At 41.2% G+C, this 135,676-nt stretch overlaps 6 protein-coding genes across 11 annotated transcripts; 2 read left to right on the top strand and 4 right to left on the bottom strand.

The window, feature by feature from the left end:
• Nucleotides 1–17,983: 17,983 nt before the first annotated feature.
• Nucleotides 17,984–23,709, top strand: LOC133127544 (neurturin-like). The gene is made up of 2 exons (XM_061240515.1): nucleotides 17,984–18,218; nucleotides 23,113–23,709. Exons 1-2 carry the CDS (start codon nucleotides 17,984–17,986, stop codon nucleotides 23,538–23,540), a joined length of 663 nt encoding a protein of 220 aa, XP_061096499.1. The 3' UTR covers nucleotides 23,541–23,709.
• A 28,503-nt stretch (nucleotides 23,710–52,212) lies between these two features.
• Nucleotides 52,213–75,092, bottom strand: ranbp3a (RAN binding protein 3a). Of its 4 annotated transcripts, none has more exons than XM_061240576.1 (17): nucleotides 75,012–75,091; nucleotides 63,755–63,810; nucleotides 63,606–63,642; nucleotides 63,400–63,486; nucleotides 62,774–62,845; nucleotides 61,627–61,692; nucleotides 60,289–60,381; nucleotides 59,687–59,799; nucleotides 58,669–58,785; nucleotides 57,896–58,002; nucleotides 57,594–57,669; nucleotides 56,224–56,323; nucleotides 55,721–55,848; nucleotides 55,283–55,403; nucleotides 54,837–54,979; nucleotides 53,941–54,130; nucleotides 52,213–53,549 (listed from the first exon to the last, which is right to left on the bottom strand). In XM_061240576.1, the coding sequence occupies exons 1-17, from the start codon at nucleotides 75,031–75,033 to the stop codon at nucleotides 53,506–53,508; spliced, it is 1,572 nt and encodes a 523-aa protein (XP_061096560.1). In that variant the 5' UTR covers nucleotides 75,034–75,091; the 3' UTR covers nucleotides 52,213–53,505. The 4 variants fall into 4 exon arrangements, with proteins under 4 accessions (XP_061096560.1, XP_061096561.1, XP_061096562.1 ...); XM_061240577.1 differs by having other exon boundaries at nucleotides 55,721–55,845; nucleotides 75,012–75,090; XM_061240578.1 differs by lacking the exon at nucleotides 62,774–62,845 and having other exon boundaries at nucleotides 75,012–75,092.
• A 1,743-nt stretch (nucleotides 75,093–76,835) lies between these two features.
• On the bottom strand, nucleotides 76,836–82,642 carry ctns (cystinosin, lysosomal cystine transporter). Of its 3 annotated transcripts, none has more exons than XM_061239858.1 (11): nucleotides 82,576–82,642; nucleotides 82,047–82,126; nucleotides 81,865–81,943; nucleotides 81,674–81,758; nucleotides 81,285–81,388; nucleotides 80,695–80,832; nucleotides 79,712–79,811; nucleotides 79,018–79,137; nucleotides 78,628–78,798; nucleotides 77,883–78,000; nucleotides 76,836–77,309 (listed from the first exon to the last, which is right to left on the bottom strand). In XM_061239858.1, the coding sequence occupies exons 2-11, from the start codon at nucleotides 82,105–82,107 to the stop codon at nucleotides 77,170–77,172; spliced, it is 1,116 nt and encodes a 371-aa protein (XP_061095842.1). In that variant the 5' UTR covers nucleotides 82,108–82,126; nucleotides 82,576–82,642; the 3' UTR covers nucleotides 76,836–77,169. The 3 variants fall into 3 exon arrangements, with proteins under 3 accessions (XP_061095842.1, XP_061095843.1, XP_061095845.1); XM_061239859.1 differs by having other exon boundaries at nucleotides 82,047–82,167; nucleotides 82,576–82,620; XM_061239861.1 differs by lacking the exon at nucleotides 82,576–82,642 and adding an exon at nucleotides 82,456–82,573.
• A 2,917-nt stretch (nucleotides 82,643–85,559) lies between these two features.
• On the bottom strand, nucleotides 85,560–94,579 carry LOC133125996 (cystinosin-like). Its single transcript, XM_061237768.1, has 11 exons — nucleotides 94,531–94,579; nucleotides 91,742–91,824; nucleotides 91,570–91,648; nucleotides 91,374–91,458; nucleotides 90,604–90,707; nucleotides 89,304–89,441; nucleotides 88,953–89,052; nucleotides 88,042–88,161; nucleotides 87,266–87,436; nucleotides 86,432–86,549; nucleotides 85,560–85,759 (listed from the first exon to the last, which is right to left on the bottom strand). The coding sequence occupies exons 2-11, from the start codon at nucleotides 91,800–91,802 to the stop codon at nucleotides 85,560–85,562; spliced, it is 1,176 nt and encodes a 391-aa protein (XP_061093752.1). The 5' UTR covers nucleotides 91,803–91,824; nucleotides 94,531–94,579.
• Nucleotides 94,580–97,529: 2,950 nt separating this feature from the next.
• On the bottom strand, nucleotides 97,530–107,629 carry LOC133126001 (cystinosin-like). Its single transcript, XM_061237784.1, has 10 exons — nucleotides 107,569–107,629; nucleotides 107,393–107,471; nucleotides 107,196–107,280; nucleotides 105,534–105,637; nucleotides 105,187–105,324; nucleotides 104,562–104,661; nucleotides 99,306–99,425; nucleotides 98,875–99,045; nucleotides 97,920–98,037; nucleotides 97,530–97,717 (listed from the first exon to the last, which is right to left on the bottom strand). Exons 1-10 carry the CDS (start codon nucleotides 107,627–107,629, stop codon nucleotides 97,530–97,532), a joined length of 1,164 nt encoding a protein of 387 aa, XP_061093768.1.
• Nucleotides 107,630–123,075: 15,446 nt separating this feature from the next.
• On the top strand, nucleotides 123,076–128,227 carry ccl25b (chemokine (C-C motif) ligand 25b). The gene is made up of 5 exons (XM_061239120.1): nucleotides 123,076–123,230; nucleotides 123,794–123,883; nucleotides 125,182–125,299; nucleotides 126,974–127,058; nucleotides 127,163–128,227. The coding sequence occupies exons 2-5, from the start codon at nucleotides 123,820–123,822 to the stop codon at nucleotides 127,172–127,174; spliced, it is 279 nt and encodes a 92-aa protein (XP_061095104.1). The 5' UTR covers nucleotides 123,076–123,230; nucleotides 123,794–123,819; the 3' UTR covers nucleotides 127,175–128,227.
• Nucleotides 128,228–135,676: the final 7,449 nt, after the last annotated feature.

Genomic DNA, 135,676 nt, shown 5'->3' on the forward strand with positions numbered 1-135,676 from the left:
TAGATACCTACTAAAGTGCTCACTGAGTGTAACTGTACCCACCAAGTACCCCACTGGTAAAAACAGCTCCAGTGTTTCTACAGCTACACTATAGCTTTTACTGTGGAAGTGGGAACCCTTTCTGCACAGAAACAAATCTGTGACATGTGGCGCAAACAGGCCTCCACATGCCCAAAGTAATATATTACAATTTTCCCAACTAGCTGTGAAGAAAGGAAACTACATTACACTTAGTGGTAGATGATGAGGAAATTTACACAGGCACAAGTTAGACACAAATCAGCATCACGCTTCCTCATATACTGTATGCTCAGTGCAGTTTAGTGGCAAGGTGCAGAAGGAAAGGACGAGCACCTTCATTGCTTCAAAGGAGAAGGTAAAAAAAACCCCATCATAACTGGAAAACAAAAAATGTAACCCACTTTTCATGTATCACACTGACTCCTTGCTGCCTGTAAAAAGATTTCTACCTAGCCATCAAAGAGTGGCATCTTCAAAATCAACGTTTCAGGTTTGTGTCATTACATTACATTACATTATTGGCATTTGGCAGACGCTCTTATCCAGAGCGACATACAGTTGCTTAGACTAAGCAGGAGACAATCCTCCCCTGGAGCAATGCAGGGTTAAGGGCCTTGCTCAACGGACATGCGGATCTTATTGTGGCTACACTGGGATTAGAACCAACGACCCTGCGTGTCTCAGTCATTTACCTTAACCGCTACGCTACAGGCGGCCCCTACGTGTCCTGAATATCCGTATCAAACTGCTTTCCCTGGAAACACAAAGAGCCTGTTTTTCCCATGTCGGAGGAGAACCTGTTGTACGGTGTGCTGACTGGCTGCCGCTGCACGGTTGGCGGGCCTCTCCTGCCCCGTACCGCCAGAGGCACAGCTTTCAGTTTTCGAACATGTTAACAGTAAAATTCGTCGTTCCAGCTCTGCGCCGTCATGTTCATCCCTTTCCACAGGCCTCTCATGCAAGTCGAAATGTGCTCGGCTTTCAAAGTCGAACCCCCCTCACAGGCTCAGGCGGTGACCTTTAATGCGTAATCGGCGAAGGGCTGAGAGTGATAGTGAAATGCGCTACGTGCAGACGATGAATAAACAATGACACACTGCGGTACGGGAAAAGGCGCAGTTGGAATGACACATTTTGAACTGGGCTTGCGTAGGTATTGTGAAGACATGCAGGTCGACCTATTCATGCGTGTTACCTCTGGGGACAACTTAAAGAAGAAAGAAGATCTAAATATCAGCTTTTCAATTTGTTCGGTCAAACCATTCTGGAATGGAAACATAATTAGGAACATAACAGACTGCCTACTCTTAGCACATGTACTTTCGTTCTGTTATTTCTATTACCACGAATAACTAATTATCGCCTATATAAAACGTAATCCAATTTTGTCTCTCAATATGAAAGGGCTACTCATACTTATAGGCTTATCCCTTCAAAAGCACTTTTGATCAATTTGCAGACTAGCCTTTTATATTCACTGCCAGTCCACTGGCTGAGCTGCGCAGTGGCTGCACTGGAAGAGAACGCAGATGTGTGGTAGGCTCAGGAAGTCTCCAGGCATGATGGGATTGCAGAGGGTTTAGCCCCCACCACAGGACTGCATGGTAAAATGTCCAGAGATAATTTAACTCTGCAGAGTACATATGAGTCCCATAGAGGTAAGAGTTGATTTAACACTGAACATTTGACTGTGTGCCAGTCTACAGTGGGATGGTAAATAATGAATTCCATTACACTGACTTCGCTACATTGCTACTCTTACCATGGGAGCTGAACAGGACACTCTCTCCAACAACCTGGGACTTTTGTCTATATTATCAAGAAAACAACAGAGGGAAAATGCACTTAGACAATCACATGTGAATACACCATATATATATATGTCTTATCGGTTAATGAGTTTAATACAAATTGATAACAGGTTCAAGGTGCACTGCTCCAGCAATGCTTTTCCTCCGCCTACACTACGAGACCAGGTCAAGCCGAACTTTGAGTGCCTCTTACTCGTATCCTTGATGCAAACGATCCTTGCTTACAATGGGCCACAGGATCCAGACCACTGGAATTCGCAGAGCAGGACTGCAACAGACCACATACTGAGCGACTTCCCCCGGGGACAGAGATACACCAAGCAAGCGCGTAAACCACCGCTCCCCAATCTGCCACAGCAGGCCGCGTCTGATTAGCATGTCAGCGGCTCTCCGACTCAGCCAGTGGACCATTCGAGGAGGAGGAGGAGGAGGAGGAGGAGGAGCCGTCGGAGGGAGCGGAGGGAATGTAGAGGCAACACGCTCCTTCACTCATCCCTCCCCTTATCTCCCCCGCGCAAGCCACCCCCTCAGCCCTGCCTAGCTACAGAGCAGCTGCCAGGAGTTCAGCACTCTGTGGACGGGGAGGAAAGTCTACGCACGAAAAAAGGAGAAGAAGAAGAAGAAGAAGAGGAAGAAGAAGAAGCTGCATTGGACATCTCAAGGAGGCGGATTTCTGCCGTTGTTTCGGGATCTGTCTCTATTAACTCCGGGAAGAGTCACTGATGCTGATGCTCTGGGTCGACGGATTTAAGGCGAGGAAGGGGCATCTCGCGCATTATTAGGAGAACGGACATCTCACTCGCAGTGGGACACCCATCAGAAGCGGACAAGGGAAGGTACTTCTCCGTGAGCGATCTTCCTCTGGTGGAAGTCTGGGAAAACCAGTGGAATAAACTCAAATTATGTACCTGATCCTGGATGTATTAAGGAAAGGACCTCTTCGTGTTTCCTCACACAATTAGGTGGTTGATCCATTTCTGACAGGTGTGTAAATTGGAAACTTTGACGTTGCCGGGTTCAGAGTCTTCAGCTGTGTTTGAATAAACATCTGTTTTTTTGGACACGCACCATACCCTCTCCTTTCCGACCGTGAATCATTCTTGTGGAATCTAACAGACCAGAATGACTTTGAACGGCATACACGCAACATTCCAGAACATATTTTGTCAATTAAACAACGGTTCATGAGTCAAACACAAACACAGGAACAGGACGCAGCGAAAGGACTTTCATTTGATTAAGTAAGATTTTGATGGACATATTCACCTGACTCATTGAATTTTGTTTTTAGTCTTGCCTAATAACTTCCAACACATTTTCTGTGTAACATGAATTTCATTTCTTTTTTCTGTGGAGTTCACAGCTGAACATTTTTCAGAAAATACTCAATTATTACTTGATGCCAATCACATATGCAGTTAGATATACTGTCAAACAGGGTGCTGGATTTATTAAAAATCACTCAAGAACATTTAAGAACTTTTTTGATCTGAGAACAGACCTCTACTTGCCATTTCTACTTGATTAGTTTGTGAAGATCATAAAACATTTCAAGTTGGCTTGCTTTTTCTTTCATCATTCAAGGAAGCGTGCTGCACAAATATGAAGCTATTTCTGAGGGAACTTATCACATCAAAACAAGATGGGAATCTCTGGCTGCTTTTGACACGAAGGCTCCTGGAAGTGTGATAGCTCTCCATTGGTCTTAAGATGCAGCAGAGTTTCGAGGGATAGTGTCAACACTCCCCTGTGATCGCTTTGAATGGTTCTTGATGTATGGATGCCCAGAGCAGGGGGAGAGCACAAGCCAGTCTTTTTCGCCTCTCTCTGCTCCTGCAGCTGGGATATCCTCGTAGCCTTCACCTGGAGGTCACCCGCAGAGTGAGACGCACAGACTAGTCTGGATAAGCCGGGCAAACGGTAAGGACATATCCTCTTTTGTCAATATAAGCTGAGGGTTTACAGAGGCGGCGGTAATCACAGATGAGGTCTGAATTCAAAAAGGCATTGCCATACGGGCATATGCACAGGAATGATGTACAAACACAGATGCTATTTTATTTTCTGATCAGCTACTTTAAGCCTTTTGGGGTTTGAATTGAGAGTCCACAAATTTTTATTTTCAATACGTCTGACAGTATATCTTGGACATTGAGTTGTATATCTCCAAAAAAACACATATGACTAATTCTCTATATATCACTCTGCATAATATATTGGAATACGTAAAATATACCAAGAACTAATATGCTACAGAAAAAAAAGGGTTCTGAAAGGATTCTTTGGCTTGGTTCCATAGAGGAAGCCTTTTAGTTCTTTATGGAACCGTCTGTCATACTGTAGATGCGATGAGTGAAAGCTTCCAGACAAAGAACCCAGCCACTAGACGGGGTTCTTCTATGAAATTACTGGGTTCCTATTGGAACCAGTTTCTTTTGGAGTGGTACAATACACTTCCCATCTTCAGTCTTGCCAGTTATGCCATGATATCGGCATGAAATATCTGATGAAACTGCAAAGGACTGCTTTAGTGAGTGTTCAAGAAGGAAATTTGAAAGAAAGTCTTGATTAATTGTCTTTGGAGAGAATAATGCACAGGCTAAGCCTCCGGTCTTCTGAGCGACCTGGGCTACAATCCGGATTAGATGGCAAACCAATAAAGAGTGCTGCTGATTACACATAAAAGAACATGGTTAACCCCACTGCAGTCCTGAACTGTAGGCACAAAGAGATCATTTAAAGTAGTTAAATTACTGTTGACTACTACAAATTCAACCTATACATGGGGGGGGGGGGTAATAATTGTTGAACAAAACATCTGATCCTGTTGTACAGGAGTGTCAGTTTATTTCTTCTGAGGTATGTTTTGATTCTGTCGGGACATGATTAAGAATGAGTGCGAGAGTAAGTGCATGACATATCAATCAAATGGCTAAAATACTTCAGCGAGGAGAAGAGCTGAGTACACATTGTATAAGAAACATGGACATAGCTGAAAGCAACTCATGTGAGACCAACTGGGACCAGCGACTCGGTGTTTAAGAGATTACATAAAAGGCACTGCCTGCTTAAAGTCACATCCGATTTCCTCCGCTAAACTTTAACATTCGGCAATGCGGATGGGAGATAGTGTCAGATACTGGGTAAAACAGTCACATCGCAGGGCTGATAATGTGTTTATTAAAAGTAAAACTAATGCAAACTGACCTGCTCACCGGCATGTCACAAATGGATGTTCCAGCTGTTACGATGCACTAAAAAATAAATTATCTTTCCATATTTCTGCTGCGGTTTCATGAGCGGAGCCAGTCCAACAGAAAAAGCAGGAATCAAGGGCATATAATACCAAGGGACAGTTTCCACATGCTAATTCTAGAGACAAAAGATTATGGGGTGTTGTGGCCCGACCATTTCACTCGTTATCAATCGCTCCTTGGGATGTCGGTGTTTTAGGAATCTAGGCCCATTCTTCATTTGCACTCAGCTAAATGTAAAAAATTTTTTTTAAAATAAGATACCCGATGCAATATATCATGTGAAAGTAACATCTTGAGCGGTGTAGGACTAACACCCACAGTAGGAAGTTGGCGCCCAGTTCAAGCAGAGCATCTGACAGTCAGTACCACCTTTACTGTGATTATGTGTCTTAAGTGTGCATTTGTGGTGTAGCTCGCTGTCCTCAGCACTTTCAGCAAATACTCAGACGCGCTGAATGGAGCACGATGTCGAAAGCTGAACAAGCGTGCGGAATTTGTCCTTGGATTTACGTCTGGTAACGGTGTTAAGCAAGGATAGTTCCAGTGTTCGCCGAGACATGGGTCTAGAGATTCAACTGAATCACCACAAATTCTTAATAAAAGCCACTCAGTTCTGAAGCTTCTGTTGAATTTATGGCCAATGCTAAATGCATCCCTTCATTGTTGCGCGTGTTCAAGAACACAGCCATTGCTGTTTATTTAATGAAAAGGGTCAAAAGGCCAACTTATTCAAAGCCAAAAATGAGTGCATGTTCTACTTTGCATGAAGACATTAATTATGCTGTCTATACTAACACTGTTAAAAGAGAGGGTCCACAGCTGTTCTAGAGAGCTCTCACACATGGTGGATAAAATACAAAAACATTGCAAATGGCCGAAAATGAAACCAATATCAATTGTAAAGCTATTTCCCATGACTTATATAAAGTGGAGAATGTTTATGGTTACGGAGAACGTTTATGCCAGGAGTGGCTGAATCAACATTTAGCGGTTCAGTCAAATTCCAAATAAAATTGCTTGATATTATGAATTTGTCATTTTTTTTGGAAGAGTGATAGTAAGGTGTTTATAGTAAGGGATTTGTATTTTGATTTCATGCAGTGAAGCATTCGATACACAAAGCCTATGCCAAATGGATTAGGTAATTTACTATTTATAAGTGCTGGTATTGCGGGTCAAATATACAGGCAACTCAGATTAATTAAATCCTCAACATATCCATCATCAATAAACCCTGACATTCTAAACAAAGGTGAGAAGTGGAAATAGACCATAGCTTTAGCCATAGTCAAATATTAAGAACAACAATTACTTTAGAAAATAAGCTTATTAATGCAAAAAAAAACTTTTGTCTTGTTGTTTGTATATTCGTCTCGGGGAGATGAGTCATAGACCGCTCATAGCCTAAAGATTCTTCTGAATATTGCATAATATTTGAGAGCTGGGAGTGTTCATTCCTCTGCACTTAGGATCAGATAAAAAGCAAGAGGAAGAAAACAGCGTTCTCTCTATAAGCATACCACATTGAATTAACTATAAGTAGCAGGATGATCCAATTCACATTGTCCAGGGGATCCAGTGCACAATTCTGCACTGGATCTAAACCCTGCGTCTTTATCTGTAGATAAAGTTTACGTTCAAGCCCTTTTATTACCTATTTATTATTTCTATTGAATTAACACTGGACATTATACTTGCTGCATTATGTGGTATTATACAGCCAAAATACAGTCAACACTATATAAACAGCACTGTGTGGGTGTGCTGTAGCTAGGAAACTGAAAAAAAAGTTTTTGCCATTTGATTCCTGAAATTCCTGTTGGCAAATGTCAAACTAATTTATTACTTGTAATACAACCACAGACATTGGAGGATATTACTGTATGTATGTTTACTTAAATTACAAACCAGGATACTAAAATGTTGTCAAAGCACCAATTTGCTTGGCGTCTGTAAGCGTTCAATCCACTATATCTACAGTAAATAGTATTTTCTTACCAATGACGTAAATTAAACTGTGCAACATATTTAAACCACAAAAAGACAAAAATATATATTCGTTTTGGCTACAAATCTGACTGCACGTCTTGAGTGCAAAGGGAAGCATTATTTATTGCCTATATCGAATGATCTTTAACCCTTGCTGCGGAAATGATTTGGGAAATATGACTTTGAGGATGACTTCTCAACCTTACGTCGTTTATTTAAGTGTTCTGATATGGTAGACATTAGTTTCGGCCAAAATGTCCAAGTCGTTAGGAGCAGAGCATGCTGGGAACTGCGCAGAGACAGCCCGGCACCTGACCGAAGGTCGCGACGGCTGACTCTCATTAGTTTCCTCTCAGTGCTCCGATCACTGGCTCTGGGATGGACTCACGCAGGCAAGATTACAGCATGATCTCAGTGGGCCAAGTCACTGTAGAAGCAACACCTGCCCTTCAATGTGTTCCTGGAGCAGCAGTGCTTTTCACAGAACTAATGTCATCCTGACGGTCCATCGCTTTTTAGATATACGGATGCGACTAACGGAACTATCGAACGGAATGTTCCCCCTAAAAATTGACTGGAAAGGGAATTTTGTTCACGAACTAAATGTACTGAGACCGTAAATATAAATATAATATGTCCCTATTGTTTACACAGAAGTGCACTGCTTTATCTAAACATATCTACTGTATGTCTCTGATATGTCTAGTATGAAGACGTACTCATCTATGTCCAGAGAAACTGAAAATGACAAAAGGGATCATTGTGTCAAAGCGAGATTTCACTGATATAGCGACCCCGCTACAACCACAATATGACAGCGCTGGGATGGGGCTTTTCTTCCTAACAAGACCCCACGTCACCCTGGTGACCTTTCGCCTGAAGAATAACACCCTTGAGGACTCTTCTGGCATTTCCCCTCACCTACACCACACTTAATGCCATCCGGAAACCAACCAAGGCTGTATCCCCACTCCAATCCCTCTTTCTTCCCTCCTCTCTACCAGTCCCTCTGACAGTCATGGTCTCCATAGACTGAACACATCAGCGCTGAGCTCTAGCCTGCATTAGCCCTCACTCACTGATGCCAGACGTTACTGTGCTAGCTACCCTCTGTCAGTCTATCAGTAGAGTTTCTTCCCTCCCAGCCGATGCAATGCCATTGTGGTGATGAAGCCCATTAAAGGGCTATTTAAAACAAAACAGTCGCGACCATATAGTAAGTCATCGCGGAGAGTCATATCGGAGGGTCTGAACAAAACGATGGACACAACAAGCCAAGCAAACCTTCAAAGAAGAGAATGACGTTCTTTTATTTTACAACTGATAAACAATTCAAGTCGTATGTGTAACTAACCCCTTATGTAAGCAAGTGTAGAATATGCTTAGAATAAGTATCCTGCTTTGACAAAATTCCAGCGGGAAACCTCCATGAAATTTAGTGTCACAAAAACAACTTTTTGTGCACTGTTGCTTAGTGCTAAAACACACCTCTTAAAACAGTCTTATCATGATATTATCATCATTTATATTCCAAAGTCCCGATTTTTGTGATATCTACAGTCTCAGTTGCCGTGTGTGCCTTTGCTTCATATGATCAAAGCAGGCGACTGGTGTCTCTGCCGGTCTCGCTGTCTCCACTGCCGTGGTGTCTGGTTGGCAGTGCCCCGTCCATAAACGAAGGGAGCAGTTGACGATTGCGACTTCCCGCAAGTGGGGAATGAACGCGGTCTCTTTGCGATCGCTGAATCCTGATGAGGATGACTCAGATTAACTGGAGTGCTTGGGGCCCATACCATCGGCCTGCGAATCGCCGGTGTAAGTCGCCGCACCACGTGACGGAGATAAACCGGGGAGGTATTAGCGGTAATCCATCTCTGATCTTGGGAGCGTGTTCCCATTACCTCTTCAGTCTTTCCTGGCCACTTCCTCGCCGATTGGCTTAATCCAGCCGGACAAAATGGCTCCTTAAGAGAGCTTCAGACTAAACCGTCACTGCTACTTGGGGCGAAAGAAGTAGGTACAATTTTGTCTTACACCTGTGATGTCTTCAGTGTCTTGTACAAAGGTCTGTGTAAACTTAGCTTTTAGCCTACTGCTTCCGTGAAGTGGGAGCCACATGAGAGTACGTGTTGGCTTTTCTTTGAACCTTTAGCATTTGGTGTGCGAGTCCGTCAGGCAATATCCCTATCCTCCTACAGGTGGGGTATGGGACTTGTCTGATTAGCACTTAGCAACAGTGCTAATCCTGTGCTGGTCCTTACTCTCCAGACAGTGTGGCAGAAGGTACAATGAGTATCAGAGGATGACGGTAAAACGGAGATGAGATAATACACGACTTGTAAAACAGAAACTACAGGATTAAACTCAAGTATTTTTCATGCTGGGCATTTTTACCCCAAACTAAACTTTGGGATGTTCGTGCTAGGCTGCAATCGAATGATATCTAGTGTTCCAATTGCAACTTGAAACCAGTATCATTGCCTTTTCTGTGTATACATGAATATTTTGTTCATGCGATTGCAACAGTCGCATTCCTGTGGCCAAAATGCAGAGTGAAGATGGATGGGAAAAAAACGACATTGAAAGTTATTTCGCATTGTTTTTCTTGTGACAGCCTGAGAAAGTTTGTGGAACTGTGAAAATAATGACCGGAGCGACTCCCATTGTGGCCAGGATGAGAATGTGAAGGGCCCACTCGAGTGCCTGCAGAGGAACCCTCAGAATAGACTTGTGTGTTTAGAAAACCCCACAAATACAGATGATGTTGACTGGTTTAATTTCCTTTAGGGTGGGAATGCGCATACATCAAACTGGACATTTTTTAAAATGCGTCTTCTCAAAAAGCTTCCTGAGAATGCAGAGAGACGTCCTTTAGTGGCTTGCTGAGCGACAGACTGCTGAATATCGAGGATTGTACAGGATGCTTGTAGTCACTGCTCTTTCCTGTTGTGCACAATAGTATAATACACAGACGGACGTTATCACAAAAGGAGTGTTTAGACCATGTCAGGTATTATAGATGAGGCATCTGTCTAAGGGCTTAAACATACAATGAGGATTACAAGCAAAAAAAACAAAACAATGCCGCAAAATTTATCAAGAGATAGCAGAACAGTTGTTTCACACATTCATCAATCATGCAAGTTATTTTATTTTTGCCACACATATAGATGGCAAATATAGACATAATAAGTACACATGTACACCCTTTTAAAATCTGTAAGGAACAGAAATATAAAACAAATACAAACAAAGCAATAAATTATTAAATTATTATTTACAACCTAAAAAACACAGCAAGGTGAAATCACCAAACAGATTAACCGATTTAGTCATTCATTAAATGAATGTTTGAATTACTGTGACCACTTCCAGATTCCAGATATCCTAAATTCTGTTCTGTAATAATGAAATATAAACAGGAATTCAAGAATTTGCTCCTTCTGAAGGGCTGAAGATGTCAATCTATATAGAGTGGACACAATAGGTCACTACTGAATATGAGAGATCTGGAGTTAAATTGTCTTTATTTGGTTTTACAATTTTTTTACGTTATAAAACATTTTTTTTTTTTAAAGACAAAAAGACACTTTACAAACACAAAATTGTCAATCTACTAAACAAAAAGAAAACAAAAGGAAACAAAATTTCAAACAGATATCTTGAGATGTGGAGTTAAATATAGGCTACAGTGGAGAACAGGCTTCAGTATTCAGTGGCCATTCTGGGTGTATCTGTGCACACACACACACACACGTGCGCGCACACACACACACACACATGGTGTTTACACTACTTTGATAACAGAGACAACTCAGCTGCAGTCGAGCTCCAGAACCTTCCGCATTGGACCCCCATTCCATTTACATGAGCAGGATCTTCTCTGTTCTGGCTTCAGTCATCACTGACGTGCCCTAAATTCCCGGCAAACGTTTCACAGCCCCCGGGGTTAGATTAGCCAAAAGGGCTACGCTTTCACGATCAATGGAGGAGGCTTTCTGTCAAAAGAAGGACTTTCGATTGCGTGAGACAACACATTCTGTCATATTGATTATATCTTAAATGATCCAGTTTAAACTTATACACCCAGCAATTACCTGTGCCCCCGGGTTATTCAATGTGCGTAGTGTGCCACGAATGTGTTTTCCCTCTTTTTCTTCCCATTTCGATTCAGCAGTTGTACTATACTACTTGCATGTACATGAAGTGTGTGCAATCCTACTATTCATAGACCATCAGCAGCAGGGGATTATTATCTGCAGAACAGGCCACTACAGTGTACCACAGGAGAGCTACAGTGCCGTTAATCTAAGAGTGTGTCTCTCACTTTCAACAACCGGCAACCTATGGGTGCCCACCTAGTAGCAAGGAGAGACTGCTATACTAACCAAAGAAACCCCTGCCCTGGCTGTAACCCACCCTGCCCCTGCACCCTCAGAAATAGAGTGACCATGGGGGTACATTTCTGATCTTCAAGGGTCACATTTCCCAGATACAGCTGTTCATATTTTTAGGCACTTTTCAAACCTTTATTTCGGGTTGGATGATGAAAGAACTGTATCATTGTCAGCTAATGACATAGCCTGAACTCAAACTATTAATTCCTACAGCACCTCCTGAATTACACAGGAGCCCACTGAAGGCAGTTTCAACGGTCTGTCTAAATGACCTGTGAAATTCTTAGGAAGATAATTCCTAGGACCGGCTGTTGGCACCATGCGTGGCATTGAACAATGGCTGATGATTAGATAAGAAAATATTGAAAAGACTACTATCTCACTTTTGTGACTGTGTGTTGCGGTGAACATTTTGTTTAGTTTTATAGAAAATACAGGTTAACCAGAAACCTAGAACACAACCTAATACATTTTGTGGTGATCAGATCTGATAAATGGGTTAAAAACAATCACTTTTTTGTTATGTGAATAACACATACATTATTAATGATATTATTAAAAGTAATGAAACTAGTAAGGTATTAAAAAGCGCAGAATCACTAATACTATTTCCAGAGACAGTATAGCAGTATCTCATGACCTTTGAATTTGCAGGCTCTATCTGCACACTGAGTAGTAACATTACATTACATTATTGGCATTTGGCAGACGCTCTTATCCAGAGCAACGTACAGTTGATTAGACTAAGCAGGAGACAAACCTCCCCTGGAGCAATGCAGGGTTAAGGGCCTTGCTCAAGGGCCCAGCGGCTGTGCGGATCTTATTGTGGCTACACCGGGATCAGAACCACCGACCTTGCATGTCCCAGTCATTTACCTTAACCACTACGCTACAGGCCGCCCTAAGATATAGTTTTTGAGATATTGTGTCAAAGCTTTCACCGCACAGCGAAACTGAAATGCAGCGCAGTTCTTCATAGATCAAAATGACAGACACCCTAAAATGACTGAATTTACAATAATAAAACAACATATTTATGACACTAACATTGACATTGTTGTCAAAAATGTCAGTCAGTACCTTAACATTATGTAAAAGATGAGTGTAACATGAAGCTTGGATAAGAGCTAAGAAAAGTAGGGCTCACCTGGTCGTACAGTACGTCTGCTATAGATTAATGCAGACCCAGATGTGGAAGTGATCTCCCCTGGCCCTTTATTCTTTGTATATGGCTCCGAGCCAATAAAGACATAGCTACACAGGTTCTTTTAACGGCTGGAAATAAGGTAAAGAAAGCTTTGATGGACAAATGTGTTTCTACAGGAAACTTTCTCCGGAGAGTTGTAGAAAAACGCACACATTTCTGGGACTGCTTTCACTTTTAGAAATTACATTTCAACTTAAAGGGCAGGAATGCTATTGGTGAGTCTGCTCAGATGTCGATCATTGTGGGCCACAATTTTGACAATTACAAACTTGACGTCCACAAAAAAAAAAGTATAGAAAACACACCACAATGATCATCGCACTTCATTATTAAATATACCGATCACACGGGGTTAGAAAGCCTTAATCACTGATACCACAGTAAAAATGATGAAATAAATACATTTCGCAGTAACATTTTCCAGTTAAATGTGCACGTCATCTAGTATATAAACAGAACTGCATACTTCAGAGAAAGTGAAAAAAGATCTACTCTCGAGGACATCTGGAGAACCAGTGGTCTACAGTGAGTGACTATAGCCCACCATTAACATTAAATATCTAAATAATGTCTCCAATACTGTAAACTATCTTCAGGCAGGAAATCACACAAAACCAGGATGTAGAGTGTACTGTACTAGTGAAAGCATATCACCATGTTCTTCAAGTAGTAAGCCCAATACTTCACCTTTTAATTAATATTGCACCTTTTAATTAATATTGCTATCAAATGTCTCAATCCCCATACCTATGGAAACAGTGTTTTCTGCTTATTTGTGACAATTAACCCGTGATTTCACATGCATTTGAATTATCTTGATATCCACCAAAAAATAATGCTTCATTAAAATATCGGTTATCTGTGATGCTATCATGGGAATTCTGGGCGAATGGACGAGGCACGATTTTCGGAGCCTGCGCCACGTACTCCGGGGAGAGGAATGCTAAAACAGGAAGACTCTATTTACTTGGTAGTAAACCATTAGTGACGTTTCGAAAATGTTTGATGGTGGTGTCTGAAGGAAAACACACACAGTTCTCCAACCAGGAGAGTGCTAATGCTCAGCACTGGAGCCCCTCCACACACTCCGCTCCGGTGTTCCCTGCATTGCTCTGGGCGGAGAACAGAGGGCCTGGCTTTGGTCTTCAGAGGCCACTGCACTCACTTCTGGTCTGGCAAACAGCTTTGAAAAGACTGGTCTGGATATGTCCTCAGCGTCTGACAGTTTAGCGTTTCCTGATCTGGAGAAATGTTTTGCACACCATCACGCCCCCTGCACTACACAAACACGGTCTTTTCTGAGAAAAAACCAAAAAAAACAAGAAAGAATAGGTAGCAATGTAAGGTGTTCCCGTGGAGACGAGAAAAAAAGAAAATAAATGGAACACACACACGCGGACGCACACAGACAAGCATGCACACTCACACACACACACACACACACACACACACACACACACACACACACACACACACACACTCACACACTCACACACTCACACACTCACACGGAGGCAGTCGAGGGAGGTCTGAACCATATTTGGTCATGGTGATTTTCATTCACGTCTCCCAGGCTGTTTTGGGCACAGATCTACAGTTGGCACCCAGTGGCACAAACACCTGTGCTGCGCCACAGACCGCTGTATCGCAACATTTGATCATTTCATTCTCTGAGGAAAAAAACAATCAAAAACTTGACAAACGAGACATCAAGCTCAAACAGATCAACAGCCTTTTTTTTCAGTAACTTACTGGCAACACTACCCACTTGCATACCTACTTTGCATTTGGTAACATTCCTCTTATTTCCAAACTCCTCTGATCAAACAGTCCAACATGCTGCTATTAAAAAAATCCACCGAATTGACAAAACACATGCGCCAATTTGACAACATGCGTGTGCTTCGCTTCATTTCATAAATGTGCTGCAATACTGCATACTGTAGATGCTGTGTGAAGTGAGAGAGCGCATTCACCAATCTTTTAACACATGCAATGCATTTTCCAAATAAGCTACTCCTGTATAATGCAATTCAGAAAACATGCAAATATAGAAATGGTGCAGCTATGGTCACAGCAAAACAGGAGCCACAGCACACCAGACATGTTTTCACTGAGCATGTAAATGAACACAAATGACATGAATGAGTGTGTGGAGCCACCCAGATGAGATTGCCTCTAGTCAATGTCAACCACTGGAGCTAACGACCCGGTTTACTTCAGTTAAAATAGTCTGTTTAAATTCATCTGTTTTGGTTGCTTTTGGCATGAATTAGGAGCTGGATCTCAAATTGATGCCAGCCCCACTTCTGCCGTCGTTATAGTCCAAAATGTGTTAAATAGTTGGCACGCATCGACAGCTCCAACTCAGCCAAGCAGACAACAGATCACACTGCAAGGGCAGGTAAGCTAATTAATCTAACGGAATAGATAGTTCCTGTAGTTACTCTGCTACTGCTCAGGCCAAGACACGAATGTGAGTGTGCCAGTAGTGTAGTTCGCGTGCCGTCCGTGTACATGAACTTTTTACAATGTCAGACCATAGCATGGCAGAAGATGGGCGAGCAGCAATTTATGGATTGGGGCAAGTAGAACTTTCTGGTTGAAGATGGAAGCTTGTCCAGGTGGTTCCATCACCTTTTTGTGGTCTGTGGCTCGCTTCTGCTTCGTTGTGTCTGAATGTGTGGGTATTTGTGCGTATTTGTGTATGTGTATGGGTGTGTATTTGTGTGTATGTGTGTGCATGCGTGTGTGTGCTTCTGAATGTCCAGCATGGCATATTTATAAAAATGACAGTGTATGTGCCACAGATTGGTGAATTTGTTTTCTTAGTTCACAGAGCACCTGTGAATTTGGAGAGTATTTCTCAACTAAAGTGTATGTGTTGTCCGATTGCTGTATGCGTTTTGTGAATTTCCACTGCGTATTTTGTTGCAGTGACATCAGTAAATGTTGATACCATAGAATTACATGGGTATATCTTGTGCAATATCTTAAAATGAACATCTTTAACTTTATTTGGCACACAACATCTATAAGATATCAACCAAACTCTTTTCCAAATAGAATCAGGAAAATCAGAATAAAATAAAAAAAATAAAAATAAAAGGAATTTTAAGATTTACAGCCGGTCCCTGTATTCAGCATTTGACATCATTTAAAATCCCAATGATGTAGTGCAGATCACAGTGATTTACTGTAAAGGGGTTTTACAGCATATTACAGGATGAAATACGATTATTAACTGTAAACAGCCTATTACAATGACAGGCTAACAGTGTGCAGTGTTGTTCTTATTTGATGATCGTTTTTATTTGATTTGAGAGCAGTTGGTCTTTGTTTTGGTCTATCCCTGTCTATCCCTGAGATACTGCTACAGAACTGAACACCAGCGCATGATAGCACTGGCCACTGTTCCAATACAAACAGCAGGCGTCTTAAGTTTCAAAAAGCCAATTGGACAGAGGGATACCTGAAACTGTTTTGTCCTGAGAAGCAGAGAAGGTTGCTAGAAATAAATCTTCCCGTGTAGCGAGAGCTTACGAAAGGTGCAGGCCAGCTGATATACGGCATTTTGCATATCTGTTTGTTTGCCAAGTTTCCAAAGGATAAGGCTATCCCACAGTACCACACCGAGTCGAAATACATTTTGTGCCGCAGTGCATGCATTTCAATACATTAGGAGACGCTGCACCGAGAACTCCGTTGGGAATGCTTCTGACAATGTACACCTTCTTAATTTTTGGCCCTGCTTTGGGAATTTCCTTAGCAGAGAGGGGGGAAAGAATTATTTGTCAATGACAAAAACACTTGCGAAAACACTTGCTACTTAAGTCTGCCGGATTAAAATAGCAGACGATCACCAAGAGGCTAGTGAAACGGCATAATATCATAGTGCAATATCATAACATTCCTCTGCTTTATTGACCGTATAAGCAGTGGTACACACTCCTGGTCCTGGAGAGCCGCAGGGTGTCCTGACTTTTATTGTTTAATTGATTTGATGGATCAATTAAAACAGTTAATGACACAGTTAACTCACCTCACCACGGTTTCTTGGGTCTGAATTGGTTGCTGATATTAAGGTGAAAACAAAAACCAGCACACCCTGTGGCTCTCCAGGACCAGGAGTGAGGACCACTGGTATACAATCACTGAGCACTTTATTAGGTATTTATTAGACTTAAAAAAAGTGTTTTACTTATTGGTCTTCTGCTGCTATAGCCGATCCACTCAGAGGTTTGACGCGTTGTGGGGTCAGAGATGCTCTTCTGCATACCACTGTTGTAATGTGTGGTTATTTGTGTTACTGTCATATTCTTGTCAGCTTTGACCAGTCTGGCCCTTCTCCTCTGACCTCTCTCATGAACTAGGCATTTTTGCCTGCAGAACTGCTGCTCACTGGATGTTTTTGACCAGGCTTGTATGCATTTAGAGTAGTTGCTGCCACATGATTGGCTGATGAAATATTTGCATTAACAAGCTGGTGTACAGGTGTACCTAATAAAGTGCTCACTGGGCGTAACAGTAACAGACCCGTTCTGCTGTCCCTTCTCCTGCAGAGTTTCAATGTCCTTACCCATTACCAAGCTGGTGTACAGGTGCACCTGATAAAGTGGGTGTAAGCGTGTAACTGACCCTGTTGTGTTATCCCTTCTCCTGCAGAGTTTCAATGCCCTCACCCATTACCAAGCTGGTGTACAGGTGCACCTGATAAAGTGGGTGTAAGCGTGTAACTGACCCTGTTGTGTTATCCCTTCTCCTGCAGAGTTTCAATGCCCTTACCCATTACCAAGCTGGTGTAGGTGCACCTGATAAAGTGGGTGTAAGCGTGTAACTGACCCCGTTGTGTTATCCCTTTGTCTTGCAGAGTTTCAATGCCCTCACCCATTACCAAGCTGGTGTAGGTGCACCTGATAAAGTGGGTGTAAGCGTGTAACAGACCTGTTGTGTTATCCCTTTGTCTTGCAGAGTTTCAATGCCCTCACCCATTACCAAGCTGGTGTAGGTGCACCTGATAAAGTGGGTGTAAGCGTGTAACAGACCTGTTGTGTTATCCCTTTGTCTTGCAGAGTTTCAATGCTCTTACCCATTACCAAGCTGGTGTACAGGTGCATCTGATAAAGTGGGTGTAAGCGTGTAACAGACCTGTTGTGTTATCCCTTTGTCTTGCAGAGTTTCAATGCCCTTACCCGTTACCAAGCTGGTGTACAGGTGATAAAGTGGGTGTAAGCGTGTAACTGACCCCTGTTGTGTTATCCCTTTGTCTTGCAGAGTTTCAATGCTCTTACCCGTTCTAAGATGAAGGTATGGAAGTGTGCCGCACTCTCCGTCATGCTCTGTGCCGCGGCGCTCTCCCTCTTCCTCACTAGACTCATGGCCCCCGCGCGGACCCGACAGCGCCCCCCGCCGTCCTCGTCCTCGGCGCTGCCGTCCCCGTCGCTCTCCTCGCCCCACGACTCCGCCCCCTCGCTGACGGACGGGCGCCGGCGCGCGGCCAGATCGGCGGAGGGCATGCCCTCCCTCCTGTCGGAACGTAAGAGCAGCTTTCCCAGAACGTCGGTCATTTCGCGGAGGGCCGGGTCTCCGGGGGGGCACGCTCGACACGGGGGGGGGGTCACATTTACATCATTTACATTTTAGTCATTTGGCAGACGCTTTTAGTCCAAAGCGACTTACAAGTGCATAGGTTCTACCATAAGTCAAAGCATCACATCCAGAACTAGCAAAATACACATGAAATGCTGTTGTAAACATAGTTGTCATCATAAGTGCATTTTTTTTTTTTTTTTTTTTTTTGGGGGGGGGGGGGGGGGGGGTTAGACAAGGATAGGGATATCAGAAAGGAGGGGCAGGGGAAATCAGGAGGGAGGACTAAGGTAGAGTTTGAAAAGGTGGGTTTTGAGTCTGCGTCGAAATAGGGGGAGGGATTCTGCTGTTCTGACAGTGGTAGGCAAGTCATTCCACCACTGAGGAACCAGAACGGAAAACAGGCGTGAATGTGCAGCTCGACCGCCAGGTGCACGTAGAGAGGGGACCATAAGGCGACCAGAGCTGGCAGACCGGAGTGGTCTAGCTGGGGAGTAGGGAGTGTTACAGTTTAGACCGCTTAAGCAAGCGGCCCCTGCAGAACCAATGAGCATTAATTATGTGTCATCGAGACCTCGAGACATTGGTGCCACTGTGTTCCCCCCTTGTGCACATAAAACCTTCCCATTTTCCAGTAAATTTCATTTTAATTTATTTATTGCTAATCACATATGAATATCAGCTGAAATATTATACTTATTAGGAAGGTTTTAATATTTGACTGGACAGTCATCATTGTATTGAATATTCACAGCAACATATAATAGGTTGTTAACATTCTCACATACTGTATGCTTCAAAGCCAAAAAGCAGTCAGTGTTACACATGCTAATATTCAATGAAGTGAAACATTTCCAGTCAACACTATTTAAAAAATGCCAATGTGTATAGATATGAACTTTCTGAAGGTGACAAAGTGAGTGAGTAGTGAATGAACTGTGGATAACCATGCTTTATGGGGACTGGCATATGACCAGTGGTTGAGGTGTTCGGGGTAAAAACCTGTTTGTAGGAAGCGATAAAAGTCAAATGTAGCAATATGGTTCAGAGCTTGGTCAAGTATTATTAGCGTTCCGTGGATATGGACAACCACTAGAAATCTCTGGATTTACATTGCTAAGGAGATGAGAGATGGCCTTTGAGTAGAAAAGAAAATACTTCTGTGGCAGGCTACTTTCTGCAAAAGAAGAGGCTTGATGGTTTATGCGTGGAGACCAGGAAGTCACAGGGGCAGTTTCCCAGAGGAGCAGATGACGGGACTCCAGTGTTTTCCAGGAATAAGTGACAGGTGAAAATCATGATGTTTTGGAAGAAGGCAAACCTGTTGCTGAGTACTGCAAGTGCAAGATTTGTGTTCAGGGAGGGAGTACTGTTGTGCAAAGGAGGACTCGCTCCTTGGCACCATTAGCTAAAATTATATATTAATTCCAGCTTTTATGCTTGCCACTTGCCAGGTGTTCCTTTGGCCAAGGCTATAGAAATGACTTTGTGGGATGCTTTGTGTCCATTCACAATGCATGCATTCAGGCCATCACCCTGACGCAGTGCACATTCTTGCAACAAAGAAATGTGTAAATGACTATACTTTTCATACAAGATAGCCATTACCACAGTAAGCTCTGCGGTGCCCAGAACAAGGAATCAGCAGTTGTTCAGACAAAGCAGGTCAGAGGATGGGGATGAAACTCACAGGCCATGTGGTCCCGCCTCTCGTGATTGCAGATGACTCATTCTGCTCTCCCCGTTCAATCCACGAAAGAAAATGTAATCTCTGGCATCCAGATGGCAAATTAGACTTGCATTTGCCTCATGGGAATTCCCAACATCCCGTGTGTATTTGCAGGATAGAGCCGGGCTAGGTTACAGTAACTAAGACAATTGTTCAGATCATCCAGTTGAGATTTTCCAGCTCAGGTCAGCCACTCTCTAATCACATAATCTACAGGAAACTGGATGATAGCTGATATTAGTCTGAACGGGGTTCTTTTAGAGTTATGGTTGAAAGCAGACGTTTGCTCCCTGCACTGTCTGCCGAAGTATCCCTGACATTTAAGACATGTAAATCCTCACTAAAGAACCTGGGTTTGGCCGCAGGTCAATTGCACATATAACCGCAGTGAATGAGAAAAATTTACAGCGTTCACAACAGAAGTTATGTAAATTTACATGCCATGATATATGGGTGTGTTTTTTTCTTTCCACAACCTAATTCAGACAAATTCAATACCAAGTCAAACAATGTGGTTTCGTGCGTTATATCCAGTATGAATTGGGAATTGGGACTGACAGTCCCACTTATGAATATATACAGTGTTTTTACCCACAAGGTTCGGGTAAATTGACTACAGCAATAGTAGCATTCTCAGGAGGGACATTTTAAGAGGATGGCACATTTTAGTTGGCATGCCCAGATAAGTCAATGCAATGTGTGTAAATGTTTACACTTTCATCTGACAATACGGCCTTTTCTTGGCTTCCAAAACTCTTTATCTGAAATGACCAAATCCCAAGACACACAAGAACAGTGAAGAATTTGAGTTATCGTAAACATCTTTAAAAAAAAAGGGGTTAAGTCAGGTGTGAGAAGCAAAAACTATTTTTGATGTTTGATTATAATAGTTTTTCAGATAAACTCTTTATCTGAAATGACCAAATCCCAAGATACACAAGAAGTGTGAAGAATTTGAGTTATCGTAAACACCTTTAAAAAATGTTATCATGGCAGGTGTGAGAAGCAAATACTATTTTTGATTATAATAGAAATAAGTTTTACAGTTGCCATAAATATCTCACTTCATTGAAAATACATGCCAGACACTTTGAATCACTTAAAAGGCCAACAAAGTGCTGTAGGATGTTATAACTGTGGTATGGATTTTGGAATATGAATCTATTCTGCACTTTTCAGCAGTGCAGAATAGGCATGGAAACCATATGACATGGAAATTGTGTGTTAATGTGCGGGATAGTTAACAGTCTAACCCTTTTTCACTTACAAAACGGAATTAGTCAATCATCTGAAAATACTTTGGATATATGGTCAGATTAGAAAAAGCATGACCTATTTATGGATACCCTGTGAAATAAAAGGGATATTAATAATGATCTAATCTCCATATGTGGCCATTTACATATAGTCTCTATGCATTCAACAGATAATATAACCAGATGACATATTGTATGTATCAGTGTTCATTAGGACTGCGTTCTATGTTTTGTTTCCTAGAACAACAAAAGTATGTTCAAAAAAGTTGAAACAAAATTATCACTTAGGCTAACATCTTGCAAAGGTGTTACACCCATTCACACACACACACACACACACACACACACACACACACACACACACACACACACACACACACACGCACACACACACGCCAAGGGCGACAGGCTGCCATGCAAAGTACCAATCAGCTTGTTGGGAGCGGGAGCGATTAGGGGTTAGTTGTCTTGCTCAGGAACACTCAGTGCCCGCAAATTATGTGCGTAGTGTAAGAATGTATGTCAACAATATCAAGGGTCAATATTGTTTCCTTAACTAGATTTTTTCATTCATATTGGTATATTGTCATATCTTTTTAAAGAGAAAACACTTAATTAGCATTTAATTTGGAGAAGAAATAGAACATTTCCACATACATTTGCTGTAAGATTATACTACATTCACCATCTAAGACACTGTAGAGCCAGCATGAAAACTGCTACTGAAAGGCATGAGATTTCAGACTCTGGCATCTGAGTGTGCATCACATGCGCAAGACTTTACAGCTATGAGCTGATATTTGTGTTCTCACTTTGGGATATTTATCCCTTTGCAATGTGCCTTATATGGGTTTTTAACTTTTTTTTATCAACAAGATAAAGACTATGTTCCACGGTAACAGCTCTAAGATTTAGATACCCCGTATGTCTTCCTCTGAAGCAGCACTTGAACTGCTTGACCTAGAGTAACTAACTGTTTGATGCCATGCTGAGCTGAATATTATGTTACATCAAATTAAATTATGATTGGTGCTTTTGGTGTGTGCCTTCACCTTTGATGTGCAAGTCCTGAGCGATTTAATATACGCATAATGCTAGTGTTCCAGCTGTTCTCTCTCCTCCATATGTTCAAATCCTTTTAACGTGAGATTGAACAACAAATTCAGCTTGCTGATGCACAGGACCTCAGAAACAATGGAGACAGCCTCAACCGCAAAGCTGTTATTTCCACTGTAAGCACACTGCACAGGGTGTAAAATGTCCGCTTTTCATCATTTTTATTAATTGATTTTCACACTCCCTCTACAGAAATAAATACTGACAAATTACAGGGATGTAGGGCTATAGAAGTATGTATCAGGTTTAAAATGATGTCAACAGGGGGTTGGGAAAATGCTGGCATTGCAGTGTGAGCAGCTGTGCTTTTATTGAAGTCAACTGCTCATGTAAAGGCTCATCACCAAGTATTTACTTGCATCAAATATCTTTCTTGCAAAGGGAATTTAATTGCACCCTTTCTGATTCTTTATGTTATGTAACTCTTGCATGTTGTCTCATGTTTTCATGCGTATCATGTTATTTAGCCGTACCTATGCACAAGTATGTTTGCGAGTTATGTGATTTCACACACGCACACACACACACACACACACACACACACACACACACACACACACATACTGCCAATGTAAATATGCATGGTGTTGATTCTAGTACTTTTCACTAATATAACATATTTGTGGGGGCAGCGCCATTTCATTTTGCCACTGTGAATTTGGCTCAGTGACTATTGCTAATTTTCACGACATAACATATTTCGGTCGTTTATAACCACTGCTATCCTCTTGTTTACCCAGTCTCGCACGTGTTCCAGAGCTTCACAGAAGGAGAGCTGAAGCAAATTATTGCGACATTTGTGGACAAGAAGAGCAGGAGAGACAGTCTGGATGCCAACCAGAACAAGAGGACTAAACGAGCTAGAAAGAGGCAGAATTCCTGTTCACTCAAGACGAAGTTGGTTACAGTAAGTCAGTTGGGCCTGGGTCATGACAGCACGGAGGAACTACTGTTTAAGTTCTGCAGCGGGGGGTGCATCTGGCAGAAAAAGAACTACGACATGGCATTAAATACGATGAGAAAGAACGGCATTATTGAAAAAGGCAAAGCCCGGCATAAACCCTGCTGCCGTCCGACCACGTACGATGACATTTCCTTCTTCGATGACATGAACTTCAAATACTACACCCTCCGGAACTTGACAGCAAAGAACTGTAGCTGTGTATAGTGTGAAACACAGCTATGTGTCTTGTGAACATGGATTATTTGAGGAGCGTAATTGACTCTGTGCTTTTGCCTGAAACATTCGGAGACACAAACCCCAACTTTTCACAAATGTCGAGAGACAGGAAGAACAGGTTGTTACCTTAAACTATTACTTCTCTACAGCAGAGGATGACAACGGAATGCGAACATTGCCTTTCCTATTTCTGCAACTGTCTTTAGAGAAAAATACACTGTATATTTAATTTATCAAAATAAGTAATTACTGTTAAAGCTGCCTATTACCTGCTTTTCATGCCGCAAAAAAACATTTAAACATTTATATATTTAAAAATAATTTTTCATTAACGGGATGGAGTTAGCAGGCTAGTTTTTGAAAAACACAATTATGTTACCGACAGTTCCTGCTTCATTAATTTCCTGAATATCGAAGTTATTAGCCTTCAGTTAACCAACTGTAAAAATCTACCTCATTTTTGTTGACCAAAACACACAAAAGCTCAATACCCAACCCACAAGGAAATGGACACCTCATTTTGCTGCTTTTCACAACTCCCTCAGAGGAAGAGGTGTATTTGAGGTAAAAGTGTTCCTCATTGCAACACCCGTGCTGGAGAAACGTCTGTTGGACAGAACTTGAGTAAAATATAAAAAAACCTTCCAACAAAGACGCTACTTCAGTTGTCACATTACATACAATTCCATGTATGGTTCTTTCAGAACTATAGTTTGTATATACAGCACTACTTGAAGGAAGACGGGGTTTTAAGAGAATGTTGTACATTAAAAATATAATCCTCTGCTTTTGTCGCCCTGGAAGCATTGCCAAACCTCTCCGCTAATACTGTAAAGAAATGTCTCTCGAACTCTAGTATATCCGCTCAGTGCAATGCAGGGTTGTACTTGAGAATCATCCTTTTATTTTCACATTCGAAACAGTATAAGGCCGAATATGGGTTTTCCATCACCTGATCTTGAAGCCACTGAAATGTATACAGTCCTCAACAGCAGTATATGATGCATATTCCAGCATCCCCAAATACAATGATTCTCTGTATATCTGACCATATAACCCAACCAAAGAAAGATTATATGCTGACAACATCTTACCACACTAGACGGTAATTATACCTTCTACAGTAAAGGATACTGTTCCTGTAAACAGCCGAAAAGCCTATATACTGTGTGTATGTGTGTGTGTTTACACACAAACATATACACATATATATCTAGAGTGCTGATCAAATGTCCCCTGGAGACATTTCAAGAAGCATTCTACGTTTAATGTTGGCTTTTTTAATTATTTTTGATTGATTCAAGCAATCACTGTTATATTGTAGGCTAACCTGTTCACAGAGCACGGTAAACACAAAGAAACATACAAAAAAATAGCAAAAAATAAAAATAAATCTAAAAGAAAAAGAACAATTCTAATTGTCATTTGCAATGTGACATAACCTAGCCATCATACTGTATATGAAAATCAAGACACATTGCAAAAGAACAATTCTAATTGTCATTTGCAATGTGACATAACCTAGCCATCATACTGTATATGAAAATCAAGACACATCACATTTTAATGCAGAGCACACACAGTAACAACATCAACAATGAAACAAATATTCAACAGTTAGGATTGCAAATTAAACATGAACGCATTGTACTGCAAATGTGACTGAAACTGGATTTTTGCCTCAGTGAAGCAAATGTTTTTACCCTGGTTTTAGCCTCCACAAATCCAAAACATTTACGCAAAGCCCATAATGCACTATTCTAATCCACTTAACTCCTTTATAACTGACTTGTCCAAAAAAGACTGTGCACTGGAGGCGTTGCACACCACGTAGTAGAAAAACGATCTATTTATAGTAGTAGATTAAGGTAAATTAGTGAAGATGAAGGTTCTACTTAGAGTACACATGAAATTGACAGCAGCAGATACACTATAAATTATTGAATCAGAAACAAACAAAAAATAGGTACGGATACAGATACAGGTATGAGTCAGGTTGGATAGAATATAAAATACCATAGAAGTATGTAAAATGTCAACAATTGCGTGAGACTATTGACAAAAAGGGTTGTGATGCTGTACACTCCGTTGTTCAGAGTTCAAAACAAACAGAATGAGAGGATTAAATATTAATATTAAACAGTCCCTCTTCCTGCAAAAGCTTTTCACCTGCACAATCTTCTGTAGGATGCAGAAGCTTGTTGATTATTGTTACATTTATTATTGAAGAGCCCTGTTCAGTCTGAATTTGTATTTTGTGTATTGCATTGCTTTTGTTCAGCAGGAGTCCCATCGGTTGCTGAGTGGGAATGCCCCATACAATGATTAGGGCCTTGTAGAGGCCTCTTAAGCTAAGTCCAATCAACTAATTAGAGCAATGAGGTAATTCAAGTCCTGGGCTGGCCATAAGCCAAGAGACATCAGGCTCCCCACGACTGAACTTTTCGAAAGCCTCCCCAACTGAAAAAAACCAGCTCAAGCCCTCCAGCTAGGTTTGCAAACAGCTGATAGCAGGTTTGCCCTGCGATGGACTGGCGACCTGTCCAGGGTGTATTCCTGCCTTTCGCCCAATGTATGCTGGGATAGGCTCCAGCCCCCCCTGCGACCCCGTTCAGGATAAGCGGGTTAGGATAATGAATGAATGAATGAATGAATCATAGCAGGTTGACCAGCTCCATACTCAACATGGCTTGACCAGCTCAAGCTATGTTTTGAAACAGCTGGGTAGCTGGTATTTCAAACTGGTCATAGCTGGATTTTACACCAGGGTATGGTTCTGAGAATCTACCATGTATACTGTTTCTTGTTGCACCAGACCATGCATTTAAGGCTTCAATGAACTTCATTCGTATTTCAACTAACTGAATGCTGAATAACTGAATGCTGTTCTGGATTTGACCTTTTTGACAGTTATTGACTATAGCGTCCTGGCAGAAGAAATATATTGTCAGAGCTGTATTTATTGTAAAAGAAAGAATAAAAGAGTATAGATTCTTCTTACACTCATTATAATGAATTCTAACTCCTTAAAGAAATTAGAAATACAGAACAATACTTTAATAATTGCAGTTAAGCAACCAAAACCAGCAGAATCAGTGGCTTCTCGGGATGGTGATTGAGTAATCATGGTTGGTGTTAATACAAATCAGAGGATTGTACTTTTTATTGATGAGTAAAGACCTAGAGGTCACATAACCATGGGTTGCATGTATAATTTCATATCTGAAAGTCATATGGGAAAGAACCATTCAAATGCATACTGTAAAAAAGCAGTAAATTGGATTTTTACAGACTTGTTCATGACATGTGTGTGATGTGAATTTTCCAGGCTTGCAGTAGGAATAGCGTGGTTGTGGAATGTGACAAACTCTGCACCGTTGTGGAAAATCATCTCCATTGATGAATACGACACACCTCTTAAGGAAGAGTTTTGGTAATGTTAAAAGAGTTCAAACAGAACTGCTTTCACCATACCACCCCCCTTACCCTTCCTCCAAACTCAATATCTGTATCAAAGACAAATATATTTTTGTATAATGTCTATTATAGTCATGTAAAGTATATCCATGTGAGGTGCACTGCTCTGATACACAGTACTCAAGCGTTATCATGATTTATGTTGCTTTGCTGTTTTAGATAGCCCTGATTACCCACAATCCCCTGGTCCCTTGCCGTTTCCCTCTCTCCTTCCCCTTCTCGCCCTCAGACCAAGAGGCCAGAGGATTCTTCAGTTTTTGCATTGTTGGACTTTGTTGACCAACGGCGGTAAAGTTGATGCAATGCATCTGTGTTATGGATAATCTGTATTTATTGGAAAGTAAGTTATGGTTAATTTATTTACATAGCATTGTTGTCAACGAGGAACACTTTTATTTATTTAACTATTCGTGCCAAAATGGACTTTACCTGTATTATATTCTCCATCCTATACTGACTGTTGAATAAATTTTATCAGCTTTAAGAAGTCAGTGTTGCATCTTCTTTTTCTCATTGAAGGTGCTCCAAACATACATAATGTTGAATGTTATATCCTTATAATTTAAATAATTTGTTATTTACCTGACGCTTTTATTCAAAGTAAATGGTAAATGGTTGGCATTTATATAGCGCCTTTATCCAAAGCGCTGTACAATTGATGCTTCTCATTCACCCATTCATACACACACACACACACACCGATGGCGATTGGCTGCCATGCAAGGCGCTCGTCAGGAGCATTTGGGGGTTGGGTGTCTTGCTCAGGGACACTTTGACACTGCCCGGGCGGGGGATCGAACCGGCAACCCTCCGACTGCCAGAAGACTGCTCTTACTGCCTGAGCCATGTCGCCATGTCGCCCCAAAGCCACTTACAGTTGTTGAGACTAAGCAGGGGACAATCCTCCTGGAGCAATACGGGGTTAAGGGCCTTGCTCAAGGGCCCAACAGGTGTGCAGATGTTATTGCGGCCGCACCAGAGCTTTAACCACCCACCTTCTGGGTCCCAGTCATGTAACTTAGCAACTAGGCTACAGCCTGTATGAGCATAGCGTTACACACCTGGCATGTCAGTATCATACAGAGTGTATAAAAGCCCTGTTACAGAATATGACTTATTAAACATCCATCCATCCATTACCTAACCTGCTTATTCCTGGGGGGTATTTCACAAAGCTGGCTAACTCACTAAGTGTGACTTCTGCACTGGGACCCCATCAAAGTGAAAATTGCTCTTCTGGGTTTTACTCAGTGCATAATTCCTCATGAGCACCTTTTTCTGTGTGCTTGATTACAGTATTGACCGGCAGTGCAAGACTTTCTCTTTAACCTTTCTGGAAAGCATGGGCTTTGCGTCAAGTGAGAAACTTTGTCTGCATCTCAGCCTGTTGCGCCACCGCGGTTGCGGTTGCAGTTTGCTGCAGTTGCACACCAGGGACCGGGGTTCGATTCCCGGTCCTGCCAAAAGTCAAGCCAAGTTTGGCCGGCTCATGTGGAGCAGCATAATTGGCTCGCTGCTCCAGAGGGAGGATCTTGGCAGGGTTAGCTGATCGCCGCACAATAAGCGCCTCGGAATAACGGACACATTTAGAGAGATGAGACATCTTGAAGAAGGCGTGTCACTCTTCCTCGGCCCGCCAGGGGGCTAACACTGACACTAACTCGAATTGGAATAGAGGTGGGTACAATTAGCTACTAAATTGGGAGATCTGAAATACATTTATAAAAATAAAAGATGAAAAAATATTATGGTAGGTAGTTTGCTAAACACTGCTTCGGCCAAACACGATCCTACAGACAGTAATGAATTATAATTACTGTTATAATTACACACCTACATGCAACCCATGCGCCGTGTTCAGTCCAATCCAACCCATCCAGTTGCACTGGTAGAAGACTGGGCAGGATGCCTTTTGAAGAAGATTTTTGCCAACTCTGACACAATAGGCAATGTTCCTCCCGTTAACATTTTTGATATCACAGTTTACTCGCCTGCCAAATATGTCTGGTACGTAGACCAATAATGAAAAAACGGAGAGTACTCTTTTGAATAAGTTCACCCAAGAGAATTCTTCTCCAAAGGTTCAAAAAAATACAGCTCAATAAATTTTCATAGCTAGGCACATAGAATAGAATATAATATGTTTTATGAATTTAGTGGATAAATTCATCTTTCACAGCATTTAATATTGCGGTTGATTGGAGGATTAATTTAACCCTCATCTGAAAGGATTACATTATTTTTTGTTGGAAAAAAGGTTATATGACCTTTTCCAAATAAAGACAGTGTCCTGGACCAGTCTTCAACTTTTGACAGATCATTAAAAAAGTTCTCATTCCAAAACTAAGGCAGTTTTTACTTTATTTCTTGTTTAAATAAAGTTTGATTTTAGACATAATTTAAGATTAATTGTCATTAAGTGTAAGACAAATGTCACTTAGAACCTTCTAGAAACCGTATGAAACAAATAATCTTCTAATAATAAGCTCTTGATTTGTTGTTTGAGGCAATACGTAATCACACTTCTGGAAGGCATTCTGTTTGCTGAGCACAAATGTACGGCAAATTTGTCTTTTCAGCCATATTCATAAGAATTTATAAAATATTCTTAAACATACACGCACCCTTTTCGTTGAATATTCTGTGATTTGCCAGCTCAGAGATGAGAAGTAATTTCACAAAGCACTGAAAGTAAACTATGCCGGACACACACAATTTGATCTGTTATGACTGCGTAATTATGTTCATCATCTTGATTGTTGTTACAGTATTCCGTAATTATATAAAAAAATGAACAATCATAAACAATCGTCATATTATCCTTTTGTCCTTTTTTTTGTATTATTGTTACCAAGTTTCAGTCTTGGAGCCAAATAGAAACAAACGAGTAACTATAGTACCGGTGACGCAAAGCTCCCGCTATCCTACTTCAGCTCTCTAACCACCTTCCCTCCCGGAGCCAAACACCTTCAGGCTCCTCAGCTTACTTTGTACTGATTCCTAAAGTTGCCAGATTTGGATGCCGCCCTTTGTTTCTGAAGGGGTTTTGGCTACCACATCTATGAAACAAGCTCCAATTTCATTGCGTGCCACAAAGCATGTCCTTGACTCACCATTTTCAAATGCATGCAAATGCAGCCATGCACTGCCGTAACGATACAGGTTTAACACTTTACAATAAGGTTCCGTGAGTTGGCAACCAATGTAGTGGTTAACTGACTACTACCGAGAAGTTAATCTGTACAGCTCGGTTAATGTCTTTGTACATCATTAATTCATGTTAACAACTACATTAGTTATTGCCAATTGATATTGGAATGAAAAAGTTGATTAATGGATTTGTTAATGGTTGACTAATTATATGTTAATATGCTAGTTAGTTGTCAACAAATGCATTAACTAATGAAAAGTTAATTTCATGCTTAATTAATGTATTTGTCCATAATTGATTCATGTTAACAACTAAATTAGTTTGTGCCAATTCATGAACCTTATTGTACAGTGTGATCCAATACAATGACTCACCCTGGCAAGAAACACCAAAAGAATGCAAAAGAGGAATTGTTTTCTGCAATCATTTCCTTATGAATTTGAATAGGCAAGGACCCGAGCCAACATTGTTACAGGGAAACAGAAAGCATGCAGGAAATTATATGTGGATGTAGTCTTTAAAAAAATTAAATGAATGTATAAGTGTCATAGCATTTCCTCATACCCTGGTGCGCTATTCGGTGGTTTGGAGATTTCAGCCACTGATTTTCACCCCAAGCCTACACATTCATAGCTTCTCGAACAGTTCTGCAGTCTGCTTACAAAAATGAATAGACAAGTGCTACGGCCCGCACAGCCAAGGAAACACAATCACCTTGCGTAATGGTATAGATGGTGTAATGAAACCCTTTAAAGGGGAGAGAAGTATAATTATATTTAAATAGATTTTAAAGCGCTGGAAACACATGAGGGCTGATGGGACGCGTAATCTCATCAGTTACTCGGGCACGGCGAGATGAAATGAAAACATTGCCTCACTCCGCATGAGGTAAACTTTAATACTACTAGGCACTGCCTTGCGTTCCCAACCCTGCTAATACGGACCGAAACAAAAATAAACGCGGAACAAAGCAACTTTTTCAAAGGGAGAATTTGGCTTTCTTCATCGTCCGATTTTACGTCATCGTAGGTTAGAAAATTAGTTCACCTAATGCCAACTAACACTTTGGTGTGATGGATTTGCTCTTCTAATCAACCGCCGACATTACCTGCCCACACGACGAAATGGGCTATAAGAGTAGGGTTGTACAGTGTCATAGCTATTCGGTGATTTCATCCTTTAACCGTTTCCTTTGCAGGTGGAGCGAACTTATGAATGTGATCGTGTTCTGGATAAAGTGGTTTTATTGGTATGTTGACTAATTAGCTCTTCCCCAAGTGCTTTCACTGTATTCGTGATAGTTTTCAATAATCATTCAGTAATTAATATTATTATTATTATTATTATTATTATTATTATTATTATTATTAACATTGTGTTCTAAATATTTTGCTCTCAACCTTATTAATTAATTATTATGAATTCCTAAGCTAATGCTAGCTTTAGCTCATTAGCTATTTTGAACCTTTCAATTCATTTTTTTGCATTCAACTAAAGTAAATGATCAGTTGCAAACCAAAACACCACCACCAAGACAACAATGCGAGGTGCCATGAGGTTTGAGTAAATCGTAGCTACTGTACCGTCATACGCATTAGCAAAGATATGTGCCTCAGTCCTGTTTGCCAGCTCATATAAAATTGTCTCATGTTTATTCTACTGCTTTGCAAAATTCCAAAGGCTAAAACTAGAGGGTAAACCCAGATATCTGTAATATACAACATGCAGTGATGATTTTGATTCCCTTAGAAATTATGTTTGGACAATTTAGCTACTGTAGTTCTTCTAAACCTCAAATCACACTGAGAGAAGCAAACAGTAACCTTAGTGAGACAAGGTTTTTTTTGTTTTTTTGGTATCTCTCAACATCAACAGAGGTGAAGCATGAAAAGAGGCCTCTGGTTGTATGTTTTACTTGAAATCCCCCCCTTTCAACACCAAGGACACCAAGTTCCACACCGTTTTAGAATGGAGTGATAGCTTTGAATTGGGCAATACCAGAGACCTTAGTTGTGGACACACGGCCAGTGTGGTGTAAATATTTTTTCCCTTCATTGTCAATATTCCAAAGAATCGCTGGCAGAATTCCTTATGACTCTGTCTGCTATTTTTGAAAGTTCATGTATACAAACCAAGACACACAAATGAAATTTACTTCAGTCATACTAACGAGGATAACAGAAGCTTACATGATGACAGTCTAGTTTATACTAACGTAAACTCACCGTGTGCCGAATAGAACACGGGGAAGCGGCCGCCTCCACCAGAAGTTAACGTCCATTCAATGGTAGTTTTTCTTCTGAGGAATGTGGTTTATGATTACAGATGCAACCTGCAATCAGATCAGGGATACGATATTAATCATATGACATAACTACGATCTATTCCTATTTTTGGAATCATGCACATTATTATATCTGCCCTTTCTCAGCGCTAAAAAGCATTTTTTAAATTTAAATGCCGGTTTTTTTTAAGCTAAAAAGAATTCCTATCATACATATTCAGCAAAACTACATTTCCCAGGTCCAAAAATATAAAACCTTGGTGAGCAGCCAACACAGAGGAATGCATGAGCTTCAGCTAGTACGCTCCATGAGCAAATACTGCACAGGCAGCGTTATGACAACGCAAGAGCACACTGCTAATGGTGACAAAAACAATCAGGACCTGAAGTGCTCTTGGAAAATACAACAGGCAAGCGCAAACCTGCAGTTCATTTGTGTTTTGGGAACTTGGGGACAGTAAATGGATGATATTTAACCAATCTGAAACTAAAATAAATCTTCCAAAAAATTAGATCGCAAAAGGTAACTTCTTAACCCATTAACCGATTAAGGTGTGAGATCACATATACTACGTGATTACAATGTTCTTAACTGACAATTACCACGGGCAATTAAATGCAACGGGGTTCGATAACACCAATTTAGAATTTAGAAAAAATAAACACAGATTCATCATGTGGTGTTTTTTGCAGTGTGCAGTTGTTGCATTGAGTTTCTGCTCCCCCGCTCAAAAAACAAAACAAAAAACCCTATTCGTCAAAGGGTAAACTATGTGTGGCCCTCGACACTACAGCCGCTGTCACTCGTGCCGTGGAAGAGCCATTCTCTATTTACCGAGCCTTCCCTCAGCACACTGGCAGCCAAGTGTGAGGTGCTGCAGGCTAACGGACCTGCTTTCACACTCCTTCCCAAGAAAGGACATTTGGCCCGACATTTACACTCGGTGGATCATTGAATGCTGAAGATAAATCATGCGAATCCGGGTTTATTATGTTTCGCTTGGCGGGCTGCGTGACTCAAGCAGGAAAAATGTTCAGAGCAGATAAAAGAAGACGCTCCCGATCCAAACGTCAGAGAGGCCGGAGTTATCAGCAACCCTATTAACTGAGCACCGTTGCGTTCATTACGTTCGCCCGGAGTCATTATATTGCGGAAAACAGACCCTGTTGCTGCTTCGCTTTGAGCAGAAAATAAAGAACAATGTACAGGTGGTCTAATGGAGAGTTTGCGCTTATAAATTGCTCCCTTTCATGAAGCTAAAATAGCCACTGTTAGGTGAAGCGATGGCTGGAGTTGAAATCAGTTGGGATAGTTATGTCAGCATTTTCAGCACTTCAAATGCATGTGAACACAACTTAAAATGCATTTAATGCATTTTCCTGCTTTGAAAACTTACCATACTGAATAAACTATATGTTTACACAGGCTGAACACATTGCAGTGATATCCATTCTCAGTAATTGTTGGCGTTAGAAAAGAGTAACATGGGTTTCATACATACAATTTGGTCGTATGTTGTACAATTTTCATTCCAAAAAACGTCAGGATCATCAAGAAAACCAACTCTTTTTTTCCTACCTAGTCTCATGGGATTCACATACCTTTAACCACGTTTTTGCAGGTACACATTCCTGCAGTTTCCAAATCAAATGTCCACTGGGGGTGCTAAAGGAAAACATACTTAATTTCTTGATCTTAACTTCTGTATTTCTTCATCAGTCTTGTATTCGAGTGTTGAATTCACACAACAAACACATGTCACTAGTCTACCTAAAATGTAAAAATTCAGTAATTTGGAGGATTTGAAAAATGCTTGTAATGTTACCTAATTCCTTAAGGTCTGAGCTTCTTTAGCAACAACAGTGGACATTTGGTTTTAAAAAGTGTGCCTGTGAGGACATACTTATGTTTCTGCAAAATGTCTCAGAGAATATAGGCTCCTTTTTTCAATCTGCCGGCAGAACACTGTAGAAAAGTAATATGTGATTTTTAACCCACTTACAGATGAGTGCTTTCAATGTGTTTAAAAAAACATTAATAAAAAACACATATGGTTTTTCGTCTGTAGCAGCAGAAATAAAACTGTGTACCTAGTCAATTTCGAATTTAGACTATTACAGAAAACATTGTTTGAATTGTTTAAACTTTTATTTTCACAATGAGGCTCGCGGAGGTGCTAATTTCATTATACGCTCCTCGACTGCTTTGAAAAGATCAAAGTCAGTTTGACGACGAATCACTTTGACTTCCTCCCGTATCACGTTTTCTTCCAGCGCACACGCCATTAATCTTCTCGTGCCTGAACAGTTTGTTTTCACGGTTTACTCGATATGTGAGTGAGGTCTGAATATCATTGTGCTGAAGACTAAATAAGGCACCGTGGACTCAGGGGCCATCACGGACATACCAAGGGACAGATCCCACCTGGGGCGCAGATTATACCCCCAGAATTAAGGCTCGTAGGTCAGCGTTTTGCATTTTGCTTTTACTACAGCTTTTGCTGCAGATGTGGTTAATTATTCCACGGTATTATTAAAAAAATGCTTCAAGGTACAATAGGTACAATAGATTTTTGTGTTAAAACATTGTTGCAAGACCATTGTAAATCATTGAAAAAAGCTCACTGACACGTTCACTCACATGTATACTCAAGCCGACACTACAATAAATCAAGCTCATTGGTTGAAAATTGGTTCCAATTGCCACAGCCAATGTCAGCCTGTTAACAAAGTAGGTGGGGGGATAAACAGTGTTGTGGTTTGAGGCTGTTTGTTGCTGCAATTCCTCTCTTGACTTTTAGTACGAAAGTATGAAATGACCTATTCAAGCGCGTGCAGAAACCACAGTAACTTATGGAGGACATAATAAAGGCACCGCAGTAAATTAACAATCTCATATTTTTGGTCAGAAATCGACACCAGAGTTCACAAAATGGAGGTTCTAGGCACTGGTGCCTGGGGCAGTCACTTGTGATGCCATCATGCTTCTTGGGGGGATGGGGAAATTATGTGGAAGAGGAAGTAAACATGCATGCATTGCATTCATTAGAGTTGGCACAGTACAGATATTTCATGTCACCTGTTTGCCTTCTGTGGAAAAGCATTAAAAATGCATGTTTTTTTTTGCCTTGTCATTGTTTTCCATATCAGCAGGAGAACACGCAGCACAAAAGCATAAAGAATCAGGCCTGTGAAATGCGTCTGTTCTGGAGAAATGCAGGTACGCTTCAGCCTGGCAGGTGGAAAGCCGGTTTGTTCCCGAGAACCTTGCATAACGAACTTCCAAGAAAACAGCCTGCGATTCTGTCGGTATGACCAGTATGGGAGATGCTTTCCACAGAACAAGATATCCCCAACACTGTTTCCATCTGGTAAAAAGTTACAGGCGCCGGCAATTTGTTGGAAGTGAAATACAGGCATCTTGGTACCCACACACACGTGAAAGAATCAGACAGACCTTTAGACCTTCGCACAAAATATTTTGGCTGAAATGGAAAAAGCCCAGCAGACACAAACACGCTGTAATTGCCGTAATGTTATTTCTGGTTATTTCTCTGCGCAAACTGTGGCCGTTTAATGTGTAATTACCAATCTGTGAGAAACAAATACAGGGCCCTGGCCTTCCCTCATGTTTACTGAAGCATTAAGTGATACTTTTGAAGCCTGGGACACCAATCTGGATATCACGAGCACATGCTAGTGGAAACAGAGAGAGAAAAACACAGAGAAAATAGTGCCTGCAGCCAAGAGAAGAGCTGGGGTGGATTATGTAGTCCTTTAAGCATCAAGTCACACCACAAAAAAAGAGACTCCTGTACCATTATCAAACGTGTACTTTCCTTTCTGCTTAACAGATATTTGGAACATTTACCTCATAAAATTTAATTTGCTGCAGATGCCAGCCATACACCTAGATAGAGGGATGATGGTAACTTGGAGGGTTGTATAAGATCAAACAGAAAATCACTTTCTTAAAACGGAGTTTTTCTAAATATATCAGAAGGGAATATATAGTATATACACAGTATATCTCCATAAATATATAAGAGAATTAAAAAATACCAAGCCCTTAAACTGAAGTTTGACAGATCAGCCTTTTATAGTGTATAGGAAAGACGGTACCTAGAGAAAGAAGAGATTGCAATCACTCATTTTGGATTGATACAGGTAAACCACCCTACCTCTAAACATTTTCATACATCCACATTCACTAAGTTCACACTGAAAAATGTCTATTTCTGAAAGAGAAAGTGTGTGAATCGACCTTGATTTGAGTACACAATACTACATGTTTTCCAAATCTGTTCTACTACCACAAACTAGTTACGCTACGGTTTTGTAAACAGAGAATTTGCAGAGAACAATGTGAAGTGAATTTAATGGTTCGTTTCAATGACACTCTAAATACTGTGTTTGTGATGGTAAGCTGCGGAACAGCTTGTCCTTTGAGTGAGTGGCTTTGCTTTATTCTGTGGGCACGGGTCGAATTACAGCAACACAATGCCTGACATCTGCAACCGCAATATCCAAAATTAAGGCCTCTTTGAATATTAAATTGTAATTATGATATGGAATCAAGACTTTCATAGCCCTTGTGGATAAAAAAAAAAAAAAAAAAGGTCAAACAATTTGTGGGCCATATACAAGACTAAATATTAAATACTTCTGACACCTTTATAGACCATGCTTAAGTGCAGTGATCTTAAAATTTTGCGGACGACCAACCTGAAGTCTACAACAACATGCCACGCCAGTTCTCTAGCTTTAATGTTAACTCAAATGGAAATTTCATTTTTGTTTATATATTTGAAGTAAGTATAGATTTTTATCTAGTGGCTCAAGCAACATGACGATAATATGTTCTGGTGTAAGCTGTGGTAAAATCATTTGCAGGTTGACAACTTTTCAATTTTTGAGTTTCATGGTTTCAATGGTTTCATTTCCATACCAATTTTCTGATCAAGCAAAAACATACACTGCTATAACCCTGATGGTACCACATACATATACTTTACATATACTTTCATAAAGCGGAATTGGGATTGCTGGAATTCAGATGGATTGGACTGTCAAAGCAATTGTCATTTATGCCTTAAACCTGTATACTGCTTGGAGTGCTGTACTGTAATCGGAGTGAATATCCTGTCAAACAGACGTAACCTTGATACGTTGGGGGGGGGAGGAGGCATAAAATTGGAAATTCAGGGGATATAAAGCATTAGTAGGAAAATTAATGCAGTGGAAACAGTCAGAAGCAATCGTTGTTAGACGTGTATAGTTACTGCCTAGTTACCGACATTTTATCTCATATTTATCTTAAAATTTGGAGGACTCGATCATATTTGTTGGCCCATTGCACTGCCACACTGGCACAGATTAACATGCCTACTCTCAAAAGTGCGGACTGCCAGTTTTCATCCTGCAGTCCACCGGCTGAGCTGAGCAGCCATTCCTGCAGTCCTCTCTCTTCTGCTCCCTGTTTCAGGCGGGACTGTACAAAAGAAGAGTGCAGAAGGATGCACTAAAATGAAAAATAAAATAAAAAAAAGATTCTCTAATATGAGAAGCAAACAATTTAAAGTGACATTTTCAGTCACTATAAATCTACTAACAAGGTGAAATTTTGAAATTGACAAAAAACGGATGTTTCTTTGGTAAAACAGGTTTACAGAGTAACACAAACCTAGGCCCTTATGGTGTCCACAGTCAATTTCTGAAAGCAACAGAGCAACAATTCCCAGAGGACAACCTGAAGAAATGACAGACTTGACATAAAAGATAAAATCATCTCCTCGGACACTTCTGTAACGCTGTCAGTTCTACTGGCGTATCCAAGTATAACTTCTTCCAGTAGCTCTTCCCAGAATAGACTAAGTGCACAGGGAAAACCACAGAGCTTATTTGTTATCTTTTTTAGCCATCATTGATTTTGTGCTTAAAGGTCCAATGAGGATATATCGAATATCATATGTATCTTGATTACAGTGTTTTTGGGGGTTTTTTTCTACATGGAACCTGGTATTGCTTAACATAATTTCCTTGCTGGAGATAAACAATACAGGGAGGAGGAGACGGCAAAAAGGCTTTCCATTGCGAACGCTTAGCAAACTGGGAGACAGGAATAGCGGGAAAGCCTGAACCTTAAGTTATATTCGCTGTTCAGAGGCATTAATTCTGATCTCTACCTTCGTAGACTCTGGAAAGCTTGCAGTATTTTCCTGACTGACATTTATTTTCCTGCCCACGAGAGGAACTGAAATAATGGCCCAACGGCGAAACCTAATTCATTAGTTTCCCAAGTTGCTAAAACAAATGGAATATATTCTGATCAGTGTATAAAACAGGAAGAAAAATTAAATGAAAAAAAGCTATATCTTATTTGCCCAAACTGATTGCATATCCCTTAAATTTATTCAAGCAAGCATTATATTTTTCAATTGCATTATTCGAGTTTTTGTTTTTAAAACTCATAATGTGGAGGATGGAAAGTACAGAAAGCAAATTTTTATTATGAACAAGAAAGATCCCACTAATAAAGATTCCAAAAAAGACATAAAAGACCAGTTATAGTCGGGACAGGTTCAGGTTTTTCTTCAATATGGCAAGAATTCTTAGGTCATCAACTGATCAACTGCAGAGGACTTCCTTGGCCTACGAGCCTCTTTGCAATTACTGAGCTCAGTAGTGCTCTCTTTCTTCTTAATGATGTTCCAAACAGTTTATTTTGGTAAGTCTATTGTTTGCCCTACGTCTCTGACTGTCTGTTTTATTTATCAGGCTCATAATGGTTTCCTTGACTGTCCTTGGCACAGCTCTTGATTTTGACAAACGCCAATGAAAGATTCCAGCGGCAATCAAAAGGCTAGTATCAAGACTAGATGCTGAAGTTTTCTTGCAGTTTCCTGACTGATCAGAAACAACTGAACAGCCAACTTACTTTTGGGTCCTTAAAATAGGGGGAATGATGTATAAAAACAGATATAATTCCTACACAGGTCACCTGATATGGATGTAAACGCCCTCAAAGTGAAGGCCATAACCTGCGCTTCTATAACCATTTCATTTCAAATGCACAGTGCTGGACTACAGAGTCAAAAGAACAGAAATGTTTGTACCACTGTCCAAATACTTACGGACCTCACTGTACATCCCAGGTGGGGGGGGGGGAGAGAGGTTGTGCCCTAACTCTAGCATGACCTCGTCACACAGAGGACCTGGTTTCCACGCCCCCCGGTCCAGCCAAAGCCGAGTACGGACGACACACGAGGGAGCGGCACAATCGGCCCGCCGCTCCAAGGGCAGGGGGGGAGGCACTCGGCCGAGAAGACGGGCGCCCATCACAACAGTGCCCCGGACGACCCCAGAATCACGGCACGGGGCTTGAGATGTTGCGGCTTGAATGAGGTGTGTCGATCACTTTTTGGCTGCTGGGTGACAGGGACGTTTCCTCAACTAACATCCATCCATCCATCCATTATCTTAACCCGCTTATCCTGAACAGGGTCCATCCATCCATTATCCTAGCCCGCTTATCTTGAACAGGGTCCATCCATCCATTATCCTAACCCGCTTATCCTGAACAGGGTCCATCCATCCATTATCCTAACCCGCTTATCCTGAACATCCATCCATCCATTATCCTAACCCGCTTATCCTGAACAGGGTCCATCCATCCATTATCCTAACCCGCTTATCTTGAACAGGGTCCATCCATCCATTATCCTAACCCGCTTATCCTAACCCGCTTATCCTGAACATCCATCCATCCATCCATTATCCTAACCCGCTTATCCTGAACAGGGTCGCAGGGGGGCTGGAGCCTATCCCAGCATACATTGGGCGAAAGGCAGGAATACACCCTTGACAGGTCACCAGTCCATCGCAGGGTGCACACACCATTCACTCACACACTCATACCCACGGACAATTTAGACTCTCCAATCAGCCTAACCTGCATGTCTTTGGACCGTGGGAGGAAACCGGAGTACCCGGAGGAAACCCACGCGGACACGGGGAGAACATGAAAACTCCACACAGAGAGGGCCCGGCCGACCGGGATTCGAACCCAGGACCTCCTTGCCGTGAGGCGGCAGTGCTACCCACTGCACCATCCACTTGGGAGAAAAGAGGAAGAAATCTGAAACTGCTGAACAAAAATAAAAATTCAAGTGATTTTATGTTCACAAGTGCAGTTTGTAATGACTTTAACAATCACCAGCTTTATCTCACCAAATTGCTGGCTAAGAACAAACACTTCCATTAGGTTAAAGACGGATGTTGATTGCATCTGAAAGACAGTAGGGGGCAGCCTGTAGCCTAGTGGTTAAGGTACATGACTGAAACCCGCAAAGGGTGGTGGACCTTGAGCAAGGCCCTTAACCCCACATTGCTCCAGCAGGGACTGTCTCCTGCTTATTCAAATCAACTGTAAGTCACTTTGGATAAAAGCATCAGCTAAATGACATGTAATGCAATGTAGTAGTGAATTAAAAGATCAATCTGAACTCATTTTGTATCTTTAAAATGAAAACAATATTTAAATAAATGTCCCAGATTTCATATTATTATTTCCTGATGGATAGGAGGGACGGCGTGTGAACAGTAACTAGCTGAAGTCTACTTTTCCTTAAGATATCCTAGTAATTTACCACTCTCATGGGATTTTATAACAGCAACGTGCTTGATTTGATTTGAGTAAGGGAATGACAGCCTGCGATCGTCGCTCAGCGCGTGTTTATTCTAGCTGTCCGTAATCTACGTGATGAAATTACACACAGATGGAAGGCATCTTCTGATTTCGCGCTTCACAGTCTGCCAAAGGTGTGATTGCCGGGACATGAAATGACTACTTTGTAGAAATTACAGCAGTGAGGTTCGGTATCATACGAGTGGAGTTAAATTGATGTGCAATGCACAGCCAGTTTTGGATAAAGGAGAGGAGGAGCCTTTGTGAACACACAGTCATTAGGGGTGTGGAGACTCCTGTTCCTGTCCTGTTCTTCTCTGTACCCCCACCCCACTGCTGTGAACAAGTCAGCACCTTCAGTCACTCTCATCATAACATTCTACCTGGATGATGAAGCTGATAATAGTCATTTCTTTGTAGTACTAATATCTCACAGAATCATGAACCATGTAGCTACATGCATATAGCCACTGGCACCAGTAGTCCTGATTTTCCCAGGATCAACTGTCAACTGTCAACTGTATGATGTAAGAATAAACAGCATACCTATATATAGTTCTGGCAAGACGATACAAATGTTTCTCCCGGTTTATTTACATTTATATTTACAGCTCCCCGCGCAATTACGGATTTCCCAGCTGTATTTGCCACGGCCTTCCACCGTGCATCTGTGTGCCACCGGTGAGAATGTGCAGGAGATTATCTCGAAACCGCTCAGGGAGGAAAACACAGACAACCACCGGCTTGGTTGCCATGGAAACGAACAACAAACAGGACTCGTGTGTCAATGCATAGCGGCATACACTGACTGCGTATTAATACGGATGCATCTGCGCTAAGCCAAAAAACCTTTTTCTATTTATTTTTACACAAAATGCTGCTTTTTCTGTTAGTCCCTTTCAACTGACCTTCTCCGTCTGATAAATCATATGGTAGATAGATTATGTTGTTTTGGTGAAAATATTGTAAATGCATTTAATGCCTGGTTTTGAGACACAACATACTATATCAGAGTGCATGGCAGTAATGGCTAAGGTGCTTGACTGGGACCTGGAAGGACATGGCTCAAGCCCCAGCAGTGCGGCTGTAGGGCCCTTGAGCAAGGCCCCTAACCTCACATTGCTCCAAGGGGGATTGGCCCCTGCATAGCCTTATCAACTCTAAGTCACTTTGCATAAAAGCATCAACTAAATAACTGTAATGTAATTGTGGCATTGGTGTGGTATGCAGGAAGGAAACAGGGCAATCTGAGGACCACGCCTACTGGTTAATTTTGCACACACCTGGATTATTTTTGGAATTAGTCCAGGCCGTTAATATGTGTGCTTCTTTCAGCAGTAGGTGGCTGAGACCAGGGAACCAGGTAAGAGAGAACTGTGTTTGAGCACGACAGAGCTGAAAAGCAACGGAGTAGTTAAGATTGGAGGGGTTTTTAATTTATCATAATGCATTTGAGGCAATCAGTGTTTGTGCAGTAGGAAGTCAATCCACTGCTTTAATTCAGGGGCATTTCCCTACAGAGCTACATGGGGGTCCAGCTCTGAGGACAAGCTGTGGCCAAGACTCACCACAGATCTGCAGTAATCACATCTCCATTACCCAGAATGTGAGACGGTCAGGTATGATCCAAACACAATAAATCATGCTACATATTTCTAAAGCTCCCAGGCTGAGCTGTGCCCTACCAATATCATCCACACACCTGTTCCCCATTGCCCCCAGACCATGTAGTGGAAGCCAGGTCAGGTGTGAGCAAAACACCCTGCGGAGAATAGAATGTAGGGGAAGATCAAAAAGCATTGGATGTGTCAGAGTATATGGAGAAAGGCCAGAGACAACCAATGCGATTAGCTATGTAAACCAGTTTTGCTTCATTTTCAACCTACTATGAAATAAGTGTGTGCATTCACATAACAGCAGCGTTATGTTATCAACGTGTCCTGGAAAGGACCTTTCGCCTACACTTTCGCTGAAACGGGGGCAGTTGTGATCGTCCGTAGGAGAGAGAAGTCTGACCTAGGTTAACCCCAGACCTGCAGAGGTCTAACTACATCCAGATGCAAAACAAAACGAAAGCTTGGCCGCAACTCAAACTAAATACAGTGTCATTATGTCACCTATTTAATCACGGAAAACAAACACATTTTGTTTCTACGTAGAGACACATTCCAGATCTAAAAACTGGAGGTTAAGTAAAGGAAGGCATTGCTTTACATTTATATGAGGCTTCTATCTAAAGCGACATACAATAAGTTCATACCAAAGGTCATTAAGCAACTATCGGACACAGTTCAGATAAGGTACGATGCACATGAAGCCGGGAAGGACAGGCAGGCCTCCATTTTGTTAAAGTCGTCGGTATCATCATTAATATCTGTAAGTTCTCACCCTTTCGATGTAAACAAGAAGCAAGGGTTGCTGCAATGTTAATGAGGGCACACTTCCTTATCCTGCTGAGGCTCTGGGACCGCTCAAAGTGCAGCTCCGAAAATTAGGAGGAGCAGAGCTACTTTCCTTTCGCTGGAAATTCCTGGCTAATCCTTTTCCTGAAAAGAGTACCCGCGCCGCCACCGACGCCGCTGCCACAAACGCATAAACATATCGAATGCATTCATCACGACTCTTCAGCTGAAAAACAGGGGCCTGCTTGTCAGCCACAAGTGGACACATTAACCATTTCTTTCTTAAGCAAGATAAAGTTGGTGCCCTTTTGTGCCTCCTGTGCTGCCATACATATTTGGACAGTATAGGAAAGTGCAGAGCAGTACCGCTATGCATCACAAAATGCAACTCAGCGAGAAATAAAAAGCCTACAGAATACGTATTAGGTCTTCAGACTGGACTTTCATGTAGTATATGTCATATAATTCCTCAAAATCGGTAGATTATGACTGGTTACCATGCCTACTTATACATCGTATACATTCACTCAACATCCTGACAGGGGGTCAACCATTTCATAATAATCATCTCGTTCTGAGTTTCTAATGACAGCATCTTTAGTGTCTGCTTCACAAAAAACAAAACGACTGTTTCTGACCTCATGTGAAGCTTGAGCAGACCCAGCGAAACCTTGAAGACGTTTTCCACTGGGACACACTGATAAACTAAACACCTGGTGATGTGTAGCTGGCTACAGGCTGAAAGTCTGATGAACAAGGATCGTCTTATTTTTAAACGGCCACTGAATTTGGATGAGGTTTAAAAAAATCCATCAACTGATAAAGAGATAAAACCGTCAAGGAAAAAATGTGATTTTGATATAGGATGGAGCAGCTGCTTTGTGCCTTATTCACATTTTGGCAAATGTGAATCCCTTTTCCACTGACATTTGAAAAATTATTTAGGTTCTTGTAGACAAACTGGATTTAATTAAATGTTACTCTAATGTAAATATTAAATGTAATACAGGTCGACGGTTATCTGATTTTATCGCTCTGGCATCACTCTGAGTAACTGAACTTTATTTTGGCACGTGTACACACAGGCTAATGTAGCTACATCTTGCAGGGTTATATAGCACCCCATACATAAGTCTAACCCTTTGAGGAGCCAACAAAAACATAAATGGGGAAATTGGTGAAACAATACAAATTATTCACTTTATTCATCACGTTAATTCAGGTTCAATGATTAAAGCTGCTTTAAATACTATAATAATATATCGCTATTGTGACCAACATGGACTTTAATGGTTGAAAACACGGAACAGTGACATCGCATTAATTGCAAAAATAATTAAACTTTAATTATATTATTAGTCATAGCACGCCTGCAAGATGAGGCACTAGGACTGGCAATTCATCAAGTAAGTCAATACAGACCAGGGAATGGCAGAATATGATGAGCTTCAGGGGTGAAGAAGCTCTCAAAATCAGTCTTTTTTTACACTACTGTTTAAAATTCGCCAGATCGTCCATCAATCATGGTGTGGAATCAGACATTTCCCCGGTATGCTAAACTGCCACTCCAGGTGTAACCAATTACAAATACTTATTTTACCTAGGCCGCTCAAAACCTTAGGCTTAATTACTGATCATTACAACCGTGCAAATTTGTGTAGATTTCTGCCTAGGCCAATTACACCCCCCACCCCTGTTGTAGTTACATTTCACTGCACCGTCTGAAAGGCCATCCCAGTAATGATTGTGACTGAACACCATCGTTATTGAGCATAGCGGCTCCTGCAGCACGATAGAAGGCTTTAACAGTCATTCTTCTCCAGTTGTCAAACAGGTACACACACCTTCAGACAAAGAGAAAAGATTTGAAAAAGTAGTGTTGAAAAGGGGCGGACGACTCATCAGGAGAATTGAACGGTTAAATATTTTAACAACATTAATAATTAAAAGAACATCGCCAGCATATCGTGCAGTCATTCAGACCCACAAACCATGCATGCATTTTCATTGTCTGCGTACATCAGAATTGCCACGAGGCGGGTGAACATCAAAAGGAATTCACATACAATAGCTGAGGACTTAATGCAGGCGCCAGTAGTCCATCAAAACATTTTTGAATCTATTGCTGGTGTCCATTTGTTCAGCCGTAAACTGATCAAACCCGTTGCTGTTAATGGGAGTCACCAAAGGAACCAGCAGAAAGAATGAACTAAGATTTAACCCTTTTGTTGATAGGATCATGTCAAAATCCAAATGATTTACGATGACTTGATAAACTCCCAGGAATAACATTACTACCAATTTAGTTTGCTACCCTGACAGCCGAGGGGACAGACAGGATAATTACGTACAACAATCCAGAACTTGTTACAATGTCGGAAATGATTGCTAAGAAAAATACTTTTACATTTTTTTCTTGTCAGGGGTGGAGATTGAAAGATGTCTGGGTATTTTAATATCCATGAAATACCATTTGAGTGGTAGGAATATATCTTATCTGGTCCCAGTTTAAAAAATCCTTTTCTATTTCTATTCATATTTAGAAAGCAGAGGCTTCTGAAACACAAAGCAACTGGCTTACAGTTGGCTCATTGGTTCACATGGCTCAGGCAGTAAGAGCAGTCGTCTGGCAGTCGGAGGGTTGCCGGTTCAATCCCCCGCCCGGGCTGTGTCGACACGTCCCTGAGCAAGACACCTAACCCCCAAATGCTCCTGACGAGCTGGTCGGGGCCTTGCATGACAGCCAATTGCCGTGAGTGTGTGTATGAATGGGTATAGAGGAGGTAGAGGAGGTAGAGGAGGGTGGGGCAGAATCAAGGAGTGCAGTTTTAATGGTCATCGATTTTCATTCATGGATTTGCATCGAGGTAGCTGCTGCTAATGATCTGAACTGTAAGAAACCAAAAATGCAGAGAGACACGCTTGATTTCCAATAAACATTTTGGCTACTTTTGCCAAAGTTAAGAAATAACGAGAGAGAAATCAACAACGAGCAGATAGCACTTAGCATAGTGCCACTAGTGGTGTGCTGTTACAATAACGGATTAGTTCGCAGAATTTGTGGACGATTAAGTCTTTGACCTCTTTGCCTACATGTTACAGAGCCTACAAATCTCGGCAAGTTCATGGTCTCCCCACTGCATTAGACCACCTTCTGGGTGGAGCTGCTGAATCCATCAGGTCCCACCGGATATGGCAGACGGCCGTCCTAAACTACTTTCAGCCGTCCAACGTGCATCATCATTTCCTCTCTCCCCTCTCCCTCCCCGGGCACATCTTTCTCCGCATTCCCTTGACGTTAGTCTTCTCCTCCAATCTCTTAATGCGGAGATTGGCCTATGACTCAGCCGCAATTTCAGAAAGATGAATGGCCTGCGATACGGATAATGTCTCTGTAGATGAGTCAGGAGCGATCGGTTCACGGACAAGCGGCGAGCGTGAATGCGCGCTTGCACTGCCTGCCAGGGACCTAGCAACAGGCAATCACAGTCGTTCATTGAAGACTGTAGAGGTATATAAAACATATCAAATTGAGCCCTCGACCATTCACAAAGGCAGCAATATACAAAAAAAAAAAAACTGTTAAGAAAAAGCTGAAGAGAAAAATAAATATTTAAATCTTATTTTGACATCTCTTCCATGTTATCCCAAAGCAAGCTCAGAGTGCATTACTGCGTTGTGGAAGTCAGGACTGAAACGCATGAGGTCATCTCTTGTGTACCTGAAACTGCGAGTCAGCTGTGAGTCAAGGTTACGGATTCAGCTGCGTGAGATTTCCCAAGCCTGACACTGAGGAACCCAGGTTACACACTCACTTCCTGTTCTGCCGTGTTGACAGCCCTCTTCCACACACTGCACCACTGACTCTACCTGCTTTTTCACCTGGGGGACTTGTGTCCTCCTCTCAATCAGCAGTCAATTAAGGCCTTGAGAACAGCATGTCCGGATACTTTCACAAATCAACGACTGAAATGAATCACAGTTCCCGAAACACCAACAAAAATGTTGACAGACACCAGCACTGCAGCCACCCAGGACTGAATTCAACTGCCTGTGTAATTAGGAGCGCATTCTTTTCCAAAAGTCACCTTGGTATGAGCTTGCCTGGTGGTGTGAAAGAATGTTTAATAGGCACAGAAGTTCCCATTACTAAGCCTGTTATGACTTGGTGCGAGACGGAAATGGGAGCGACTCATGACATGCCCTAGACAAGGGATGGGCAACTCCTGTCCTGGAGGGCCGGTGTATGTGCAGGATTAACTCCAGTCCTGGAGGGCCGGAGTGTATGCAGGGTTAACTCCAGTCCTGGTATATGCAGGATTAACTCCAGTCCTGGTGGGCCAGTATATGCAGGGTTAACTCCAGTCCTCAAAGGTCGGTGTGTATGTAAGGTTAACTCCTGTCCTGGAGGGCCAGTATGCATGCAGGGTTAACTCCAGTTCAGGAGGGCCGGTGTGTATGCAGGATTTTACTGACAGCAGTTACCCTGGCTCAATCAGCTAATTAGCCATATGCACCATGACCAATTCACTTGTAAATTAGGCCATAATAAAATGCTTTGAGACCAAGACCATGCATCAGCTGCTGTTTACATCACGGAATGTGGCTAAAAATGACAGATCATGTAAAAGATTGGGCTAATTAAATGATTAAGAGCAGTCTGAAATCCAGAAGCAGATCCGTACCTGCTTTAGGACAGCAGCTGAGATGAAGGGATACAGTGAAAGCGTTTCCACACTGAACAAGAGCACGTGGCATTAATATCGTACAAAACAACTACGGACTAAACGGCAGCTTTTATTGCAGCTCTCGTTTAGGGTTTCAACTTTAACCACCTTGTAAAAGAACTAATTTTCTCAAAAGTAAAAGGGTGTTTCGATGCAGTACTAAGAGCTCCTAGCACTGGCATGACACTGGTTTTATGAAACATGAAAGCTCAAGAGTCATGAAAGTTCAGACGTTTCAGCATCTGCGCAAATTAGGCCTTGAATTTCTAAAATCTTTCAGATCTATCAGATCTGTTTTCAAATCCATCAGGAGCTATAAAGATGTCAGTCGGGGTAAAGCATAATTTATTCATGTTCTTCACTTTCAAATAAAAATTGTTCCTGATATTTTTCTAAATAAGGTGATTGGTTTATTGGGCAGCAAGGTTTGTTAGCCAAAGTACCTGAGACCAATCATCTTTGCCATTGACCATTAATTATGCAAGAGCCAATGCTTCAACAGATGCCCGCCTTGCCCTTTGTTATATACTGTATGAGGAACAGGTGTGGACCGTGTACATTTCTGTAGAAAGATAAAGACCAACTTACTGTTACATTAACATTCATATAGACAGTCCAGGGTTTTGCGGCATTTTAGTCAGAATAAACAAACAATAAGCTCTTAAGCAAGACATTGTGCGACATCTAACTTCAAACTTTGTGTGGTGGAGCCACCTACTGGAAGGTGGGAACATACTGTACTCTTCCAAAATACATACCATAAATACATCCATAATCCTGAATATTGAATGTACATTAATGAACATTACTGAGTTACAATAAAACTCGAATGAGGGGGTACCATCTCAAGTTAAATCTTTCTAATGCTTTTAAAATTTTGTGTTAGTGTAATATGCCACAGACCTATTGACCGGTTGAACACTGACAGAAACCTAGAAGAAGACACAAGCAATGATTTTGCTTTAAGTTACGAGGTTAGACATCAATATACAAACAACCAAATCACGAACACGCAAACCGCATCCTGTTAAAAGTTTTAATGTTATTCTCAAATACATCTGATATGACAATTTTACATAAACTTTTTCAAAACACAATTGTATTTTTATTGGAATATTTTAGTATTTTTATTTTTTTATTTTTTTTTATTTTTGTTTTTTACTAAAGCTCAAAGCAAAAAAGTAATGTATCGAGTTGGTTTGACCTGGCAAAACAAGAGGGCTCAAAAATGAATTTTGATTAAAGTGGCCAACAGAGGAAATATCTTTTTATCCAAAAAAAAGGCTGTATGGATTTTTACCAAAGAAAATAAAGTAACAAATCTACAGCGATCTTCCTTATTTTATGATACCTGATAATCATCCACATACATTTAAAGAGGAAGCAGGCAGCCCTGCTGTACATGGGTAACCTCAAACACTGAACGCCTCCTTCTCCGGGGGCTCTGCAGCCCAGTCTATTATCTGAGCCCAGACTCCAGCTCTACTGAAACTCACAAGTGAGCAACTGCTCCATTCTCCTGGTCCCTCAAAGTTCTGACCGAGTCCTCTTCTACGCCTACAGGGCGAAACCGCCACACAGACCATCAGCACGTACCGAACCACTGCCCAGGGCCAGCGGAGAGCCTGGTTTACGTACAGGCGGGCCCGGTCATCCCCCGAGGAATGCCACCGAAAAGAAAGCAAAATGGCGGCTCTTTACAAATCCGATTGTACAACGTCTCCGCTGGCCAGCTAACCCACATATAAAATTAGAACTGGTCTAGTTGAACGTCTCTGTAGGAATTCTACTACCGTAGCACAACCAGAACCTTCTCACATCTGGTTACTGTTGGTGTTCACTGCACACTACCTTTTCAAGACTTTTGCTGTCTGTGTTAAACACAAGGAAACAACCTATGGCTGAACTGGTTGACCGATTTTAACTTCAAAACAGTCATCATCAACCCCTGATTGCAGAGATTAAAGACATACCCAACAATTGGTTAAAAAAAAATGGAAATAACCATGGCAACCCACCCAAATCACTTCATGCGCCTCAACAACGCTCAAACTCAAACTCTATCCTGAGAAAATGAGGCACAAAGAGTTTATCAAGTAGAACATTCCTAGACAGTTCAGTATAACCCTTATTCCTTGCATAATCAGAGCAATCCTTTAAAAATACTTGAAGCGATGACATATTGCTTTTCACTTCATTAAGATTACCAAAGATGGACCATGACTCAGTTCTGTACGAAGGAAAATCAGTTGCAAAAAACGTTATATAGCCTTGAAATTCATGGCCACATTTTGAAGCAAAAATGGTATGTCGCAAAAAAAATTACCAAAATGTTTTAAAAATTCCAGTCACATCAATTACTTTAAATGGATGCCATTGTAGAAGAGCAGCGAAGGGCTTCCCAGGGAAAGAGAACCCCATATTTCATAAAATCTGTACAATTTACCTTTCCACTAAAAAGCTCACTAGTTTTCACCATGAAATTGTTAGTCTGAATGAGTGTAAAAATGATCGGTGTCGTCTTGAGAAGGTGAGAAGTGGTTAGGGCGCCAAACGGGAACAATAGCACCAGGCTGTGGAACGACGAGCGAAACTAGCGCTGTGATTTAGAGCGGATCTACCACACAAATCTCAGTAACACCACAAACACAAGAGTGGATCACAATCACCCCCCCCCCCCCCCCGCCCCCACCCCCCACCGATTCCCAACGGCGCACAAACAAAAAGAGACGTAAACATTGGCGATCGGACATCCAATACCTCAACAGCATCGACTTATTAGCCATTTGATCGCCGTTGAACCCCCTGCTTATGTGCATTGCCTAGTTTTCATATTAACGGGAAATAAGCATAATGTTAGCAACGGAAAAGTGCCAGGGGGCTACGGCCCCCTGAGCCAGACGAAAAACTCCATACATTCATTTGTGAGCCCTATAACCAGAGGAAGTGTCCTATGTATCTTGCTACATAACTGTAAGCAGAATTTGGGAAAATACTTAAAACAAACCTAAGCACAAAGCTGATGACAATTCTATAGACAGCAACGAAAAATACAAAATAAAAAGCGGAGGATAATCATTTACACTATAAGGCGGTTTTTGTTCAATAATATACATATTAAGGGAATTATACATTTTTACCAACAATACTTCTACTTGTGTTTTTCCTTTTTCTTTTCTTTTTTTGTCATTTTAATTTTTTTTTAGTTAAAAATACATATTTTAACATCAAAGGCTTGCCGTAGTGCAAGCAAAGGAGCACACTATTATACAACAGTTTAGAGATTACTCATCCCACTGGTTTAATCAAAGGTAAAACAAGGGTAGCTACACTTCACTTATTAAAGAAATGCCGTTCACCGTTTACTCCTCTTGTCCTTTAAACACAAATTTTATGTGCATTTTATACCAAACTGCGTGATATACCAACTTGCCCTTCACCACCCTCCTGCATGCATAGCACCACCTGGTGGACTATATATATATATATATATATATATATATATATATATATATATATATATATATATATATATATATAGCTCTTCGGAAAATGGCAAGGTTATGCAACTTTAAAACTTTCATGTGCTATACTCATTCAGGAGAGATGTTTTACCACCAGTTGTTTTTTTTTTTTTTTTACATTTACATTCTCTCCATAACCAAAATCTATTAGACTCCAATTCTAAAACATTTCATCCCGGCAGAAATAATTTAAAAACGAATCAAATTTGCCGCAATAAATTAGGTCCACTATTGAGTATTACCTCAATAAAACATTTCCATTTTTTTGCGTTTAAAACTAATCTGGTGGAACCTTAATTTAAGGCAGAATTTTGAAGAGGTAAACTTTGAAAAGCAAGTATATTAATAATAATCTATAGGCAAACACCTTATCATGAGGGGGGAAAAAAACTCACTGTGGGTGCGTATATATATATATATGGACATATTTATAAAATGGCAATTTCAAACAAAAACCATTCTTAATGTAATCAAAATCTGTTTATCTCTCGATTTGAAGATTTATTTTAGGGAGAAAATGTAAAAAAACCCAAAAATATGTATTCTGTGGTAAATTGGAATATATTCAGAGAAGATTTATATGACATTTCTGGAAGTACAGGAAAAAGGATTTCAAGAAAACTATACGGTTCCTTGAAAAAAAAAAAAAAAAAAAAAAAATCCAAGTTGTATGATTATTAATGAAAGACAAATGATACAGTATGGCATCAGCCATTAATAATAAAAAAAACACACAAACGAAACACAAAATATACCCTTAAAAGGTACTGAAAATTAAAGCATTAATTATAGCATGACTATTAACCCGCTACAATTCACTTCTTTAAACATAATAATAATAATAATAATAATAATAATAATAATAATAATAATAAAAATAATAATCTGCTCAGTTGCTGGACACATGAGCCTTTCCATTCAGATAGTCATGTACTGTATAATCTATATGATTTCATATGAATCCTCTGTGCATAGGCCCACCACAGAATGCGTGCTTCAGTCTTGACAAGTACTGCCTCTTGAATTATTTAGTGAAGAGAAAAATCAATAGGGATCTGTCCATTTAGAGAGGGGGCTCGGCTATGTGTGAAATCTAGGCTAAAGTGTGCACCGTCTCGCCTATTGAAAAATGATGAAACCAACAAATGTATTCCGGACACTGTTCACTGAATAATTACTGGGCTACGTGACGAAGAAAAGAAGTTTACAAAGGAGCGTTTTCCAGATGAAAATGTTAATGGAGAGCGTGGCCGGATCCAGAGACGTGTTCTCCAAGGTCCCGTACGTTTAACTGTAGTCTTAAAATGTGCCACATCTCAAACCAGAGGAGAAAAAAAAAAAAAAAAAAAAAAAACGTTCCTTTTCACTTTTTTTATTTTTATTTTTTATTTTTTTAATCTTCCACACACCCCCGCGCTCATCAATATGATGAGCATCCAAGTCCCAATCCGAAGCGGGAAAGAAGTCGCTGCGTTTCGCAGTTTTAAAAATGAAAAACAAAAAAAACTGAACACAAAAAAGGTCAAATAAAAAATAATAACCACCTCGGGTTTACTTTGAACGCAGAGGAAATGAGCTGCAGACTCCTCACGGGCTCCTGCGCCGGGTCTTGTCGGGAGCTGCTCGTCCCCCCCGAGACGCCCCGGTCAGGGGGCGCCAGGCAGGCCGGCAGCCCCGTCCTGCAGGAGGGCCACAGGGGGCGTTATGTGCTCCCCGCTACCTGGGGCTCTCCGCTGTCGGGCGCACCTGGGGCAGGGCACAGGGCTGTCTTTACCTTCAGCCTTTCACAAGAAACACCGCTCTCATTCTAAGAGAACACTGCAATAACACGTCAGTCTTGTCAAGTGTTTTAGCCTCGTAATGGCACTTAAGATTTTTTTTTTTTTTTTTTTTTTGGCCAATTTGAAAATATGAACTCGTTTAAAGTTACCTTTTGCTTCAAAATTCTTACCACATTGGAAAATCTTGAAATGATTAAAACTCATCTCATTGGTAAACATTTTGTCTTATTTAGCAAAAAAAAGAAAAAAAGAAAAAGAAAAAAAAAGTAATAGAATTAAGATTAAGTCTTAACTATAAGACTAAAATAGTTGCTGAGACTGACTTATTCTTTGGCGTTGGCAGAAGCGCGAGTTACCGCTGGCGGGGGCGGTCCCGGAGGACGGAGTGATGACGTCGTCCTCGTCGCTGTCCTCCTCGTTGGACTGGGGCACCGGGATGTCGGGGATGGAGGGCTTGGGCTCGGTCTCCTGGTCGGCTCGGCTGCGGAGAGCCAGGATGCGGTGGTGCAGGGCGGCGGACAGCTGCCCCGTGTCCTTCGAGCTGGCCTGAGCGGGGACAGACACGGCTTATTCACACGCAGAGCGCTCGCCTGCGTGACACGGTCTATACAGCAACAACCACCACAACCACAAAAACAAAAATGTCTATGCTTGCTAGTTTTGAGACCACTTGTGTTCCCAAAGTGAAAGATTTGAGCACTTACAACATTAACGCACCACTACGATAACATTACACAAACACACAATCGAACACATATGTATGCATGTACTTGTTTGTGTTCTTTAGCCTCTTATAATACCCTTTTTCAATTTCTGTGAACCTGACAAAAAGAAAGAAAGAAAGGAACAAGCAGGGTAATCACCGATGATATAAACAGAAAAATAATTCTGTTTAACTGGAGCCATTAGTTCTTTGCTGTGAAAAAAATAAACAATTCTCACTTGTGTGCAGACTGGTGACAAAACCCTTACACAGACCACCTTTAAACAAACCCTTACCAGATCACAGAGGCTGTATCCAGAATTGAAAAATAAACTGAACTACAACCTCCCGTTCAAAAAGAACGGGACAAATCTGACACGGCAAGTCACACTCACAGATCACTTTTCCCCCCGTTCACACACAAAATGTAACTGCCGGCATTAAGTCAGTGAAATGCTCACACTCAAGGACCCTGTCATGGGGTAGGAAAAAACTAAGAAAAAAAAAAGAAAAAACCAAGATGCACAACTCCAGACGTGCCGGTCATACCGATATGAGGAAGACCTTGACCCCCTGGTCCTCGGTGTCCATGGCGGTGATGCGGATGCTCTTCTCGCTGGCCTTCTCGATCTGCATCTGGGCCCACAGCTTGGTGTTGAGAATCAAGCGTAGGCTGCCCTGGGTCCGCATTACTGCCGCAAAGAGAGTCGCAGAAACACGGTTACAGGATCAGCTCCGCTGCTACCATGTCGTATGCTAGTGCCGCTGCAGTGTCGTATGCTAGCGCTGCGGCAGTGTCGTATGCTAGTGTTGTTGCAGTATCGTATGCTAGCGCTGCTTAAGTGTCGCATGCTAGCGTTGTTGCAGTATCGTATGCTAGCGCTGCTTAAGTGGCGTATGCTAGCGCTGCTACCGTGTCGTGCCCTACCGCTGCTACTTCGCACCACCAACTGGACCAAATTTTACAGCAGGATACTACACGCGGGACGCGTTACCTAATCTCGACTGCAATGTCCCGTCGTCAGTGGATGCCATGTCGTTCAGTCTCAGCAGTCCTCGACCCCTCTCTACCCAGGACTGGGACGTCTTGTCGAACACAAATAATTTGCACTGTATCTACGGAGAAGAAAGACAAGCTGGGATTTAGCTCGCCTCTTGTTAGCAGCACACAAGCTGATAGTCAAAAGAAAGCCTGCACACTTTTGAACTCCAACACACATTTGATTTTAGATACGCCCACTAGAAAAAGACCCAGACAGGATCAAAAGGTTGTCTTTTTTTCTAGTGAGCGTATCAAAAAAAAACCCCCCCAAAAAATTTTAAAATGTATCACTTCAAAAAGAAAATGGATCCTCACAGACAGACAGAGGGAAAATAGATTGATAATAATATGTTCAAAGACCAGGAAAGACCCAGGTCACCACCGTTCGTACCTGTAAAACGTTACTCTCCGACTCCTCTCCAGTAATCACCTCCACTTTCTCCAGTAGGCACCGCTTGGCCGTGGCTTTAGTGTAGGCTGCTGCCGACTCCTCCAGAGACTCGGCTACGTTGTTAGCTACTGGCACAGGCAATGAATGATGAACGGTAAAATGGTTGGCATTTATATAGCACCTTTATCCAAAGCGCTGTACAATTGATACTTCTCATTCCCCTATTCATACACGCACTCACACACCAACGGCGAATGGCTGCCATGCAAGGCACCAACCGGCTCATCCGGAGCATTTGGGAGTTAGGTGTCTTGCTCAGGGACACTTTGACCCAACTGGCGACCCTCCAACTGCCACACGACTGCTCTTACCGCCTGAGCCAATGTCACATGACCCCTCCGCACCATCGGTCCCCATAAGGTGGCCACACAGCAGACTGATTTGGGAGAAACGGTAGTCTGTATGAACCGGTCCTCATTATGTGGTGATCTGGGCACACCTACCCTTCTCGGTAGTAGTGTCCTGTGAAGGAGGCTCGGGGGCTGGGACATCTGGGGTCTCCTTGCTGCCCTCTACTGGAGAGTCGCTGCACTTTGGAGGACTCTGGAAACAAATAAGTCAATAACAGGCTTCATTTAGCTCTTCCCTCTCTGCTGGCAGTTCAGTGCGCAGTAGAAACATGGTTATTAAAAAAAAAAGAAAAAAAAGAAAAATGATGTAATTCATTTGACTCTTATCTCTAGTTTCAAGCTAAATGCCGGAGGTTTGATACTAATATTTATTCACGGCAATATATTTCTCCCTGTCCAGATTACCGGTTATTGAAACATTTTTGGAGTGCTAAAAAAAACAAAAAACATCAGAGTCCCCCTCTCATCCAACTCATTCCGCCAGAAGAGCAGCACGTCTCCCCCACACTCCTCTCCCTCTCCCCCTTGAGGAATGGACTCGCCTCTCCCCCAATGAGAATCATCCGTTCACTCATTACATTGGCGCACTGGGGTGAGTGCAGCTGAGGGAACCCCAGACGGCTGGATGAGCAAGACCAGATGACCAGACAGCTAGATTAAGGATCTGACCTGCTGGGGCAGCAGACCATAACTCCTGGTGCCTGGACTGTCACGATGAAAGCCAGGTAACATCTAAACTTCAGACAATGCACTGGGACTGGGAAGGGAAAGAGGTGGCTGCCAGATAAACTTACGATTAGCCAAACAACGAGCGGATTTCACACAAAGGCCCAGACGGGATGTACAGAGAGCTCCAGAGAGGGCTGTAATTCGGCTTCTTCAGTGTCCATACAATGACAATGACATCCTTGTCCTTGTCTGACAGAGCAATCCCACCCAAGGCAGCACTCACGGAAATCAGGGCAGATTCCACAGATTTTGTTCATGCCCAGACTTGGTGATAAATCCATTGAACAGCTTGAAATATGTAGTGCAGTAACTATTTCTGCACAGTGCATGTACATGGTGATGATAATAAAATGAAATGTGGGTGTGGAGAGATAACAGCAGTCGGTGGAAGGGCTCCAGTGGATGGGACAGGTATGTTTGCAGAAGTTCACAGGGTTCCGGTAGGAATAAAAAACATTAAACTCTGAGCAGCTATGTGTCAACTCGCACATCAAAACATTTGGGCTTAAAATGACCCATTGTAAAGCCAAAAGACAAACATTGACTTTAGTTTGTTTGAATTTTCTCAATGGTGCAGTTTTAAACCCGGATTCAAACCTGTTCCAATACAAGCATAAATCCACTTCCAATATTCCAAATGCGACAACGGGATAAAGAAAATGAAGGATCTAACTTGTCTAGACTTTTCTCATGCCACGAGGGAAACGTTTTAACGTAAATCTTTTAAGACTCACCAGGACACGGTCAGACATATTCTGCCCAAAGACGAACTTCGCCCCAGTTTCCACATTGTTTGGTGGTTTCGGCGCACTGGAAACGAAAGAGTGATGTTTAGATGAGAGATTCAGTTTTCCAGCCCAAATCATTAACCTTTAAAAGGTGTGAGAGCACAGATATGTGATTAGAATGGCACTTAAGATTGTCAGTAGAATAGTCAGTAGATTATAATCACTACTGGTAAGTTTGAGTACACCGACTTGTTTCAGAAAAAAAAAAAAAAACTCAACTCAAAAACCTGCTTTAAAACCTGGATTACCTGGGGGTGCTGATGTACTGGAGGAAATAATTTGTTTCTCCTGACTGGGGCTTGGACGACGGAGAGCCGCCCTCTTTCGCTTCCAAAGGGGGACTGTTTTCTTCCACCTACAGTTCAAAAACAATACCGTAATTAAGTCTGCTGTAGTTTCAGCATACATTTATCTATTTTCATGATTTATTTCCACAGAATATCACTCCCAGTTTAATCTGTACCATGCATTGGACACGAGTTTGGAAAATGGAGCAATTTATTTATTATTACTACTAATATTCAAAGAGACCATTAATAGTAAATTTGACAGCAAGCTGCAGCTACACAGCAGAAGCACGGCTGCTTGGAAAAAGTCACTTCCTCACTCAAGCACATAAAAACATTGAGTAAGAGGAATAAGGTGACCCCAGGTCAGCAGCACAAAGAGAATAGCTAACATGCATTTGCAGTTACAGTAACCCACAGTTAACCCACTATCCGCCATGTTTGATCACAATGACAAATCAAATTCCCCCAGGGTGACCAAGAAACAACATACCAAAGTACCACAGGGCAGCAGCCCGCACCGCTAAACTCAAACAAACTTGCACATTTATTTATATCAACCCAAGAATGGGCACATTCACGGCGGTATGACCACAAGCCTAAATAAGCCTGACCCTCGCTAAGCTTCCCAGATCAGAAGGGGATTGGCCATATTTGGGTTGCGGCCGTTAGTCTGACCAAGCCTGGCCCTGAACCTGACTATCTCCAGTGATACGGTTACTCAAAGAGGAGACCTTTGCTCTGTCTTTGATATTCTGGCCGAACACGAAGGAGGACGCAGCGGGACTGTTCGCCTGCTCCTTCTCCTCCTCCCCCGTGCTGCCCGACCTGGCCTCCGGATCAGCCTTCCCCTGGGAGACGACAACAACACGGTCAGGACAGACCTCAAGCCCCGCACTTCACTCCCGGCTGAAAAACCAGCATTTTTTTTTTAATCACTCCTGGAAGTGAACTCGCAAAAGGAGAGCTGTCGCATTCCTCAGCCGGAGGTCACGAGCGGGCTTCCAAGTTAAAGCTAAAGAGAGCAAAACTGTTCGGACAGAAGTGCACAGGCCTGAATTTTTCCGTCTTGGCACATTCAAAGTAATTATAATTCTGTCTGCAAAAACGACAGATGTTCCTTGAAGCAAACTGACCTACTAACCGCAGGAACAGACCAGACTAGCAATCAAAAATTAGCCAGCTGTTAGCCAGCTGTACCGCATTTTGAATAGCACTTTGATAACTTGCCACTGTGTCATGGGTTTCAGGTCGGTTACTACACAGACGAGGTAGGTTTTCAGCCATTTGTTATACAATACAGCGACCATGTTGGCGGCAGGCTGGTGAAAGCTTCACTTACAGTCAGCAATTTAGCCAGTAATAAAGACCCTCCACTGTGTTTGTGTTGTCAATATTGTACACACAGGTAGCTACAGCCATCAAGTAACGGAGGCTAGCGACCTCGCTAATATTAAAGACTGCAAGTTCGCCATTTATCTCAGTGCCGAATTAAGTTCTGCCAATGCTAAGTGAGCCCCCCGGCTCTGCTATTCTCCTCAAGCCCCAATTATATACGACATGATATCGGTGTTTAGTCATCGAGCTATCATTAACACGGAGTGCGTGACATTGCTCAACTTACTCCTCAGCCACCGAGATTAGCAAACAAGGCCCCTCGGGTGCACGGGTACAAATAAAACGGGCCGAAAGCGCTTTACCGCCGCGCTTGGTAACGGCACGGCGGGGGTAAAGCTGTGAAACTCCGCTCACCGGCGAGCTGCCGGCCTCCTCAGCGACGCCGTCGGTGCTGTTGAGCGCGCCGGGCTGCTCCTCCGCGGAGCCGTCCGATGACTTGTTCACACCATTCGTCCCGCTGCTGGAATCTGGAATCGTCACCGACAAGACGGGATTTCAGGGCGGATCCACTCGCTCCTCTCGGCGGTTCAGTTTACAATGTCGTTTTGAGGCGAAAATGAACAGCAAACACCCCCCCCCCCCCCCCCCGCCCCTGCTGGTTACACTCGAGCAAAAGAACAGAAGGAATTGATTGGGAACCCTTTGGGTACACTGCACAACACCTGCTCCCCGGTCCATCAACACTAGGGGTGGTCATTCCTGCAAGGCTGCTGTGAATGCAGGTTTCTTTGTCACCAATTACACTAGACGCATTAGCAAATTAGCTGAATACATTAAATGTTAAATGCCGCTTAAACTGTAGATTAGACCACAATAAAATTTGGGACGTTTGAGACCCAGGAACAGCCTTCAACTGTACTGATGTGAACTGCGAGAAACGCATCAAGAAATGCCCAAAACACGATTAACTGAATAAACAACTGGAAGCTTTTGCTGTTGTTGGAGGCCGTACTCACTGGACTGGGAGAAGGACTTGGGTGGCGGGGCCTGAAGTAGCGCTGGGCGTAGCACGCTACGCTGTTGCTCCTTGGGCTTCTGGCTGGGCACACCTAGAAAACAACCCAGCGTTAGCCTTAAAGCTAAACAACCCAGCGTTAGCCTTAAAGCTAAACAACCCGCCGATAGCCTTAAAGCTAAACAACCCGCCGTTAGCCTTAGAGCTAAATATCCCAGCGTTAGCCTTAAAGCGAAACAACCTGCTGTTAGCCTCAAAGCTAAACAACCCAGCGTTAGCCTTAAAGCTAAACAACCCTGCATTAGCCTAAAAGCGAACAACCCTGCGTTAGCCTTAAAGCTAAACAACCCGCCGTTAGCCTTAAAGCTAAGCAACCCGCCGTTAGCCTTAAAGCTAAACAACCCAGTGTTAGCCTTAAAGCTAAACAACCCGTCGTTAGCCTTAAAGCTAAACAACCCAGCGTTAGCCTTAAAGCATTCTTGTTGGAGACTGTTGGCCTTAAAGCTGGCAGCTGCTCCCATAAACACCCAAAAACTTTTTCATCCAGGTTCATATGAGGAAACGACTGGCAGAAAAAAAAAAAAAAAAGTTGAGGAGATTTTTTACATTTTATGGAAATGCAGTGGCACGTTGTCACAACTCCACCAGAGTGAGTGCCCCAGCCTCATAGATCATTTTCACTGTGGCTGGGGATTCCATTTCATACCATCTCTGCTACTGTCACAAGCAATACAGGCAGGGCCGAAGGAAGGAATTCAAATACGCAGGATAACATTTCTTCCAAGTCAACTTTAATTTCTTCAATGAAAGCGATAGTTAATTTCGCCTGATTTTTCCTGATTTCCTTTCAGCTTTCCTTTATGGGTTTTATTTATTTATTTTTTTTCCCATCAACGGCCCAGACAGATTTTGTGTCCAATTAAGGACATTTTAGATATTTACATACGTTTCTTATAATCTGTGGGAATTCCAATGGGTTTTGCGGTTTAAACGGAAAAAATTAAATTTGCGGAAAACCAAAGCAGCTGGCACATTCGCCATAATGTTATTGTGTTATTATCGCATTTCTTTGGTATCATCAATTAATTAGGGGATTCAAAACCTAGACATTTTGTTTTAGAATGGCCCTTATTCTAATCTTCCTTTCAGCCGGGTTTCATAATCTCCGGTCGTGGTCATGCATGAATGAACTCTTAACACTTTACGGAACATCTCAGACAAACAACATGTCTGCCAGCACCATCGCTACCATCTACCATTGGACCGCAGCGTATACATAACACGGCACAGAAAAGCGCTATACAAGCGAAATGATCTATCTACAGGCATCGATACAGACCTGCGCTTGGAGCCTGTCCGTGGATCAGTGTTGGCGGTTTCAGCCGGAATCCAACAGTCTTCTCCTCTGTTGACAGATGTGTACAGGCACATAGCAGGTGGTTAGAATAATATTAGGGCATAACTTTACTCTCCATTATATTCTCAATTACATGAAGCCATGACATCCTAAACAGTGTGAAACTTCCCAGCCTTAGGTTTCGATTGAAGGGTGCTTTCAAAACACATCACTTTTTAGGCCAGAATTCAGTCATACCAAAGTGACACACGCGTCTGTGCTTAATCCTGAGTTATGGGTGGCCAGTTACGTTTTCCTTTCCCCACAGACATCATTATGGGTATGGTGGCCATCAAAAAAAATGCACGCAACACAAAATGAAACATTTCGGCAACACAGTCTAATATTAAAAGGAATATTGTGAAGGTTTCCTTGACAACAAAATCGGGATTATGCAGAGGGACATAATTAACACTATGGGACTGCGGTCTAATGAGTAACAATTTCACCAGAAGAGCAGAAATACCATTACGCAGCAGATAATACACTGTCACGAGCCAGGATAGTACACAGGGACACTCGGCAATGCATGTCTGTAAATCGGTCGCCTTTTCCGAGCACAGTTATGAGGAAACCCTTCACGGTCCCAACGGACAGTGTGTCACATCAAGCTTCCTCTGACTACAGGAGCAGTTGACCTTTACAGCACACTGCATTACTGTAGAATAGACTTCCCATTGCGGGGCCAACACACACAAACGCATTTCAAATGGGCCGGGTCTGACATCAAATCATGTCGTGAGAATAGAGAATTACACCATATAGCAGGGATCATCTAATCTGGCCCTTGAGCCCAAATCCAGCCCCGGCTCTCTTATTCTCCCGGGAAATTAACTGACCAATTAGTGCTGCTGATTGGCCAGGCTGGGTTCACACCTGACTCCCAGGTAAAGGGAGGACGGAAAATCAGCTGTTCTCGAGAACCGCGATTCGATGATCTCTGCCATATAATGCATCCCATACGATATCATATACCAGCACACAAACACACATACAGTATAAAGCCACACAGCTGCTCCTGACCACACGTTTGATATTAGCAAAGATTCATTCATAATTGATTCATTCGTAATTAAATTAACGGCCTCACCAGGCTCAGAGTCAGAGTTTCCTGTCGGAGACTGACAGAAACTGGAGGGCATGAAGACATTATTCTTTGACACTGCGAATGAACAAACAAAGGAAACAGGAGGGGAAAAGCCTGTTATTTCATTTGGACGGCATTTAGGCTACCACACCGTGCTAGACACCACTCTTCCAGCGTCTAAACTCACTAATCATTACACAGTTTCACATTCTGAGGTAATAAGCTCACAGCAGTCCGACTGATGTCCTTTTATTTAATGCAACGTCAGATGTGAAATAAGTTAATTGGATATTGAATATCAATACAGAGAATGCCCCAATATACATGCCAGTGAGGACACATTGGGCCTTCATTCAATTTGGCTGGTGGAATACGCAGACTAGATACTAAATCGGAGATGCAGCTCACAGGATTCAGCTTGTTTGGTGCACAGAATGCGCTCTTAGGGGGCAGCTTGTAGCCTAGTCGCCAAGGTTGGTAATTCAAGCCCTGGTGTAGCCCCGCTGAGATCAGTGCAGCTGTTGGGCCCTTAAGCAAGACCCTGCATTGCTCCGGGGGGAACGTAAGTTGCGTTGGATAAAGCCGTCAGCTAAATAACTATTATAATTTACCCGATTTGTCATTATTACCTGAATGTGAGGGTGGGAACTGTGTTAAAGACGATGTTCGCTCTCTTTTTGCAGCAGGACAGTAGTCATCGTCATCTTTGTCTGAATCTGGAAGAAAGCAGGGCAAGTAGTTTCATTAAAACCGCAAGGGCGCGCAAACACGCCACGCAAAGCATTCTGAAAGTGTTGGGTTAGGAGTGCAGAGCGGGGAACAGGGGCTCGGTCACCTTCTCCATCTTCAGCACTGGACCCCCCAGCCGATCTCTGAAATGAACGGCAGTCAGTGGGGCAAAAAGGAAACGGTCGTTTATGTTTTTTTTATCAGTTCATGTCATACATGTCTAGCTGGGGGCGAAAACGTCTCGATGGAACTTACCTTTTGGGCTTTGTCCTTTTGGAACACAAATACTGGGGGCACTACGGCAGGTTTCTCTAAAAAGGGGGGGGGAACAAAAATTCATTTTAGATTTGTATTCAAATCCCCTCAATGAACTGCATTCCGTATGTTAAAACTGGTCACACATGGTCCTCAATGACATTAAGCCAAGCCGTGTGTGTGTGTGTGTGTGTGTGTGTGTGTGTGTGTGTGTGTGTGTGTGTGTGTGTGTGTGTGTGTGTGTGTGTGTGTGTGTGTGTGTGTGTGTGTGTGTGTGTGTGTGTGTGTGTGTGTGTGTGTGTGTGTGTGTTTCCCATATAATCAAACATCCAGGCAGGAATCGGGAGCAACATGCACCAGACCCCACAATAAACTGCGTTGAGTATATTAGTGTCTGGGGCCACCATTTCATATGACAGACACAACCAACCACTTCTGCATTCTGAAATCCAAGCCCTCAAATATGTCTTGAAACTGTTGACTGCAGTATGGACAAAAAAAAAGTTGTTTTTCTTCAGAATTTTCTTCAACTGTGGCAGAAGTACCAAAAATGGGAACCGTGCCAAAATGTCATCTGTTTTAAATGTGCTCGTTTCAATACATTTCATTACAGGCGAGTTCATGCGAGCCATTGACTACAAATCTGCACTGCTTTTGCAGATCAATAAAGGATTTTCTGAAATGAAACCGTTGGATCAATATACATGCACCACACCTTCGCTTCTGCTTGACCTGAGTGCGTGTGTGTAGGTGCGTGCTTGTGTGTTTTGTGTGTGTGTGTGTGTGTGTGCGTATGTGTGTGTGTGTGTGTGTGTGTGCGCGTATGTGTGTGCGTGCGTGTGTGTAGGTGCGCGCTTGTGTGTTTTGTGTGTGTGTGTGTGTGTGTGTATATGTGTGTGTATGTGTGTGTATGTGTGTGCGTGCGTGTGTGTGTGTGTGTGTGTAGGTGCGCGCTTGTGTGTTTTGTGTGTATGTGTGTGTGTGTGTGTGTGTGTGCGTATGTGTGTGTGTGTGTGTGCGTATGTGTGTGTGTGTGTGTGCGTATGTGTGTGCGTGCGTGTGTGTGTGTGTGTAGGTGCGCGCTTGTGTGTTTTGTGTGTGTGTGTGTGTTTTGTGTATGTGTGTGTGTGTGTGTATGTGTGTGTGTGTGTGTGTGCGTATGTGTGTGCGTGCGTGCGTGCGTGCAGGTGCGCGCTTGTGTGTTTTGTGTGTGTGTGTGTGTGTATGGCGCTCCTTTTATTCATCGCTCTTTGTGTAATGATGGGAACACATCCCTGCTCAGACCTTCAGAAACGCTAAAGCAGAGAGCTTTCAGGGGTCAAGCTGTACGATCGGGTCGAGTCAGACGCACTGATGAATCAAAACTGATGAAACGGAATCTGAACGCATCTACAGTACTGTGCGTTTCAGAAATTATCTCTCACAAAGCAAAGCCCTTTACACCACACACTTCCCACTCTTACCAGGCACGAGAGAAAAGCACACAGACGAGAATACAGCAGCCTTGCCGTTTTTGAAGAATGCCCGACAAATTCTCCAATTTCGAGTCTTTGGGTAGGGAAGCGAGCACAAATGTTAAATCATGCGAATGGCATACGACAATGAAAGAACACAACGTCTTTAAAGTATCGAGAGAATCATCAAGCACTACCCGCAAAGAGCCTAAAGTTTCTCACTAAACTTAAAGCAGAACCAACTCAAGTAGAACAACCAATAACACCCATGGGAAGGCCATGTAAAAAACGTTTCAATAATGTGTGCTTAGGCACTCCTTAAAGAAAAAAAAAGACACGTGTCCACATGAACGGAGCCCACTATGAGCAGCTGCATACGCACTTCTATCAGTGATCCACAGTGTAAGATGATAAACGGCTCGCCAGGGCTATAATGGTAGGTCATGGGACTATGCCCCCCAGTAGGTTGTGGAGAGTTATATCGGGCCCCGTTTACACACTACCCGCCACGGCAGAAGCCCGGAGCGGAGGGACGATTTAAAGCTCCCAGCGATACGCCGCTGCTATACTCTACATCCCGGGGTATTTTTAGCTCGCCTGGCGGACGGCTCGGCTTACGAAGACCGGCATGACTTACTTTCTATAATTTCACAGTCCGCTCACCCGTTTTTAACGGTCGCATTTCGCCACACACCGACCGCAACACGACGCCCCCCCCCCCCCAGATTGACTCGTGACCAATTAGCGATCACATATCGGTTACGGGGGTTACGGCAGATAGGCACACACCCGATTACGGGGATAGACTAGAGGCACTGAACCAAACCAGTGCGTTAAGGCGCTGCCATCGTAATGTGGACAGGACTCATTCAAATGATCCTACTGTGCATTTGTTTTTGTAATTTCAAGAGACTGTGGTACAAAGTTCAGCACATCAAGCAAATTCAAACCACAGCCTTTAACTGAACATAACTGCTGGGTCAACACAATACAAACTACATCATAAAGCAAATTTACCACACTGTCTGCCGTCCACAGTGGGTATAATGGTAATGAAAATGGGACTCCATTTTAGATTATAGAGGTGTGACAGGAATGTGAAGATGTATGAAGTTAGGATAGTAGGAAGAGTTGTATAAACAAAACCCACTGAGTACGAAAGGTAATTCTTTCTAAAAAATAAAAAAAAAAAAAGAAAAGAAAAAGTTGATTGAGGATGAAACTTCAATTTCTGACACTGGTTTCTAGGTGGGTCTAAATGTGCCAGAAATTGCCAAATTGAATATTCCATGCGCCTGTAATGTAATTTATCTTCACACAAAGTGCTCTCAGATGACCCATTTACAAATAAAATGACACTAGAAGTAGGTTTACTTTTGGAGATATGCCCCCCCCCCCCCAAACTGTTCCCTGGTGAAAAGAATATCTCCAAATATCTCAAAACAAAAGCCAGTGCATGTTTTCGGACATATGAATTCCAAATACAAAATTACTCGTACGTACAAATTTACAAAGATTACAAAGTTAAGAGTTGGAGTTACTATATTTTTCACGATTATGGAGAACATGACATTCATCTTCCTGGTGTAGTACCGCAGATTATCCAACATCAACAGCAACGCTCACAACAGCAGCTGCAGCCACAACAACAAAGGTTATCACATTTTGTGCCACGATGTGTTTTCTGTTGCGACACCCAGCAAACTTTAAATGGCTCTACAGAGGCAAAATCCAAGAGGCTCTGTGGTGCAACTTCTGGAGTCGGCATAGAATGGCCCATACATAGAAAAATAACAAATCCACAAAGGAGGAAATTGTGTTTTTCCCGTGACGTTGGCGTATGCGTGCCCAATTACCGCTGAGTAAATTGCAATCCTTTAGTTAGGCTACACCAGGTCTATCCTATGGCTATTACAAACTATCCATTTAGCCTACACTACCATTATCCACAACCGGAATAACAACTGCAAGCAACCTGAACACATTTTTAATGAATAAACAGCCACCAGGGCCAAAAGCCACATTATCAGTCTTAAAGAGTTTTAAAGAAACACAATCGGTCTTGTCAAATCTCCAATGAAGTTTCCAGGCAGCAGGCAGAACTAATGGGATTTGGAGTTGAACTATTACTGTAGCGTACATGTAAACACTCAAGATTGGCCTTCGCGGTGTCGCCCACCCACGGAGGAAATGCCCCGGCACAGAGAGCGCCTGTTCGGCCGTAACCACGGCGACACAAGGCGCGGGGCAGCGGAGGAAAATTAACACAAAGAAAACGGGCAAAATTTCACTTCTCAGTGTACAAATGAGACGTCACCGCAGCGGACTAAAGAACAGCGTTTTGCTTTGGGCCGCGGCACAGCAGAGCACACGGTGCAGCTGGGTACAGGCCGTGTCCTTCCAGAGCCAGCTCACTCCGTATTGGCAGTGCCTGACCTGAGCACGCCTCTGCGTGGCTTCGGGCCATAAAACACAGCCTCATTCAAACGCAAGAAAACTATGATGATTACTATTGCAACCCACGGGAGGCAGATAAGCGATCAAGTGTTTTCCTCCGAATTTCATACTGCCTTCCTTTTTTTATTATTTTTTATTTTGTTAAATAATGACCTAGCAACTACTGTTTCACAGTCATGCAACGTTGGTATTTCCGCCTGGCTGACGCAGGCACACAACAGGACTTCATTTTATGTATTTGTATCATGCCAATGCCAATATACAAGAACTAGAGATAGCTCCTGCTTACCGGTTCTATACATTCCTATGGGAGCTGGTCAAAGGTGTGAGAAGCAAATTCACTGAGGCAGCCACGTTTTACTATGTGACTTCTTGGTACCAGAGAATGCACACTGGGTACCTAAACGGAAAGACGGGAAGAATAAGATGAAAAAAAAAAAAACCCTTATATGAATCTTATATAAGATTTCTGCGTGGCTCAGAAGATCTTTCCCTGGAGGGAAATGAATTCAGTGCAAAAAAAAGGTCCAAAATAGTATAATTTCACCATGGTAAAGTCATAGTTTTAAATGTACTTTATCTTTTTGGCACCAAAGGCTTAATAGGCTGCAATACCTCCAGCAACCACTGGAGTTTGAGAGGCCCTGGTCCTCTGATGAACATGGATGTGGTCAAGTGTGTGTCTGTGCATGTGTGTGCATGTGTGTGCGTGTGAGCGTGCATGTGTGCGTGTGTGTGAGCGTGGGTGGGGTGTTGGGATGTTCAAGCACATGCGGATGAATAGCTTTTATTTCTTCTCTAGGTTCTAAATAACGCATTTAATTTGTGCTGCATAATTTGATGGTGAATGTATTAAAAAGTCGCTCTGTACAAAATGTGCCATAATTTCTACATGGTAACCACGTGAGAAAGGTTTGTTTACAAATCTAAAACTGTGTACAAAATTGTGAGTACAGAGGCAAATAAAGAAAAGAAAAAATCACACACACACACACACACACACACAAACACACAAACACAGTACAGTATTAGAAGACACTCTAAATCGTTGTTGTTTTGGCACCACTGTACACCACTGGCTCTGTACACCAGCACACTGCAATTTCAATAAAATCATTCAGCCCATTTTATGCACAGTTCCCCAATTTTATGGACCTAAAAGTAACTGGATTACTCAGCTGTTTCTTCGCCAGCTGCATTTGTTCATCACTAGTTTAGCACAAGAAGCCGACAAAAGAGTTGACTCCAGGTGTGGAGTTTACATTTGGAGTCTATCGCTGTTGTCTCCTAACACGATGTCCGAAGAGGAGTCAGCACCAGTACTGATGGCCATCAGAGGTGGGGAACAATGTGAATAAATCCATCAGACGGTGGGTGTCAACCAAATCAACCGTGCGATAAACAGTAAAAAGGAAAGGTTGCGCTGATTCAGCAACAGCGAACCATGGACGACCACTGCAGGGGTTCACAGAGGAATACTTTTAATTGTGAGGGGGAAAACCCCCATTTCAAATGTCGAGCAGATAATGAAAACTCCCCAGGAGGCATGTGCGGGCATAGATGAGTCAGCGTATGAACTGAAGACACGACTGAAAGACCGCAAGATGCACATCACTCAAAGTCTCGAGAATAGCTCACGATAAAAAAAAAAGCAGATAAACCGTCGGGTTCCTGTGACTCAGGTGAGACGAGTATTAATCTGCGTCAAAGTGACGGAAAGGGGAAAGTGCGGAGAAAGGGGTTTTACAGGGCTAAAAAGTACAATGCTCTTGACTGGTGGCCAAGTCACACGACCGAAATTGAACAGAAGTTCATTCAAAAATAGTGGTAAAGGTTTTGGATGAAAGTAAGTCGTAAAGTCAAGTCAAGACGAGCATAGTGAATGTCATAGCCCGCATTAAAATGATGTGGCATGGGTCACAGGGGTTGGGAGGGGGGCAAAAAAGGACCCATTTCCTGTAGGTTGGAAAGTCATAACATTCCCACACAGAGCACCATGTAACCAAGTCAGAGCTCAACAAATTGTGCATGTTTCCATCTTTCATTGTAGTGAATTGGAAAGTTCTTAAACGATAACAGGGAACTGAAACCAAGGGATTTGCCATCATCGAACAAAATGTTTCATGGTATTTTGAACACTGCCCACAAAAGACTACAATATGAAATCATTCACACTCCAGACAGAGAACGTGGGCAGAAACTGGGTTAAAATGTATTGGTTAAGCCCCTGAACTACTGAAGTGTCAGCTGCAAGTAAAAATTGAAACGGTAAACAAGTGACATCCAGGACAATGATGAGCGAAAACATCGCATAAAACAGAACTGATATCGTTAGTTCCGTTTTATTCGAGTGGGTTTCTCAACTTGGAGCGGCATGGATAGAACTCAACTGTCGAACGTCAGAGTGAAATTACAGTTCAAACAGAACCTCGGCTCTCAAATCATGCAGCACCATCCCTTACGCTCTCAGAGCTACAAATGTTTCAATTCTGCAACTAATATCCAAGACATTTTTATGGTTTAATATTGGGCCCATGTTTATTGCTTCCTCCAATTCACTGAGTCGATTCATTTCCTGAATGTTACGCGCCCCCCCTCCCCCCCTGCCCCCGGCGTACCGTTCAGCCAGCACAATGCACGCTGATAGGTCCAAAGAAAGCAGACATTGAACACAACATTTTAATATGCGCGAGTGTTAAGTCTGGCGTCTCAGCTACAGGAGATGAGCACAGAACTCTCTGTAATGGCTTGCTATTGCTCATGTGCCCTGAAGGCGTACGGCTACAAAACATGAATGTCTGCACCAAGCACCAAGTACCAGAGCTACAGAATGAGATGTGACAGCGCTACAGCGCAAAAAAAATACAAATGAAACACACACACACACACAACATACCCGACTCTGCCTGTACCGCATATGCACGCATGTTCCATTTGAACACTGCAGGTATAAATCATCATTTACATCTGTGCACGTTAATGCATTGCAGAAAAGAGGCTTGGCTTGTTCATTAGGGCCTCCAGCTTGAGTTGAGTCGAAGTGCTTCACCTTAACTTACATATTCAAAGAGCTGCACTTGATATGCAAATGTTGTGCTTTGCTTATACTTATGCTCATATAAGGCAGCACAAATGGAAATCATTCTGGATCTCAGGGCATTTTCAGGAGCACCATGACAACAGACAAATTAAGGGTGGTTATAAGACCCTATTAAAACACTGAGCTCAGCTGAACAGTGTTTGACTCACTGTTTTAATAACCGCGTTACAGTTGCAAAAGTCTCGCACTTGACGTGAGGCAGACAGAGACATCTGCTGCATGACCCAGAGTGTGGAGATAATGCGCCTCTCTGATTCTGCTACCCCGTCATATTGCAGTGAGCTTCTATAAATAAAAGAGCAGTGTCTGAACACAGAAACGACAAGAACCGAATTTTAAAAGAAGAACGCGACAAGCACTCCGCCTTACGGAGCAAACACAAATATCGCAAGGATATTTAATCCCTATTATTATTATTATTATTATTATTATTATTATGTTATTTCAATTCGTTTTTGTGGGCTGCATTTCACAAATTACCACAAAGGGCATCGGACATGCTGGATTACTGACACTGACACCGATTCTTCAAAATGAAAACACCTTCTCTGCAGCAGGACAAACTGCCACATTTAAAACTGAACAGAGACAGTTTACACATATCCAGAAGACTGCGTACCTAAATGTGAATGGCAAAGGGAAATTCCACGGTATTCAAGGGCATTACAACTGCAGGATATTTGACTGGTGAAGTCTAATACAGCTACATAAGACTGACATATGTTTTTGTAACTCTCATGATGAAAGAACTCCTCTGTCAGTCTCTATTATGCAGCTGTATTGGGCTTTAACATCCAAATATCCATCAGTTGTAACATCAATTATCTGGGAATTACCGTAAAGCATATCCTAGCCGTCGGTGGTTTACGGACCTAAATATAATAACGGGCCAATCCAAAAATCCTCAGAATGAGTCATGACATAGTCAAGCTGGATGGGCTTGAGAAAGGAACTCGCAGTAATACAGTATGCTTAACCTACAGTAGGACACACAGGCAGGTAAACTGCTGCATCGGGACCAACCATCCATCTGTATGACTGCAACTCAACGTCATCTAGCTATATCTTTACTTGTGTCGGATGTGGAAAAAGATTCTCATGAGTCTCATAAGCCAGGGGGAACCATACAAAGTTAGCTAATGTATTCAGATCAAGCAATGATTGATATAACAATGTACTGAGCCAAGGATTTGCCCAGTGCTCCACATAAACTAAAATTACCTATAACGCTTCATGGTCAGACAGGACCATTTTTACATTGTCATAAAATTTAACATGCATCTCCTATTTAGTCAGCCTTAGAGTCATAAACTACTGCCCCTTTCCACCTTGGTTTAAATGGTTTGGTGTTGGGTGATAGAACCTTCTTTCCCATGGCCCACTTGTAAAATATTGCAACTGTTGCCCCTAATGACGCAGTGGTCCTAGTTTACATTGAACTATGCCCTCATTCGCCCCGCCACTGACACAAGCCCATACTTCACTGGGCCGAGGAGAGTGCAGTTTGGAGTAAAAGCTTAAAGCCCAAAAGTGGAAGAAGCTGGCATTTACTTGTGGCTACTTGGCATTAAAAAGTGTCAATATCACAGAGCTGTTTACGTAAACCACGGAGATAGCACGGCACATCTAATGCTATGTTCCGTTAGCTACTGCCAGGGAATATATTCTCAACCTATACATTTTATTCCAAAAGTGACTTTCAGAAATGCTATACAATGATACCTCCACATTTATTTTAAGTCCATGAACGTGACCATGCACAAAAAAGGTCAGCATGCGAGTGCCATTACTGAACCTAGACACCCCTATTCAAGCTGCACTTAGGGTTCAAATGCATAGCCTTAAAACACTAACATGGACATTGAAGCCTATCAGCATTATCAGCAATGTCATTACAGCCAGCCATCGCAAGGCCACTGCAGGTGAAGCACCTGAGCACTACAGGGAAGACCCTCAGATTTCACAACTCATCCTCAGGTCATACGTTCCTTCCATTGCTTAACCACCTTCCACTTGCAAAGACCATTATTGAGGGTTCTCTCAAACAATAGTTGCCCCTCGACTTGCCGACCATGTGTTAGGTCGAAGTGATCCGTGAACTTTTCGTAAAAGAGGAATGACTTTTTTTTTTGCGAGATGCATTTCACAACCCACGACTAAAACAGTGCAAATTTGGTTCTTCTTTTGTGTTCCCATTTATTGTTCATCGCCAATATTTGTATTATGTATTTTTGGCTTCTTCTAAGATAAATATGAAACATAAGAGAATGTCAGGTCAAAACAATATATATCAATAACCCACATTATTAAAACCCTGTTAAGAGCTTAACACCTTAACTTTTAATTGTTCAACATGATCGATGCCCCCACATCCTTTCATTATATTGGGCTATTATAGAAATGACTTCTTCACAATTGTTAAATGCGATGGAACATTGGTAAATGACAATCATTAACATTACATTAAATTATTGGCATTTGGCAGATGCTCTTATCCAGAGCAACGTACAGTTGATTTGACTAAGCAGGAGACAATCCCCCCTGGAGCAATGCAGGGTTAAGGGCCTTGCTCAAGGGCCCAATGGCTGTGCGGATCTTATTGTGGCTACACTGGGATTTGAACCCCCAACCTTGCCTGTCCCACTCATTTATCTTAACCACTACGCTACAGGCCGCCCTAACAATATAATAAATGCTTATTTCTGGATTGCTTTAAAATCACTGGGTACTTTTGACCCATGCCAACGCTTTTACAGGTGCCACTGAGTAAACTGAACACAAATAATAGCACAAAGATAGTGTGCAATTGTGGAGCTGGTTTTTGCTTAAATTTGGTTTCACTGAGGCCCAAATTAAACACGGGGCTGCAGACGTGATTTTAATTAAGTTGCAAAAAGTCCCAAACATTGTAATTTTTATGTACATACATACTTTTTACATAAAAAAAGTATGTAAACAGCATATATAATAATAGGCTCAAAGCTACTTTCTTTTGTAATGGTTCACTATTATGAAACGAATTATGAAACTCTAATAAAGTAAAAAAGAAAACAAAGCAACGGAGAGCTTTTTCGTTGGAATAAGAATGCTAAACGTGCATGGCCTCCAGAATCAGGACTAGGGAACAGCCTTCAAAATTGATTTAAAAAAAGAAAAAAAAAGAATTTGCATTATTAGAATTGCATTGACACCTGCAATGAGGAACACGCGTCTGAAGTGGGCGGTCTGTAGTTTTGAAAGAATGACCACAAAGTTTTTTTTTTTGTTTTTTTTTTCCCTTCCGGCTAGCTATGCTAACTATTCCAATGCCAAATAACAGACAAAACAAATGTACAACTTCGTCCAATAGCCATTACAAATTGGTGCGCTGTCTGTTTACAAGAGACGCGCCCGAGACTGGGGAGACGTGATGAAAATCTGCCTGTCTCGCGGCTTAACGTAGGAACGTAGCATAGCTAATGTTGCTAATTTATTTTATCACGCTAAACAGAAAGTCGCTCCCATTGACTGGTGAAGTGCAAAGCATGCTTTCATTTTGCCGGTGCCGTCTAGTTTAAGCGACCTTAGCTAACGTACCTACCTACCAAACACGTTAACATGTCATTGTCTCTCTTGCCATCTCCGAGTGAGCGAGCGGGCTCGCTTGCTAATTCCACAGCTCTACATATCTCCTGGCTGTACATACATAGTATAACTACCCAAGGTTACATCGAGGGACGCACTTGCTGACAGACAGCCACTAACATAGCTAGCAAACATTAGTTAGTCACTTCTTAACATGTCCCACAATAATGCCGTTAGCTAGCAAGATTAGCTAGCTGGACGGGTAGTTTACGATGTAGAATTACTGACCTAGCTACACATCAGCGATTAAGCGGCATAAATAGGTCTAAGTGTCAGGTGTAAAACACAAGTGTCCGACCGAATCGTACCGTTAATATAAATACAAATGACTGGAATTTCATTTAAAAGCCCCCCGACTGTGCCACTGTGCCCTCTTATTTGGCTCGGCTCCCCTCCTCCCCCCTCTCTACTCTGGAGATTATTAGAAAGGCCGGGAAGCCGATGTCAACGTTACACAAATTTTCGCCCTTCGTTATCTGACCAGACTGGGGTTGAGACATATGCACAACGCCAGGTCCCCTGTATTGTCCTTTATAGCTATCTGTGACTTTAGAGCGTGAATTTCCACTTTAATTGCCCATTCATTTGATTTGTTTTCCTTCCACCCTGCGCAGCTCCTTACCTTCGTTTGCAAGATCCGCCATTTTACTTCCTTACTTGAACCCACAATCCAGTGCGCTAGACATGCGCGTTACTTCTAGACTGGGAGAGCTGGAGTTCGCCACTTGGCCAGCTATGAATTCATGCGCTTAGACGAATAAACCAGCTTATGATTTCGAATGTGAATACCTAGTTATTTCTAACCATATGAACATTCGGATATCAGTAATATAGTTGTTATTTACCCACGAAGTAAATGTATTTCTTTCTTGGAGTGACTTGCTTGGAAATCCGTAGGTATTTTCTCTTAATCTGTTGGTTCAAAATTCAGTTTACAGATTTTTTTCCCCCAGGAAAATATATTCTCAAAACATATTGCCATTTAATTTTATATATGCGTCTTTGAAGTTGGCCTTTCTTTCAGACACCTTAGAAACCACCAGATGGCGTGGTTTACCTCATGACAACCAGTAGTAGACCCAGGATAAACAATTAATATTGCCAATAATTACCAAGCTTTTTGAAAATCCCAGGAAATATACAATTTAAACAGATGAATTGTGACCCAAAAGTGGACACACGTTTTTAATCCAAGCTACATTTCCCAAAAATTGCAATTCAAATTATGATTCAAAGACTATTTATTGAAAGTGAGGTTTAAGCTATAGAATACTGTGCAAGTATCTTCTGGCTGTTGAGCAACAATGAGTTAAGTGGATAAATATTTTATAACAGAATGATGGTAATCGAATTGCAAAATAATATAAAAATCTCTAATTACTAACTTGCAATGTTAAATATCATTGACTTAAATTACATCTTGTTCATACGGGACTTGTCAAAAGACGAAACATTGAGCATTAATACAAGTAGCATTAAAAGCGTCTAATATTATTTGGGAAATCTCCAAATGCTCCAAAGTGGTTTGATGATTTGTGTAAATTATTTTAAATTTAGGGTCACCATGTATTCCGAATTGCCAATATGCTGATTCAATCACAAAAAGAGTGTCTGTGTAAAAAAGTGAATCATACATTTTTCCAAAAATTGTAAAACATAAGCATCGATTTTGCTGTGGCCTTCAGGGAATAGCATGGTATGAGTGTTCACCCCTAGTAGGGGTTCACCTGGTGGAATCTGCTTTACAAATTTAAGATGAAAAGTGGAAGACACTGGAGACACTGAACCGGACTGCCTAGTAAGGGTAGTTAGCAAGATCTCACCTGGTCTTCCAGTCCAGAGGCTTAGAACAGTCTTGAATTATGCATTGTTTAGTATAGCACAGGGCTACCCAACCCAGTCCCTGAGATCTACCATCCTGCTGGGTTTTCTTTTCAACCCCAACTTGGCACACCCGAATGAAAACTTTAACGGAGTGGTAGATCTCCAGCAACAGGGTCGGGCAGCCCTTGTATAGTATGCAACCAGAAAATGTATACAGTATAGCCAAAGCCGGATTACTGATATCGTTTTCACAGCCATAGAGCATAAAAATAAATAACTGAACATTCACATACCAAAGCATATAATACTTTACTATGAAATGCTCATTTTAAAATCCTAGACCACATTGTCTTTGTCCCTTGAACAATTTGTTTGTACATGTGGCGGCCTGTAGCGTAGTGGTTAAGGTCGCAAGGTTGGTGGTTCAATCCCCAATGTAGCCACAATAAAATCCACAGAGCCATTAGGCCCTTGAGCAAGGCCCTTAACCCTGCATTGCTCCAGGGGAGAATTTCCTGGTTAGTCGAATCTGGATAAGAATGTCTGCCAGATGCCATTCATGTAATGTAATGTAACAAAATTAACAAAGCAATTGAGAAATAAATGTCAAATGTAGAACCAGTTCAATGTGTAACAGTTTATAGAATAACTGACAATATGGTCAATAACATTGGAACAAAAAAAAAAAAATCTTCAGAAAACGTTTAATGAACATGATCCAGAATATTCCGGAAATTCACCCCTAATAGTATAGAGATATCTATGAAAAATCCTCTGTAATCAAAACAATATTGCTGAAAGTCTTTTATGAAAAATATGATTTGTTTCCATGAACAGCAAGTTCCCTTTCATCCACGATATTGCACTTTTAGTCGTTGGAAGCAGGGAGTGTAGAAAATATGGTTCTCACATTTTCTATGTCCTTATAAGAATAGGTCCAAGCTCATGAGCAGAATTTATGAGTCCACAGGCTGGTATTGTGGGCCCGGTCGTCGATACAAACAGTAGTGTTGAACCATAAACAACACATCAAACAATATGGAGAATACACCTAATCCAAACTTCGTGGGGTCTCCGAAAATCAGCTTCCATTCATCTACAAAATGAACAAATGAATATGTTACTAAATACAGGCACAGATACTCATATACACAAAGACTAGCATTTCAACATCACTCATATTTACTAAATACCATGCAAAATGCAGTGGGCATAATTAAAGAGGTAGCTGAACTATGATTTTTTTGCTTGGCTTACATATCAACCGCATACTATATTCCCACCCACAACAAATTTAGGGATTACTCCAATGTACTAGCTAGCAATCTACTAGCATCTTTTTTTTTTTTTGTAATGCATAACATGCATGTATCCTGTTCTTTTGTAACATTGTGATATGTGTGTTTGTATTTTAATGTGTTTGTATGTGTGCGTTTCTTAACATCTTCCATTTAACACTTTGTGTCTTATTTTTAATCTTTTTCCTTTCTTAAAAAAAAAAAAAAAGCCTAACTAGGGACGGGAGTTGGAAACTAGCAATAGCGATAATCTCTGTATGCAGAACATCAGCTACATGAACCTAGTGTAAAAACTGGCAGTAATGACGCTGTGTCTCTTGGCATTGTCCCTACTCAAATACACATTGAAAAGATATACCCAAAAGGCATACCATTGTTGTATGACTGCAGAAACATCTGAATGAGGCTAAAGCTGCCACCAGTAAAATCCAGCAGCACATTGCCAATGCTCCACCCCTCTGTACTTTGTCTCTTGTAGTTCATGTAAGCCTGGGGATGCAATAAAGAGAGGCTGTGCCATTAATTCAAATGTACTAACATGACAACATGACAACATAACACCACACAATATGACACACCACGACACACCACGACACGACATGACATGACATGACATGACATAACATGACATACACATAACATGACCTGACATAATGATGAGAAGAGGCCATTCAGCCAAGTAATGCTCCCCTTTTCCTATCACTAAAGTGTGCCTACTGCTTAGTTTGCCTAAAATCTAAATTGGATCTAGAACCATATCAAGCCTGGTCCTAGTGTTATACCATTGTTCACACAGTGAAGCTGTCACCAGGACAATAAAGGCAAAAGATGTGTAGCACAGGTGTACATCCAACATGTTCTTTAGGTCTACCCAAGGAAGACCACCCTGGAGGAAAATCAAAATTTTAGTTGTGCAAGCCCAGCAGTGGCTTAAAACCGCAAGAATACACAATAGCAGGGCCAATCAGCCTATATGGGCTCACCAATCATGTACAGTACAAACCGGAGAGTATCCAGCACTGCATCAAGAAGACTACTTTAAGCATCTCTGGCTATCCTACAAGGTCAGGCAAGCTGTCCGTGCACTCTCTGCACATGTCCCGGATGAGTTCTTACCTGAGGGATGTACTTGACCAGGGTGACCCCTAACTTGATGTAGGAAAAATAATAAATATAGTCCAGCCAGGTGATCTTACTGGCCACAGCAACGAAAAGGGTCACCAACGCAAAGGTCCAGGCAATCACCAGTAAGCCAGTGGCAATCTTGGACACCTTCTGATCGCCTCTCTAAAACATACATTTAGGGAAACGGTGAGCTCCACTAGGAATTATTTTACTATGAATGGCTGTTTTTCTTCTTTCAACTTTACCTTCAACTCCACCATTATAGACCTGACTGTGTGTTTAATTCAAACACGTTTAATTATTGTTAATGACAGAAACGGCTTTGTGGAAAACAGTCAAATGTGGTATTGTGAACAGTAAATCCTCATTGTGATCACTCACCTCGTACACGGCACACTGACACACATAAAGTAGCGTCAAGATAACAGCGTGGAGGCTAAAAAACACGTCATTGGTATCAACTGGGTTCACACCATTGGGATTGACCTTCAAGAACTCCTCCTGATGATACAAAGCATGCACATTCACATCAATAAACCTGTACCAGGCAATGTCAAATCAGAGAATCAATCCTGACAGTCCCACTGGTCACTTTATAATTTAATCCCCTTAACATGATGTGTTTTTACCTGCCAATGGATTATTCAGATCATTGGTTGTTATTCAAATAAAATGAATGAGAACAGAAACCAATGATCAGTTTAAAGGGAAATGTGATACTGGTAATACCGGTTTGAAACCGGCAATACTGGTTTCATCCACCAGTCTGCCAGTTAGGATCAAAGAGACTTTGTGTCAGAACCGGACGCTTCATCTGTAGCTTGACCAGAATGGGTGCTGATGCACAATGAGATATGGATGTATTGAGAGCTGGCATGACCCATTCAGCAACACAAACTACCAAGGGGGGCCCATACCCATTCCAAAATATACAGTATTTATAACATTGAGTCGGGGGGGGACCCCCAAATGAAAACATGCTTAGGGTTGCTTCGAGCTGCATTACCAGCCCCAGAGTGAGTGCATTGAATACCATATAAAAGCAACACTTGCGTATAGGAAAGCCTCAACTTACCTTCAAGTAGGGCACCCAGAAGAGGCCCACATTGAAGACACTGTATGCAATGAATCCAGTGAGGTTGAGGGCCAGGAAATCAAAGTTCAGGCCAACCACGCTATCAGAAAAACAGGTTCAATCAATAATGATACATTCCCAGCATGTAATTCATGTTGCTTTCTGTGAATTTCAGTCCAAAAGTCAACAGTAGCCTCTTAAAATGCATTCCGTGGTGCATTTTTACAATCGACAATTAAACTGCAATTAACTGAAAATGCATATTTCCTACACAAATTGCTGAAACAACCATAAAACTAGTGCAGTAGCATGAGTAAGCAAGAATATTTTTGTTCCCCCTCCCCTAACTCTCAAAAGATCAAAGATTCAAAACTTTATTGTCTGTTAACGCATTAAAGCACCAATGGAAATACATCTTTGGTAAAGTGAATAGCTTACATAAAGCAACAAGAGACAGGGAGTAAAAATTAAACGCAAGATTAAAGTAAAGTTGACAGTTGACATTTTAAAGCAGGGCTTGGTAGCACCTGCTCTGGATCTCTTTGTTGACATTAAACCCTCCTAGATTTCACAGCAGAAAAAGTCACTGCTGGGATTTCTTGTAGCCTGACTCCATGTGCCCTAAGAAAGAGAAGGTCTGGTCTGTTTCAGTGCAGAGGTATTTAAAACCTCCTGGCTCTACCTCCTGGCCGCTGATCTGAAGAGGGCTCAACAGCAAGCGGAGCAAGACTTTCATTGCGCCCTAGGCACATTAAGTTTCAGGTGGATTTCACCAAACCAATGTTGGTTCAGCAACACATGGATGCAATATCAGAGACTGAGCACTGGCTAGGCAAGCTACCAGAGCCATACCATTGGTATACTTTACTAGGGTGGGCCAGTTGTTATTGCACATGATCTGATTTGTAGAGAATAAAGAATAGAGAATAAAACGGGATGGTGCACAGGCCTGGCGAACCCCTGTATTCTGAGTCAATAAATACCTTTTCCTTCTCCAGTTTTCATACAACTGAGGGTAGAAGGAGATGGACCAGGCAAGAAAGTAAATCCAACCAATCACTTGGTTGATTATCTCAAGCACGTTGCTCCTGATGACCATGAAACGGACCCTGGTTTTGTGGCTAAAAGACACAGAGAGAAGAGCAAAGTTTGCAAAGCCTTGAATGGTATCTTCTCATTTGAACATTTCATGACGGGTGTATGAGTGTTGCAACCCATTGCGTTTTATTTTTTTATTTTAATATTATTATTATTATTATTATTATTATTATTATTATTATTATTATTATTACTTTACTCTTTCCAGATTATATAATGCAATGGGGGCCGATGTAAAATGAAACTAGAACCATTAGCATACCCAACTTCCACCCAGCCGGTCCCCACACAAAGGAGGGTGTGGCTGAAGCAGAAGTATCGTTAGTAAGGTTTAATGTTGCCATTAATGTTCCACCGAAAACGCATCTTTGGTCTTTCAGATCATTTCAGAGGTACATACTTCAATAATCATGCGGTATGGACTTAACTTAAATTCTGACAAAATATGTAAATTAGTCGTAATCCTGTTCCTCACCTTAACACAGCAGTGCTGTTGCTGTACAAATATGCCGTCACCTGGCCAACACGGTCTGCATGGACTTCAAACTTACAGGATTTGGCTTGTGCAGGCAACTCTACCTGTGAAACACAGTATGTGGCATTAAGAGTTTGTCGGTTCCGCGTTAGCTAGAACTGAAAGTTTACAGAATCAAGCCTGAATCAGAAGCAAAGCTATGTCAATTAAAGTGAACACTGTTATTTCTGTTGCCTTCGCAATAGGCTGTAGCATATGTTTATGTGTACCATGTCCAAACAAGATGTAACCGAATTTTGCTCCAACTTACACTTATGTAGTTCAAAAAAAAAAAAATCTCACTGATAAATAGAAAAGCGGTCACTTTGGTATTACGTGGCAAAACGTACCTCTTCTGGGAGTTGAACAATACTGGCATTCGTAGAAGCATAGGTGATGTTAAAGCCTATGGCTATGGTCACGTTCAGTGGTGCACTGTACATGGAAATGAGAAATATTTCCATTGGAGGCCATAATATTAGTGATTAAGTAAAGCTATGATCAAGCTAGATTAAATTAGACATAAAATAAAATGTCTTACCTTGAAACTATGGTAACATTTTTGGAACTCTTCTGCTCTAAATGTACAGTAGCTGGTGCCGAAAGAAACACACTTGCATCTAAGGGAAAAAAAAAAAAAAAAAAAAAACGTACTTCATCGTAGTTCCTCAATTAGACGAATTTAAAAAGAAGAAGTGTAACTTAGCTTAAAAAAAAACTTACCGCATGTCATCAGCATGCATACAGCGACAACTACTGTAGACAGAAATCTATCTTCTGGCATTTTGCGTGGACACAGCCGTCTGATTGAAACAATTGTGCGGATCAGGGGTACACAGAAGTGCTGTAAAATAATTATATTTAATAATATTTTTCCTATGATGCGAAAATTTTAACTAAGTACTTTAAATCGAATTTCGGCACATTTTAAATGCAAATCGGTTGTTAAGGATTTATACTTAGCCTGAGGAAAACAAGTGTGCTCGAGACAAAATTGCGAACTATTTAACAATTTAAAACATGTTTTTAAGAACGTATGCACTTGTAAGTCGTAAATGTAACATCGTCTAACGTTAATTCTCCAAGCTTTCTCTGTCAAATTATTCTCCAAAAGTAAATAATTTGGCGTTACCTTTATGCAATTTCTCCGATTTCACAGCCATCAACAGTGACTAAAAGTAACATCGCAAATACCAATGACACATATAACGTCACCATTTAATTTAAACGGACATTTAACTCGATTTCTTACCCGTCCGTAACTTCGAGTAGTCGCTGTTTTAAAGTTAGTTGAATAAGAAACCATTTCCGTGTTGTAGTAGCCTATCTCAATCATATGACGACACTCAGCTGACCATGACGTAGTTTTCAGAGGTGAGCTCCATTTCTGCGCGATGACCGGGACCTGGTTGTCTAGACTCGGATTAGGCAGCCAGCGCTGGTGGTATTTTCTTTAGTCGTAAGCATAAAATAAAAGAATAAGTACTAAATATATACAGTGCAATCAAAACTTTGGTTTGTGTTATGTCAACGGGTTCAGTTAACTACAGTACCTTACCCATAACTCCCTATATCCGACAGGGGGAGTCCCTGCTCTGCCAGTACTTTTGAAGAGAACACTCCACAATTGTAATTAAAACAAAGTATTTAAAGAACGCTGAGAAAGGTTGTTGCATACAACATATCTCACGCTGTTTAATATTGATTATAACAAACAAATACCGGCTTGTGAAGTATAATATAAACATGGTTGAAATTACTGAAGTATGACCATGACAATTTGCAATAGGTATCTCCTTCTTATAGAACCACCACACATGAGCCAATGCAAAGGCCACACATGCCAGTCCAAGTTGTCAACGCTCAGTAATTTCAGTAATTAATTCCAACAGGGAAACGGAAGTTACGGACACGGAAATGGACGAGAACATTATTTGGAAGATTATACATTTTAGCCAAATCTATTGTTTCCTTGTATCAGTATTCATCATTGTTTCTCATCACACTACAGTTCAGAAATTCACACAAGGCTTAACACACACAAGGTGTATTTGTGGGTGCCCAGTTGACCAGTGGGGTGGCTGGTATGCAATGGAGAGCTGTCATCCTTCCCTGGGCAATACTGGACCAGTGGTCCTCATTTTGCTGCAGGCCACAGCCATTTGATACCAGACCATGATATACGGCCTGGATTTGATACCAGACCATATTTATAAATGCCTGAACTGTAACCTTCATGGGCATTACAGAAAAAGGTCGTAGTCCTCACCAATGACCCCTAAAACCAACTGAAAACAAATGCAAGGAGATCACTTTTGACTCTGTTCCCATGTTTATGACTGTGTGGGAAATAAAATACCAGGTACATTTAAAAAATGTGTTTTGTATGAACGGCTATTAGGTCTTATACCTAGCGAAATATGGTACCGAACAGAACAAAGTGAACTGCGCTGATGTGTTAGATTTCCGTAAGACACACAATTATTATTTATTATTATTATTATTATTAACACTTGAATGGACAAAGAAGGCAAGACCTAATAACTGGGGGATGGAGGAAGGTAAAATTATTTTATTAACACTACAATAATAGGATTCTTATATTTTTAATCATAAATTTAATAGATTCCAAAAAAATCTAAAAATGAAACTGTGTCCCTTCTGAACAAAACATTGCTCATGTAGTAAATCACCCATCAATAAACCAAACAAAAAGTAAGCAATGAAATGTCACACACATTTTAAAAGGGGTGGCCTGTAGCGTAGTGGTTAAGGTAAATGACTGGGACACACAAGGTTGGTGGTTCTAATCCCGGTGTAACCACAATAAGATCCGCACAGCCATTGGGCCCTTGAGCAAGGCCCTTAACCCTGCATTGCTCCAGGGGAGGATTGTCTCCTGCTTAGTCTAATCAACTGTATGTCCCTCTGGATAAGAGCGTCTGCCAAATGCCAATAATATATATAATAATAATAAAAAATAGGCTTTTATAGAGCACAATGATTTTTGTTCAGAAATATTTTATCAAGTCCTCTTATTCTTGCATGTGCATAATCTCACAAAATGTGTTGCTTCAGCATTACTCTTTGGAAGAGTACTGAAAGATAATTAGTTTGATACTTGTGACAGCACCAAATGAATAAAAAATCCAATGCAGGCAAAACATTTATTCGAGTGGTATTTTGGGAGCATAGAAATAAAACAGTTCATTTCAGATCCATGGCTCCCAACCTAGGTAACAGGAGCTGGAGTGGCTCAAAGATACAGTGCATGTGAAAACAATACAGTACATTTCTTGTATGATATTCTTTCAATTGACATTGATGTTAAGTATGAAGACCAATACAGTCAAAATACAAATTCAAGTTTTTAGTTGCAATAGGTGTTTTGTTTGTCTAATGCCTCCTCATGTGCCAATTTGTTGAGTAATTGTGATAAGTTGTTGTGTCATTTTGACAATATTTTTTACATTTTGTGGATGAATCAGGGGAAGTTTGTGTCACTTCAGAGTCACTCTGTCTCACTCTATCTCACATGCTTGGTGAAGAACCCGGACCCAGCCCCTTTTTCTCAATTAGAAAGTCAATGGGACATCACAGTCATTTCATCCATTTTTTCTACAGTCTAGGGATGAGCAAAATCTACCAATTTAGGTTTTGGTCATAACAAGCTTTTTTTGGGGAAATATAAAATATCTATATATTTGAGTGTACGTTAGGGAAATAAAATCTGACCTCTGAAAAAATTATGAAGAAAAATATGTAGCATTGATTTAATATATAAAAATAATATATATTTTTTTATTTGCTGTCAAACATAAAGGGAGACCAATGGGAAAATGGGCTTTTAAATAAAAAATATAGGTATCACTAGGGGGAGACTTCCTATCGATCAGCGAAACTGATATTTGGTCAGGTAAGGACCATTTATATGGGTACCAGTGCCATAGTGGTATCTGGTTTTGGTACCCTTCCCTAGTCATAGCCTTGAGAAACTTAGTAATTCGTTTGGAAATTCAAGTACACCCTAAACTGTATAATTTGTATTCAGCCTTTCTTTTTTGTCTTTCAATGTTGGCCAATTGCCACTCAATCTGAAGTTATTTTTTAATGGCCTAGTTCAAAGCTAAACCTATAGGATGATGAAGAAGAGGAAAATAAATGTTGATAAGCATAAACAGCATTGATATATTCCTCATTTCTATGTGAAAAAAGCCAAGACAATTATTTTGAAGATTATACATTTTTCCCCAGTTTAAAAACCAACGGTACAATAGATGCTTCAGTTCCCACCTCTGCGACCTCAGCCTTTGATTCAGGAATGTGCGGTCGTCGATACAAACAATAGTGTTGAACCATGAACAACACATCAAAACATATGGAGAATAGACCTATTCCAAACTTTGTAGGGTCTCCGAAAATCAGCCTCCACTCATCTACAAGATAAACAAATTAATACATTACTAAATAAACAGGCCCAGATAGGAATATCTACAAAGACGAGCATTTTTCAGGTGACTCATATTTATTTCATACCTTCTGACCTTGGCTAAACATTAATTGCAGCCTAGATTTCACCGGATTACTCACTGTGCATTGGTTAATTACGTTTCTTTAAGCAAAATGTATGTGTCTTTTGCACCACCTAGTGGTGAGCACTGACAACAGGAAACAATTAAATAAAATGCCCCCTGACCACCCATGGGGCATTTAGTCAGGAAGTAAGTGTTCATGGCACTGAGAACCATATGTGCAAACATCTTATGTCTTTTGTTGAATCGTTGGCATGTAATCATAGGTTTTATTTTCATCTACAATTATTTTTAAGTAATTAATAATTTCTAAGTTATCTCATTCAGCCCAATTCATAGCAGAGCTAACTTCTTCAGTAATAAAGATTTTGTAATAATATAAATACCCATTAACATGGTGTATTTACAGTTCATTTACAAGCATTCACGATAAGCTTACTTTTTGTTTCCAGTTTTACCCTGTCACTTTTGTATCATTAAACCTGTGTGAACAACGCATAACTGTCTCCAGAGTCTTGACGGAGGGAAGGCGTTTAGCTGACTCACGTACATAACAAACTATGCATAAAGCCTTACCATTGTTGTGTGATTGCACGAACATCTGGAAGATGCTAAAGAAGCCACCAACGATATCAGTCAGCACATTGCCAATGCTCCACCCCTCTGTACTTTGTCTCTTGTAGTTCAGGTATGCCTGGGGACGCAATAAAACAGGCTGTCCCATTAACTCCAAATGTACTATAATGAATTACACGTTATGGAGAGAACACATTATATAATTGTTAAAATGCTGTGACCAGGACAATAAAGACAAAATATGTGTGTTACAAGTGTAAATCCCGCCTGTTTATTTTTAGTTCTGGTCAAGGCAGACCACCTTGAAGCGAAAACAGGAATATGACGCTAATTGTGCAAATCCACCAGTGACTCAATGGAAAACACCAAATATACCCTTTTCGGAACTTTTTACTTTTACTTACTTTTTCGATTTCACTTTAATTTTGTGCATTCACTGGCTCGGGTTCCATTTTGGCATAACGTGTTAGCTTAGCATAAAGACTTGAAGCCTAAAGGAGTAAGTAGCCGACCGAGGTATCGTGTGTTTGAAATGCACGTGCAGGAAAATAATTGAAACGTGAGACGTCGTTTTTGGAAGGTTAGGCGGTTGGAAATATAACCGCTGAACACGTTATGCTAGCATGACAATTTAGCCAGTGAACGCACAAAAATGAAAATGAAATCTAGTCTGGGTAAGTCGGAAAACCAACCTACGCGTCTCTGGCCCTCCTACATGGTCAGGCAAGCGGTTCGGTGCATTGATAACTCTCTGCAAATATTGTATATTGTCAACTAGCATTGTCACAAGTTAATTAATAAAAAATGTGTTTGATGTCCTGGATGAGTTCTTACCTGAGGGATATACTTGATCAGGGTGATCACTAACTTGACGTAGGAAAAGTAATAAATATATTCAAGCCAGGTGATCTTACTGGCCACAGCAACGAAAAGGGTCACCAATGGAAATGTCCAGGCAATCACCAGTATGGCACTGCCAATCTTGGACACCTTCTGATCCCCTCTCTAAAACATACATTTAAGAAAGCAGTCATCCCCTGTTTTTTTTGTTTTTATTTTTTTAACATTGAATGACATTATGTTTCCTTTTTTTTTCAATTTTCTCTTCAAAACTGCCATCACAATTGATCAGAATCAGAATCACTTTATTCGCCATGTAGTTTTTACGTACAAGGAATTTGCTGTGGTATGTGGGTGCATGCAGACAACATAAAGAATAATACAATCAATAGAAACATAGATATAAAAATGAGGTGGAATGTAATGTAGAATATAAATTAAAAAATAAAAATAAAAATTTACAATACAACATGATGCTGAAGCGGGGCGTGAGAAGTATTATTAAAGTGCAAAATATAAAATATAAAGTCTATGGGGGCGGGATAAGAGTCTGTGACAATGGGGGGTCCCGGGCCTAGTTGACATTAATCACAGGGAGACGTTGATGGAACGTAATGATACGTAATGATAAACTTGACTGTGTGATTCATTTAAACACATTTCATTTTTGTTAATCATAGAAGTGACTTTGTGGGGGGAAAGTACAATTACTGGTACTGTGTGTGTATAGTAAATGCTTGTTGATGTAAAAGAGGTTCCAGATTACTCACCTCATATATGCCACACTGACACATATACAGTAGTGTCAGGACTAAGGCATGGAGGCTAAAAAATACATCACTGGCATCAACTGGGTTTACACCATTGGGATTGACCTTCAAGAACTCCTCCTGATGATACAAAGCATGCACATATTAATAAAACTTTAACAGGCAATGTCAGTTCAGGGAATCAGTCCCTAGTAAGAGCCTATGTACTGGACCTTGAAATCCCAGATGGGATACTGGTGGCTGCATGTTAACTGTATTTTCACACAGTTCACCAAGCCCAGTCAATTCAGCTGGTACTCATTAGCCTTTTCGTGGTGTTCAGTTTAACCCGGCAGCATACAGCGTGTGCATGAATGGAGTCCAATGGAAAAATAGGCTTTTTGAGCAAATATATAGGTATCGCTAGGGGGGCGACTTCATGTCAATCAACAAAACTCATAGTTTGAAAGCTGGCCCCTTGGCGCGGCACTGAAATGAGGCATGAACTCTGAGTTGTGATTAGTCCGGTAGGTACCGGTTGTATGGGCACCAGTGCCATAGTGGTACCGGGTTTCAGTACCCTTCCAGAGTCACAGGCCTCTGATTTAGATAGTCTGAACTTCATGGGTCTCCCTCACAACATATGTGTCAGTTCAGGGAATCAGTCCCTAATAATCAGTCCCCTTGAAATACCAGATGGGATAATGGTGACTGCATGTTAACTGTATTTTCCCACAGTTCACCATTCAACGCTTTGCAAATAGAACACAGTGCAGCACATTATATGCTCAGTGACCTTAAATATTTCTGCCATTCAATCAAAGGGCACTCACCCAACGATAATATGACTTGCATAACCTGCCCCAGAGTGAATGCATTTACGGCCCCATAATTGCAACAACCTGCTTATCATAATCTTGGTCTTAACTTACCTTTAAGTAGGGTACCCAGTAGAGGCCCACATTGAAGACACTGTAGGCAATGAATCCAATGAGGTTGAGGGCCAGGAAATCAAAGTCCAGCCCAACCACGCTATCGGAAAGTTTCAGTAAGGTTTAAACAGTAATGATAAATGACCTCCATGTCATTTAGAGCACATGTTGCTTTCTTTGCATTTCAGTCCAAAAGTGTAGCCCCATAAAATGTATTCTGTAATGTATTTTTGCAATTCAATTATTGCAGTTCACTGAAAATGCTTGTATCCCACACAAATAAATGAAAAAGCAGAAAAACTAGTGCAGTAGCATAATAATGCAGATGTATTTTTTATTATTATTATTTACCTTTTTCTTTTCCAGTTGTCATAGGCCTGAGGGTAGAATCCAATAGACCATGAAAGAAAGTAAATCCAGCCAAACACTTGGTCGACTGTCTCAAGCACATGGCTCCTGACAACCATGAAACGGATCCTAGTTTTGTGGCTAAAAGACACAAGGAGCAGGGCCATTAAGTTTACATCACTTTCCATGGTATGTGATGTTAGGACATGTCATGAGTCTTGCCGCCCATCGCATTTTACGAGAAAAAATTACCCTTTGTTTTTGTTTTTTTAGTCCTGCCAGATTAAAAAAATGCCCTGATTACCAAAGTGAAATGAACTATTTGCAGGTTCAGGCCAACCCTTCAGCCCACAAAGGGGTGTGTGTGCGCTTAAATATAAGTATTGTGGTGATGAGACACAGTATTGTGAACCACTTTCATTTTTGTGGGGTTCATCTTGAAAATATTTTATATTTTGTCTGTTAGAATGAATATTGTTTTGGAAGGGTTTGTGTTCCTAATCATCCCACATGTCCCTACATCAACGTTGAATCCATCCTGAATCCATCCTTCTTGTTCAATCAAGATTATCTAGATTTTCAGCATCAAAACTATCCTAATATTAGAAAATACCCCAAATCAACATCTAGATTCTGATCTAGGATCAGGATCACAGCATCCAGTTTTGAAATACCCAGTTTTGGAATTTTGGAATCCTATCTGATTACTGAAATCCTATCCAAAATTGTTTTTAAATACTGGACCCTGTTGATATAAAAGACCTAAAGACAGTAAGAGTTGGCTGTTTCATACTGTAGTAGAAAAATAAAAAAAACTGCAAAATTGTGAGCTGCTGGGCAAAACGGGAAGCACCTTGAATAACAGGAACATGGTTAGACACACACGAGTTTTGCTGTCCTCTATATGCACTCTGCCCTTTGACTTCTGACAGTTTCACTGTCCTGTGTACGCACTCTGTTCTCTACTCCGACAGTTAGTCTAGGTTGAAGGTCAATTTAAGATATGACATTATATGATGTATAAGCAGAAATCATGCACGGCAAAGAGCTGCTTGAAACAGCATATAAGAAGAGATTGTTCCTGTTTTTGACAGAGTGTTAAGAGCCCTCTCATTCTGCCTGTGCTTGCAAGTGAATAAAAGACTTACACAAACTACTGAATAAGTGATGTGAATCTGTTTGGTCAGAAAGGCCTCATTATTGGGATGGGGTAAAATGGACACTTTCCTGACACATAGTAATATCTGTGGGCTAATGCACAGTCCTTCATTAATTTGAGCGCGGTCAGTGTCCTGTTCTTCACCTTTTCACAACAGTGCTGTTGCTGTACAGATATGTTGTCACCTGGCCCACACGGTCTGCATGAACTTCAAACGTACAGGACGTGGTTTCTGCAGGCAACTGTACCTGTGAAACACAGGGAGGAGATAGGGGGGAGGGATTTACCGCACCGAATTACAATAATGTCAGGTTTGGGGACAGGAGAACCAATTGCAGACTCAGCGATGCAGTGAAATGGCAAGTTTTAATGAAGGGTCAGACAGTGCATAATCCAAAGAGGCAGGCAAAAATTCAAAAACCGGGTGTCAGTTCAAACGGGGCAGAGGAACAGAAATCGTAATCCAAAGGGAGTGTCCAAAAAGCAGGCAGGGGTCATAAACAAAAAATCCAAAACAGAACGGAGTGGAGCAAAAGAGGCACAGGGGACGGGGCACCCAGAAACTGAAACTGAAACCGTCTGTTAAGGGAGATGTAACGCGCAGGTCACATCTGTCGGTTAAGGGAGATTTAACGCGCAGGTCACATCCGTCTGTTAAGGGAGAAGTAATCCACAGGTTGCATCTATCCGTTAAAGGAGATATAACGTGCAGGTCACATCCCTCTGTTGAGGGAGATGTAATGCGCAGGTCACATCCGTCTGTTAAGGGAGGTGTAACGCGCAGGTCACATCCATCTGTTAAGGGAGATGTAATGTGCAGGTCACATCCGCCCATAAGAGGTTAATAATAACAAAACATCAGACTCACTAGTGAATAGAAAAATGTCACTTTGATGTTACATGGCAAAACTTACCACTTCTGGGAGTTCAACAATCCTGTCATTTGTAGAAGCATAGGTGATGTTAATGCCTATAACTACTGTCACATTCAGTGGTGCACTGTACAGGGAAAAAGAAATCATATTTACAGTGGTGATAACAACAATATTAACAAGTGCACAATCAAGCTATATTAAAATAAATACATATAATGTGCTTGCTAACTATTACCTTGAAACTATGGTGACATTTGTGGAACTGTCCTGCTCTAAATGTACAGTAGCTGGTGCTGAAAGCCACACACTTGCATCTGAGGAAATAAAAGAAAACCTTGTTACTTTCCCACTTGGTTACTTCAGACTGTATTCATTTTCTGTTATTGGTGATGCTCTTAAAAACATACCACAGGTCATCAGCATACAGACAGTCATAGCCATTGCAGAGAGAAATCCATGTTCTGGCATTTTATGTGGACACAGTGGTCTACTGATGAGTGAAAAAAAAGTAATTGATCAGATGTACTCTGAAGTGATATTATGCACACATTATTTTAATTTAATTTTTTAAGGAGTAGGTTTTATATTAGTTATATAGGTTAGCGAGCTAGCTTTATGGAGGGTTAAGGCTTCAACGTGTTCCATGCAGATGGGGGTGCAGATATCAAATTATATTATTACCTACAGACCATTTAATATTTAAATATGAAATTAGAAAATTACATTATTAAACATTATAAACATTAATACATTACATTAATGGCATTTGGCAGACGCTCTTATCCAGAACGACGTACAGTTGATTAGACTAAGCAGGAGACAATCCTCCCCTGGAGCAATGCAGGGTTAAGGGCCTTGCTCAAGGGCACAACGGCTGTGCAGATCTTATTGTGGCTACACTGGAGATCGAACCACCGACCGTGCGGGTCCCAGTCATGTACCTTAACCACTATGCTACAGGCCGCTACAGTACATCAGGGATTAAGATTTGCTGGATGATCACCTGAATGGATGTACTTCAGAAATGCAATGACAAATGCCAATTAATTAAAGAACCAGAGACAAATGTGATATTCTTGACATTTATTGAAATGTGTTCTTGTAGGTGAACACTAACATTTGAGATTGGAATCATTTTTATGTTTTTGAAAGAAACTGATACTCTTATTCACAAACTTTTATTAAATTGTCACAAAATACAGCCAAGGCATTGATAACGTTATAAACTGGTATTACAGAGCCCACTGCCATTAATTGCAACTGAAAACAATTGTGCAGTATAATGAAATAAAATATGTATGACTTGTACTTCCATTAACAGAACTTCGCTTCAGAGAAGCTTTTTTGTTTTTTCGGCTGTCTTTTTAAATATGGTATTTTAGGGGCGTCAATTTATGCTAATCACAGATTTTGTGAACCCACCGTTGATGTACGATTATTTCGGCTGTCTTTTTAAATATGGTATTTTAGGGGCGTCAATTTATGCTAATCACAGATTTTGTGAACCCACCGTTGATGTACGATTATTTGGTATTCATCAACATACACCCGTGCTTTCCAAAAAAAAGAAGCTTTGTCTACAAGTGTTTGATAAATCCGGCGGAATTTGTTAGTTTGGTTCTGATCACACAAAATATTGAGAAGTGTCCAAAATGGAGAAGGGCAGTGCCAACCCAAAGCAAGACACCACCTAGGTGTTTGGATCCCGCAAATATCTACTATATATTACGCGTATCTGGGGGGGTTATAACACAAAGCAGGATTACTGGGTTATCTGGAAATGCTGAGTAAAACCCGGAACGCTTCCAAAACTGAAGTAACAACAACTGTTCTGGGTTTTACTTGGTGAACTTCTCAGTAACTCAGTAATCCTGTGTAGCAGGGTTAGCTCGGCTACTTTGCTAGGAAAGCGGAGGCTAGTAGTAGGTTACCGCGACAACGCTCCCTGATGACAAACCCTCAAATTAAAAAAGAATGTTGTTGCCCTTGGCTAGAGGCGATTTCGTCTTTAGCTAACTTTAACTAACAAGCATTTGGACGAGTGAGAGTCCCACCTCGGACTCAGGCAATATCTTTCTCGTTACACCTGCTTTGTGCTATACCCCCTGATTTCACAGACATACTTGCTACCCACCGAAGGCCTACGGATTATGAAATATATTTTAAATTACAAGATATTTAAATACAGTCAATATTTTTTTCTGAGCGATACTTTTTAATCTGCATCTCTCAGCAAGCTCTGTGGATGTCCATTTTAAAAGTATTTGTATACATAAAAACTAAAAGATATATCACCTTTTTTGGAGTACTTTGTTCACATGGATTATTTACCCTTTCAGATGGTTGGTGCCTCGCATAGCAGCCAATCACCATCGGTGTGTGAGTGAGTGTATGAATGGGTGAATGAGAAGCATCAATTGTACAGCGCGTTGGATAAAGGCGCTATATAAATTCCAGCCATTTACTATTTTACCATTTACCCTCTTACGTCGAATAGCTATGCAGACCATAAAGAACTACAGTCCCATATTGACGTTGTGCTATATTATTTTAAAAAAAAGAACTGATCAATTTAAAGACTGGGGTGAATCAATAGGCTCCTAATTTGTGAAAGTGAGTAGATATTGCCACTAAAACTAGCCATTTGGTAGATAGTAAAGAATTCAGGAAAGCAAATGATAAGGAGCCCAACCTGCATTATCTTAAAAGGGGGGAACATTGCTGTTTATCTTTTTATGTTACAACACTGAACATAAACAGACAAATAGCAATGTTCTAAATTTCACTGTCTGGTTAGACAATTGTATTCTGTCTTTAAGAGCCTACTGAATCCCTTCCTCTCTGAATTTGGATCCGTTTAAAAAATGTTACCTAGCTTTTTATACGCCATTGATAAAGCACTATAAGCACAATGTGAACATGGAAGACATGAATTATTTTAAGGAAAAATAACAGCTTGTTAAAATTCTGGAAAAACCAACAAACACAAGGGTCACCACGACCGAGCTTGAGAACCACTGAACCATCGAGACCAATTTGCGAACTATTTCTTCCTAGCAATGTAGCAAATTCTTAAACCTCGCGAAAAGGGGAATAATTTAACATTAACATCAAGAGTATCAGTTATCACGCAGTTTCCAAGATGTTACAGTTAAACGACTGATTCTTAATTTAGACTTTTAACTCGATTTCTTACCGGTCCTTAACTTCGAGCTGTCGCTTTCATGAAGTATTCCAAAGATAAATAATTCACCCACTGGAGTAGCTTAAATCGTAAGACTCACCTGGTCACGACGTGGCGATTCAGATGGTGATGACAAACAGCTACAAGTGTCGGGTTCAGAACGCTGTTGCCGCGAGCGTTTTCAATGTTCGGTGCGCAAATATAGATTTTTTGACACGGGTAGTATAAATACATTGTAAAGGTTTCACAGTTCGCTGACCTTTCAATATACACCATCGTAGTATATTGAAAGGTCAGCGAACTGTGAAACCTTTACAATGTATTTATACTACCCGTGTCAAAAAGTCTATAAATATATATATATATATATATATATATATATATATATATATATATATATATATATATATATAATATTCTTTTTTTTACTGAGAGGTACTGTCTAAAGTGTGATCAGGGTAGCCTATATAATACCATTATGAAATAATAACAACAATAATAATAAAAATAAAATAATAATAATAATAATAATAATAATAATAATAATAATAATAATAATACCAATAACACATACAACGTAGTCTATTATGCGCATTTCATTTCAAATACAATCTCAAGGCGCTACATGAAGAAAACAACATATAACATGTACACAAAGAGAAACGGACAGGAACACTAGGTACTAGGGCACGCTGACCGGAGGGAGAATAAAACACCGAAACGCGCTTGTTTATTAGCTAGGGCGTGTGTACTATAAAGCCTACATAGGGACTGTAGAGAGACTATACCCGGAACAATGTATCCTGGCTTTCTGCCCATTGATTTCAGTATAAAAACCCAAGCTGATTTAACAACCGAAGAAACAACCGTCATTTTTTTCAGCGATGAATTTAATCATGTTTAGTAGTTCACGAAACGAAAATAGTTTTGGTCTAGAAGTTTTGGTCCATAACTTTAACGTTATGATGCGTTGTGTGTTCAGAGATGCTCTTCTGCATACCACTGTTGTAATGTGTGGTTATTTGCGTTACTGTCACCTTCCTGTCAGCTTGGACCAGTCATTCTCCTCTGACTGTCTACAGAACTGCTTTTTGCTTTTGATGTGTAAAGCCCCAGCTCCGACTGTTCCCTTCAGGAGAATACACCACAATGTTGTTAAAAGGAAATATCGAAGAACGCATGAGTCTGTTGCATAAAACAAATTTCATACTGCATAATATTGATTATAACAAATAGGTATTGGCTTGTGAAGTATAATATAAACATGGCTTAAAGGTAATTTCGGACATCTAATGGTCAAAAGAAGAATTGCAGCAACAAACACCCTCAAACCACAACAATACGCTGATGTTTAAATTTAAACAAAAAGTAATCAAGACAATTTTTCTGTAGTATCACAAATCATTTTTCTTTTGTCTTTTAAAAAATAGGCCTTTAATGATTTTGATCATAAATATTTGATATCAGCCCTCTTTTTCTTGCATGTGCATAATCTCACAAAATGTGTTGCTTCAGTGTTGTTCTTTGGAAGAGTACTGAAAGATAATTGGTCTGATTAGCACCGAATGAATAAAAACCCATCCATCCATCCATCATCTTAACCCGCTTATCCTGAACAGGGTCGCAGGGGGGCTGGAGCCTATCCCAGCATACAATGGGCGAAAGGCAGGAATACACCCTGGACAGGCCGCCAGTCCATTGCAGGGCACACACATCATTCACTCACACACTCATACCCACGGGCAATTTAGACTCTCCAACCATTCTAACCTGCATGTTTTTGGACTGTGGGAGGAAACCGGAAGACCTGGAGGAAACCCACAAGAACAAGGTCGGTGGTTCAAATCCCGGTGTGGCAACAATAAGATCCGCACAGCCGTTGGGCCCTTGAGCAAGGCCCTTAACCGTGCATTGCTCCAGGGGAGGATTGTCTCCTGCTTAGTGTAATGAACTGTACGTCGCTCTGGATAAGAGCATCTGCCAAATGCCATTAATGTCAATGTAATGTAATGTAACATGCAAACTTCACACAGAGAGGCCCCGGCTGACTGGGATTCGAACCCAGGACCTCCTTACTGCACCATCACTGTGCCACAGGGTGCATAGAAAGAAAACAGTTTGTTTCAGTTCAGATCCATGGTTCCCAACCTAGGAGTTGGGAGTAGTTGGAGTGGCTCCAAGATGCAGTATATGTGAAAACAATACAGTACAGTATGATATTCTTCCTGTTGACATCGATGTAAGTCAATGGTACCAATGCGGTCAAAATACAAATAAAATTAGTTTTTAGTGTTTTTCTTCACTATACAGCTCTTCATATCATCCAGGTGCTTTAAATTTGTGTTCCTTACAGATCCAAGTAAAATCTGCTGTCTGTAAAATAATTTCCCACGTCAGATGATGTACACTCAGAGATCACTTTATTAGGTATTTATAAGACTTATTTTTTAGACTTATTTGTCTTCTGTTGCTGTAGGAGGAATGACTCGTTGTGTGTTCAGATACTCCTCTGCCTACCACTGCAATGTGGTTATTTACGTTACTGTCACCTTCCTGTCAGCTTCAGCCCATCAAAGTGAAAATTTTGAGTGAAAATACAAGTCATTAGGGGGGCAACTTCATATAAATCAACAAAACCAGTAGATCGACAGCTGGGCCATTGCTGCGTCGTTGTGATTTAGTCTGGTAGGTACCGGTCGTATGGGTATCAGTGCCATAGTGGTACCCGATTTTGGTAGCCTCACAGGCTTGGGAAACGATAGTAATTAGCTTGCAAATTCAAGCACAACCTTAACTGTCCTACAATTTGTGTTCAGCCTCTTTCTTTTGTTTTCTTTCAATGTTGGCCAACTGCCAGTGAACCTAACCTATTTTTTTCAATAGCCTAGCTCAAAGCTAAGCGAATATGATGATGGAGAAGAGAGAAAAAAAATGTTGATAGCATAAGCGTTCACACATTCCTTATTTTTATGTTAAAGAAGCTCAGAAAATTATTTGGAAGATTATACATTTTACAGTTTTGAAACCCACAGTATTGTAGGTGCATCAGTTCCCGCCTCTATGACCTCAGCCTTTGATTCAGGAATGTGCGGTCGTCGATACAAACAATAGTGTTGAATAAAAAACAACACATCAAAACATATGGAGAATAGACCTATTCCAAACTTTGTGGGGTCTCCGAAAATCAGCATCCACTCATCTACAAGATAAACAAATGAACACATTACAAAATAAACAGGCCCAGATACAAGTATCTACAAAGACCTCTCATATTTATTTCATTCCATGTGGCATGTAGTAGTTTTTCCTTGGCTAAAACATTAACTGCAGCCTATATTCCTACCAAAATGAGATTTCACTGGATTACTGAAATATATAAAAAGTTATGCATAAAGCCTTACCATTGTTGTGTGATTGTACAAACATCTGCATGATGCTAAATACGCCACCAATGAAATCAGGAATCACATTGCCAATGCTCCACCCCTCTGTACTTTGTCTCTTGTAGTTCATGTAAGCCTGGGGTTAAAATGAGGCCATGTCATTAACTCAAATGTACTATAATGAATTGCATTACATTACATTATATTATTGGCATTTGGCAGACGCTCTTATCCAGAGCAACGTACAGTTGATTTGACTAAGCAGGAGACAATCCTCCCCTGGAGCAATGCAGGGTTAAGGGCCCAACGGCTGTGCGGATCATTTACCTTAACCACTACGCTACAGGCCGCCCTACTCCTTACCTAGAGAACACATTATATAATTGTTCATGTAAGCTGTGACCAGGACAATAAAGGCAAAAGATGTGTATTACAAGTGTAAATCCCACATGTTTATTTTTTTTTAGTTCTTTTACATTACATTATTGGCATTTGGCAGACGCTCTTATCCAGAGCGACGTACAACAAAGTGCATACCCATAACCAGGGATAAGTTCGCTGAAAGACCCTAGAGGGAAGTACAATTTCAACTGCTACCTGTACAACAAAGATAAGGACGAGGGCGAATATTGTGTCAACACTATAGTTCTGATCAAGGCACTCCACCTTGAAGCGAAACCAGGAAAATAAGTGAGGATTGCTATTTGTGCATGTCCACCTGGTGACTTAAGGAGCATTAGAATACACAATGACGAAAACACACGGGCTCACACAAACTATCCATTATCCGACTATACAGAGCATGCAGCACTGGATAAAGCCTGAATTTCAATACTCTACGCGTCTTTGGCTATCCTACATGGACGGGCAAGTTGTTCCCTGCACTGGCAGCTCTCTGCACACTGTACATTGTCAACTAGCATTGTCAGAAATTCATTGATTAAAAAAATATATGTCCTGGTTGAGTTCTTACCTGAGGGATGTACTTGATCAGGGTGATCGCTAACTTGACGTAGGAAAAGTAATAAATGTAGTCCAGCCAGGTGATCTTACTGGCCACAGCAACGAAAAGGGTCACCAACGCAAATGTCCAGGCAATCACCAGTAAGGCTATGCCAATCTTGGACACCTTCTGACCCCCTCTCTAAAACATACATTTAAGAAAGCAGTCATCCCCTCTGTGTTTTTACAAAAGATTTTTTTACTTTGAATGGTCCTTTTTTTCAAGTTTGTCATCAATACAGCCATCACAATAAACTTGACTGTGTGATTCATCGAAACACATTTCATTTTTGTTAACCATTGAAATGGCTTTGAGGGGGAAAAAGTAACAATTACTGGTATGGTGTGTATAATTGTAAATACTACTACTTGTTGATATAAAAGACAATCCAGATTACTCACCTCATACATACAACACTGACACGTATACAGTAGAGTCAGGGCTAAAGCATGGAGGCTAAAAAATACATCATTGGCATCAACTGGGTTTACACCATTGGGATTGACCTTCAAGAACTCCTCCTGATGATACAAAGCATGCACATATTAATAAAACTTTAACAGGCAATGTCAGTTCAGGGAATCAGTCCCTAATAAGAGCCTAGGTACTGGACCTTGAAATCCCAGATGGGATACTGGTGGCTGCATGTTAACTGTATTTTCACACAGTTCACCAAGCCCAGTCAATTCAGCTTGTACTCATTGGCCTTTTCGTGGTGTTCAGTTTAACCCGGCAGCATACAGCGTGTGCATGAATGGAGTCCAATGGAAAAATAGGCTTTTTGAGCAAATATATAGGTATCGCTAGGGGGGCAACTTCATGTCAATCAACAAAACTCATAGTTTGAAAGCTGGCCCCTTGGCACGGCACTGAAATGAGGCATGAACTCTGAGTTGTGATTAGTCCGGTAGGTACCGGTTATATGGGCACCAGTGCCATAGTGGTACCGGGTTTCAGTACCCTTCCAGAGTCACAGGCCTCTGATTTAGATAGTCTGAACTTCATGGGTCTCCCTCACAACATATAACATGCACATATTAGCAAAACTTTAACAGGCGATGTTAGTTCCATTTTTGTTGTGGTTTTCGGCATAACCGGTGGCATGAGGCATGTGAGCCGACACTGGCTTTTTTCTCACCAAATTCACAATTCAAAATAGATTTTACAATTCATTTTCTCTAACATAAGAGATGTGGAGGACGAGGCTGTGCGTGTGTTATCCACATATTCAAGAAAAATTAATTGAATAAAAAATAAGGTTGAGAGGAGGGAAGTTTGATCCTGGTAATACTGGCTCGATGCTGGTAATGCTAGTGTCGGCCACTGGTGTTTTCTCTCCACAGTCCACCAGTTAAGATCACACAGACAGACATGTCAGAACAGGACACTTCATCTGTAGCTTGTGCAAGCAAACTGCAGCCCCCCAGTTGACCAGAAGATGTGACTGGTGCACATTGATATATAGTTGACTGCCAACCTGACATGTTCACAAGCCATCAAATGCAAGTCCGAGTCAAGTCTCAAGTCTCTGAGCTAGAGTCTTAGGCAAGTCTCAAGTCTCCAGAATGGTGTATTAATGTAATGTAATGTAATGTAATGTGTATGTATGGCTATAGAAATTCATCACAATTCCTATGCTAGTTGAAGATATAGAAATCAGAAGAGTAGATTCAATTTTGTATACTGCAACTGAAGAAACAGTATTATATATATAATATAAGATGCAGGTTAATACCAAACTAGGGGCCTGCTACATGGACACAGATTAAGCTCAATCCTGGACTAAATGCAGCTTCATATGGAGAATCTCCAATTGAATTTAAGATAGGACTAGACTTAATCTGCATCTGCGATGTAATAAAAATAATTATAACTTCATTTGTAAATGGAATTACAGTGTTTAATTTTGGTTTTATCTTACCTTTAAAACTTTAAATGAAAGTTAAGTGTTTATCATTCCTCGTTCCAAAAATGAGTTATTGATATTTTTTATGAAAGAAATCAGGAGCTATGATTTTGTGACTACATCTGCATTATGCTATCGGAAAAGCTAGCTAGAATCCGAAGGGATGCCATTAACCAATGCATAGTGAAATTATCTCAAATAATTCATCTCAAAAACGCATGCAACTACAGTGCATGCCAAACTCGGGCTATACAGCTTTTAATGCCAACGCCTATTATAAACAAGCTACAACTGCTACATAATGTCAATAACATAATGCATTCAAAACTCGGTGTCCTGCTTGCATATCGAGTTAAAAAAAAATTGTGCAACCCTCATGCTCCAGACCCCATTAGATGACTGTTTTACTGAAAACGCAGCTGCTTCTGTGATCTACGTTGACATTTGAAAGCCAACGTCGCTTCAACTTGACAGTCAACAAAGAAGTTTTGCGCTTCCGTGATGCGAACAAATTGTCTGGTTAAAATTAACGTGGTTGCTTTTATTTTAATGCTGCAAATTTTGCAAGTTGCAATCATTTTGTTTGGCTTAATGCGCCTGAATTCTTGAAACCCAAAGGCCACAACATGCGAACTGTAACATTAGCTATGCAGCAAGAAATACAGCGTAGGGTGTTGCTATGGTTGCAACTGAAAAACACACGGTTTGGTGCATAAAACGACGTTGGGTGTTTTTTAACCAAATATTATTTTTCATATAAATCACTGAAAAATATTGATTGATTGTGACATTGTTCACTATGGAATTTGGCAGACTCTTATTGTTCATGAGTCATTGACGAGTCCAAGTCGAGTCAAGTCATATTTGGAAGAGTCCGAGTTGAGTCCGTATATCTGCGACTTAAGTGTGACTCGAGTCCGAGTCGCTGACTCGAGTCCCCATCTCAGCTGCTAACGCTAAACAAAATACAGACTGAAACATGCCTAATATGCACAAAACCAGCTCTGACCCACCAAGGCATGGACTTTACAAGACCTGTGTAGGTGCCCTGTGGCACCAAGACGTTAGCAGAAGATCCTATAAATCTTGTGAGTTGTGAGGTGGATCCGCCATGGATCGGACTTGTTGTTCCAGCACATCTCGATTGAACGATCTTGGGAATATGGAGGCCAGGGCAACACCTTGAACTCTTCGTCATGTTCCTCTAACCTTTATCAAACGATTTGTGCAGTGTGGCAGGGTGTATAATCCTGCTGACAGAGGCCACTGTCATCGGGGAATACCGTTGCCATGAAGGGGTGTACCTGGTCTGCAACGATATTTAGATAGGAGGCACGTGTGAAATTGACGGCAGGAATGCCCGAACCTAGGGTTTTCCAGCAGAACATTGTCCAGAGCATCAACCTCCCTCCACCGCCTTGTCTTCTTCCCACAGTGTATCCTGATTCCATCTCTTAGATTAGATTAGATTAGATTAGATAAAATTTTATTGCCATTGCCTTCTAAGGCAATGAAATGTGTCCTCTGCATTTAATCCATCCCAGTTACTTAGGAGCAGTGGGCAGCCACAGTTTGGTGCCAGGGGACCAACTCCAGTTCTGAGGCCAGTGCCTTGGTCAAAGCCAATAGCAGGAGTACATCAAGGGGCAATTTTGACTCTGATGGAAATTTACCTAACCTGCATGTCTTTGGACTGTGGGACGAAACCGGAGAACATGCAAACGCCACACAGAAAGGCCTGGGCGGGGCTCAAACCCAGGACCTTCTTGCTGTGAGGCAACCCACAGCCCACTGTGCTGCCACCGTGTTGGCCATTATCTTCCCCAGGTTATCGATGAACCCGTATATGACCTGACCGTCCACATGATGTAAAATGGTAAATGGTTGGCATTTATATAGCGCCTTTATCCAAAGCGCAGTACAATTGATGCTTCTCATTCACCCATTCATACACACACTCACACACCGAAGGCGATTGGCTGCCATGCAAGGCACTGACCAGCTCGTCAGGAGCATTTGGGGGTTAGGTGTCTTGCTCAGGGACACTTCGACACAGCCCAGGCAGGGGACTGCCAGACGACTGCTCTTACATTATTACAATACATTATTGGCATTTGGCAGACGCTCTTATCCAGAGCGACATTGATTAGACTAAGCAGAAGACAAGCCTCCCCTGGAGCAATGCAGGGTTAAGGGCCTTGCTCAAGGGCCCAACGGCTGTACGGATTTTATTGTGGCTACACCAGGATTAGAACCACCGACCTTGCGTGTCCCAGTCATTTACCTTAACCGCTACGCTACAGGCCGTCCCCGTGCTCTTAATGCCTGAGCCGTGTCACCCCTAAAAGGAAACAGGATGTGGGGGGGGCGCCGTGGCGCAACAGACCAAGGTGCAGCGGACTTGCGGCTGCAGCTCACTGCAGCTGCACACCGGGGACCGGGGCTCGATTGGCCGGCTCACGTGGAGCAGCATAATTGGCTCGCTGCTCCAGAGGGAGGGACTTGGCAGGGCTAGTAGATCCCCGCGCAACAAAAAGCACCTCGAGCGCCTTAGAATCACGGAAGATGAGCATGAGATGAGACGGCTTGAAGAAGGCATGTCGCTCTCCTTCGGGCCGCCGAGGGACGGGGTGTGGGCGGTGTATCCAATACCAGCTCTAATTGAATCAGACGGGGTACAACTGGCTACCAAATTGGGAGAAAGAGGGAAAAAATTCTAAAATAAAACTATAAAAAAATAAAAAGGAAACGGGACTCATTGGACCAGGCAACCATCTTCCACTGCTCCAGGTCCAGTACCTGGCTCTCGCATGCCCATTGCAGGCACTTTCGATGGTGGACGGGTGTTAGCATGAGTACCCTGACCGGTCTTGAGTTGCCCCAACCTAATCATCGGGCCATTATGATTTGGCCCTTGTCATAGTTACTAGGTCTTTACGCCTGCCCATTTATCCTGACTACGAGAACCAACGGTTCACTTGCAATCTAATATATCGCAGACCTCGACATGCCCTGTTTTTACAAGATAATCAACGTTATTCGCTTCATCTGTGAATGGTCATAATGTTTTGGCTCAACAATGTATCTAACTTCAGAAATGCTGAAGTTATGCTGGTCATTCAGAGGTAGCCTTCACTTCAGCCTTCTGCCTTTGTCCTGTCCACTCTTTCCCTCTATGCTGTTCTGTCAGTATAGAGGAGGGCAGAGTGCTGATGTAATCAGGTAAAAGACGAAACTACCCTGGGTTGACATTGGCTCCAGTCATCCAGTCGGAGGGTTGCCGGTTCGATTCCTCTCTGGGTGTGTCGAAGTGTCCCTGAGATAGACACCTAACTCCCAAATGCTCTTGTTGACAAGCTTGTTGGTGCCTTGCATGACAGCCAATCGCCATTGGTGTGTGAGTGTGTGTATGAATAGGTGAATGAGAAGCATCAATTGTACAGCGCTTTTCATAAGGGCGCTATATAAATTCCAACCATTTACTATTTACCTTCAGGTCTCTGAGCCTCTGCCGACTGTAGGCATTATCACCATGGGAGGTCAACTCATTGTCACCATTGTGAGACCTTAGAATTATAAGGTTCTAACTGACATTTCTGACAATGAATGTAAATTTGTTTCTGCAGTTTATTGTCAGTCAAAGGGTACTCACCCAACCATGATATGACTTGCATAACCTGCCCCAGAGGTAATGCATTGAAATCCACATAAATGCAACAACCTGCTTATTGTAATCTTGGTCTTAACTTACCATCAAGTAGGGTACCCAGAAGAGGCCCACATTGAAGACACTGTAGGCAAAGAATCCAGTGATGTTGAGGGCCAGGAAATCAAAGTTCAGCCCGACCACGCTAAGAGAAAGGTTCAGTAAGGTTTAAACAGTAATGATACATTTCCTCCATGTCATTTAGAGCTATGTTGCTTTCATTGCATTTCAGTCCAATAAAATGTATTTTGTAATGTATTTTGCGGTAGCATAATAATGCAGAATTTCGTGTTTTTCTTTACGCACCCTCTCACTAAACTGCTGAATCATCCATCCATCCATCCATCCATCCATTATCCTAACCCGCTTATCCTGAACAGGGTCGCAGGGTGGCTGGAGCCTATCCCAGCATACATTGGGCGAAAGGTAGGAATACACCCTGGACAGGTCGCCAGTCCATCGCAGGGCATACACACCATTCACTCACACACTCATACCTACGGGAAACCGGAGTACCCGGAGGAAACCCACGCAGACACGGGGAGAACATGCAAACGCCGCACAGAGAGGCCCCGGACGATGGGGATTCGAACCCAGGACCTCCTTGCTGTGAGGCGGCAGTGCTACCCACTGCACCATCCGTGTCGCCAACTGCTGAATCATGAATTACCTTTTTCTTTTCCAGTTTTCATAGGCCTGAGGGTAGAAGGAAAGCGACCACACCAGAAAGTAAATCCAGCCAAACACTTGGTCGACTGTCTCAAGCACATTGCTCCTGACAACCATGAAACGGATCCTGGTTTTCTGGCTAAAAGACACAGGGAGCAGGGCCATTAAGTTTACATCACTTTCCATGGTATGTGATGTTAGGACATGTCATGAGTGTATAAGTCTTGCAGCCAATCGCATTTCACTAGAAAACATTACTTTAGGTTTTTTATTTCATACATAGTAATATCTGTGGGCTAATGCAGAGTCCTTCATTCATTTGAGCGTGGTCAGTGTCCTGTTCTTCACCTTTTCACAACAGTGCTGTTGCTGTACAGATATGTTGTCACCTGGCCCACACGGTCTGCATGAACTTCAAACGTACAGGACGTGGTTTCTGCAGGCAACCGTACCTGTGAAACACAATATGTGGCATTTAAGCATTATGAAACTCAAACCAGTGGTATATCGTGGATATTGGCATAGCTAGCAGGGTGCTTAGGCACGATGCAAAGTGGATGTTGCCTCAGTTGTATTTTCTTTTGTTCGTACTCCTTTCCAAATCCCAAGGAAGGTCAAATCACTCATTTTGTTTTAATTTGGTAGGCTTTGGTATAATGTTACGTTCAATTCGGGTAATATTAAAAGATGTGTTACATTCCATTTCGCCCTGCTTATATCATGGATATTGGCACGGTTGGAATGCAAACTGACTGATAGAGACAATTGACCGGACCTATCCATTGTATAATAAGTGTTAGCATGTTCAGCGTTAAATCTGGTACTCATTACAAATTACACGACTGAAAACGTAATTAGTAATGTCTTTTTTTAGATTGTTTAAACATGTAGCCGAATCTAATCTCATTACTTTTGTATTATTACTGCACTGATTATGACATAGCACTGGCCTATTTGTCCCAGGTACTTATGTGTATAATAATATGAATGTTATAACAAATCCTACAGCAAATTAACATTTTGATTTCATCACATGATACTACATTACAGATTGAGAGCTACACGAGGTATCACTCGCCAAGATTAACCAAATACTTAACCAAATACTTGTTCAATAGAACATTATGCTTTTGGAAACCAAAATGTTCAGTTTTGTATACAATCCTCTTTTAGAAAATGGAGTCGGTGCTTTATATTATTATTGACATTTGGCAGATGCTCTTATCCAGAGCGTGGTTATATGGTTAGATTTGCTTAATCTATCAGTAAGTTCATTTAGTGTTCAAATATGCAGTGCACAATATATTTATAGAATGTATGAAAAATAAATAAATCAATAATCATTCAAATTAAAGCATTACTTAAGTGGTAAAAAGCAGCAAATTCTCATTCTCTGCCAATCTTTTTTCTGTACGTCCTTTCAGCATTCTGTCAGCATTATATTCTGTGACAACCCACAGGTGCTCTCCCTGTTGTTTTATGTCAAAGGTAGCATCAATAATATGTTCAAAGTGCAATTGCTCTCATCCTCACCAACTCAGTTCTAGCAGACAAGATATCCCAGTATGCAATGGCATCTGAAAGGCAAGCTGGAGGACTAATGGGTTTTGATGGTTGAAAAGTCCTCCCAAGGGAGGGGTGTGGGTGTTTATCTGCATTTTCTGCAGTTGGAGGACTAACTGGGAGGACTACATGAACAAAGGGGGGTGGGGTTTATCACACCAAATTACAATAATTAATTAGAATACTTTTACCACACCTAATTAAAATGTAATCAAGTAATCTTTAAAAAGTAACTATCTAATTACTAATGTATTCAAATGTAACTTACTCCGAGTACTTCATTTTTGGAATCTGATTACGTAATCCAGGTTACATGTAATCCATTACCATCCAACACTGGGGCTTTAACATCCAAACAGAGCATAACCAAACTTTGCTTCAATTTACACATAACAAAACAACAGTCTCACTATTGCTGTCAGTGAAAGGTTACTTTGATAAACCTACCCCTTCTGGCAGTTCAACAATCCTGTCATTTGTAGAAGCATAGGTGATGTTAAAGCCTATGACTACTGTCACATTCAGTGGTGCACTGTACAGGGGGGAAAAAAATCATATTTACAGTGGTGATAACAACAATATTAACAAGTGCCCAATCAAGCTATATTAAAATAAATACATATAATGTGCTTGCTAACTATTACCTTGAAACTATGGTGACATTTGTGGAACTGTCCTGCTCCAAATGTACAGTAGCTGGTGCTGAAAGCCACACACTTGCATCTGAGGAAATAAAAGAAAACCTTGTTACTTTCCCACTTTGTTGGTTACTTCAGACTGTATTCATTTTCTGTTACTGGTGATGCTTTTAAAAACATACCACAGGTCATCAGCATACAGACAGTCATAGCCATTGCAGAGAGAAATCCATGTTCTGGCATTTTATGTGGACACAGTGGTCTACTGATGAGTGAAGAAAAAATGAATGGATCAGATGTACTCTGAAGTGATATTATGCACACATTATTTTAATTTAATTTTTTAAGGAGTAGGTTTTATATTAGTTATATAGGTTAGCGAGCTAGCTTTATGGAGGGTTAAGGCTTCAACGTGTTCCATGCTTCTGTCCGCATGCCAATGGTTTTGGAAACCCAGACAACACACATCTTCCTGTGGCTGAAGAAACCAGGCCAGGCCATGGAATCAGGGGACCTGGGGGTTCATAGGAGTGGAGTTGCGATACTCCCAAAGCAAAGAAAAGCACCAGCGTACTTGAAGGAGTTTGTAAAGGAGATGCAAGAATGTAGACTTTATCTTGTTTAGGGAGCAAGAGAGTCTTAAAGCCCACAAGAAAGACAATTATGTATCAGTTATATATAACCATGTTATAGGGTTTATTCAGTAATAGAGGTTCAAAGGTGGGAACACAATTGTTAATGGTTTACTTATGTGTTTACTACTTGGTACTGTATCTCAATTTTTTTGAACAATGGTGAATCTATTAATGTTTGACTTCTGGCCAAGTAGTACATATTTAAAGGTGGAGGGATGTTATGGAGTACTTACCTGATGTAACCACTAGGTTCTGAGGTTCATGTAAAACATACCATGTTACAAATCCATCTGGACTTCACACTAGCAAAGACTTACCATGAGAAAAACAAGTGAACTAGAAATGTGGTTCTCAGCCTCAACCATGTGCAAGCTGGTCATTTTTCTTAATGGACCAATAGATCATTTGAAACCACACCTCAAATGATCACGGCCCCAACCAAAACATGACAACACCTCGGTGTTCGGCCCCTGCAAGTAAAACCCAGCTGTTCTGGGTTTTACTTGGTGAACTTCTCAGTAGCTCAGTAATCCTGCTTCCTGCTATACCCCCTGATGTCACAGACATACTTGCAACCCACCGAAGGTAAATGGTAAATGGTAATGCTTCTCATTCACCCATTCATACACACTCACACAGCAACAGCAATGGGCTGCCATTCAAGGCACCAACCAGCTCGTCAGGAGCATTTGGGGGTTAAGCGTCTTGCTCAAGGGCACTTCAACACACACACCATGGGCAGGATCAAACCAGCAAGCTTCCGACTGCCAGACGGCTGCTCTTATCGCCTGAGGCAATGTCCCAATGTATATATACCACTGCATAACAGTCAATTTTTTTTGTGATACTTTTTCATCTGCATCTTTCAGCAAGTTCTCTGGATATTCCATTTTAAAAAAAAGTTTTTGTATACATTAAAAAGTAAGAGATATATCACCTTTATTTGGGTACTTTTTCAGGTCTAGGGGGATTATTTACCCACTTACATCAAATAGCTAGGCAGATCATGAAGAATTACAGTCCAATATTCACATTGTGTTTATTGTGCTATATTATATTTAAAGATAACAGATCGATTTAAAGACTGGGGTGAGTCAATGGACTTAAAGTACTTAAAGAATTTAGAAACCAATCGATTGCAGACACAACAAATGTACAACACTTAACATAAAAGCAGACAAACACAATCTGGTTACACAAGAGTATTCTGTAATTAAGAGCCTACTGAATCCCTCCCGTCCTGAATTAGATCCGTTTAAAAAATATTACCTAGCTTTTTATGCAATTGATAACGTACTTGTCAGCACACTGGGAAGATGGAAGATCAATTATTTGTGGCAAGCCATTTCTAACATAATGTCTAAAATAATCCCTCTAAGCATGAAAAGCACCTATTTTAAGGAAAAATAACAGCTTGCAAAAATTCTGTAAAACCAACAAGAGACCAACTGAAGAGACCAATTTGCAAACTATTTATTCCTAGCAATGTAACCAGTTCTCTAAGCTCGCGAAAAATTAGTTAACATAACCGTTTCTCCGATTTCGCTGACATCAACACTGACTATTAATAATCGGTCAATTACTAAGATATTGATTCTTAATTTTAGACTTTTAATTCAATTTCTTACCGAGCTGTCGCTGGAAGTATTTCAAAGAGAAATAATTACCCCACTGTAGTACCTTAAATCATAAGACACGCCTGATCACGACGCGATTGACATGGTGATGTCAGACTGTTACTACTGTCGGTTTGTATTACGGGGCAATTTTGAGATACCACTCAGCTGGTAGTATTGTTCCGACCTTTCGACACGGGTACATAATATTAAAGGCGTTAAATACATTGTAAAGGTCTGACAGTTCGCTGACGTTTCACTGCAGATCATTCGTTGCTTTTGCACCAACCAATTGATATTTAATATTCTTGGCAGTATTGTCTGTTAAGGTGGGACCAGGGTTACGGTTAAGAAATAACAGCAGCAACAGCAACAACAACAACATAACAATGAAAAAAATAATAAAAAATAAAATAAAATAAATAAAATAAATAAAATAAATAAAATAAATAAAATAAATAAAATAATAAATGTATTATGCGTACAAGATGTAAAATGTACAAAAAGAGTTAAAAGAAATGCACTTATTAGCTAGTTGGTTCGTATGGAGACGAGCGGCCATGGCACGTAGCCAAACGCATAAGCTAAGATCAAGCGGAACAGGTCACACCGCGCATACTAAACATTTTACATTTACATTTTAGACATTTTCCAGACGCTTTTAATGCAAAGCGATTTACAAAGTGCTAACTTTTGGTACAGGACATTTCACGGAACAGCTCCACCATATTCAATCAATATCCTCACCCCCAGCTGCTAGATCTCAACCCTGCTGGAAAAAAACAAAAACAAAAAACAGCTCAAGCTAGGTTTTGAAACAGCTGGTAGTCAGTTTGACCAGTTTGGACCAGCTCCACTCTCAACATGACTTGACCTGCTCAAGCTATGTTTTGAAACAGATGGTAGCAAATCATTTCAAGCTGGTCCAGCTGGATTTTACACCAATCTGCTCTGACCTGGCTATCTCCTCCCACTGTCAGACAATTATTGCGATCAGGACAGCAGACTCGTTATCCACCTTCAGACATTGACTGATGACTGAGTTACTCGGTCTTCTTCTCAACAGGCTCCCTTTTCATCCCCAACCCTCTAACATTCATTCCTGGTTCTGGTTCAGGTTAAGTGGCTTGTTAAGAATGTGATCTATGTAGGCCTATTCAGGCTTTATATTCTTTGCAGTAGTGCTCAGTGATTTTAAATACATAGTTGCTGGTCTGGGAATGTTGGTAGTCTGCCACTATTCATCGTTAAAATCATGGAGGCGCTTCGAGACAAAAACATCAGCCAAATGAATGCCATGAGATGTAAATGCCACGGTGCCATCAAGTTGAATTGCTAGTATGCTAATTCCTTCACAGGCATAAAAGACTACGTAATGAGACGTAACTATGAAACCTGACGTGTAAAGTTTTCAGACTATAGACATTCCAACAGAGCATCACCATGATGCTCCAGTGGAGCTGGACTTTGTGTGATAAACTTTATTAATGCATTAAAACACATTTTATAAGTCCTGTGTCAGTAGAATGGCAAATTAAGTACCATTACATTTTGCGGTGCACTGTTGCATATCGCTATTATTGAACATTCTGTCTAATGAATTGCATTCATTTTAACCTGCATTCTCTCTAACTTGCACCACTGCACACCAAGCACTTTGAGTACTAACACATACACAACATAGGATAACCTGCTCCCCGTAGCCACTTGCCTATACACTAGTGTTGTCACAAGGTACACAATTGTATCATTGTAGGCTATCGAGGTCGGAGGCACATCCATGTCTACTCCGAGAAGATAGCCATACTATAGAGCAGAACTACTTCTTCTTGTGCGGACATAGGCAAGTAGAAGATCAGTAGAAGAAATATTAAATAACTAAAAAAGTTGCTGGATTGATAGAAAGTACTCTGGGCAGACATCTGCAGTTTCATATGTTTAACTGTTAGAACAGAGGATTTTTGCAGTCAGATAATCAAGACAAACATTTCATTGATCCTGTTACAGTAGTAGGGGGGGATCCCCACAGTTGAACATGATGTTTTCATGGGAACTTTGCCCAAGAATAAACAAAATGAAATGCCAATTAAAACAAAAGCCTGTGTCAACAGGGATGGGCAAGGTGGGCTGTATCTGTTTCTGAATTTCAGACCTGCTGCTCTTAATGATTTCATTTCTCCAATCTTTTACATGATATAAACAGCAGCTGATAAATGTTATTGTAGCATTTTATTGTGGTCAAATGTGCAAGTGGTCATGGTGCATATGGCTAATTAGCTGGTGGAGCCAGGGTAACTGGTGTCAGTAAAATCCTGTATACTCACCGGCCCTCCAGGACTGGAGTTGATCCTGCATACACACCGGCCTTCTAAGATTGGAGACCCTGGACTAGAACTACACATTAAATATCAGGCACCAGAAAGTGGACAGAGCGAGAAAAGCTGTCCCATTGCAGCTACAAGGGCCGATTCATTAATTGTTTAATTAGCTCAATCACATCGATATGACATTTTATATACGCACGGAGTCTGGCCGCAGACTGTTAATGTATCCGAAAGATTTACTGAGCTCAAGCACAGGAGCGAATCAGCATAATTTACAGAGCTTGCTGCCTGTTCACATATTTGTAATTTATAAATGAAACATACGTATGTGTCACTTTGTATGATAAACTTTATAAATGTGTCAAAACACATTTTATAAATCCTGTGTCTGTAGAATGGTCATATGTTCAAATTAAATATGAAATCCAGTCGGTTACAGATTAACATGTGCCCATATTTCATACTTAAACAAATGAACTCCCCAAAAACGCTCAGGATAGAAGGACCATTTTCACTTTACAGGGGTTTTCAAGAAATTCGTCTAGATTTTCTGAAAAAGACTCAAGAGGAGATCAGCATGCCTGTGAGGTGGCTGAGACTTGCAGGTCATTTCTGGCTCTTATGATGATTTGGCAGCTAGAGCTGGTGGCATTTGGGTGGTAAGTTCAAAATAAATACAAGTGCAAACAAAACCCCTAACAACAAAATGGCAGAAGGGTTCACAATATCTGAGTGAAAGCATATTTATTAGTTTTGTGTCATGTCATCTGGTTCAGTAAGGAACTGCAGCGCTCCATATACCCTGCGGGGGGAGCCCCTGCCCTGCCTGAAGAGAATACTCCACAATGTAGTTCTCCACAAAATATCGAAAGAAGAATGCAGAGTTTGTTGCATAAAACATACTTCATGCTGCATGATATTGATTATAACAAACAAGTGCTGGCTTGTATAAGCATGGCTAAGTATGACATGTAAATCTGATAATGATAATTTGCAATAGGCTGCCTTCCATAGGACCACCACACAAGCCAGTGCAAAGGCCACAACAAAGCCAGCCCAAGTTGCCAACTCTTGGTTTCAGTAAATACTATAAATATCATGTGTCCAGCATTGAAATGGAAGTTACCAACAGGGAAATGGAAGAACATTATTTGGAAGATGAGATGAGTCTCCCCCCCCTCCTTCTCCTCAATTTGGAAAGCCTGATCTATTGTTTAAATGCATCAGTGGTCGTCACTGCGACTTTGGCTATCGATCCAGCCCAGACAGAAGCTGAGTGAGGGCTCAATGCTGGCCTGCGCTTACCACTGCGGTTGGCCCACATAACAGCACAGAATGACAGCAATGACCCCACCTAAATCTGCTGCGATACACCTTAAATGTGGCTGGTTACAGTTCAGCCATATACCAGCCCAAAATGGGAATGTCGTTGGTACATGTGATTGGGTGCATTTGGCCCACAATACACTTGTCATTGCCATAACTGAACATTAAAGGGGCAGTTCACCCAAAACTTAAATGATGTTGTGTTTCCACCCACAGTACTATCTATGCACCCAGACAGTTTTTTCAATTGTAAAAAAAAGTTTTAATCAGTAAATATTTCTTCTACTGATCTTCAGCTTGCCTATGTCCGCACATGTAGAAGTAATTCCCCCAAAGCACCAATATTCTGGGGCAAAGTGCCAATTGGTCTGATCAGAGTTTAGCCGGCTACTTGCTGCTTTCGGCTTGTATACTGAAGCATGGAAGTGTATGTGTTAGCCAGATGTGAACATGGTAAGACCATACGCCTTTTCTTCACCTCTCAGATACTTCTGCTTTTTGGTGTGCTTGGGGGGGGGAGATTTCCACAGTTGGTCACTCAGGCGTCATCTGTAGGAGTTTCACACATGGACACTTTGCCAAAGAATAAACAAAATGAAATGCCAATGAAAGCAAAAGCAAGCACATCAGATTTGACTCTGTACCAACAGGCCCACTTCTAGAACAGGGATGGGCCCGGGGGACATATCTGTTTCTGGATTTCAGACCTTCTGCTCTTAATTATTTCCTGGAGAAGACAGAGAGAGGAGCACGTCTGTGGGAAAAGGTAAATAAAGTTGTTGCTTGGAACAAGGCTGATAAGAATGATAAGATAAGGAAGGTGACCAATGCACTCTTGATTTGGATGCATTAAAAGCCCTTCATTATATGGCTTTATTGTATACTGTATATGAGACAATGTAACAAAAGTAGCGTGATTATCAAACATAAAAGAAAATATCTACAAAATCTCATGTCCCCTCAAAAGAAAAGTTTTTTCATTAGCCCAGTCATTTACATGCTCTGTCATTTACAGCAACATTCTGTGATATAAACTGCAGCTGATAAATGTTCTCCTAATTAGCTGATTGAGTAACTGGTGTCAGTAAAATCCTGCATACACACTGGCCCTCCTGGACTGGAGTAGCCCATCCCTGGACTAGAGCTACACATTGAATATCAGGCACCAGACAGTGGACAGAGCGAGAAAAGCTGTCCCATTGCAGCCATTGCAGGGCCAATCCATTTCATGATTTTGTGTCAACTTCTGCTCTTAGTTGTTTAATTGGCTCAATCACATTGATCTGACATTTTATATACGCACGGGGTAAGGCTGCAGACTGTTAATGTATCCGAAAGATTTACTGAGCTCAAGCACAGGAGCGAATCAGCATGATTTACAGAGCTGTCAGGCAAGTAAGACCAAGGTAATTGTTTGGAAGAAAAGGCAGCACGCAGAAAGGCCCACCAGGGGCGGAGTTGTACACCCCCGTCATAGTTACAAGAAACAGATAGTAGTGAGAGTCATTCAAGGGCTTCTAAGTTATCGTTTGTGGTTCTGGTGCCTGGCCAGACTAATTTGTCATGTCCAAGAGCAAGAAGAACAGCCACGTCCATGGGGGCCCATGCTGTTGTTCATTTTACCGGAATTGTGAGATTCTGGAATCCCCCCTGCCTCCCCAAAAAAATAAAAGAATTTGCTCCTGATTCCCAAGGCTTTTTTTTTCCTCACATAAATTAACAAGACACATGCTAATGCTAACAATTAGGCCAATGCGAGGCTGATGCTAACCCTCGGCTGCATCGTTCCTGCTGCTGCATCTCCCGATGGCTTAGCCTAGGGCAGCGGTACAAAATCTGTAGGTCTACTGTCCTGCAGGTTGAGTAAATACTGTACATATCAGGTGTCCAGCAGTGAAATGGAAGTTACCAACCGGAAAATGGAAGAACATTATTTGGGAGATGAGAACAAAATGTAGACTTCCCCCCTGCTTTCTCCCCAATTTGGCATTGTTTAAATGCATCAGTGCTCCTCGCTGCAACTTTGGCTAGTGATTACATTACATTACATTAATGGCATTTGGCAGACACTCTTATCCAGAGCATACAGTTGATTAGACTAAGCAGGAGTCAATCCTCCCCTGGAGCAATGCAGGGTTAAGGGCCTTGCTCAAGGGCCCAATGGCTGTACAGATCTTATTGTGGCTACACCGGGGATCGAACCACCAACCTTGTGGGTCCCAGTCATGCACCTTAACCACTACACTACGGGCTGCCCTGTGATACACTACAGCGATCCAGCACAGTCATCCTAGTAATGGCCTCCAGAAACTACAGTATGTCCAAAACAGCGCTGCTAGGATCCTGATGAGGGTGCGCAAATATGATCACATCACCCCCATCCTCAAATCGCTTCACTGGCTCCCCATCTCACTTAGGATTGAGTTCAAGGTCTCCCTCCTCACCCACCAGTGCATACACGGAAATGCCCCCCGCTACCTCAAGGAAATCCTTACCCCTCAGACCTCCTCGCGTAACCTCCGCTCTGCAACCACCAACCTCCTCAAACCCCCCAAGACCAAGCTCCGCACAATGGGGGATCGGGCATTCTGCTCGGCCGCTCCCAGTTTGTGGAATGCTCTCCCCGACCACCTAAGGGCACCACAGACTGTGGATACTTTTAAACGAGGTCTAAAAACCTACCTTTTTTCTAGAGCCTTCTGCTAGATTTAAAAAAAATTTTCTCATGTTTTGTATTTCTTTTTTTAGCACTTCTGCTTTTTCATCTGTAGCACTTTGAGATTTAAAAAAAATATATAAAGCGCAATACAAATAAAATTTATTATTATTATTATTATTAGTTAGCAACTGGGTGATGTCCCAATGCTAATTTTCATTCTAACCCTAATTTGGCACACATAACCGTATTAATGAGGTGTGCTTTTGGAGTAAAACTTGCAGCATGATAGATCTCAAGGAAGAGGAAAATAGGCTAAGCCTAGGAATGGGCGACATGGCTCAGGCAGTAAGAGCAGTCGTCTGGCAGTCGGAGGGTTACCGGTTCGATCCCCCGCCCGGGCTGTGTCGAAGTGTCCCTGAGCAAGACACCTAACACCCAAATGCTCCTGACGAGCTGGTTGGCGCCTTGCATGGCAGCCAATCGCCATTGGTGTGTGAGTGTGAGTGTGTGTATGAATGGGTGAATGAGAAGCATCAATTGTACAGCGCTTTGGATAAAGGCACTATATAAATGCCAACCATTTACCATTTAGGAAGACGTGGCAGAGAAAATCATTCTTAGCATCAGCATAGCATTGGTTTCGTTGTTAGCATTCAATGCTTTCTCCACTTCAGGACCAAAATTTCAGGAGCCCACATAAGATTCCCATAAAAAACATGAATAGCATGGGGCCCCATGCACCTGACTGTTCTGTTTGTTTTCATACTGAAATCTGGACAGGCGCCAGATCCACCTACGATCTCAGAATCCCTTGAGCAGCTGCTGATGATTTCTGCCTCTTACAACTTTGACAGAGGTGTACAACTCCTGCCCCGGTGGGCCATTCTGCGTGCTTGTTTTTCTTCCCAACAATTTCCTTGGTCTTTACTTTTCTGACAGCTCTGTAAATCACACTGGTTCACCCTTGAGCGCTTGAGCTCAGTAAATCCTTCGGATAGACCTGCAGTCTTCAGCTGTTTGCATTTCACCCCTAATTCGGCGCACCTAATTCTACAAATCATCAGCGCAATGCAATTGAGCTGTTTGAGCACGGCTTTGTTAACTTTGTTCACTAAGCGTGGTATATCTTCAGGAGTGTTGGCTTAATTCATTTTCATGGAAATGACAATTCTGGTGAGGCAAGGACACCAAACATAAAGAGCATAGCTACGACCTGACAGGGGAGGCAGGGAAGTAATGAGAAATTGCTGGGAAAACAGCGCCTACAATGCAATTAAACACACTTCCTGCACATTAGTCAGCTTGTGCTAGCAAGGGTTTTTATCCATATTGTTGCATTTCACTTAAGGGGTAAAACATGCAGTAAAATTATGTAATCTGTCCTATTCAGCATTTCTTGTTATTTCTTGTATTAGTAAGTATCACTGTGAGTCAGACACCCAATGTAACACAGGCCAGGACCCATCCAACGCCCACAGGCCTCCAGCTAAAATAAATTAGGGAGAATGCAGTGGACCGTGTGAAAGTTTAAACTTTTCTACCCGACGACGTGGTTGTCCTTGGCATGTGGCTGCACCGCCTCTATTCAAGGGTATGAAGGATCACTAGTGCTTTCAATAATGCTTTCTCTGCAGAAATAAAGACACTTGTAATTGGATCAAGTGTGAAGTGTATTCCTGAAGTGTATTCTCTTTTTCCCCCTCAACCCTATTTTTGATGAGTACTTCCCTTCCAAAGAAAGGAATTGCTGGTGCTGAAAGGACAGGTGGTTGATTAGGGAGACTGTAGACTCAATAGTCTCTATTGCATTCTTACCTGCATTTTTTTCTCCTGACAGTGTTATAAGTGACTTGGGCAAGGTAGGTAGTTCAAGCCCCGATGTAGCCCTGATAAGATCTGCAGAGCTGTTGGGCCCTTGAGCAAAGCGCTTGACCCCACATTGTGCTCCAGGGGGGATAGTCCCCTGCTTAGTCTAATCAACTGTAAGTAGCTTCGGGTAGAAGTGTCAGCTAAATTATTATTAAATTAAATAATTTAAATGAAGTAATAATAATTATTATTACTAGTATTATTGTTAATAAAATTAGCTGAACCCATTCCATATTGTATATACTGTATGCATGGCAATATGTCTATCCTAACATTGTTTGTTAAAATTAAGCCTTCTTTTAATTGTGCTTTGCTGATTTTGTATTCATCTAGCTGTATATTATACAGTATTATGATCTGTTATTTGCAGTTGTCTCTGTATGCACTTATTTCTGAACAGTAACAGTACCATCCTACCATGCAGCTGAGATTAAAATATATAAAGGAGTTACACCACCTAAAGAAAACTGCAAATGTGAACATTAATATTCCAAATTATACCCTGGACTATTGTATGTACATAATATAGCATCTCAAATCTGTGCTGTCTTTCAATTTGGGGGGGAAACTGTAGAACCAACCCTGTTCATGGAGATCTGCTGTCCTGCAGGTTTTCACTCCAAACCTATCAAAGCACACCTCACTCAACAGCAAGATATCTCATTTGAGCTGCTAAGTAGTGGAGTCAGGTGTACCAAATTAGGGTTGGATTGAAACCCTGCAGGATGGTAGATCTCCAGGAACTGGGTTGGTTACCACCACTGTCGAGCAACCAGTAACACATCGACCGTATGACCGGAATAAAGCACTAGAAGGGGGCCAACACCACTTGACTGCTTTCCGTGGGGCCAAGGATCTCCCAGCCACAGGTGAAAGAACTGAATGGTGCTGTGCCTAGGCAGGTATGTATGGGTTGTGTCACCACAGGAAGGGCTTTTCATGAGCGGCCAGCACTTCAATGTATTTGTTCTGGCAAGAGAATGTGCGATCGGGAGCCGGAACTTCGGGACAATGCTTTGTCAGCTTTTGTTTGGATAAACTGGTGGACATGAGTGTATGTTCCGACTGCACTATCTCTGGGGTGCATATTGGTCTTGTATGCACTGCTAGGATGCACCATTGAGCCGAAACAAAAAACTGCACCCACGTCGGCCATTTTCTGATAACACTAGACACTCTTCCCTTACAAGTACAGACACCCATTTCTTACCTAGGGAGGTGGATGCCCATGTGCCTATGGGCGGGCTGGGATTTTTGCATCGTCTATGGTGTAAGCTGGACACACCGCTGACCTAGTGCCCTTGGATATTTGCAACAGTGGGATACTTTTTGGAGAATGGATGCGCTGCTGCAACATATTGCTTTCTCAGAGTAATAAACGGGGAATATCTGCATATCTGCACAATCCTTTTACATATATGTATGTGTTATGAATACTTGCATCCTGCGCTTGTGAGTAATATTTTTAATTGCAGGTGGTCTTTCAGTAAGGGAGACCAGTATTTACATGTTAGGTTGCATAATGAAAGCCGAGGATAATCTAAACATTGCCAGTGAATTTGCCGACTTGGTTGGAGTGGGCCTCAGCTGAACACTAAAACATTGTACAGAGGGAAAGGAAGTTTACAGTACTAGAGCTTGGGAGTAAAACTAAACATAAACATGGGTTAGCCACAGGGGTTAGGAGATCATCAGGATTTTTTGCTCTCGAACACAGCGGTGGATCAGTACAGGGCAAACATGTAAATTCAAGACTTCTGCATTCCTTTTCACTCATAGCCTGCTTCCCAGATTTAGGGTATTTAGGGTATTAGAGGAGGAACATGGGCCAATTGGCCAGAATGGAAAGTAAAAACCAAAACTGATGGGACCTATTAAGCCGGAGAACACATTCGCCAGGATACAAGTTAACACAAGTTCCAGGAAAAGCTTTACTGGAATAGCGAAATGCACTGTTGTGAAATATACCAATAAATAACAAGGCTGTCTGCCAGACAAGAGATTGAATGTACTTTTATGTGGCCCAAAGGATTTAATCTAAAGCAACAGAGCTATTCTGGCATTGGATAGGTCCTTTTATTAGTTGTGTTTGTAAAAGTTTTTCATACTTTGCCATTGTTTTTGGTCACTGGGTGACTCACTACGTCCTCATGTCCCTGATCATTGGTCACCTTGGTAACAGTGATCTGAAACTAGTGCCATGGAGGGCTGTGGGTATGCTGGTTTTTACATTACATTACATTAATGGTGTTTGCCAGACGCTCTTATCCAGAGTGACGTACAGTTTATTTGACTAAGGGCCTTGCTCAAGGGCCCAACGGCTGTGCGGATCTTATTGCGCCTACAACGGGGATCGAACCACCGACCAGTTGTAGGGTCCTCGCATGCTGCCAAATAACGTAGGAATTGTACTCTCTATGAAACCGCAAAAAGTAATCAGTCTCATAAAATTACTGTTATCAGAAATACATAACCACAAATTTAGTCTTTTTATTAATAATTAAAATAACCTATATCAATGATTAAACATACCGACAACCTGAAGGTTGGAAGTTCTTTGAAAGACTGATTTGACTCGGCTCTCATGTCCATGTGACACCAAAACAGGCACAGATTTTAATAAAATATATTTATTTATATTATAACAAACGTACAAACACAGAACAGCCATGGGGTTGAACTAACGGGAAGTTAGTAGGTCAAGGTATGTTAGTAATGTGTGTGTTTGTGTAAGCAACCACTACTGAGAAGTGAATCTGTACAGCTCTGTTAATGCATATGTACACCATTAATTAATGTTAACAACTACAGTAGCTATTGCCAATTCATATTGTGATGAAAAAGTCATTATTATTTAGTTTAGTAATTATAAGTTAATCCTATGGTTTGCTAATGTATAAATATTGTTTAATATTGTCGTGTTATGAGCTATGTTAGTTAATGCCAATTCATGAACCTTATTATAAAGTGTGTATTATAAACACTTGGCTGCTCACACTGGCAAACCTCAGTAATAGCTGTCAGGCAAATACTGCCTGTACTGAAATAATGAACCTTATAGACCAGGGGTCTCCAACCCTGGTCCTGGAGAGCTACTGGGTCTGCTGGTTTTTGTTTTCACCTTAAAATCAGCACCTGTTGAGACCCAGGTAACCAGGTGAGGTGAGTTAATTAATTAATTAAATTAGAGCAGTTGATTATAGTTAATTGCCAGCAGACCCAGTAGCTCTCCAGGACCAGGGTTGGAGACCACTGTTATAGACACACAGGAAACTGGAATAGAAGAATTGCCAACCCACACACTGCATACAGGTGTGTGAATTCCATAGATGAGTCATACCATGAGGAACACAAAATTAAGGAACTATGGTGTGACCAGGCAGAGACAGCACCAAGTACTGTTTCAAGTGCTACCTATAAATTACTTTCCTTTGTACATGTGTGTGGGTGTGTGTGTGTGTGTGTGTGTATGCGTGTGTGTGTGTGTGTGTGTGTGTGTGTGTATGTGTGTGTGCGTGTGTGTGTGTGTGTGTGTGTGTGTATGTGTGTGTGCGTATGCACGCGGGTGTCTGTGTGCATGTTTTTGTTCTAGAGGTTCACTAAAAGAAAAGGAGGCCATGCACGGTGACTGCAGGATCAACTAAAACATGTAATTGAAACCACATTTGTTCACACATTTGTAACTAAGTTGAAACATATGGGCATTACCAAGAAAAATGGAATGAGCATCTGCTTTTCAGTGTCTGCCGTTGCTGTACTAATCATCACTTGCGCAGATGAAAGAATACCAGTGTACACATACATTCAGTGAGCACTTCATTTGGTAGACCTGTACAGCAGCAGCTTGTTAATGCAGGCAGAAATGTGTTGTTAATTAGAGAGGTCAGAGGAGAAAGGCTAGAAGTGGGTAGGCTATGGCAGCAGAAGACTTAATAAGTCTAATAAAGACCCAAAATTGTTCACTGAGTGTATGTAAACATTTTTACATTTCGATTAGAGCTACTAATGTTGAAGTCTATGAGCTGTTTAAAAGTTAAGGTGGAATTTTAGGAATACATTCTTGTTTTTCATCTCAAGTCTGATAAACTAGAACAGTAAGAATACCTAACTCTACAAACCATTTCTCTACAGAGAGAAATTTCACAATGCTATGTAATTAGTGCCTTGTCACGAAGGAGGGCCGTTTTGAATTTAGTTTTGTTTAACTGTGTTTAGTGTCCCAGTAAACAGCTGCCAATAGCTCGGCGATCCGATCTCACACTCATCAGGATGCGGGGACCGAGAACAAAAACAAGGGCTCGAATATCACAAGGCCATAGCACAGAGCCAAATCTAATATAGTTAGAATAATACATTCAGAAAGTTCATTTTAGGAATATGCATACAACACGATAAATGACATTGAACCATTTGAAGTTGTGAAGGCTGTGTTCTCTAAAGAAAAAGACTGAACATCTGCAGCCTTATAGCTGTAAATACACTTTGGCTACTGCCCAGTCAGTAGGTATGAGATGCACAGCAGCACTGATAAGGTGGCCAGGTTCCTTTCGTCAAGCCAATTATATTACAAAGCATTTTATACATTAACATACATACTATACATCCACCACACATTTGAAACAAAATGTGTGCAACATAAAATAAATGGTTTAAAAGGAACGGGAGCACTCTGCACAACACAAATCAGAATAACCGTACAGCAAAATAAAATTCACTGCATACAAGGGATAACATCTATTTTGTTGAAATGTTTTTAGAATGGATTGTGCTCTTTGTCATCCAATATATAACAATATTTGTGGATCAAAACATTTTCAATACATCTACATCAGTGGGGTATACCCCATACCCATACATACGCAAGAGCACTTTTCACGGCATACCATGGCATACCACAGGAACGACCACTATAGCCACGGTCTCAGTCTTTACAAACACTAAGTATCGTATCTTCTGACCACTTATGAACATACAAACTTCAGATACAACAACAGTCACACAACAAAGCCCCCCCAAAATATTTTTTTATTTCCTTTGTTCTTTCTTTCTTTCCTCTCTCTCTCTCCATTTGTGTGTGTGTGTGTGTGTTTGTGTGTGGGAGCGTGCACACGAGTGTGTGTGTGTGTGTGTGTGTGTGTGTGTTTGTGTGTGGGAGCGTGCACACGAGTGTGTGTGTGTGTGTGTGTGTGTGGGAGCGTGCACACGAGTGTGTGTGTGTGTGTGTGTGTGTGTGTGTGTGTGTGTGCGCACACACTGCCTGTGTGGGCGTGGAGAGTTGGAGTAACAACTTGGAGAAATAGGAATGTAGCCTGGACGTTATATAAGAGCGAGGAAACTTGCTAAGGCAGAGGAGACGAGGGGAATTGCTGCGAACACCCAAGAGCAACTGAATCAATTTCTTCCCTTCAGTATTCCGTAAGTGTTAATACTTTTTGATGCGCGTACTCTTATTAGAATTGAGTTGCTTTCAGAAGATTGCTAATATTATGTTCAGTTTGAGTTTGAGTTTGTGCATATGTGCATTTATTGTTGCAATATTATAACTCTCTTAAATTTCTCTTAAAACATAAATAATATAAATGGTATGTTTTACCCTGCATTATTAATAGGTTTAGGAAAATCTAAAAACATTTTTTTACATTGACTTATTCTCAGGACTGAGAAATCCACTTTGCATGTGTTTAGATGAGCCTGTATTGAGCTGCTTAAATGGTGCAACATTTACTAAAGCACTGGTCTCGAAATGTACAATGAGATTTTTTTTCCCCCAGAAAAAATAGGTTTTGCTAAATATTTTCTCAGGGTCAATGTTACCCGCAAAATCCAATTTAAAATGTGTTGGATACTGAACACGAAATTTGAAATACAAAGAAATGAAAAAGGGGGCATCAATTCCACTTGAAGAGAATTCTTGATGAAGACAAAAGAGACGTTCAAATGATACGACATCCTGCACTGTGCATTCTTTTTGTTTGCAGTTGATCCCGCACCAGCCGCCAGAGTCATGAAGTTCAGCGTGTTATTCTTTCTCCTGCTGCTGGCCTGCTTCTGCCTCAGTCTGGCCCAAGGTAGGCTACTCCGCACGCTGCAGCCATGAACATACCCCCAGACCATTATCCCCATTTTACTGTACCCTGTACAGATCCGTATTCATTTGTGGCACATTTACATTTCGTGAAACCTTTACAGCAGTACAAAATGTTAGGTAGATTGCAAAATACTGTACAAAATGAAGATATGTCAAACTGTTTAATAGAAATGAATGCCGCCCTTGCCCTCTGTCGTTTTTTTTTTTTTTTAGACTGTTATAAAATATCTAATATAAGGCTTTTTAAACACATTGCCATAGAGAACATTAACTAGGATGTCTGTACATACAATTTACTGTAGATAGCACAGTAACTATGATATTTGTGGGTGGGAGAATGACATTACATTACGTGGCATTTGACAGATGCTTTTACATTACATTAATGGCATTTGGCAGACGCTCTTATCCAGAGCGACATACAACAAAGTACATACCCATAACCAGGGATAAGTGCACTTAAACACCTTAGAGGTGTTTCAACTGCTACCTGTACAACAAAGATAAGGACCAGGGCACTATTTGATCATCGGATGAAACATTTTTTGTAATTTTAATTTTAAAAAAAAATTTTTTAATCGTAATACCGCAACACGCAAATGTATGAACAAACCGCTTATCTAGCCAAACACTGCTTGCCTAGCGAGACAAAACATCCTAATACACAAGTAAATAAAACAAAATTAAGATTAAGGTTTACAGGCAGGTGTACAGGGAGGTAGGGAGGGGGGACAGGGAGAGGTGCAGCTTGAAGAGGTGTGTCTTCAGTCTGCGCTTGAAAATGGCACAATTAGAATTAGCTTTCCATGGGTTAAAAATATACAAATAATCTACAAAGGTTCAGGTTCAGTTCCCTGTCTGGACAACAGGTCATTGGCCACCCTTGTTTATGCTTTTTCAAATTGTATTATTATTCATATTTCTTATCACTATAATAACCTGCTTAGCGACCTGGCTCAGTCCAGGCTGCCTGGTCTGCAGTGACCTCAGAAGCCCTCCTCCCACAGAGCAGACACAGAGTACCCATTGAGTGCCTCATGTTGAGATCTCATGTAAACAGCAAACTCGGGTTCACAGAGTTGAATTGAAGACCTTATTAAGAGTGTGCTTCTGCTCTTCTAAACCCCAGAACATCCAGGACACATATTGTTATGTATTGTACTGTATTGTATTGTGTTATATTGTATTGTAATCCAGTGGATATGCATTATTCTTGTTGTCTGATCCACACTAGCCACAGTTACAGTTTTATAGCTCATGTAATTGATACTGTGGCAGGCACCTATGAGAACTGCTGTCTGAAGTACGTCCGTCGTGTGAGGCAGAAGACGAAGAATAAGGTGGAGGACTACCGGAAGCAGGAAACGGATGGAGGATGCAATATCCCTGCCATTGTGTGAGTGAAAGAGAGTGATTTCCCATCACATACATTACAACAAAGGTGATGCACTAGAAATGCATTCGCCTCCTGAGACCCAGGAGAAAAAGTATGTTGACATAATACAAGTGTCTGGGATGCCAAAAAGAGTTTGCTGAGAATTGCGAAAGACAAAAAGTGAGCAGCAGTTCTGCCAGCAGAAATGCGTTGTTAATGAGAGAGGTTAGAGGAGAAGGGCCAGACTGGTCAAAGCTGACAGGAAGATGACAGTAACATGACAGTAACCATGCATTAGAACAAGTGATATGCAGAAGGGCATCTCTGAACACGCAACGCGTCAAACCTCTAAGTGGATTGGCTACAGCAGCAGAAGACTTAATAAGTCTAAAAAATAAGTCTAATACAAATCCAATAAAGTGGTCACTGAGTGTCGATTTAGAGAGGTCAAATGTAATTATTTGGCATTAATGTGAAAAAAGAGCTACAAGGCACACTTAAAACATTCTGCTGAATTTGTCTTCAACTCACATTTAATGTAAATGCCACATTTTCAGATTGAATTAATTAAATGCATTAAGGTGATTTCTGAACTTGCATTCAACATAAAAGCAAACTGTTTGTATGCAAACAAAATCTGAATTTAAATATATGCATATAATATAATATCAAAATATATTATATAAATATATAATCTTGATAAATATCGATTGAATCCAGGATAATTTTTTTATTAAATTATCGTATTGAGTACAGTAATATTCATTTTGGGTATAAACAAGTTTGTTTTCCAAGCAAAAAAGGCACAAATTAATTCAACCGACTGCTGCTTCCTCCATTACCCCATCAAGAAAGACAAATTAGCCTGATTCAGAAGCAGCCATACATGTCCAAGCAAGTGCCTTCTCCATATTTCACAGAAGAGGGTCGTGCTTTGGATCATGAGCTTTTCTTCCTCTTCGTCTTCTTCTTCTTTTCTTTTCATTCTCAAACATTTCAGCTCATCTCTGTATTCTAGTTCTTCGCTGGTCTTTGGATTGTTGCTGTAGGCAAGATGTTTGCATCCTGTAGGGTAGCCTCTGTAATCCTGTCAATGTGTTGGAGATATATGGCGACGTTGGCTCCAGAGGTTAAGAGCAGTCGTCTGGCAGTTGGAGGGTTGCCGGTTGGCCTGTGTCGAAGCGTAACAAGACACCTCACCCCTACTTGCTCCCGACGAGCTGGTTGGTGTGTGAGTGTGTGAGGATGGGCATATGAGAGGCATTAATTGTACAGCGCTTTGGATAAAGGCGCTATATAAATGCACGCATCTACCATTTATATAGCGATACAAGATTGCATGGTGCAGCCACTCATATGAAAGGAATGGGGCATTGAGCATCCTGTTTCCTGTAACCGATTCAGCTCATCGCAGATGTTCTCCTAGCCACATTTGTGCATTGGACCGTGAAAATCCCCAAATTGATTCACGGAAAAACCTTCTTTGATCTGCATCACTATTTCGAATTGGTTAATTCGCATTCCTAACAATAGAATAGCCCCCACAGCATAACACAGCATGAATGATTGAATGATCACCTCTCTGTATGACAAGACTGGATAAACCTATGAAACATTTTCACACGCACTACACAGATACGCAACCAATGGAGTTAAAATAGATTATTATCTGACCAAATGTGTTCTGTTCTGCAGGTTCATAATGAAGCCGAAGCCCTTCTGTGCTGACCCAAATAAGCCCTGGGTAAAACAGTTGATGAAGAGAGTTGATAAAAAAAAGGTGCGTGCTTAATTATTCTTGAAAGTATTTCTTTATAAATTGATTAAAACTGTGCTGTCACAAGCATTATATACAGATAAATTCTCAACTGAATTTTTCTACAGGCTTCTGGCTGAATTGAGAAATGATCTACCCAAGACTGGTGGCTTACTGGAGAATCTTTCTACTTCTCAGTTTCCTGGAGTGCGGACCTCTTCTGTCAGACAGGGATCTTTCTGTGCATAATTAGCCTGTTTTCATTGTAAACCTATGGCATGCACATACACACACACACACACACACACACACACACACAGACACACACACACGCAGGCACACATGCACACACACACACACACACACACTTTAAATGGGGATGCAAAGGAGGGATTATTCATTTGGAAGAAACGTTGAAGTGCATGTACTCTAATTGAAGTTTTTCTGTTGGTATTCTGATGTTATACATGAGAGAAATACTCATGAATGTGCAAATTTCACTTATTCCAAAGCGACATACTAGAATTTAATGCACAGAAATGATCGAATATTTCAGCATTTACAGAGCATTCTTGTTTCAAATGGTTTCTATTGAATATTTCCGAAACTACTCTGGTGTGCCAAGGCAGTAAATGTGGTCTTATCTTTGCTATACATAATGTACAAAAGATTTGATGGATAAAGACTTTTTTATGATACCAATTTCTACAATTATAATAACTGTGAGATGGTTTTGGTTGCGAGCATGGTGTTAATATAAGCTTCAAGTTCAGGCATAAAATACATTTCACTGTATGAATAATATTTGTTGTTCTGAATTCAAGTTATGTGAATATTTTTTTTATATGACAGAGAATGTGACTTTTGTGTTTGTTGATTTTTCTGGTATTGATCCTGCTTTTGGGACAGTGCTGTCGGTGTCATTGTGAGCATACTGCAGGATTAAATCACAGTTTATATTTTCCATTTCCATTGTATTATTTCCTTTTCCTTACAGATTGAATCTGAATGTGAATGTCATTCATATGTGCCTGCCACCATTGAGCCACTACAGTCCTGCAGTTCCGCAATGATTTTTGGTCGAAGTTTAATCTTCATACTTTTTGGGTTAGGATTGTTAATCATATTAGAAGACTTTACAAATGTTTTATATCCAGCAGTTTTCCTGAGAATAAAATACATTCGGCTATCAACCTTACTGCTGCGCGTGTTTTATTTTATATTCAATATGATTTCGTTTTCAGAAATGGATTGCATTAAGATGTAAAAGATGAACACCTTCCCTCTTTTTCCACATTGTGCAAACAGCATGAAAAAAATGGATATGTCTCATTTGTGATACATTGGACCCATACTTCACACAACACAGAGGCACTGTATATGTACCACAAAGGATATGCTGTACTCTATGTCCCAGTGTGTGAATAATAATAATCACATTATTCTTCGCATCACACCCTTGCACATGTTCATGCACATGCTTTAGAATCTGTGGGTTTGTAACATGAGTACGACAGGAAAAGAAAATGTGCATTTTTAGAAACCATTTTCAGTTCCTGGATGACATGTGTCAGAAAAAGCTTGAACATGTTTTGGGAAGATTGTGTTTCAACTTGAGTCGCTCTCCTGGGCCTGTAAGTGTAGCACAAAGGGGATCACGCTGACACCCGTCTGACTGGTCTGCTCCGACTAAAACATTGTGAAATAATGCAGAGGTGTTGGGTGCTTGAGGGATGGATACATCTGACTGGAATGCAGAACCTATTCAGTTTCATGGGAGAGAGGTTTTTTTATATGTGATTTTAACAGTTTCCAGAATCGTATGCGGTTACAATTTCAATGGCATCCGAACAGGGAGAATGCACAGCCCCCCTGACTATACTGACTATGAAACATACAGTTAGGCGGGCTTGAACATATTTTACAGGCATCTTGGGTTTTCAAAGGAAGTGAGAATTCATGATTTAAGACCGACCTGTTCACTCTACCCTGGGATACTGAAGTAAGATAGGGAGGAGGGAAAAAAGAAGAATCATTGGCAGGTCACCCTTTGAACGTGATCGGAAAGGACCAAGGACCAAACAGGGACAAGTTTAGATCTGCCCAGTGATTCGAATAAGCTACGGATAATCCCCATATAATTTTGACAGCTAATTGAAGTTCCCGTTTTCTTTTCTCCTTCATGGCATGCTTGAGTGCATATGAAGCAAAGCATGCCTAGCAGAGTGGCACAAAGGACAGTGTTTTCAAAACATCTTCCTAGTCCAAAGGGATAAGATTGTACGCATCAGATGAAAGAAATAGCGTATGACAAAAAAGTTTTTTTTGGCAAACTCAAGCTTGGCCGTTTTGTTCTTCAGGCTTATCAGTTGTTGGCATCTTGTGGTGAACCCTTGAGGTTATGCTAGTGTTGACTCTTCCTGGTCTTTGAATCATCTTTCAGAGGGTGTTCTTGATCTGTTTGAATTCTTCACAATAGAATGTTTTTTATTTTATCTTTAAATGTGAGAAAACACAAAAATGCACTGTAAAATAATTACATTTTTTATGTTTTTCGTTTTATGTTGAATTAGGCACCCATTATAAGTTACCTAACAGGGTTATGAACTAAAACTAGTGTGAAGTGAAAGAAGAAAAAAGGATATATAATTAGTAACTATACAGTGAGCTCCATATGTCTTGGGACAAACTTTTTTTTGTGTGATTTCACTCACTCACAATTATACATTTGTGATCACACAATTCACATATGGTTAAAGTGCACATCACAAGCTTTTATGAAGGGTATTATTATACATTTTGGTTACGCCCTGTCAAAATGACAGCACTTTTTATGCATAGTCCCCCCATTTCAGGGCACTGTAAGGTTTTGGACTTAATGGCTTCACATGTGTTTTTGGTTAGTCAGATGTATTCAATTGCTTTCATGAGAGAGCTTTCATTATCTAGTCTTAGGCTTACCAAAGACATAATTAAGAAAACAGAGACCACTGGTGAGCTAAGTAATCGCAAAAGACTTGGTAGGTAAGGAAGACCTCTACAGTTGATGACCGAAGAATTCTTACCACAATGAAGAAAACCCCTGAAACACCTATACAACAAGACAGACACACTCGTCAGGAAGCAGGCTGGACAGGACCTGTTGCGTAGTGGTTAAGATAAATGACTGGGACATGCAAGGTCGGTGGTTCTAATCCCGGTGTAGCCACAATAAAATCTGCACAGCCGTTGGGCCCTTGAGCAAGGCCCTTAACCCTGCATTGCTCCAGGGGAGGATTGTCTCCTGCTTAGTCTAATCAACTGAATGTCACTCTGGATAAGAGCGTCTGCCAAATGCCAATAATGTAATGTAATGGACACTGCAGGAAGCAAACCACTAGTTAGACAGGATGGCCAGTTCACTAAGAAGTACCTAAAAGAGCCCACAGATTTCTGGAAAAAGGCCTCACGGACTGAAGAGAGCAAGATGCACTTGTATCAGAGCAACATGTGGAGGTCAGGAGGAACTGTCTGAGATCCAAAACAGTCCGCTCATCCGCAAAACATGGCGGTGGGGGTCTTATGGTTTGGGCATGTATGGCTGCCACAGATACTGGCTCACTTGTCGTTGTTGATGATGTAACTGCTGACAGCAGCAGCACAATGATTTCTGAAGTGTACAGATGCATCTTAACCGCTCGATTTCAATCAAATGCCACCAAACTCATTGGACGGTGCTTCATCCAAAGACAAGACCATGATCCCAAACGTACTGAAAAGCAACAAAGCAGTTTTGACACAGCCAAAAACCGGAAAATTCTTCACTGGTCAAGTCATTCACCCGATCTGAATCCAATTGAACATGTGTTTCATATGACGAAGAGAAGACTTAAGGCAACTAGCAACTGAGACAAGCAGAGGAGAAGATGGCTGCAATACAGGCCTGGCAGAAGATCCCCAGAGAAGCTACTCTGCACCTGGGGAGGTCAATGGGTCACAGACTTCAAGCAGACATTGCATGCAAAGGACATGCGACAAAGCCCAACGTGCAAAAACCCTGCAATAAAAGTTGTCCACGTGTGAATTATTTGATTACAAATCTAGAAAATTGTGGTGTACAGAGCCAAATCAAGAAAGATTATGTCTTTGTCTTGCGACACATGGATCTCACCGTACATATTCAATCTAAAGAAATTCCTGCAATTTCATTTCTCTGTTTCTCGAAGCAGCCATGTCTCCATCCTTCAGTTAAAGGGTAATTCCACCACCTCAAAAAAAACAACATATTTTAATTTGTCCCCTGTAAAAATGCATAGACTAACTAAATATGCAGTGAAAGGAAAATTCAATTAAGAATATCTCTAATCTGGTTTCTGCTCCAACATTCTTGCTGTTGTTATTTGCATAAGAAAAGCAGAGGCCAAACTGCAAAAATGCACAATGCTGTCATTTTTTCCCTCCTTTTCATTAAAGGGACAGTTGGCTTTATCCAGGGGGAAGGTTTCTACAGTGATTGAAATGATGTGAACTGCATGCAAATGATAAATTGAAATTAACAACCATGAAGCCCAGTCAACCACTAATAGTCAATAAAGCCCTTCAAAAAGATAGCCTTTGGAACTAGAGAACCCGTAATCCCAAAATGCACTGCTTCGCTGTGGTTGGAAAGGCCAAGGTCCTTTTGAAAGCAAATGACAGAAAGTCAGCCATTTTGCTAACCAAACTAGAGATGTTCTTAATTTCCCATTCTCTGCATCTTGAGTTTGTTTTCCCTCCAGTGGAGGTTCCCTTTTAAAATAGTCTATGTCATTTGTTCCATGTGAGAAATAGCTTTTGTTGGGAACCAAAGTAGGTCACTGGAACTGCAAACATAGTGCAGAGATACGCCCTTCCTATATCATTATTGTAATGAAAACATAGTTAGTGCACTCTAGGAAATAAAAAAATGTAGGTCAGTGAATCACCATCTTGCTACTGGTAAGCCTGGCCATAGCATGCCTAAACTCGATCATGCCAAGGTTAAAAGCCCTGTGCTTAAGTCACAAAAGGGCTTAAGTCTCTACTCTTTGACTCCATAGGCTACACCAAATGCTACCACATGTAAAGTATTATCCTGCCCATGGGGAAGATAGTTATGTAAGCTAGCAAAAAATAGGCAGTGCATCATCAAATATAATAAATCATTGTAAGAAACATACGTATGCTTAGTTTGCAGCTAGCTATGCTACGACTTGACAAGCTTCTTTGCTACTTCACAGAAACACATTGAACTGCGAGCTGTGTTTGTGTTAAATGTGATTCCACTGACTGTGTTTACACAGCACTTTTATCCAAAGCCCCTGACAATTGATGCCTCTCATTGACCCATTCACACACCAATGGCAACTGGCTGCCATGCAAGGCACCAATCAGCTTTTCAGGGACATTTGGGTGTTTGGGCGCTGGATCAAACTGGCAACCTGCCGTTCATACCTCCTGAGATAATGCCACCCCACAAACATGCAAACAAGTATTTGGTTCTTCGTGAACACAGAAACAAATGAGGAACTATAAATACAGTTGGATAGGCGGCACGGATGGTGCAGTGGGTAGCACTGCCGCCTCACAGCAAGGAGGTCCTGGGTTCGAATCCCCTTCCCCTTTCCTCCGGGTACTCCGGTTTCCTCCCACAGTCCAAAGACATGCAGGTTAGGCTGATTGGAGAGTCTAAATTGCCCATAGGTATGAGTGTATGAGTGTATGAGTGTATGAGTGTGTGAGTGAATGATGTGTGTGCCCTGCGATGGACTGGCGACCTGTCCAGGGTGTATTCCTGCCTTTCGCCCAATGTACGCTCAATGTGAGATTCAATAGGCTCCAGCCCCCCTGCGACCCTGTTCAGCGGGTTAGGATAATGAATGAATGAATGAATGAAATACAGTTGGCTAATACAGTATTAGTCTACTAGTGCACAGCCAACCTTTCTGCTCGGAGGTCCGCTTTCCTGTATAAAAACTGTGGAGAACTAAGGAGCGTGGGGAATGGCTCTGAAACTGGGCTTAGCCCTGCTTGTGTAGTCCCTTCATTTTCTCCACTTTACCAGAGCTCCTGTCCCTTTGAGCCTGAACGGAGAATGCACGCTGTCATAAATACAGCACGTGAATTACAGTGGATTTAAATAAAACAGAATTGTTTTTTAACACTCGTGACACAATCAGCACAACTTTTGCATGAAATGCAAAGCAACACACACAGCTAATGTGTGCACGAGAGAGACAAAAATAATCAAATTTAAATCAAATATCACATTCTTCTGCATTCAAACCTGTTTCCCGCACACCTGGCAGTAAATGAGGAATGTATCTGTACCCTAAATCCCCCATCGTCAATATTTTATGATAGAGATTTTTTGCAGCGTCCTACTGATTTTGGACCAGTGGGATTATCCGGTTTCTCCAGTTCATGCAAAGAGGTACAGTTTTAAAACGAAGGATAGTTTTTCAGTCTCTCCGAACATGTTGTCTGAATTATAGGATTAGAGGCGTGCTTTTTATTTTTTTTTTACTTTTGTTGAGGTTGTCTAAACTTGTAAAGCTGAGGCTGTTTTTTTTTCTGCCACATTTCTCAACAACAGAAAAAAAAGAAACAACACGGACCATTCTCTCATCAAAAACAAATGTTTCTAGCTTGTAATTATGATTAATAGGTTGGAAACAAACTACATTTTGGCTACTTCAAGTCATTGTCAAACTCAAAATGAGCGAACGATTACAAGGGCAGAGCCTTTTACAGGTAGAATGAAGAAGACTAGTAAAAAGCCTGCCAGTTTGGGAGAAAAATAGAGTAACCTGTTGCAATGTGTTGCATTAGAGTTTGTATTTTATGTGCTTGATAATAAAAGTCATTCATTAAAGAACAGATGGGAAAGTCTGTGACGTTATCATGAATACATCAGATAGTACAAGATAGCCTCTTCAACGTGCCCTAGCAGATTTCAAAACCACACACTGCCTCTGGAGTTTCACTGAGACTAAATAAACTATATTACGACACAAAAACATTCAAACAAGGACGCTTTGCCAATTTTTTCACTGTCCCAGAATGGACTTCTGGGAAACAACAGCTTTCGACACATTTATAAAAACGTCAAATGACAAAAGAATGTCCACCTGTATGAAACTGGTTTATAACGAGAGCTGTCGATCGGACCCTGAACACACTGAGACAGCGGGCATTTAGAAGCACCTCAGCACAGAACTCCACATGCTTACATTTCAACTCCTTGAGGAATTGTCATCGTGCTCTGAAAACACACGTGGAAATCATTACTGGAAAAAGAAATCATAACTTATTTTGGCATAAAGTGCCATATACAATTTCCACAGGGATATCAAAGAGCTGTGTTTCTTTGTTGAAATCCTTTACCTATTTTGCTGCTATGATTAAAATATGCAGAATTCCCGCAAATGTTATGAACAACTTCTGAGCGATCGTTTTGATTTTATTCCAAGAAAAACTTTATTTTTCTAACAGAAGGTTTCCCCAGTCTTCTTTGAAGACAAATAAGCATCATATTAGGGCCCACCTGGACATATGGCTGAATGCTTTCAGATAGAGTTGGTGGCTAATCACCACCAGAAGGGGGTTGCTATGGATCCAAACAACATTCATCCTTATCTTTGACTTATATTCAAATATTGATTTTAATCTTCTCCAGATCAATCACCAAAATAAACTTTCCATGTTTTTGAAGAACAATGTGAACCCTTATTTGCAATTGAAAGTTATCGGAAGTCTAATTCTGAAATGATTGAGAATGGACCCATTAGCTCAGGTAGAATTTAACTATAACTCTATCCACATATGCATTTGAGAGTCTGCAATGAAATGAAAAGTAAGGCATGTAATAATGCCTCCTTGAATTCACTACTCAAATGAAAAGACTAAGCACAAACTGAATAACATTTATTTTCACACTTGACAGAAGAATTTGTCCAACACTCAGGTCAGGTAGGAACGTACCCTATTAATACTCAGTGAGCACTTCACATGTTGCATGCTTGTATGCATTTTAGTTGCTGCCACATGATTGGCTGATTAAGTATTTGCATTAACAAGCTGATTGTACAGTTCTACCTAATAAAGAGCTCACAGAGTGTATATGGGGAGGTTCATGTGTTTCATGGAGAAGCATGTTGAATTAGGATAACTACTCTCTTGTACAAAATAATGCTGAACTTAGGGAGGGACACTCATCACATTATATTAGCATCATCTGTTATTACATCATCATGTAATAACCCTGAGGGCAAACAGCTGATAAGCTTAATAGTTTTATTACATTTCTTATCTGAATTTTATATCTGTAATCTTTTTTAAACCATATTGAATAGTTGTAATGTTTTGAGGTTTCAGCAGTGGCCAACTACCCAGGTCCATACATACTTTCAGTGAGCACTTTATTAGGTATTTATTAGACATATCATTTTTTTCAACTTATTAAGTCTTCTGCTGCTGTAGCCTATCCACTTACAGTTATGACGCGTTGTGTGTTCAGAGATGCTCTTCTGCATACCACAGTTGTAATGTGTGGTTATTTGCCTTACTGTCACCTTCCTGTCAGCTGTGACCAGTCTGGCCATTCTCCTCTGACATCGCTCATGAACAATTTTTGTTTTTCGCAC

This window comes from Conger conger, chromosome 4 (assembly GCF_963514075.1).
Source record: "Conger conger chromosome 4, fConCon1.1, whole genome shotgun sequence".
Lineage (NCBI taxonomy): Eukaryota > Metazoa > Chordata > Actinopteri > Anguilliformes > Congridae > Conger > Conger conger.

Coding starts and splice junctions, on each gene's coding strand:
- LOC133127544 (XM_061240515.1), top strand. CDS start 17,984: ATGAAGGTATGGAAGTGTGCCGCACTCTCCGTCATGCTCTGTGCCGCG. Junction 18,219..23,112: donor GCCCTCCCTCCTGTCGGAAC/GTAAGAGCAGCT, acceptor TTGTTTACCCAG/TCTCGCACGTGTTCCAGAGC.
- ranbp3a (XM_061240576.1), bottom strand. CDS start 75,033: ATGGCGGATCTTGCAAACGAAG. Junction 61,693..62,773: donor AAACTCTGACTCTGAGCCTG/GTGAGGCCGTTA, acceptor ATCTGTCAACAG/AGGAGAAGACTGTTGGATTC. Junction 55,404..55,720: donor CGGAGAGTAACGTTTTACAG/GTACGAACGGTG, acceptor TCTTCTCCGTAG/ATACAGTGCAAATTATTTGT.
- ctns (XM_061239858.1), bottom strand. CDS start 82,107: ATGCCAGAAGATAGATTTCTGTCTACAGTAGTTGTCGCTGTATGCATG. Junction 79,812..80,694: donor GAAAACTGGAGAAGGAAAAG/GTATTTATTGAC, acceptor TTTTTCTGATAG/CGTGGTTGGCCTGAACTTTG. Junction 79,138..79,711: donor TCTGGGTGCCCTACTTGAAG/GTAAGTTGAGGC, acceptor TTGTATCATCAG/GAGGAGTTCTTGAAGGTCAA.
- LOC133125996 (XM_061237768.1), bottom strand. CDS start 91,802: ATGCCAGAACATGGATTTCTCTCTGCAATGGCTATGACTGTCTGTATG. Junction 88,162..88,952: donor ACTGGGTACCCTACTTAAAG/GTAAGTTAAGAC, acceptor TTGTATCATCAG/GAGGAGTTCTTGAAGGTCAA. Junction 85,760..86,431: donor CGTGCAATCACACAACAATG/GTAAGGCTTTAT, acceptor TTTATCTTGTAG/ATGAGTGGAGGCTGATTTTC.
- LOC133126001 (XM_061237784.1), bottom strand. CDS start 107,629: ATGCCAGAACATGGATTTCTCTCTGCAATGGCTATGACTGTCTGTATG. Junction 105,325..105,533: donor AACAGCACTGTTGTGAAAAG/GTGAAGAACAGG, acceptor TGTGTCTTTTAG/CCAGAAAACCAGGATCCGTT. Junction 99,046..99,305: donor GTCAGTGTTGTATGTATGAG/GTGAGTAATCTG, acceptor TGTATGTTTTAG/AGAGGGGGTCAGAAGGTGTC.
- ccl25b (XM_061239120.1), top strand. CDS start 123,820: ATGAAGTTCAGCGTGTTATTCTTTCTCCTGCTGCTGGCCTGCTTCTGC. Junction 123,884..125,181: donor CTGCCTCAGTCTGGCCCAAG/GTAGGCTACTCC, acceptor ATACTGTGGCAG/GCACCTATGAGAACTGCTGT. Junction 125,300..126,973: donor TGCAATATCCCTGCCATTGT/GTGAGTGAAAGA, acceptor TCTGTTCTGCAG/GTTCATAATGAAGCCGAAGC.